Below are 144,179 nucleotides of genomic sequence, written 5' to 3'. Positions count from 1 at the left end.
ATCAAGGCTTACCTTGAAATTGTTGTTAGTGTTCTGAATGTCTGAAGTCCCACCATGCCCCGTAGCAAAGCGAGTGTAGTCTTCTTTCTGAGCAGCCCTTCCATCGTCTGTGCTGGGTACGTCTTGTAAAATCCAGGCGTGTTTGAGACAAAGCATGGAGATGGCTTCTTATGTAGTAGTATGTCAGATGAATTCTCTCTCCATTTCAGTACCCAGTGCAGTCCATAATATAGTGGATGCAGTGCTATTTTGCTTGTACCATCCCATAACATGATGTTCTTGCATTCTGCCAGAGCCTTGTATACAAAACTTTTTGGTGAGCCTAGGGACTGGGACGGTGGTATTCTTATTCATGTTATGTGTTATTTCACTCTTGGACTAGGACTGGTAGCTCCGCAGAGGGCATTGGTGTAATGCGGGGTTGAATTCTGCTGATAGGTTGAGCAGATCACTGTATAAAATCTGTGCTAAAGTCTTCTTAAATGTGGAAAGAACACCCAATAGAACCCAGGCTGAGGACTCTGTCCACTGGTCCCTATAACACAAAACTGCTGCCTCGAGTGTTCAATGCCAAGATTTCACCAGTCCATTGCTCTGTAGATGGTAGGCTCTGGTGCTTAGCACCGAACACTGCAAAGGTTACATAGCTTGGAGAACAGTATGAACTCAGATTAGCGTCTCTGGTCAGTAGTGATGGATGCTGGGCAGTAGCAGCACAATATCCACAATTGCACAAATGGCCTCGCCACCGTTTCCACCATTACGTGCAGCAAGGGTGTCACCTTGACCCAACGAGTGATGCAGTCAGTCACATAAAGAGTACACTGATAACCTTCTGACTCGAGTATTGGGCCAACCAGATTGAGGTGGACATTTTGTAACTGGCCTTTAGGATTTCTTATCACTCGTGCTTCTGATGTGCGTTGTGGGGTAACGTGTGAGTTGTGGTGCCCTGGAAATATTCTAAGTTCGGAGTTGGTGTGGCCATGCTGGGGCCTCTCGGCAGGCCACGGCTCGTCGGTGGGCACGTGGTGCCGAACATTAGCCGGGGTCCAGGGACTGCATGGATGGGAATTCCATGGTGATGCTGTGTCGATGAAGGAGACATGCCGGGAGTGCCAAAGATGGTGGACTTTGTGAAACCTTGAAGACAGACATTTCACAATTCATATGGAAATTAACAGTAACCGGATGAATCATGATACCTCAAAAAGAAACATGTACATTACCATTATTTGCACAATGATTCTGATGGTGTAATCAGATTTTCAATATCTTTATTAGTTTAAAGTTTAGTATCTGACTGTAAATTATGCAATTAACACCCAGCAATGGATTTCCAAAATCTAAATGGTTCATCCAATTTTGTCGATTGAAGTGTCTTTAGAAAGCTATTTGTGTAAACCTAAATTGGTATAAATTACAGGCATGTAACTGAATAGTACACAACTTATTGGAGGACAAAGTGGCCAATTACTATCGATCGTGTCAGGCCATAAGCACTCCAAAGTTACACAAAAAAATGGTAACAGCCTGCTTATAAATATATTTATTCATCTATGTCTTTGATTATATCCGATATATACTATTCATGAAGAAATTGGTTAAATATTTACTGTGTTTTAGAAAGCACAGAGACATTAGGCTACTGGCCTACCTTTTGTTGCTATTCCTTTGGTATATGTTTATTTAATTTGTTTATGTATTTAATAATGTGTGTTTATGGTCCAGCCATAGGAATATTTATTTAATTTCAAGTAATTTAAATGTAAATCCAGTATTTTGAAAGTGTTTCAATATGTTCGTGAGTGTGCGTTGGCTTGGAGACAGGGTGGGAATGCTCTAGCCAATCACAGCGATCGTTCCAAAAAGGACACATGGAGAGACTGTATGGAAGTGGAGGAGGAGGATCTTTTTCTGAAGAGGACACGAGCAGTTCAGGACAGTGCAGTGCGAGGGACAGTACGGCACAGGACATAGGAGTTGCTGGACGGGCAGTTCTGAACAGTGCAGCATTAGGGAGAGTAGCACAGGACACAGGGAGTGCTCGACGTGACGATGCAACGGGCACATGGTCATGGCAGAGACTTGGAGAGTGTGCAGTGGTTTGCATGTGGTTGTGGCAGATAGAAATACTTCGGAATGCCGGCTTGTGCACTTGTGAGATTTCCGTGGCTTCTACAGTGAAGACATTGCGTGCATTTAGAAGTGAATATCTCGCGAGCTATGTTGTTGTTCATAACTAATTACATGCAGTAGGAATCTATTGTTTCCCTGTTATTCAACATTTATTTTATTTAATTTGTTTAATTACCTCGAGCAATTAAACAGAGAACCGACTCGCGGAGATAACATCTTGGACCTACTGATAACAAACAGACCTGAACTTTTCGACTCTGTAAGCGCAGAACAGGGAATCAGTGATCATAAGGCCATTGCAGCATCCCTGAATATGGAAGTTAATAGGAATATAAAAAAAGGGAGGAAGGTTTATCTGTTTAGCAAGAGTAATAGAAGGCAGATTTCAGACCACCTAACAGATCAAAACGAAAATTTCTGTTCCGACACTGACAATGTTGCGTGTTTATGGAAAAAGTTCAAGGCAATCGTAAAATGCGTTTTAGACAGGTACGTGCCGAGTAAAACTGTTAGGGATGGGAAAAACCCACCGTAGTTCAACAACAAAGTTAGGAAACTACTGCGAAAGCAAAGAGAGCTTCACTGCAAGTTTAAACGCAGCCAAAACCTCTCAGACAAACAGAAGCTAAACGATGTCAAAGTTAGCGTAAGGAGGGCTATGCATGAAGCGTTCAGTGAATTTGAAAGTAAAATTCTATGTACCAGTTTGACAGAAAATCCTGGGAAGTTCTGGTCTTACGTTAAATCAGTAAGTGGCTCGAAACAGCATATCCAGACACTCCGGGATGATGATGGCATTGAAACAGAGGATGACACGCATAAAGCTGAAATACTAAACACCTTTTTCCAAAGCTGTTTGACAGAGGAAGACCGCACTGCAGTTCCTTCTCTAAATCCTCGCACAAACGAAAAAATGGCTGACATCGAAATAAGTGTCCAAGGAATAGAAAAGCAACTGGAATCACTCAACAGAGGAAAGTCCCCTGGACCTGACGTGATACCAATCCGATTCTACACAGAGTACGTGAAAGAACTTGCCCCCCTTCTAACAGCCATGTACCGCAAGTCTCTAGAGGAACGGAAGGTTCCAAATGATTGGAAAAGAGCACAGGTAGTCCCAGTTTTCAAAAAGGGTCGTCGAGCAGATGCGCAAAACTATAGACCTATATCTCTGACTTCGATCTGTTGTAGAATTTTAGAACATGTCTTTTGCTCGTATCATGTCGTTTCTGGAAACCCAGAATCTACTCTGTAGGAATCAACATGGATTCCAGAAACAGCGATCGTTAGAGACCCAACTCGCTTTATTTGTTCATGAGACATAGAAAATATTAGATACAGGCTCCCAGGTAGATGCCACTTTCCTTGACTTCTGGAAGGCGTTTGATACAGTTCCGCATTGTCGCCTGATAAACAAAATAAGAGCCTACGGAATATCAGACCAGGTGTGTGGCTGAATTGAAGAGTTTTTAGCAAATAGAACGCAGCATGTTGTTCTCAATGAAGAGATGTGTACAGACATTAAAGTAACCTCTGGCGTGCCACAGGGGAGTGTTATGAGACCATTGCTTTTCACAATATATATAAATGACCTAGTAGATAGTGTCAGAAGTTCCATGTGGCTTTTCGCGGATGATGCTGTAGTATACAGAGAAGTGCAGCTTTAGAAAATTGCAGCGAAATGCAGGAAGATCTGCAGCGGATAGGCACTTGGTGCAGGGAGGGGCAACTGACCCTTAACATAGACAAATGTAATGTATTGTGAATACATAGAAAGAAGGATCCTTTATTGTATGATAGCAGAACAAACACTGGTAGCAGTTATTTCTGTAAAATATCTGGGAGTATGTGTGCGGAATGATTTGAAGTGGAATGATCATATAAAATTAATTGTTGTAAGGTGGGTGCCAGGTTGAGATTCATTGGGAGAGTCCTTAGAAAATGTAGTCCATCAACAAAGGAGGTGGCTTACAAAACACTCATTCGACCTATACTTGAGTATTGCTCATCAGTTTGGGATCCGTACTAGGTCGGGTTGACGGAGGAGATAGAGAAGATCCAAAGAAGAGTGGCACATTTCGTCACAGGTTTGTCTGGTAAGCATGATAGCGTTATGGAGATGTTTAGTAAACTCAAGTGGCAGACTCTGCAAGAGAGGCACTCTGCATCGCGGTGTAGCTTGCTGTCCAGGTTTCGAGAGGGTGCATTTCTGGATGAGGTATCGAATATATTGCTTCATCCTACTTATACCTCCCGAGGAAATCACGAATGTAGAATCAGAGAGATTCGAACATGCACGGAGGCTTTCTGGCAGTCGTTCTTCCTGTGAACCATATGCGACCGGAACAGGAAAGGGAGGTAATGACAGTGGCACGTAAAGTGCCCTCCGCCACACACCGTTGGGTGTCTTGCAGAGCATAAATGTAGATGTAGATGTAGATCAACACCAGTAAGTGTTTTGCAGAAATATACCACATTCTCAAAAGTACTTCTACTATTGTACTCATCATTTAAAGTTGTTAAGATAGTACCTGCAGATTTTCTTTAATTGCAGTCTTTCATTCATAAATTTCTACATTGCATTCATAATTGCCAAGTGATAGGAACCTTCGACCATTCGATACATGTGTATACTCATATTGTATACTGTAGACTCAGCAGTATTTGGCTTGTAATGTGGCAATTACATATCCCAGCCCCTAGACAACAAAACCAGCCAAAAACTTCTAATATTTCAACTCTGAGTCGGAGGGTACGTAGTCGGGGGCTACCACACTACACCATTTCATCATCATATCTGAAAGCCCGCAGCTTGTTGACCAGTCTTGCATCATTGGAAAGTCGTGCAGATTTGAGTCCACAGTTTGTTGTATTGCTTCCAATCAGGCCAGACAATTCAGAACTGTAATAACAAGTGTAGTAGCAGGACATACTCCTGGATGAAATAGTCAGTGCAAGCTATTGAAGACAGTCTTTCTCACATTTAGCGCAACTAGCAGTCAGAGCAGTGTTACGGTACATCACACCAGACTTGCGTGGAGGAATCAAGGAATCACAGATGGTGCACTGCTAATAGTATCTTTTAAAAGAGTGCAGATATGGGGATCCTGTTGTTGAGCCTTGGTGAGTTTGTCATAATTGATGTCAACTAACAGTGCGTTTTCTCAAGACAGGTAATCCACCACAACACTGTCTTCACTCTTGAGGTGTTTAACATCAGTGGTTAATTATGCAACATAATTAAGGTAGTTGAAACAATATGGAGAACAATCTTTTACCAGACTGAGTATGGAATCTGCTAGTGACGTTGGTCTGTGTAAATTGTGAGTGGTCTGCCCTCAACATAGCGCTTGAAGTGTCGCACTGCTTCGTACATGGTTAGCAGTTCTTGATCGTAAGCTGACCACTTACAGTGAGACTCGGTTAGCTTCTGTGAGAAGAAACGTAATGTTTGTAGCTCACCCACACTGTCTACTAAATTAGCTGCACAAATTGCAGTTTCACTCAGGTCACAGTTAATTGCCAAAGGAGCTGTCAAGATCTGATAGGCTAATGTAGTATGTAGCAAGCTGAGCTTACTGTGGTCAAAGGTCAGTTGCATTTTGGGAGACCAAATGAGAGACAGGTTGCCTTGTGTGTTTTTTCCAGCCTATGTGTCCATCAACACCGCCTGTATGGCTGCCACTTGTGGCATGTCATGTCTATAAAAATTAATCATGCTGAGCAATTGCTAAAACTCTTGATATTTCCTGGACTGTGCGATTTGACAGATGAGCTCTAGTGCTGGGTCATGAGTCGAACCCAGTTCAACTGATGGAGTGTTCTGGAAATGTCACTTTGGATTGTCAAAGTTGGCACTTGTCATCATTCATCACTACTCTGAAATGTTCAAGGTCTCAAAAATGTTCCCCATGCTCTTGCAGAGGGGCCAAAAAAACTAAAATCTTGTCCAAGTATGAGAAACAGAATGAAATGTTTGTATGTTAGTTGCGTGTTCCATTGATCAATCTAAAGGTACCATTATGATATGGAATGTGTCAAGTGCATAGGAAATGCACACATCAATCAAGTTTTTTTTTTTCTTTTCTTTTTTTTTTAACTTAAAATTTTTATTACTTACCCCATTCCCTTAAGTGGCACAAACTGCGTATATTATACCCATAAGTTTATTTATTCCTATTCAAGAATTTATCTATGGCATAGAAGGATTTGTCAAGGAGATATGATTTCAATTTATTTTTAAAACTATTACAGCTGTCTGTCAGACATTTTATTTTGTCTGGTAATTTATCGAAAAGTTTTACAGCAGCTGTGCCAAAGATAGGTTAAGTAGATGATAGTGTAAGTCTTTCTTTCTTTCTTCTGGTATTAGAAACATGAATGTCACTATTGTTTTTAAACTGGTCCATGTTGTTGAGAACAAATTTTATAACAGAGTAAATGTACTCTGAGGCTGTTGTAAGAAATCCTAATATTTTAAACAGATGCCTAAAAGATGTGTGACTATGAGCCCCACACATTATTCTAACCACTTTCCGTTGAGCAGTGAATACATTTTGCCCAGGTGTTGAGTTGCCCCAAAATATTATTCTGTATGACATCAGAGAGCGAACGTATGCAAAGTATGTAAGCTTGTTAATTTCTATATTCTCAAGATTATCAATTATTTTGGTTGCAAAAGTTGCTGAACCTAGTCGCTTTAAGAGATCCAAAATACGAATTTTCCAATTAAGATCCTCATCTTCATCTGCACCCAGAAACTTAGCATGACAGAGAATTGAGGAGAATTTTATCTACAAAATGTTGTCATGTTTGGGCTGCATGTTTCCAGACTGTACAACATGAACAAAATTTATAGAGCTTTAATGGTGTTATTTTTGCAGTTTTGGGTCTGTCCTTGGCCGCCACAGGAATTGGGAGTTAAGCTTCTTTACAGTATGGAATGCTGAACATGGAAGCATCTGCTAAGATCTGAGTAAAGTCTTGGATGTTTGATGTTGGGTAACGGTCATGTCCTGTGCAGGCATTCAGGGCCCAATAATCACCACATTATTTGTATGTTCTGTCTTTCTTAGGAACTAAAAGTTTGGGCAAAGCCCACAGGCTGTCCGACAGCCTGGCTATGCCTGCTTAATATAATTCATTGATAGCAGTTTTGGCTGCTCATTGTCCATCTGATGCCAATCTGCGTGTTTTGTTGTAAGCCAGTGGACTTGATACGATGTTAATTTTGTGCATAGTGTTGTGACTAGTGTGTGTCTGTTTATAAATCACACACATCATGTGGGGAACATGGAGGGCATACACAGGGGATGCATCACTGTACTGACCTGCATCTGTGGTGGGTTGTGCATTGCAGCACACCCTGACTGTCCATATGTACCATTCACTGACATCATGGTGAGTGATTTCTCGTCCATGCTGAATATTTGCAGATAATGGTGCTATTCCTGCTGTAACCAGTGTAGGTCAGATTGCGTGGCATCCAGTATTTGAGTTTTCAATTCTAAATTCTCATTCCTTTTTTCGTTCTTCATAACTCTCCATCACTGTTTTTAATTCAAAGTCGGGAGTCATTAAGTAGCTGAATATGTAGACATCATACGTAGAGACTGAAGGGGGTTGTACTATAATACAGGACGTATCGAAAAGAATCATCCGATTTGGCACATTTATATTTCGGAAACTAATAAACATATACAATGAATTTTGTTTTTTGATTAATGGAAACTCGGAGTTTTGTTTCATACCTTTTCATAGGAGTTCAATATGCCCCCCTTGAGCTGCATGGCATATGTCAATGCGGTATTCAAAATTGTTCCCACACCACAGTGAGCATGTCTTGAGTTACAGCTTCCACAGCTACTGTTATGCAATGTCTCAGTTTGTTGTTGGTAATGGCGGCACATAAACAGAGTCTTTTATAAACCCACACAAGAAATAATCACATACAGTCAGGTCCAGTGACCTTGGAGGCCAGTAATGTAAGGCTGAATCATTTGGTCCAGTGCAACCAATCCATCATTTGGTAATCCTTTGATTTAAAAATTCCTGCACTTCCAGATGCTGCTACCCAGAGGGAACCATGTAAAACTCGAGAGTTTGCTCTTTCCAACAGTACATTGTTCATGCACTTATCTCAAATAACATAATAGTTACGATTTTTTAAAATCGGATGATTCTTTTTGACACACCCTGTAGTTCCCTCCTAAGCCGCATTGAATTACTGACTCTCATACTAGTTTGCCTGAGGATACCTTCTCATCGGGTCAGGACAGAATTGAAATCAATGGAGAAAATCTGCATCCAAGACTGGTTCACCAGTACCTTCGACCACAAATTGCTGTGTAAATTTCTTGTGCAACCCAAGGATCATGGTGCGTGTGACAATTCCAAATAGCCTGATACACATATTGTTTGCTGCATGCAGTTTGGTGGCAGATGTCGTAAGTTTCATTTGTGGTTGTTCTCCGGGAATGATGCTCATTTCAGAGCCAATGTTGATAAGGAAACATTGATTTGTTGAGATGTTTAACACGAACAGTATAACACTGTCACTTGTAAACAGGGCAAAACTAGCTTGGCCTAAGTGCTTGAGCAGTAGGTGACTTTAAAAGAGTGTAGCGATCCAGAATGGCTATTGCAGACTGCATGTTACATTTGGTGATTGTGTGGTGTGAAGAGTCACATGCCTGGTTGCCGAAGTGAGTGTGAAACCAACAAGGCTCTGGCCGCACACTCTCAGTGTTGTGAGAAATGTAAGTGTTCGTCACTGGTGTAGCAGTTGTGGATGAATGAAGTTACCATCCTCACAGTGGATGCTAGTGACGTCACTCTCGTAAGTGTACATAATCACTCAGGTCTCATCGACTGCTTGGAGCATTGTACCAGAAATGTACTGGTGGCAGTTATTATTGTCCATCACATCTGATTACTGTTGTTGCTGTAGAAAGGCAAAAGGTATTTCGGCCAGGAATAATCTGTGTTCCTTCATTTTGTTTTAATGAAAAATCATCGGTGACTGTTTCCGAGACGTAATTTGAGTAACCAGAGCATGCTGTCTGGCATGAGAATAAAGTTTCACTTCCTTACATGGCTACACTCCTGACAAATATCTTCAGAAAAAGACTTCCTAACACTGAAACTGATATTAGATGTTAACAAATTTCAACATGGTTTTCTTGCTATTGCCAGTCTACATTTGATGTTCTATCTACTTCAGCCGTCATTACTTTTGTTGCCTTGCTTCGACTTCTTTCTTCTCCATGTATTTTAATACCTACTCGAAATTTTTCTTTTGTTTCCTTTACTGCTTGCTCAATATACAGATTGAATAACATTGGGGAGAGGCTACAACCCTGTCTCACTCCCTTCCCAACCACTGCTTCCCTTTCATGTCCCTCGACTATTATAACTGCCATTTGGTTCCTGTAGAAATTGTAAATAGCCTTTCGCTCCCTGTATTTTACCCCTGCCACCTTCAGAATTTGAAAGAGAGTATTCCAGTCAACATTGTCAAAAGCTTTCTATAAGTCTACAAATGCTAGAAACGTAGGTTTGCCTTTTCTTAATCTAGCTTCTAAGATAAGTCATAGGGTCAGTATTGTCTCATGTGTTCCAATATTTCTACGGAATCCAAAATGATCTTCCCCGAGGTCGGCTTCTACCAGTTTTTCCATTCATCTGTAAAGAATTCGTGTTATTATTTTGCAGCCGTGACTTATTAAACTGATAGTTCGGTAATTTTCGCTTCTGTCAACACCTGCTTTCTTTGGGATTGGAATTATTATATTCTTTTTGAAGTGTGAGGGTATTTTGCCTGTCTCATACATTTTGCTCATCAGATGGTAGAGTTTTGTCAGGACTGGCTCTCCCTTGGCTGTCAGTAGTTCTAATTGACTGTTGTCTACTCTCGGGGCCTTGTTTCGACTTAGGTCTTTCAGTGCTCTGTCCAAACTCTTCATGCGGTATCATATCTCCCATTTCATCTTCATCTACATCCTCTTCCATTTCCATAATATTGTCCTCAATACATCGCCCTTGTATAGACCCTCTATATACTCCTTCCACATTTTTGCTTTCCCTTCTTTGCTTAGAACTGGATTTCCATATGAGCTCTTGATATTCATACAAGTGGTTCTCTTTTCTCCAAAGGTCTCTCTGATTTTCCTGCAGGTAGTATCTGTCTTACCCCTAGTGAGATAAGCCTCTACATCCTTACATTTGTCCTCTAGCCCTCCCTGCTTAGCCATTTTGCACTTCCTGTTGATCTCATTTTTGAGACATTTGTATTCCTTTTTGCCTGCCTCATTTACTGCATTTTTATATTTTCTCCTTTCATCAATTAAATTCAATATTTCTTCTGTTACCCAAGGATTTCTACTAGCCCTCATCTTTTTACCTACTTGATCCTCCGCTGCCTTCACTACTTTATCCCCCAAAGCTACTCATTCTTCTTCTACTGTATTTCTTTCCCCCATTCTTGTCAATTGTTCCCTTATGCTCTCCCTGAAACTCTGTACAACCTCTGGTTCTTTCAGTTTATCCAGGTCCCATCTCCTCAAATTCCCACCTTTTTGCACTTTCTTCAGTTTTAATCTACAGTTCATAACCAATAGATTGTGGTCAGAGTCCACATCTTCCACTGGAAATGCCTTACAATTTAAAACCTGGTTACTAAATCTATATCTTACCATTATATAATCTATCTGAAACCTTCCAGTGTCTCCAGGCTTCTTCCACGTATACAATCTTCTTTCATGATTCTTAAACCAAATGTTAGCTATGATTAAATTATGCTCTGTGCAATATTCTACCAGGCAGCTTCCTCTTTCATTTCTTACCCCCAATCCATATTCACCTACTACGTTTCCTTCTCTTCCTTTTCTTACTCTCAAATTCCAGTAACCCATGACTATTAAATTTTCGTCTCCCTTCACTATCTGAATAATTTCTTTTATCCCATCATGCATTTCTTCAATTTCTTCATCACCTGCAGAGCTAGTTGGCATATAAACTTGTACTACTGTAGTAGGTGTGGGCTTCGTGTCTATCTTGGCCACAATAAGGCGTTCACTATGCTGTTTGTAATAGCTTACCCGCACTCCTATTTTTTTATTCATTATTAAACCTACTCCTGCTTTACCCCTATTAGACTTTGTATTTATGACCCTGCATTCAGCTGAGATTCAGCTGAGCAAAGGTCTTGTTCCTCCTGCCACCGAACTTCGCTAATTCCCACTATGTCTAACTTTAACCTATCCATTTCCCTTTTTAAATTTTCCAACCTACCTGCCTGATAAAGGGATCTGACATTCCACGCTCCAATCCATAGAACGCCAGTTTTCTTTCTCCTGATAACAACGTCCTCCCGGAGACCCGAATGGGGGACTATTTTACCTCAGAAATATTTTACCCAAGAGGGGAGTGAGACAGGGTTGTAGCCTATCCCCAATGTTATTCAATCTGTATATCAAGCAAGCAGTAAAGGAAATAAAAGAAAAATTTGGAGTAGGAATTAAAATCCACGGAGAAGAAACAAAAACTTTGAGGTTTGATGATGACATTGTAATTCTGGCAGAGGCAGCAAGGACCTGGAAGAGCAATTGAACGGAATGGACAGAGTCTTGAAAGGATGGTATAAGATGAACATCAACAAAAGCAAAACAAGGATAATGGAATGTAATCGAATTAAATCAGGTGATGCTGAGGAAATTAGATTAGGAAACGAGACAGTTAAAGAAATAGAGTTTTGCTATTTGGGGAGCAAAATAACAGATGACGGTCAAAGTAGAGAGGATATAAAATGTAGACTGGTAATGGCAAGGAAAGCATTTCTGAAGAAGAGGAATTTGTTAATATCCAGTACAGATTTAAGTGCCAGGAAGTCTTTTCTGAAAGTATTTGTATCGAGTGTAGCCATGTATGGAAGTGGAATATGGACGATAAATAGTTTAGACAAGAAGAGCTTTCGAAATGGGGTGCTACAAAAGAATGCTGAAGATTGGATGGTTAGAGTACACAACTAATGAGGAGGTATTGAATAGAATTGGAGAGGAAAGGAATTTGTGGCACTACTTGACTAGAAGAAGGGATCGGTTGGTAGGACATGTTCTGAGGCATCAAGGGCTCACCAATTTAGTACTGGAGAGAATCATGGAGGTTAAAAATTGTAGAGGGAGACCAAAGGATGAACACACTAAGCAGATTCAGAAGGATGTAGGTTGCAGTGGTTACTCGGAGATGAAGAGGCTTGCACAGGATAGAGTAGCATGGAGAGCTGCATCAAACCAGTCTCTGGACTGAAGACCACAACAACAACAACAATATAATTATGCCATCAGCAAATATCACAGTTTTTGAAATGCGTTTCAATGAAAGACTTTGATGAAGAACTTTTATGTAGGTCAGGAACGTGATGAGGCTAAGTGCTGAACATTGTGGGAACACCATATATAATGTTTCTTCACATTGAAATTAGCTTCATTCCTGTGGCAAAAGTGTGACCCTGTGTCTTCTGTTGGATAAAGCGTGCAAGGGAGGGTACTTTTAATGCCATAACATTTTAATTTCCCTAGTAGCATTTTATGATCTACACAATCAAAAGACTTGGCAAAGGCAGAGAAAATGCCAACTGGGTACTTTTTATGTCTAGTTCTATCATAACTGAATTTGTGAGATCACTTATTGATGTTTCTGTAGGTAATTCCTTATATAAACCAAACTGAGCTCTTCTTAAAAGATTTTATTTAGAAAGCGATGTCCTGTTATAAGCTACACTACTGGCCATTAAAATTACTACACCACGAAGATGACGTGCTACACACACGAAATTTAACTGACAGGAAGAATATGCTGTGATATGCAAATGATTAGCTTTTCAGAGCATTCACACAAGGTTAGCGCCAGTGGTGACTCCTACAACATGCTGACATGAGGAAAGTTTCCAAGCGATTTCTCATACACAAACAGCAGTTGACCGGCGTTGCCTGGTGAAACGTTGTTGTGATGCCTCGTGTAAGGAGGAGAAATGTGTACCATCATATTTCTGACTATGATAAAGGTCAGATTGTAGCCTATCACCATTGCGGTTTATCGTATCGTGACATTGCTGCTCGCAATAGTCGAGATCCAGTGACTGTTAGCAGAATATGGAATCGGTGCGTTCAGGAAGGTAATATGGAACACTGTGCTCGATCCCAACGGCCTCGTATCACTAGCAGTCAAGATGACAGGCATCTTATCCGCATGGCTGTAATGGATCGTGAATCCACGTCTCGATCCCTGAGTCAACAGATGGGGACGTTTGCAAGACAACAACCATCTGCACGGACAGTTCGAAGACGTTTGCAGCAGCATGGACTATCAGCTCGGAGACTATGGCTGCGGTTACCCTTGACGCTGCATCACAGACAGGAGCACCTGCGATGGTGTACTCAACGATGAACCTGGGTGCACGAATGGCAAAACGTCATTTTTTCGGATGAATCCAGGTTCTGTTTACAGCATCATGATGGTCACATCCGTGTTTGGTGACATCGCGGTGAACGCACATTGGAAGCGTGTATTCATCGTCACCATACTGGCGTATCACCCGGGGTGATGGTATGGGTTGCCATTGGTTACACGTCTCGGTCACCTCTTGCTCGCATTGACGGCACATTGAACAGTGGACGTTACATTTCATGTGTGTTACGACCCGTGGCTCTACCCTTCATTCGATCCCTGCGAAACCCTACATTTCAGCAGGATACTGCACGACTGCATGTTGCAGGTCCTGTACGGGTCTTTCTGGCTACAGAAAATGTTCGACTGCTGTCCTGGCCAGCACATTCTACAGATCTCTCACTAATTGAAAATATCTGCTCAATGGTTGCCGAGCAACTGGTTCGTCACAATACGCCAGTCACTACTCTTGATGAACTGTGGTATCATGTTGAAGCTGCATGTGCAGCTGTACCTGTACGCGCCATCCAAGCTCTGTTTGACTCAATGCCCAGGGGTATCAAGGCCGTTATTACGGCCAGACTGTGGTTGCTCTGGGTACTGATTTCTCAGGATCTATGCACCCAAATTGTGTGATAATGTAATCACATGTCAGTTCTAGTATAATATATCTGTCCAATGAATTCCCATTTATCATCTGCATTTCTTCTTGGTCTAGCAATTTTAATGGCCAGTAGTGTACTTTCTCAATGATTTATGAGTACATGAGAATTGCAGACCTGGATCTACAGGGTGTGAAAAATAAAACTACATGTACAAAATATTTGAGCATTTGGAAAAGATTTAAAAACTTTTTTGTGACAGACGTGCTACAGGCACATCACTTCCTTACTAGGGGTCAATGAAGGTTTTGATACTGGTGAGGTCCAGACCAGAAATAGTGTTCAAACGGCTGTGTGATGAATACTGCTTTAGAGATGTTGCAGAAAATGTTGTCCATTTACATTAATGCACAAATGGCATCTGCATACTAATAATTATCTAACACATGTAAAACTCCGTGAATGTCTTTCCAGTTTACTTTATATTAATTTTTGTAGCTATCAGACTATCTGACTCAACTATGGGAGCTTTACATGGAGGACATGCTTTGTTATGAAATAAACCTGTGTTCCTAATACGGACAGGTGTCTCTCATATTTTTAAATGTTAAAGTTATTCAGTTGAAAAATGGTAAATGTCACTTTGCAATAATAACAGTAAAAATCAAATTGCTGGTTTATTGTTCCCTTTGCAAGAAATATACTTCCCTATCAATGCCTAAATCCGTCCGTTTTGTGTTAAGAACACCACATCCCGTTGTATTTTCAACAGCCAAGATAAGATCCTGCTTTTAGCCAACAGTGGAGTATACAAAATTACCTGTTTTGATTGTGACAAATTCTACAATGGATAGTCAGGCAGACACATAGAACTAGGCTGGCTGAACATGAACACAGTTGGAGGTTGCAGAATTCTGACTCCACCTTTGCGGAGCATGTACTGAGTGAGTGTCACAACTACCAACCAGAGTCCTATGACCTTCACTTAGCAAACAAAAGCCAAAAACTCAACCTGTTGGAAGCCCTGGAACTTAACAAACATCTAGCTTACAGTCCAGATCTAATCTTAAATGACCAGTCACAGCTTAACAGCTCCCCTCTCCTAAACTTCACATAATCCTCTCTGTTTTTCATTACTTCCCACACTGTCTGTTGCTACATATTCTGCCCCCCCCCCTCCCCCCACATTGTCCTGTACTCATTGATTCTTTTATTTTATTGAAATTGTTTATGTTATCCATATAGACTGTAGCTACAATTGTCAAGTCCTTCTTTTAGCTGGTTTGGTTCATTTATTTAATGCAAACTGTTACAGATGCACAGTTTTGATTATAGTGTTAATGTTTTTCCTGTTTGCTCCTTTTCTATTTATATATTATTCTACTTCTTACTTTTAAAACTGCAGTACCACCACACTCTCAAAGATGCCATTTTCTGTATGTTCCCTCACACTTCTCCATTTTCCTGGATTTATTTATTTCTGTTTATCTTATTGATATTGGTTAAGTTTCTTACACATTCTGTATATACATTGATAATTCTTTCTTCTTTTAATTGGTTTGTGTATCACTCTCCATGTTTCATGCTTCCTGAAGTAACCTTGTCAAGTACTAATTTTATTCCATTGGTTTTGTTTATTAGTGTAAACTGTTATGTAGGCTTGCTGTTCCAGTTTTGTGTTAAAGTTTTTTCCTGTTTACTCTGTTTATACTGTCAAAGATGTTATTTACTGTATGTTAAGGCTTTAATCTAGATGTGTAACTTCTTTTCCAATCTCATTTCCAAACATTGTAACTTCTTTGGTGACAATAGTCAGAAAATGTCTGAAGACATCCTTGTAAGGTGAAAATTGCTTAACACAATAAAAGTAATACTGTAGAACAAAAGCAAACTGGCACCTTTCATTTATTATAATGTTGCTTTACTAAGAACCGATGGAAGATTTAGTTTACATGACTACATTTGTCCCAAACCACGACTGGCATTGACATTCCTGGGCAACTGACCATCGTTAATTTTTCTTTTCTGGTGCCATTCTGATGCAGGGGAAACCAAGATGCTCCGACTCAGTTAGTTCACCTCCCATTTCATTTAAATGACACTAACAATTTGAGAAAGATGACTTCCCAGAAAATACTTTTTTTACCTAAAATAATTACTAGGAAAGAAATATGAGGGTAATCTCAAAAGTATGGTCTTCTATTTTTTTTATAGGTACATAGACTTGTTTATTTCTACAATGGTTTACATCAGTTTACAGCTTGAACATTTAGCTATTTCTTGACATAATCAACATTTCTGTCGATGCATTTTTGTATACTCTGTGGCAGTTTTTGTATGCTCATGTCCGGGCGGGGACTACTCAAGAGGATGTCGTTATCAGGAGAAAGAAAACTGGCGTTCTACGGATCGGAGCGTGGAATGTCAGATCCCTTAATCGGGCAGGTAGGTTAGAAAATTTAAAAAGGGAAATGGATAGGTTGAAGTTAGATATAGTGGGAATTAGTGAAGTTCGGTGGCAGGAGGAACAAGACTTCTGGTCAGACTACAGGGTTATAAACACAAAATCAAATAGGGGTAATGCAGGAGTAGGTTTAATAATGAATAGGAAAAAAAGGAATGCGGGTAAGCTACTACAAACAGCATAGTGAACGCATTATTGTGGCCAAGATAGATACGAAGCCCACGCCTACTACAGTAGTACAAGTTTATATGCCAACTAGCTCTGCAGATGACGAAGAAATTGAAGAAATGTATGATGAAATAAAAGAAATTATTCAGATTGTGAAGGGAGACGAAAATTTAATAGTCATGGGTGACTGGAATTCGAGTGTAGGAAAAGGGAGAGAAGGAAACATAGTAGGTGAATATGGATTGGGGGACAGAAATGAAAGAGGAAGCCGCCTGGTCGAATTTTGCACAGAGCACAACATAATCATAACTAACACTTGGTTTAAGAATCATGATAGAAGGTTGTATACATGGAAGAACCCTGGAGATACTAAAAGGTATCAGATAGATTATATAATGGTAAGACAGAGATTTAGGAACCAGGTTTTAAATTGTAAGACATTTCCAGGGGCAGATGTGGACTCTGACCACAATCTATTGGTTATGACCTGTAGATTAAAACTGAAGAAACTGCAAAAAGGTGGGAATTAAGGAGATGGGACCTGGATAAACTAAAAGAACCAGAGGTTGTACAGAGATTCAGGGAGAGCATAAGGGAGCAATTGACAGGAATGGGGGAAATAAATACAGTAGAAGAAGAATGGGGAGCTTTGAGGGATGAAGTAGTGAAGGCAGCAGAGGATCAAGTAGGTAAAAAGACGAGGGCTAGTAGAAATCCTTGGGTAACAGAAGAAATATTGAATTTAATTGATGAAAGGAGAAAATATAAAAATGCAGTAAGTGAAACAGGCAAAAAGGAATACAAACGTCTCAAAAATGAGATCGACAGGAAGTGCAAAATGGCTAAGCAGGGATGGCTAGAGGACAAATGTAAGGATGTAGAGGCCTATCTCACTAGGGGTAAGATAGATACCGCCTACAGGAAAATTAAAGAGACCTTTGGAGATAAGAGAACGACTTGTATGAATATCAAGACCTCAGATGGAAACCCAGTTCTAAGCAAAGAAGGGAAAGCAGAAAGGTGGAAGGAGTATATAGAGGGTCTATACAAGAGCGATGTACTTGAGGACAATATTATGGAAATGGAAGAGGATGTAGATGAAGATGAAATGGGAGATATGATACTGCGTGAAGAGTTTGACAGAGCACTGAAAGACCTGAGTCAAAAAAAGGCCCCCGGGAGCAGACAACATTCCATTAGAACTACTGACGGCCGTGGGAGAGCCAGTCCTGACAAAACTCTACCATCTGGTGAGCAAGATGTATGAAACAGGCGAAATACCCTCAGACTTCAAGAAGAATATAATAATTCCAATCCCAAAGAAAGCAGTTGTTGACAGATGTGAAAATTACCGAACTAACAGCTTAATAAGTCACAGCGCCAAAATACTAACACGAATTCTTTACAGACGAATGGAAAAACTAGTAGAAGCCAACCTCGGGGAAGATCAGTTTGGATTCCGTAGAAACACTGGAACACGTGAGGCAATACTGACCTTACGACTTATCTTAGAAGAAAGATTAAGGAAAGGCAAACCTACGTTTCTAGCATTTGTAGACTTAGAGAAAGCTTTTGACAATGTTGACTGGAATACTCTCTTTCAAATTCTAAAGGTGTCAGGGGTAAAATACAGGGAGCGAAAGGCTATTTACAATTTGTACAGAAACCAGATGGCAGTTATAAGAGTCGAGGGACATGAAAGGGAAGCAGTGGTTGGGAAGGGAGTAAGACAGGGTTGTAGCCTCTCCCCGATGTTGTTCAATCTGTATATTGAGCAAGCAGTAAAGGAAACAAAAGAAAAATTCGGAGTAGGTATTAAAATTCATGGAGAAGAAATAAAAACTTTGAGGTTCGCCGATGACATTGTAATTCTGTCAGAGACAGCAAAGGACTTGGAAGAGCAGTTGAATGGAATGGACAGTGTCTTGAAAGGAGGATATAAGATGAACATCAACAAAAGCAAAACAAGGATAATGGAATGTAGTCTAATTAAGTCGGGTGATGCTGAGGGAATTAGATTAGGAAATGAGGCACTTAAAGTAGTAAAGGAGTTTTGCTATTTGGGGAGCAAAATAACTGATGATGGTCGAAGTAGAGAGGATATAAAATGTAGGCTGGCAATGGCAAGGAAAGCGTTTCTGAAGAAGAGAAATTTGTTAACATCCAGTATAGATTTAAGTGTCAGGAAGTCATTTCTGAAAGTATTCGTATGGAGTGTAGCCATGTATGGAAGTGAAACATGGACGATAAATAGTTTGGACAAGAAGAGAATAGAAGCTTTCGAAATGTGGTGCTACAGAAGAATGCTGAAGATTAGATGGGTAGATCACATAACTATTGAGGAAGTATTGAATAGGATTGGGGAGAAGAGAAGTTTGTGGCACAACTTGACCAGAAGAAGGGATCGGTTGGTAGGACATGTTCTGAGGCATCAAGGGATCACCAATTTAGTATTGGAGGGCAGCGTGGAGGGTAAAAATCGTAGAGGGAGACCAAGAGATGAATACACTAAGCAGATTCAGAAAGATGTAGGTTGCAGTAGGTACTGGGAGATGAAAAAGCTTGCACAGGATAGAGTAGCATGGAGAGCTGCATCAAACCAGTCTCAGGACTGAAGACCACAACAACAACAACAACACGTCATACCAGCACGCCGCCATACTGTTCAGACAGATATGAACCTCTTCTTTCACCTCGTCGATGGAGCTGAATCGCTTTCTGGCCAAATGTTCTTTTAGCCTAGGGAACAAGTGATAGTGACTGGGCGCCATGTCAGGACTACAGGGTGGGTGGGTGATTATGTTCCACTGAAACTGTTGCAGGAGAGCAACGGTTTGCCGAGCGATGTGTGGGCGAGCGTTGTCATGGAGAATATGTATGCCCTTGCTCAACATTCCTCTTCTCCAGTTCTGAATTGCCCATTTGAGTTTTTTCAGTCTCACAGTACCTGTAAGCATTAATTGTGGTCCCAGTGGGCATAAAGTCGACCAACAGTACCTCTTTCTGATCCCAAAAAACGGTTGTCATGACTTTACCAGCAGACTGTGTTTGTTTAAATTTCCGCAGGTTTGGCAAAGAAGGATACCGCCACTGGCGTGATTGTTGCTTGGTCTCATGTGTAAAGTGGTATGCCCAGGTTTCGTCACCCATGACAATTGAGTCCAGAAAGTTGTCCTGTTCAGCTCAAGGCAGTCAAGAAATGTGCAGGAAGCATCAACTCGTTGCCGCCTATGGTCCTCAGTCAGCATGCGTGGCACCTATCTTGCGCACACCTTCCGGTAATTCAATATTTTCGTTAAAATTCTGGGAGCGGTGCTTCGGGAAACCTCAGGAACCAACGTGCAGAGATCATCCAGGGTGACCCGCCGATCTTCATGCATGCTTTGCTCAACCTTCAGCACTGTCTCCTCAGAAATTGACGGTCTCCTGCTCCTTTGTTCTTCGTGAATTTTGGTCTGACTAGCTGCAAACTCTCTACACCATTTACAAACATTTTTGACATCCATGCACGACTCGCCATACACTTCCATCAATAGGTGATGGATTTCAATCAGCGCAGTGCCCTTTGCCTTCAATAATAGAATTGCACTTGGCGGTAACATCCAACGGGAGCTCCATTCTCAATGGCTGGCAAGCCAAGACTGAGTGCCTCAGCACAGCGTGCGCATGTTTACACACAGCACGTGAAGCACTCTTCATAACAGTGTGACCAATTGCTGGTTGGTTGGTTTGTGGGATGAAAGGGACCAGACTGCTATGGTCATCGGTCCCGTGACCAACTGCCACACAAACAGAGTTCTGTACTTAAAAAAAAAAAATAGGAGACCTTACTTTTGGGATTACCCTCATACCTTGTCTCACATCAGCAGTCAAAAATTCTAACAACTAAATCATAAAGATCTCCCAAAATAATAACTTCACTTTAAAGTTTATTGTGTCAAAGATAATGCCAGATGAATTTTACATAAAATGCAGCACACATGATGGCCACAGTTGTTCATAAACAGGAAACTGTGACAGGTGAGAAGCTCAATAGTTCAATAACATATGGGAAAAATAACATTACAAAAATGAACTGCATCAGGGAGAAATTCAACTGATAAATCTGTAAAATTACAGTTGGGACAGAAAGGCTGGACAGTACTTACCTTCAGGAGGTGAAATTCCAGGTACTGCCAACAAAAATACTTTAAAGTAGAAAACACAATTCCTAGCTTGCGGAACTTGTATTTTTTCTTCTTCTGGGAGTAAAGGAGATATGGTTGGGAAGATTGGAAAGAAGGGGGTAGATCACTGAAACTTCACTATTTGTCACTAAAATTTGGATTTGGAGATTAGGGAAGCTGAGAGAAAATGAAGTAGTAAATTACATGGCTGTAGGCCTGGTGGTTGGTCTCAGCATAACAATGGGTTTACTAGATATGGATTCTGCTTTATTCCATGTAAAGATCTGTGGTTTACCAGGTTAGAAAGTGACTGTTTCAAATGAAATTGGAACCAAGATTGCCATTTCTCACATACAAGGGTATTGCCAGATAAGAAAGTCACCTGAAGATTGGATTAAAACACACTATGTTTGTACCATCTTTTCACACAGTAAACACGACCTCAAATCTGGATCCTGAAATGCTGTATTTGTACAGCAAGAACACACACATGATATTTAATCCTTAAATTCTAAATTTCATTCAGCCTTCTCTCATACTGTGTCAACACCAAGTCCTTCTGTTTTGCAAATACCTGACAATGGATTTTCCTTACACATAACAGCATACAACTAATTCACTCCATTGGGAAATAAACCACAACCTGGTCATCACCTGAACTATTTAGGTTACCCTTTACTTCTCACAATACACAGTTACAAAATACCGAGCCAATGTCTTAGAAATCTTTTATCCTCCTCCTCTTTCATGTATATGACTTGTTAAAGCTGTGATCTTGGTGTGTACGTATGTTTCTTTGTACTCTAAAGAAAAATGAGCTAGGATGTTCCAGTTTTTCCATCCAGAATTGACCAGAATTGCATTAATATCAGAGGACAAGGGGGGGGGGGGCGAAAGGAGGGGGGGGGGAGAGAGAGAGAGAGAGAGAGAGAGAGAGAGAGAGAGAGAGAGAGAGAGAGAGAGAGAGAGAGAGAGAGAGAGATCTCAACAATACAATAGCTGGCAACAGCAGTAACTGATAAGTCATAAGTAACATAGAGGGCAGTTAACAAGTCAGAGATGTGGAAAGGATAGAATTAAATTGAAACAGATTCTTTTACTTATTGATAAATGCTGGCAGCATATTTGTAAATTTTCCATGTCTTGACAGTACAGTATACCCATCCTAATACCAAACTGCATTATTATTTCTTACCCGTTGCTTCTAAATAAATGGGGAAAGTTATTAGAATACATTTCTGTAAATAGCATTTTTGTGACAATGCAATAACAGTAAATAAAATAAATGGTGGCAGCCCATAAGTGAATTATGGCACAAAATTGCAATATGCGCATGTAATATTTATTGCATCTTATTCCAGAGTAAATATTATGGCCCTTTTTACATAAAATAATAGCCTTATAAATACAATTATTGTACATATTTGGCATTTTCCACATGTGTGGTCAGACTTTAAATACAACAATATGACTAGAATTGAAGTTTGTATGACTCTTTAAAATATTTTAGTTATGATAGACAAATATAGTAAATGTGAAAGAAGCTGAGAAATTGGCATGTTGTAAAAACTTCCCTTTCTTAGTAAAGACAGACTACTGCAGACAACTGCCAGAAACAAAAGTTAACAAACATAGTTTCTAAAACTTACATTTTTCATTGTAGACACATAGAAAAGCAGTACTGAGCGGAAACAAATGGTGGTTGCAGTAAGGCTCCGCAACGAATACTCATTACTGAGCTTCCAGAAATCTAAACTTCTTTTTCCAGCGTAAATGGAAGAAGAAACTCTTTAGTTCTTTATCTTAAATCTTTCTTAACCATAACACACAACTTCCATTCCTTTCAGGTAAGTATTGCTTTTTTTCTTAAAATGTATTCATTACAGAGTCTTAACCATAAACTTGTACTATAGAAAATGTGCCCTTCAGGACAAAATTAAGATGTAACTTCACACATAATGTTTGTAATGGCACAGACTGTGATGTTTGTACAATTCAGTATGATACGTCTCAACATATTTATAACAGCATTTAAAGTTTCTATACGTAATCAAATATCACAGTACATATTTTAGTTAATAATGAAAAATGGTACATAATAACAAGAATAAATAAAATACTTGTTCTTGTAAAAATATAAATCTGATTAAATATTTAATGTTTTGTCAAAGATAAGCCAATGAAATGTAAGAAAAATAATGGATACTTACAAAGGCCAACACACATTTAAAATTCTCTACTGTTCTTTTTTGAACACAGTGAATCAGCTGTTAAAAAAACAATTTTTTTGCTGTAAAATATCGTATAACATAATTTAATCATAAAAATAAAATCATGAGTGGTTGCTTTCACCCATTTCACTTCTTATTTTTAAAAGCATGCAACAAATCTTTATATATATTGTACAACACTTTATACTTGAACTTCAGTAGCACAATCTACTGCAATAGACAAAATGACATTTAATCATGTTACTCTGATATGTTGACAGCACCTCTTGTACTTAGGCCCCCATAGTTAATGAGATACTTAGTACCATTACATTTGTAGTAGATTTTAAAGGTGCATAACATTGCAGGTCCCTTTAATATACATAATATGGAATTCAGTAGTGGCTTATATGTATCACTTAACTTCATGTTGCTGTCTTTACAAATGTATTGAATAATACTGAAAAATAGTAAACAAGAAGATGGGAATGTACAGTTTCTCTAATAAAAACAATATCCTCACTGTAATAACAAAGAGTACGTACCTGAAATCTTTCCATAAAACAAGAGATAAACACTTCCTTCCATAACTAAAATCATACTTGAAAGTATTTCACCAATAAAACTGGTTATAAAAAATACTTTGTGGATAATGTATAAATTGAGATTATTTAGCTGCTTTTTTCCTGGTGCAAGAGAGTATGAATTTATAAGTGAAATGCCTCTCCAAACTTCCAAATATTTGATTGTGATGTGCATCTGGGCAATAGAAGAAGTGAATCTTTTTTTTTTTTTGTGTAGTTAAAATGACTGGTTAAGAGTTTTCAAATAACCGCAGGGCCACATACTACATCTTATTGTCCTTCCAGCTCTAAGTACGATGAGGACACGACTGCCCAGGAAGATGGTTTCTTGTGCATTCAACAACAGGTGCATGTGTGGAGTCCCACATGCCAGGTCCACACAGCTGACAAAGGCCAGCGACCGTACATGGAATTTGCTGCATCTCCCTAAACTGATACAGCAGACCTCTTGCCTGAACAAATAACATAAAAAAACATTTTTATAATGGGATTCAGACAGTATGCAAGTCAAAACTATATGTCTACTCTGATTATATACCCGTGAGCAACAGTATTAGTGATTCCTTGTTAGTAGCATGTGGCACCCACATCCACCACAATGAAGGCAGCAGCAGATTGTGGCTTGGGACATATGAGATAACACGTGAATTGGGAAGCCATCCTGATGCGCAACCCTTCAACTGCTGCCAGAGTAGGGGTCCAAATGTGTTCACTGTGTAGCCTGACAGAGTGAAGGAGTAGTGTGTTGCCTTCCTGAAGGCACAGGACAACGTTATTATCATCACTATCACAACCACTACCACCACCACCACCATCATCATCATCTTTTACAGTTTTCCAGTCATTGGCCAGGTCTGTCTGGAACACAAGCCCCTTCATGGTCATCTGTCTTCCCAGCATCCCTCAGTCTCCACCTCAATGAAGCCTTCTCTATCTTTCGTACGCAGTCCTTCACTCCTTCCAACAATCTGTCTCTTGGTCTTCCTCCCAGTCTTTTTCCCTTCCCTTTCATCTCGTGTCTCTTTCTGCATATCCTCTTTGCCCCCAATTTGCTTAACACGTCTATACCATCTAAATGTAGAAACAGAAGTACAACTTCAGACAGCCAGGATATCTATTGTCCAGCATTTATTGTGATAACCTGCCTCAGCAAACTATGTTGCTCTTATTAGATCTCCTCTTCTATGATATGGTATGATATGATATAATATTCATTTGATCAAGATTCAGTGGAATGTACTGCAAATGATATGATAAGGGTAATGTAGTTTGCTGAAAATGGTCATCACAATAAATGCTGTACAATAGCGATCATGGCTGTTTGAAGTTGTACTTCTGCCTCTACATTAATCTAGATTGCCTCGTAACTTGGAAATTCAGGCATATATGCTATACCATCTAAGACTTGATTCCTCTATCCTATCCTGTAATGTTCCGTCCTCCTCTAATTCCCTGTTCATCTCATTCCTCAATCTCTCCATCTTTGTCACTCCAGTACTATTTCATGAGAATTTCATCTCACTAGTTTATATTTGGGTTGGCTTCCCTCTTTTTCTTTCTTTACCCAGATCTTCTAGGCACACATCAGGAGTGGGACATAGTATGGCAAATACATATCCTTGTTACTGTTTTGAGGGACATCCTACTTCCATATCAGGCTTTTAACACTCTTCCTGAATTCTTTTGCTTGTATCCCATGGCCATTTACTTCTCTGTCATTTCCTCCATTCTCCTGTATTAAGCTTCTCAGGTACTTTTCAAACTCCCCACATTCCTCAGTTGTTTCCCATCAACTGTTATTTCATTTGTGACTTTTTCCTTCTCCTTGGATGTGATCATCATTTCACACTTATGCTAAGTTTCATCCCATACTGCTGGACTATTTGTTGTCGTACGTCCAACTGTTCTTGTACTTCCCCCTCCTTGTTTTCCCAAATCATTACATCACATCTACAAACACCACTGCTTTCATCTTTCCTTTACCAATTATTTGTGACACTCTGGTCATTAACTCATCCATCACCATGATGATCTCTTCCTGTCACTTTGATGCAGCTCACACTCCCTTAGTAAATTTCTTCTATCCTCCATACAGCTTTCTTTCTTACTCGTCTGCTTTCCACGGACTTCTGTACTTTGTTTCTCATTCTACATACACTATCAAACGCTTTTTCTATGCCCAGGAAGGCCATTTGTAAATCTATTCCATATTCATAGTGGTGTTCCTGTAGCTGCCTTACCATGAAAATTAGATCTATTGAGGACCCTCCTGCTCTGAAACAGCATTGATATTCTGTCATCCTTGTCTCTATTTTGTGTTTCCAAAATTTTCTCAAAGGTCTTCACACAAAGGTCATAAATGTGATTCCTCAATAGTTTTCAAACTCTTTTTCTATTACTTTTCTTGAAGACTGGGATAATTATTTCCTTCTTCCAGTCTTCTGAGGTCTAGTCCCCCCCCCCCCCCCCCCCATTCATCACTCAATAGAACAACTGTGTCACCACTTCTCACCTCATTCAAATCTGACTGGCACCTTCTTTCCTCTCATCTTTCTTAATGCATCTTTGACTTTCCTCCATGTTAAGCCCTTTTCTCTTTGCAGTTCCTTTTCTTCCTCCCCCTCTTCCAAATATCTATGGGTTTGAGAGTTCTTGAGAATACTCCCTCCATCTAATCTTGAATACTTCCTTGTTTTCTATCTCTTGGCTACTTTAATTTCCCATTTGAACAACATGTCATTTGACTCTGCCTCTCACTTTTAACCATCCCCTACAGAACCTTTTTTAACCTTTCCCTCTCCTGCGCCATTCTAGTCCCACTCGTTGTTCCACATTCTTCTTTCCTCTGTCACTACTATTTTAGCTTCTTTCTTTCTTGTCTGGTACTTTTTTCATGTCTCTACTGTGCTATTCTGGAACCATACCCAAAAGGCTCCATTCTTCTTCTGCACTATATCTTTCATTTCTCCATTCCACCATGGTGTTTACTTCCATCTCTCTTTGTTACTTGGCCTCCCACATACTAAACTCACTGCACTTACAATGTTGGCCCATGTAATTTATGAAATACCATTACCCTGCCACACATATGTAATCATCAGACCAAGCGGCTTTCTTCATATTTAGAGCAGCCAATGGCAGTCTTCTTGTGCCTATGCTAATCTCTGTGATGTACGGTGAGCAATGGGACATGCGTGGGTCAGTGGTTTATGTTCCCCACAATCCAAAGGTGATTCTGGCTGGTGTGGCTTCTTACTAGTTGTCATTGTCCAGCATTGCATTGGCAAGCTATTAGCTGGATAGTGGCACATCTATTAATCTGTCACAGCCTTTGGAGACTTCTATCATTAACAGATTTTTGCCTACAGCAGATGAGTCTGGCAATTGCAATTCTCCCTGAATTTAGGTAAACATGATACATCCTTGAAATGGTAGTGCACCAAATGTCCATGACTTTCACAGTCTCTGAGATGAAATGTCTGATGCCTCAAACATCTACAATCTGGCTGTGATCAAACATATTATTGTTGTATGCCTTGCTCATCCTGTACTTGACAATCATGCTGCCAGTCAGTACTAGAACTGACAGCACTCAAGTAACATGAAATACTAAACTTTTCCATGTCATGCTCTCTCTCTATGACATATCTAATTCAACTGCTCAAGAGTGTATAATGTACTAATGATACAACAACGTAATACTTACATCCAAAAAACAAAACAGACAAGTAATTAAGTGCCACAGCTGCTGTTCTGAAGAATGCTTTCTCATTACAATTACTCAGATTTTTTTAATGCCAACAGGTGACATGTTCTACATGCCATTACAAATTAATCTGAAATATAGACGGAAAAGTGTTTTATACAACTCTGTGATGGCATGTTGGACATGTTACCTGACAATGTTGTCTATTCTATATCCTCTATAATTTTGCTAGCACAGCACACATAAAATTTGTATAACATATTTTATGGACTTTCCATTCATCTCCAGCCAATTCATTTTGGCGCAAACACACACACACACACACACACACACACACACACACACACACACACACACACACACGTGCGCATGTAAAAAGAATACAGAGGATTTACTAGCTTTTGATCTACTATTCCTTTTTCTAGTAAGCACACACTCTCCCTCACACAATACAAAGGACATATAAATGCATCCACCCACGGCTGTGGTGACATCAGATTTTTCTCTTTTTTTAATTGTTATGACTTTGGAATTTCCATTGCCCCAATATAGTATTTATCTTGCCAACAACTCGGGAAAGCACCCAGAAGCACACCATAAACACACCAAGAAAACCTAAGAGATTCCATTTACATTTCTGCTTAGTAACTGCAGCAAAGAAACAAATTTCAGATTAGTAGAGCAGTCCAAATCAAACATTTATCTCTGTGATTGACAATATTGAGTATAAATGGACATAATTCAAGTGTGTTGTATAGTATGCTTTTGACAGGTGTGTGCCGAGCAAAACTGTGAAGGATGGTAAAGACCTGTTGGCATTCAAAAGCAATGTAAGAAAGTTTTGCTCTGAAGGTGCAGAGAGCTCAAATTTAGACATAGCCGAACCCTTGTTGTAAAACAAAAACGAACTGAAACCAAAATGATCATAAGAAAAACTATGCACGAAACATTCAACAAAGTCAAATGTAAAATTCTATTTACCAATCTGACGAAAAAAAGCTAAGAAATTTCGGTCAAAGGATACATTAAAACAGATCAAAGCCAACTGTGCAGTCACGCAATCAACATCATAACACCAAGTGGAGGATGACAGAAAGAAGGCTGTAATAATAAATTTCATTTTCCAAAATGGTTTCACTGAGGAATGTCATGCTCTGTTTTAGCTGTCCAATCGTCAAACTTGGGTGAAAATTACAAATATGAACATATGTAATGATGGGATAGGAAATCAACTACAATATTGTTCAACAAAGGAATGACCACAGGATCTGATGGGATTCCTCTTTGATACTACATAGAATATGTGAAAGAACTTGCTCATCTTCTAGCAGCAATGTGTCATCAATCACTGGAGAAACAGAACATTCCAGGTGACTGGAAAAATGTGTACGTGATTTCTATTTTAATAAGTGACACTGAACAAAAGCACATGACTGTTGGTGTACATTCTCGATTTCCTTCTCTTGTAGAATTCTGGAACTTTTTTTATGCTTGTGTGTTGTGACATTTCTGGAGACTCAATATCTCCTATGTAGGAACCAACATGAAGTCTGCAAACAACTACCTTGTGAATCCCAGCTCATTCTGTTCATTCACAAGATACAGAAAGCAGTAGATATGAGCACCCATGTAGATATGTTCCTTGACTTACAGAAGGCATTCAGCACAGTAATGTGTTATCATCTGATGAATAAAATATGTACATACAGAAGCCAGCTTTGTTATTGGATTTAAATAAAAAATAGCTTGCCATTTTTAATGGAGAGAAACCTTCAAAAGTGAAAGTAGTTTTGGGCATAACATCAAGGGAATGTTATAGGACAATTACAGTTTACAACATATATAAGTGACTTCATGGATAGCGTCGGAAGCTACACAAGCCTGTTAATGGAAGATGATTTATATAGAGAAAGTTGTGATTGTAGAAAATTGTAAGTGCAGGAACAGCAGCAAAGAACTGAGGCTTGGTGCAAGAATTTGCAATTTATGCTCAACATAAACAAATGTGGCATACTGCACATAAACATAAAGAAAGACTCATTACTGTCTCATTATATTATGGCCAAATCATCACTGGAAACCATTACATCCATTAAATATCTAGGACTATGTAGATGGAGTGATTTGAAGTGGAACTACCATATAGAATTACTCATAGGAAACTGGCAGATGCCAGACTGAGATTCACTGGAAGAATCCTCAGATAGCTTTAACAAAGGGAAATAAGGACAGTTTTTCAGTTTGACTGATGAAGTCATCCATTTTTAAGATACACTAATTTTAGCTACAGTTATCTGATGATGATTACTCAAAATGCATTATAACTAAAGCATTTAGGCATCAAAACATTTCCAAGGAATTACTATGCAGAAGTGTCATTTTTTCCCTTTGGTGATGTACGTGTGGGCATCACTGTTCATCTCAAATTGTGATGGACTACTTTCATTAGCAAATATACGTATTGCAACAGTGCTGTTAAAATGCCTAGCTCCTTGAGGAGGTACTTACATGACGTCCATGGATGAACACCACATATTATTCTTTCTGCTTGCTTTTTGCAGTCAATACTTTCCTTCTAAATGATAAGTTGCTCCACAAACTTATTCCATAAGACATTATTTGGCAGAAATATGCAAAATATGTGAGGTGGTTTATTTGCTTGTTCCCAAGATAAGCAATCACACAAAGAGCAAAAGTAGCTGAACTAAATTGTTTGAGAAGCTCAAAAATACCATCCTCCTAGTTTTCATCAATATGTACACCCAAAATTTGGCGCATTTCACCCTACTTCCTGACTCCTGCCTATGTGCTTCATCAACTGCTGGTATCACTGTTTGTTGTATGGAGAATTCATTTCCCAAGAACTACTTTACAATTTTTCGGAAAATATGATTTACGATCTCTTCTGTTGGTTTCTCTCTAATGGGATTTATTATAATACCAGTACTGTCAGCAAAAAATACTAATTCTATTTGTTGAATGTTAAGTGGAAGGTCATTCTCATATACAAGGAACAGCAATGGGCCCAAAATTGAACCCTGTAGGACTTCTCCCTTTGAGATTTCTCTCTAGTTACTAAAATTTTCTGCTCTTCCAACATTGTTTGAATTACTCAGCACAACCTTTCTGCATGATGATGATTCAAACAGTTGTGTGTGAAGCCATCAATTCCATAAAATTTGAGTTTTTCTGGGAGAGTATCATGATCTACAAAACTGTACATCTTGGAAAGATCACAAGAAATACCAATATTCTAATATTTAAGACTTGTACTATTTGATGAGCGAATATATAAATCTTTCAGAAATAGAAACTGGGATAGGTTATGAAAATTATTTCTATTTAAGTGTGAGACTCTTGAGTATGTTTTTCGAATATTTCTGAAAAAGATGTCAGTATGTAAACTGGATGATAATTGTTTAAGTCTGTCTGAGGTTTAACAACTGCATATTTTAATCTGCCTGGAAAAGTTCCCTGTGCCAGGGATTTATTCCACATATCACTAAGGACATTGCTTATTAAGTTGGAATTAACTTTTCAGACTTCTGTATGAAATTCCACCAACACCATACGGGTCTTTGTTTTTTTTAATACTTTTAGAATTCTGTTAAGTTTAGTGAAGGTTGTTCGTGCTACTTCAAGTTACTTAAAGTTCTGTGGAGTGACATTTTTAATATAGTCTCTTGCTTCAACTGAAGCATTTAATCCTATTTCAAGAAGTGCAGTGCACCCACAAAAGAGAGAGTAGCTTACAAAAGACCCTTTTGACCAAGACTTGAGCACTGCTCCTTAGTCTGCATTATTTATGACATCAGACTGATAAAGGAAATACAGAAGATGCAGAGAAGAACAGTAAGTTTCATCACGGCATCATTCACTACGTGCGAAAGCACCATAGCAATGCTCGACCAACTCTACAGACACTACAAGAGAGATGATGTGCAACATTATGTGATTTACTGTGAAAATTCTGAGTGTGCCTTCCTAAAAGGATCACTTAACTTGGTGCTTCCTGCTGCACATATTTCGCAAAAAGATCAGGAAGGTAAAAGTAGAAAGATATGACTTCCTATGGAGACTTACCAAATGTCATCTTTTGTTCACACCCTTCAAAACTGGAACAAGGAAAGGGGGATTGGGGGGGGGGGGGGGGGGGGGATGGGAGAGAAGTGACAGTTGTCTACAAGGCACCCTCTACCAGTCACTCTAAAGTAGCTTGTGGAATATAGATGTAAATGTAGAAATTGAAAAGATTGAAAACACTATGAGCAATATTGTTTTCAAGAAAATAATTAAAGAGAAAACTTTAATCTAAATGTTACCTATCTTTTCAAAGATACTATCAGTATTGGAGAAAAGAGGCAGTGTCTATATTATAAAAAAGCAATATCGTAGGAGCCCTGAGGTCAATGAGTACTGTTGCTGTGCTTGCCTTTTTTACTCTGTTGGCATTTGAAGTGGCATCATAGAGAGGATGACCAAAAGAATCTCTCTCTGAAAAGCTGAAATGTTATGACATAACCGAAATTCACCAAGCATGGATGGATGGAGCGAAGATTAAGGTTTAATATCTGGTTGACAGAATGGTAGCGGGTACTTAGCAACTGTTCAGCTGGACCATCTCAACATTTTTCTGAAGGGGTTTTAGAAAATCTGTGGAAAACTATAGCTAAATGGCTAGAGGGGATTTGAACCCCTCTCTCCTGGAAGCAAATTTAGTGGTTTGTCCTCCGAGTGCAGCTGAAGCCTAACCTGCAGGATAGAAGCAGGCTGCACTGACAGACTGCACAACAGGGGTAAAACTAAACTCAGAAGAGGGGAACATAGAATCTGAAGTTCAGGAGGTATGGTACCGGGTCTTCACTTGTTCTTCAATCAGCTTCTGAACACCTTGCAAGACTGTTCAAAAACTGTTTATTTTGCTGTTTAATAATTTATGTGAGTGCTGAGTGAAATACACTTCATAGTTGATAGCTGAGTGTATGTATAACTGGTTTACAGCAAAGAGTTTAAGTCTGAACACCAGAACCATTCATAATACACGTTGTAAGAAACAAAAGTGACCTACACGTTATAGAAATAGATATTAATGGAAAAGACTAAATAAAACATATATACAATTATTTGGTGACTAGATAAATAACAAGTAAAAACTAGTCACTCCATGTTTAAGATAATTAAAATATTTCAGTCTGACACATTCTGTGCTTCAGAATCTCTCTTTTGCTGGACTGCAGACCTATATACTTAAATTACCTGCTATGCAAAGGAGTTATCCTTTGCTACCTTTTGGAGGTCACTTCAATTATTTTTTTTTTTTTTTTTTACTGCCCAGTGGTACACCATCTGATCAAAAATATATGGATACCTATTAGTGCACCTTAATATGGGATGTGTCCAGCCTTCACCTTTATGATGGCTTGGATTGTGCTGGGGACACTTTAAGTGAGGTTCCTGAATGTCTGTGGAGGACTGGCAGCCCACTGCTCTTCAAGAGCCAAAACCAGAGAAGGTAATGATGTTGAATGCAGGGGTCTGAAATGAAGGCAATGTTGTCACTTGGCATACAGCTGTTCCATTGGGTTCGGGTCAGGTCCATGGGCAGGCTAGTCCATTTCAGAAATGTTATTGTCCACAAACCATTGCCTTGCAGATGGTGCTTTATGGCAGGATACATTCGCATGCTGATAACAATCAATCATCACCTCTGAATGGTTCCTCTACCGTACACAGTACACAATGCTGTAAATAAGTTAATAATCTCATTTAGTGTTTTCTTAAGTCCAATAAGAAGACCACATCACAACCGTGAAGAAGAACCCTGTACCATAACACCAACTCCTCTGTACTTCACTGCTGGCACTGCATGCAGGTATGGTGGCAGGCATTTGCAAACCCAAACCATTCCATCGAACTGCCACAGAGTATGGTGTGGTTCATTGCCCCAAATCACTTGGAGCACCACTCTTTACACCACCTCTTGCATTGCGTAGCACTGCGTACAGAAATGTGTGGCTTCTGAGGACCTGCTCGACTGTTGTATTCCATTCTTTTGAACTCCTTTCACTCAATCACTGTGCTAGCTGCTCTGCTGGTTGCACTTTGGAACTCACAAGTGGTTCTTTCCAATGATTTCATGTGACTTTTTACAACCACCCTTTGCAATGTTCAACAGACCCTGTCTCTCAGTACATGAGGTATGCATGGTCTTGGTTTAACTGTGGTTGTTCCCTCACATTCCCATATCACAAGCAGCTGATTTTGGTAGGTTTAGAAGGGCTGAAATGTCCGTATTCAGTTTGTTACTCAGGTGACATCCAGTGACTAAAACGTTTGAAGTCACTGAGCTCTCCTAAGCGACCAATTCTGCTTTTAGTGCTTCTCTATTGACTCATCACCTCCTTTTACACTGGTGGGTCTACCCATCGTGGCTTCTAGCGGTTAATTCCCTGTTATATATTGATATCTGGATATTTTTGATCAGAGATTGTATACGATGCTAATAATAAAATTATATACCCGACAGAATAAGACACAAAAAGTAGTTCTCTGTAAAGTTTGCATGATTTTGCATACTTCTACAAAGGTTTTTAACTAGCCGTCAGCATAATTCAAGGAACTGGGAATTTACAGAAATGCAGATTAACACTGAAAGCATATTTTATCAGTTGCTGTAGTATTATGAGTATCTGATTACCTAATGTCATAAGTATTAATGCTAACGGCAAAAAAAGGGGGTTTCTCCTTTCTTACATCATGCATATAAATTTATTTACTGACATCTTTTAAAACCTTCCAAAGGATAACTTGACAAAAAACTGACAGCTTCTGTAAGTAATGCTTCCAGTTTTGACAGTTACTTCAATCAGTTCATTTATACTTTTGCACTGCTCTCGTTCCCTGAAGGTTCTCCTTTTTTTATAGTACCTACTGATCATGATATGTGAAGGAATGGCAACAAAAATAAACTTCCTCACCAAAGATTACATTAAATTTCAAAGTTAAGAATGATTTTAGAATGATAAGTCTAGTAGTGTATCACCTGCACACTTTGTCAAATTGGCATTAAGCTTTATATGGGATGATGTAATAAAGTTTAAAATTTTATAGGACAAAATGTATAACATATATAAGAACTTATATTTACTTCCTTGTGTTCATTCGATACTGATCTTACTATCATAACGTTTCGATCTACACTCCTTTCGGCTGGCTGCATATTGATATATTTTTCCAACAATTTAGATTTACAAAATAATTCACCAGTGTATAATTGGCTGTCCGTGTGCAACTGGCACCGCGGGACGCTAAAATCTGGCCACGCACTATGAATAATTTTTTCAGAAAAGTAGAGAAACTAAAAGAGACATAGCTTTTAGATTTAGACTGCTTTCCCCTTCAGTGAATTGTACAAAATGATTTGAAACTAATGACAAATTTTGTGTTCACACCACTGATGTATACACAAACTAACATAAAATCATTGCTTTGTTACTTGTGATGCTTTGAATCTTCTTCTTCTTTTTTTTTTTTTTGGGTAACACCTGCAAACTGTATGATCCATCATAACACATAAAGAAGCCCTTCCGGGGTCTTCATTCATAGACAACATACTTTTTTGAGTAAACCAAGTTTTCAAACAAACTACAGTAAAGCCAGTGCAGTACATGAGACTCTAAGTAATTACTACAGTCCACAAAATTTTGCATTTTGTGATAATGTGAAACAGATGCAAATTCTGCCTCAAAACACAACATGATGTAATGCACACTGTTTCACAGCAAATTGTATCCAGAGGAACTATTTTATCTGAGATAGTTTGGAGTAGCTTTAATTTCAGTATGTTAATATTGAAAATGTGCCTGCTTCCAGTTACTGGTCTTGTGCATCATCTGATGAAGCCCAATTTGGAAAGATAATGTGACTAAGAACCTGCTTGCAAAATAAAAATTGCTCGAACGCAACAATGTGTCAATGTACTAAATGCTCTGTTGCCATGCCAACTGTGGGCAGTTGAGTGGTCTATTTAAGATACACGCCACAGTGCAATGTAGTACTCAATCGTGGGACCTAGCTTTTTATAACAAACAAATGGATATGTTTGTTTGTTAGTGAAAGTTCAAAAGTTGGTGTAATATACAGCAAATTACATGGTGGATATTTGAACTGTGGCTGGATTGAATATTGTTAGAGATTGGGCTTGATCTACATCATCAACAATACTCTGCCAACATCACCAAGCAATGTGGGGTAGGCACTCCTGAATGCTTTGTGTTGTGCATTTTTCATTGTTTTCTTTTCTTATTTTGAAATGAGTGAAGCAATTAAACTTGTTCCATCATGGATTTCGATTAAGAGCCTTACAACACCAGAAGAGATCAGCTTGTTCCCACCCCCGAAATTCTCCCCCTAATGCTTGAATAGTTACTTCTGGTCATACTTCTACACTATGTGCTTTGTCAGTTCTACCAGTAGTGTTGTCAAGCATGGGTCGCATGGCTGCGAGTGCCTATGAAAGGTAGATTTTGTAATCATAGAATTTGATGGGAAAAGACAAAGAACGTGAAGAAATACATTAAATCAAGAGACGTACTCAGTTCACTGGCGGGAAAATGCTGCTGGTTTTCAACAGAACAATTGTTTGTTGAGAGCTTAAATACAGCCAAAAAATAAATGATGGCCATTTCTGAAAAAAAAAGGCTGCTGAAGTTCTTGCAAAAGCAAAAATTCCACTCAAAAAGTTGCCAAGCAGCACTTTTATTAACAACCAATTTCAAAGAATTAAGGCTTTATTTGTCTTCACACATGTGGCATGACAACCTTCAAAATTCAGGCTTCTAATCATTTCCAAAGAAAAAATAGATGCTAATTTACACAAAAATAGTTGTGAACTTTGACAAAAACCAGATACATCATTTTCCAGTCTCTGGTAATTATTAGCTGTGCTAAGAAAATCCTTCAATAGCACAAGAAACCTATAGTTCCACAAAGAAGCTTAATCAACAACCATTTTGTATTACTGTTACTCTCTAATCTCTGTTGGTAAGTACAGCCTTTCATCTGTGTAGACACTTGTTAAATCTGTAACAACCTTGCACTGGGCAGCTTTTGTACATATTAAATAAAGATAGGGTAATGGAAAGTCCTTTTGTAACATTAATAACAGAAGGAATAAAGGTAACAATTTACCATATATGACGGAACTCACCACATAGTTGAGGCATTGAGTCACTGAAAGGCACAAACAGGACTGAGAATGAGACTTCCTCGCAGACTATAACTGTGCGCCAGACTGAGACTCGAACCTGGGGCCACTGCTTTTCATCGGCAATTTGTCTACTGACTGAGCTATCTGAGCACAACTTACGACCCACCCTCACAGCCCTACTTCTGGCAGTACCTCATCTCCTACCTTGCAAACTCCACAGACTTTTTTTTGCCTACATTGTGGGACAAGCACTCCTGGAAGAAAGGATATTGCGGAGATATGGCTTGGCAGGAAATCTCAAATCAGTGCACACACTGCTGTAGAGTGAAAATTCATTCTGGAAACAATATCCCATGTGAGCCATCTCTCCACAATAACCTTTCTTCCGAGAGTGCTAGTTCCGTTAGGTGTGCAGGAGGATTTCTGCGAAGATTGAAGGTAGGAGATGAGGTACTGGTGGAAGTAGGGTTGTGAGGCCAAGTTGTGAGTTGTGTTTGGGCAGCTCAGCTGTTAAGAGAACTTGTTCATGAAAGGCAATGATCCCAGGTTCGAGTCCCAGTGAAGCACACAGTTTTAATCAGCCCACACTGCACTGCAGAGTGAAAATTCAGGTCAGTCTTACGAGCGAATATGAGGTTATTCTATCCGCTATTACACTTTGTCCCAAAGCTAGTAAGTTTACAGTTTTGTTTATGTACCTGGCAATGTCTCAATGCTTCAGCTATATGGTGAGTTGTCACTGTTACTCCTTCCAAAATTCATAGTGTGTTTAAAGAAACTCTCCTTGTTGATTTACATAAGAATGTAAGTACCTTCCTGAGTATAAGCTCCCCATTCATAAACATGGCCAGCGAGCTAAAGTGTAGCAGCATTTCATCTGTGCGCAGGTCCTGAGCCACAACATCATCTGAATAAATGCTGATTATAGCCAAGCATAGGAACAGGTGGAAGTAGTCTGTAAGATAGTTTGCCCAGCATGCTTCCCACATTTTCAAGGCAATGGGTTCTGGAAACTCCCTTTTGAAGCACCTGGAAAAGAAAATATGAATTACGATAATACTGTGTCAAGTTCAGCAAACTGCAGCAATTCACATTTATATTTGGTTGGCTACACTGCAAACACAGATGGAAGGTTGCACTATAATGTACTGTAAAAATATTTTCATCAGATAAATTGTTACTTACAAAAGTATCCAGCGGTGACAAAACAGGAGCTCCATAGCATCATTGTGTCGCAACAGATGATTATAGAATTGGGGAACCATCAAACGGATGAGTTCCCTGAGGTAGTTCTGTAAACAGAGAACTTATAGTAACACAACATACTGAAGCAATAACTGGAAACTGCAGTAGTTATTATGACAAATTGACTAGGAGCTGCAATTTTGCCTCCTTTAACCCCATCTGATCTCCTGCAAAATACATTCTTGTTCTCTTACCAGTCCAACCATTTCTGTAAACCAACTAACTGCAAATGAGTACCTTCCATATTCTCAGTATCATCCAAGAATGGAACTGTGGAAACAAGTTCTCTGCCCAATCTTTAAATATCTTTTGTAATTGTCTAATATGAGGAACATCCTTTCCAAGTATCTCAACGTGATATATCATCTATGACATTTCCGTGTTTGTGCCAAATCCAACACAAGTCATACTGCATACTGATGTGAAAGACCAGTGTACGACCTGTTCTGAGGCACCCATTCCTATTCCAGTTTTGTGACACCAATGTTCTATCCCTTCAGAAATAGGGGCACATGTGAAATGAGTCGCATCATATAACAACTCCAAGGCAACTTTTCTATGCCCTTTTATGTGGGCATTACCACCAAGCTGTCCACCCAAGTAAATGGCCACAACTAAACTGTGCTCTTGGGCACAATTGAATGCCCAGTGGCAGAGAAGGCCACTACATACAACATGATTAAAATCAATGGCTGTGTCACATCCAGTACCACCCGAATCTCCCCTCCCCTCTCTCAACACTAACTTCTCTGAAGTTGATATGTGGGAAAACTACTTTTTGACACAACATTTTGATCCTGCAGATCCTGTGGCCTCAATCTCCATTAGTTCCTGTACATTATCTGCACTGCTCTTTCCACCCCCTCCCCCACCTCTCAAAATCTGTTTCTTATTACTTTCTACTGCACCCTGACCACGGAATTTTACTTTTATTATTTGATTATGAGTCCACGAATCTTCATCCACACTGACCTCTCAGGGTCTCCGTCTCCCTCTATTGTATCACACCGCCCCCTCCTACCCTACCCAACCTCATAGTGCAGCACACTATTACTCCTGCCCACATCATGGTGAGCTTTCTCTGATGTCATGTTTGTATTCCCCTCTTTTGCTGTCTCCCCTACCTTGTTGCTCCATCCTTTATCTTAACTGTTCCACTTATAACAAATCAAGCTGGATCCATCCCACCTACTACTATTGCATTACTACTAATAACAAATATTTTTTCCTTTGCCTCATTTTTCACTTGTATCCAGTTACAAAATTTGTGTATATGCAGTATTGTCCAAACTTATCCAAATATTGTTCAGACTACGTTTAATGCAAATTTATTAATCAGAGCATAAATTTTAAGATGCCGATTACAGTAATAATAAAAAAAACTTAAAAATGTTCAGAATGTAACCATATGTACAAACTAATTTTCAATGTGAATATAAAATTACTCATTCCACATCATTATAATCTATCATGCAAAATGATCCCTGGTACATGTAACCAGAAAACTAACTAGTTTTTCTGGAAACCATACTAATTAAAAATAACTAATAACTGAAATCTTACTACAGCTCTTGATAATAAATTTCAACTGCGTTATCCAGAGATTTTGGTCAAATTGAAACAAATCAGAAAGCTATGACTTCGGACTTTACTGTAACATTGCCGCCCCCCCCCCCCCCCCCCCTTCAGTTTTCCTAAAATTAATGAACTTAAGAAACAATCAAAGTTTGAACACACTCAATTTACTTCCACCTTTTATAGGATTATGCCTATTATATTCCTAAGTTTGACACTATACTTCTGTCGCCCTATTTTTCCTGGACCAAATGGCACCCTTTTTTAATTAATTAAGCCACTAATTAAATTTTTGCAGAAATTATCATATTTTACAACATGACAACTATTTACAAAATATTTCTGTAATCTTTTTCACTTTCTTATCTAATGATTTATTGTGTAAATCAAGTTATTGTTGGAACATACAATTCATCCCAATTAGTCAATTTGACTAATGCCTACAGACAGAAAATCTTGGAACCGATTGTGTAAGCCGATCCGTTGTGCTCGGTTGGTCTTAAGTTTGCAGCTCATAGTGCTTTATGGTGGCAGATAGCAAAAGCTTACAGAAGTCTCCTGTCTACGATTCATATGTTTTGCTTATTGTGAGCTTTTTTATATTAATACAACTTTCATTTGGAAAATAGAATATGTGCAATTTAAATATGGGGTCTCATTTTTGAGACCTTTGTAAGTTTACAAATTGCACCAAAGAAATATACTGTCACCTATTGTATCATGATTCTTCCCATAAAAAAAAAGTGCTCCAACAATTTGCTTTGCTTTTTTAACTTACTGTCATTAGCAGTGACCATTTTCATCTGCTTTTTATATATCAACAAAACACTAATGTCTATCAGACAGCATGGGCAGTTGTTATTATAAACTCACACTGTTGTACTAAAGTAGTCTTAATATTAATAATCCCGAATTCCTGCGACATAGTGTACCTTATGGGCAGTTCCTTCATGCAAAACACCTTTAACAAGAAAATTTTCTATCTCACTACTACTGAGATTATGGACTATAGAAACAGTTTGCTCAATTTTCAAAATATTTTGAACACTTATGAAAAGTACATAAACACTGGTATTGTGTAGATCTTACTCTAACAATACACTCATTGAGCTGACTAACCTATATCACAAAGCCTGTCAGGTGTTTTTGATTCTCCATGCCAGTTCAGTATATTAATAAACACTTCTCCACCTCCAGTACTGCTAAATATAATTATAATAGTCTTTGTGCTATTGGCAAATTCAATCTGCTGAAAGGAGTGTTACATGAAAACATACAGTAAAAGCCCCTGTTTACATTTCCAGTGGACTGACCCAAAAAAGTATAAAATGCAGGAAAGTGTAAAATACAGGAAAGCATAGGAAATACAGCAAGCAAAAATGAATAAATTGTTTTTACGTCAAGTTGCAGACAGCCACAATTAAAAGACATTCTCATATAGTTTTTGGTAAATGTAAAAAGAGGTTTTTACTGTATGTTTTCATGTAACATTCCTTTCATCTCGGCCCGAGATGATGGAGTTGGCTGTCGTGTGTGCGTGAAGTATATGTGTGTGTGTGTGTGTGTGTGTGTGTGTGTGTGTGTGTGTGTGTGTGTGTGTTTTACTGGCGAAGGCTGTGGCCGAAAGCTATATGAGAATGTCTTTTAATTGTGGCTGTCTGCAACTTGACATAAAACTGTATTTCACACTTTTTTGGGTCAGTTCACTGAAAATGTAAAAAGAGGGTTTTACTGTATGTTTTCATGTAACATTCCTTTCATCTCAGCCCGAGATGCTGGAGTTGGCAGTCGTGTGTGCGGGAAGTGTGCTTGCTTTGTGTGTGTGTGTGTGTGTGTGTGTGTGTGTGTGTGTGTGTGTGTGTGTGCGCGCGCCTTACTGCCAAGACTGTGGCCAAAAGCTAAATGTGAGTGTCTGCATGTCTTTTTATGGAAAGTAGCACGCTGTCTCTTCCTATACTGCTAATACTCCTACCTGGAGTTTTGTTCAAAATATTAAATTAAATTAAATTATCCTATTTAAAAAATTTTTAAATAATTGTTTTTGTTCTTTCCAACAGCAATTACCGTATTTACTCGAATCTAAGCCGCACTCGAATCTAAGCCGCACCTGAAAAATGAGACTCAAAATCAAGGAAAAAAATTTTTCCCGAATCTAAGCCGCACCTGAAATTTGAGACTCGAAATTCCAAGGGAGACAAAAGTTTTAGGCCGCACATCCAAATCGAAACAAAGTTGGTCCGCTGTAATATGAAACACAATGTAGGTCGAATGAATGACTATACAGCTACAGTAGTTTGGTTCGAATCTTAAGCTTAGCAGTTAAGCTTTACCATGTAATCATTGCTATGTGTCAGGTGCTCCGTCTGTATTTATACAGGTACCATTCCTTTCTCCTTTTTTACGTGCTTTGTCTGGTTTGAATTGATTGCTTATTTTTCTTTGATATGGTAAGTGCCGTTCTCTTTGTTATAGATGTTTACGTCACTCTAAGCTGAAAATGCATTACTGTTCTTTGTCATGCATTGTTTGTCACATTCTGGTAGTGAGTGTTTACGACCTGTCGCCGCTCGCGGCATGGCTTGCTTTTGTGTGCGCTGCCGCCGCTTTAAACAAAAAAAGAGGAGGAATCGTCTCATTAGCGAAACAATGGCAAGAGACTGCTTGCTATTTGCTGTTACTTACACTGCTGCTTTCTTTGATAATGATCAACAAGAACCAAATAATAGACTGCGTATGATAGATGATGTTCTGAACGAGAGTTTAGCGAAAAATTTTCTATGGTTGAAAATCTTTGCAGATGCCTCTGTAGTACATTACATTCTGCACAAGTCATCTTAGATTTAAAAATCTAGTCAATTGCCGTGCTTCATTTCTGACTGTATCACTATTAGGCATAAGAACAATACAAATATAAACATGACATGATATGTATATTATTCCGCGTTTCGTAGTTTATTAGGCAGACTGGATTTAAATGAGATAGCAGCAAACACGAAAGAATACATGGCAAAATGTTTATATTTGTACGGTATTATTCTTATGGTGAAAAGAATACTGCATGCAATTCACAATTCATAAAAGTTCTTATTAGCAACGATCTCTTGTCACAAGTAGAAAAAAATTCAGAACGTAGAGTTGGCCATATTGACAAACATCCCAAACAATTTTGCCAGTCGGATTTTCGTAGCACACTGAAATGCTGCTACATTCGAAGATGAACAATACGGAATTTTTATTTACTTCGTTGGATAATGTATGAAAATGCAGTGGTCAAAACTAGGGGCGGTGAAAAAAAAGCACTTCTTCCACCTTTTTTTTAATTTTATTTACTGACACAGAGGTTTTGTCGCCAGTATTTATCTTTGTGCCTGCAAAGCATGCCTGTGTAGCGGTACATAATTCGACGGCAGAAGTTAGTTGTGGCAGCACCTACCAACATTTTTTCAGAACTTCCGCTTACTTTGCACTCGATTCTAAGCCGCAGGCGGGTTTTTGGATTACAAAAACTGGAAAAAAAGTGCGGCTTAGATTGGAGTAAATACGGTACCTCTAATTGTTTCTCTACAGTATACAAAGCACCAATCACAAAGGCAGTGGCTGAATGCTGACAAAAACACATGTGCGGGTTTTACTCTTCGTTCCAATCATGATAAAAAGATGATCATTATAAAGTTACAGTAAATAAAACTTGTAGCACAATATTAGTTAACACACACTACAGTTGACGGCTTCATAAACAGAGAACAGCAGGCACAAAATCTACAGCTTGCTGTTGACAAGGTCACTTGGTTCAGGGACATCCTGGGTGAGAAAGAGTGCAGAAACTGCCGTCATGTTAGGGAGCATCTTGAGGAGGAATGTTTATGTCTGATATCAGATTGTACCAATCTAAGACTGCACACCTAGTACGGATTTGTGTATTTCACGCAGAAGTAACAACGGTTCTTAAAAGCCCATTACAGAGATGGCCATCCTCAAAAGCAGTGTTTATTTGTATAAATGACTGCAAAATTAAATTAAAGCTGTTGCGATACAATTCAATTAACAGAAGGAAGGTTGCTACAAGAGTCACTATAATCAGATCATGGTTACCATTAAGGCAGTAACACATTATACTTTTCTGACCTTCCAAACACAGCGAACATATCATACACGTGGATGCATCCCAACAATTCGACAATGAAAATCCTGTTTACTGTACTAATGCTATGTTACACCATCAATAACTTTGCATATGGTCTGTGTTTTCTACTTTGTTCCAATGCTGACTCTGAGCACGAATACAATGCACTTTCTGGAGAAATCTGTATGAAAATCAATGTTAAAGAACATGATAACATCAAAGAAAACATACGTGAAATGTGTGATATCAGAGTTCAATACCACACTTGTTAGGGTTTGCAGTTATTGAACATGATCCATACTAGTATCGCTGGACCCGCAAATTGAGACTAGCGCTGCTCCATGGCTTGCAACAAGTCTCTAGCATGCACTCGGCCACTCTTGCTTGAGATGTCAAGTAGGAAAGTAGTATAGCCTTCAGCTGATAGGAAGCAACCTCCAACAAGGTGCTTAGTTAAAGTATGGCCTACGTCATGCCTCATATAGCTCCTGTACCATCAGTTAAGTACAATACATTATTTTTTACCAATGACTTCTAATTATTTTAGTCGTTGCAGCCCAGACTTCACTGACAACCTGCTGTATATACAAAGAAGAGATTTGTATGTTTCTATTTAGCATTGGCCACCAGTCATTCACATTGGCGACGATTCGTTCATCGTCGTCATAACAACTGGCGACGAGGGTAAAAGTATTTCGTCGTTCTTTAACAGTGGCGACGATGTACAGTGCATATCTCTTGTTCGTTTATTTCGTCATTATTTGGAAGTGGCAACGCAGATTATTTGGAAAGCAGAGCTGATTAAACGATATGTCGGAGACAAGAGGTTTATTTCATTTGTGTTTACACTATCTCTGTTTATGTGCGTTTACAGACTATAAACCCGACTGCTCCACCCTTCCTCTCTGCACTGTGTGACTCCAAGAGTGGAAGACATTTTCTCCTGCTCCCACTTGTGATTCTTTGATCTATTTGTGATGGCAGATTCAGAGGAATGAAATGTACTGGCAGACCTGTTACGATTACAGAATCAGCAGCCCAACGCACTACTGCAAGCCTTAGGACACCTCGTCCAGGGACATCAACATGCTGTTGCACACGCACCGTCTGCACAGAAGCCGACCGTACAGTGGGCCACAGCCCTGCCATTTTGAGCATTCGACGCCAGTGTGGAAAGCTGCTAGGAGTGGCACGCACAGTTTTCACACTACCTTGCCGCATATGACATCCAAGGTATAACAAAGCTGCATGCCCTTTTATCTTGTGTAGGAGTGGCATTGTACAGAATTCTCCTCAAACTCTTCCCGAGAAGTTCTCCAGATCAGCACAGTTTCGAAGAACTTGTTCGGACATTAACCAACTATTACAAGGAAAAACATAAATATTGTGACTAAGCAGTACACATTTCTCTGCCCAACACGTGCCCCTCAGCAGAATTACCGTGAGTGGGTAGCCACTTTGCAAGGCCTCACTCGCAACTGTGAATTTTCTTGTTCTTTTGGAATATCATATTCTGACGTAATGGTATGGGATGCTATTGTGCAAAACATGCCGGACACACTCTTTAGAGAGCAAATTCTTAAATTATCCAACCCCACTTTAGAACAAGTGTTGGACGTTTTGGAAAGACAGGGCACTTTGGACTTTGCTGAAAATTCTTTCAAATTGCCTCCCGCTGTCTGTTAGGTTAGAAAGCCAGCTGTGCACGCATCACACATACATGCCACTGTACTGGCTCGGCACGCTCCTGCCCAATTCACTTCCGGGAAACAGACACCTGTTATGTGCCGACAACAGCCGCCTACTTTGCGTTCATGTCCGCAATGTAATTCAAAGCACTCGTACCAGAATTGCACATCGCACAAGGCCGTGTGACATTTCTGCAACAAGAAGGGACATGTCCAGGCAGTGTGCCTCAAATGACAAAAATCTGACTCAATATCAAGTTTCTGGACAAAGTAACTTCCGCCGGAATGGTTCCTGATATAAGACTTTCTATCACAATGAGCCACAAGCAATGGAAATAAATGTTGTAAATTTGCCTCCAGTACCTGTGCCTTTGTCCGATTGTGACAATTTTGCTTGCAAGGTTAGTGCACGCCGACGAAAGACGTCTTGCCAGGCCTGATCTGCACGTCCACATTTGTGAGTGAACATGGCTTCTCAGACCGACATTTTTCGCCGATGGCAAAAAATACTTTTTGTCGACTTGAACATTCGGAATCATACGATTCCTTTTCAGTTGAACACTGGAGCATCTGTTTCATAAGGTGCAGGATGCGCGAAAAATTTTCAGGCACATGTTGAATTGCAGGACAATGCACAGCCTAAATTTTTCCACGCTCACACAGTGCCTCACACGCTTCACGACGAAGTTGCTAAAACATTGGATCAACTTGAGGCTCAAAGAGTGACTGAACCAGTGACAGAATCACTATGGGCTTCACCGTTGGTTATATTAATGAAACCATTAGGCAAATTCCGACTGCATGGATTGTAAAGCCACAGTCATTCCTCAACTTGTTACATTTCTTTTGCCACGTTCAGAAGACCTGTTTGACAAATTGTGTCCAGGCAAATATTTTTCTAAGTTAGATTTGCAAGATGTGTATCTTCAAATTCCTGTGGATGAAGAATCCCAGAAGATTCTCATCATGAATACCCATTTCAGTCTCAACAAATTTAAGAGACTTCCATTCAGATGTGCCTCTGCCCCAGTACTATTTCAGCAGTACTTATAGACTCTTTGTGTGTCAATTCCTTTGTTGTGTAATTACCTAGATGGCATCATAGTTTCTGGTTCTACGCAGTATGAACATTTGCATCATTTGAGACAGTTATTTGAAATGCTACGTGAGAATGGATTTAGACTCAATAGGGACAAGTGTAATTTCTTTCTGAACAGTTATCTTACTTGGGGCACATAATAAACTCTCAAGGCATCCATCCGGGTCCGGATCATTTAAGAGCAATATCAGAACTACCAGGCACCCAAGACAGTTAAAGAATTACAATCCGTCCTTGGAATGCTCAATTATTATCACAAGTTTTTGCCTAACGCCTCATCTCTTGCAGCACCATTACATCGACTACGTTGAAAGAACATTCCATTCATTTAGTCGCCTGAAAGTGAACATGCTTTTCAGCAGCTTAAATCTGCATTGTTATCTAGTACATGTCTTACGCCCTTCGATCTCTTGTCCTCATGGTTGACGCTTCAGATTTTGGGATTGGGGCTGTTCTTGCTCACAAATTTGGTTTGCGTGATTGCCCAATCGGATTTGCATCGAAGCCACTCTCCTCTGTGCAGCGTAACTACTCACAGATCGAGAAGGAAGCTCTCACTTTGATTTTTGGTTACGAAATTCCACGGCTTCTTATATGGTCGCAAGTTTACAGTTCTCACCAACCACAAGTCTTTGACGTCTTTGTTTCAGCCATCAAACCCTGTGCCTCTGCATACGGCTCAAAAATTTATTCGTTGGTCACTATTTTTGTCACAGTACTGTTATGACATCTTGTATCGGCCTACTGCCCAGCACAATAATGCCGACATGTTATACCAATTGCCAACAGCTGAAGACACGCTGTTCAACTCTTTTGAACAGGCTTGTATGTTCATAGATGTGGAAAATGATGATAATGTGGAAAGTTTTCCTGTTGACTTTGGTCATATAGCCACAGCAACAGCTAACAGCCCAGTATTAAATGTTGTTTTGTGTTATGCCACAATGCAATGGCCTTTGTCTAAAAATCGGATTGAAGATCCATTGGTTCGTTGTTTTTTTGTTTGCAGAGTTCGAAACCTTTTGTGAATCTAATGGTATTCAGCATTTAACTTCAGCACCGTTCACTCCTCAATCAAACGGCCACTCTTGCTCGGGACGTTAAGTAGGAAAGTAATATTACAGCCTTCAGCTGATAGGAAGCAACCCCTAACAAGGCGCTTAGTTAAAGTATGGCCTGTGTCATGCCTCTATAGCTCTCTGTTTGTAATTATGTTCATCCTGACTATGAAGACTCCTGTACCACCAGTTAAGTACAACATATTATTTTTTACCAATGACTTCTAATTATTTTAGTCATTGCAGCCCAGATCATGCAGCCAGCTCCTTATTGACTTCACTGACAAAACTGCTGTATATGCAAAGAAGAGATTTGTATGTTTTTAGCATTTGCCACCAGCCATTCACATTGGCGATGATTTGTTCGTCGTCATCATAACAAAATGTTGTAACATGGACTTCTTAACTGCGGGAAAAAATTTGTTGACTTCTGTTGGGACTGATGAAAATGAACGTAAAAAAATTAGGTGAACGTAAAATGCGGGAACTTGAAAATAGTGTTTTAGTGTAGCTACTTGTAAACTGCTGTGGTTGGATATGAACTTCTCAAGAGAAGTATGTAAAATTCCACCAATTCAAGATCAAATTAGCTGCAGGTTAATGAAGGAAACCAGTGTTCCTGATGTTTGTGCTGACACTGGCAATAAATCTATATGCACATTCCTCAACACTAAGAACTGGAATATTTTTCTCATGAACAATTAATTGTAGTTTGGGAAGAATATAACCTTAACTACACCTTCAATGGTGGGGTATATTTTCAAGGATTTTTTTGTAAAATAAACTGGAGAATGTAAAAACTGCATAAGTGTCTTTGGAACTTCTGACACATTGTGAAGATTGTGACAACTTACATAAAATTAAAACTTCCATAATCACAATTTTGAATTTTGCACAGAAAGTATAAGCTTTCACTGTCTGCCACCAGGAAGCAGTTTTACCTGCGATTGATCGGCTCATTCAATAAGCACGAAGATTTGCTGTCCCTAGATACATGAGTAAATTCTAACCTAGCAGTTTTAGAAACAAATAAGTAATATCTGAAATCCAGAAGTATTCATAAGCATATCTTTACATAGCTGACCCCATCCAGAAACCTGCACTCTTTGGGAGTAATTCACTTCGGGAACATCTATGTTCATAAAAGGTTGACTGCCAATAATCACTTGCATCACAATATATAGCAACCTGTATTATCTTTCATGAACTTCTTTCTTTCATTCTACGAGTAAATTCCATTCTGGTCATTTCTGTGTGTCAACAAAATAGAATTTTATACACTTGTGTACTATATCAAGAAATTTTGTGTTCAGTGACTGTAAACTAAAACTATTGTGGTGGTAATCTTCTGTCAGACTTTGTATATGATTACCCTGCCACTGCCATACCATTTCAGAGTATGTAATATCTGAGACTGTCCATCATGGTGATGTTAGTGACAATAAATATAAATAGCAGTCAAATTTATTTAAAGCACTGTTGTGTGTATTACTGGTGGATTTACTTAAAATCAGTTTTCAGCAATATGATGGTCTTCAGCCAATGAGACACCTAGAGGAAACTAGAAACTGAAGGTAGAAAACCATCCATGCTGTGTGTGTGTGTGTGTGTGTGTGTGTGTGTGTGTGTGTGTGTGTGTTTTTCTTAACAAAATAATCAGTCCATGTTTATATGCCTTCCTACCATTAAAAGTCTCTATGAGGTAGCTGCTCATATTATCACTTTGCTGTCTGTACAATAAAAATCACACATTTCTTAAGGCATACTGGTACAGCCATGACAAAGAGCAGAGAGTGGTTAGTTTCGGTAATCTCTAAAAATAAGCAGAAGACTGGGAATTCAAAATGAAAATTTACATATTTTGTATTGATGTAAAATATGATACATTTTCATCTTTTTTATGAGCCCATCAACCACAAAATGCCTCAACTACTGCATATGATGAGTTGTTACCCTTGCTTCTTCCATTTTTTAAATGTAAACAGTAAATTACCAGATTTTTGTCCATGTCATTATCTGTAGGCGTGCAGACAAATATGGCTTTTTGCATTAGCCCAACAAAACACCAAAATGCATCAGATTCGTTTCTGATCTCAGCTAAAACTGGTGCTAAGAGATCTGACATGCCTTGGGTGTAGCCAAATCCTGGATTGTAAACAGCATAATTTAACAGAATGTTTCTGCAACAGACAAAAAAGACAGGAATAAAAAGAGTATAGTAATACTGAACACTACAATAATTATTATATTACACAACAAAAAATGTGTTGAGATCCACAGGTGTTTACACCAACTGGAAAATAATAACAAATAACAGAAACAGTTGAGTAACATTAACTTAAGCTGTCATACAATGAAGTATGAGTTCTGCAAACACATTGGAAACATGATATGATAAGATTCAGAACTAATTACAATGCAATGAAACAACCTCATTGTTTTTAGCCACTGTTTATTGTCACAAATGCTTTATAATGAGTTAGACTACAGAATAAGTTAGCAATCACCTAAATTATGGGACAGCATGGCTGTCATACAAAAATGTATATAAAGGCAACAAAGGAAGGACTACACACCACCAGGAAAAAAGAACCTTATTATATCAGTAGCTCTCATGGAAATCAGTACTCCCTGAGGGCTTGGAATGCATAAGTATCTTTTCCAAGTTAACGGATTCTCTTGTCACAGCTTAACATTTGTTTTCCTGTTTATCAATGGAAGAGACATATTATGGATGTTTTGATGAAGTATCAGTAGCACTATCAATGATGACATTCATTCTGAGGTTTTGCTACATATCTTTCATGCAAAATAGCTTTTCAAGCATTGTTCTTGTCATTGCTCATGATAGTTTTGTCTGAAGACAGCCTAGTAATCAAAAAACTGTCTAACAAGTTAAAGAAATACTGTAGCATTTCCAGTGTTTGTGTTTTCATTGACAGATCTTATTTCAAAGAAAGAACAGTACTGTTCCGGGTGTCAAAGTGGCAGACTAGTGCAAAAATTAGTAACTGCTGATTTCCAAGGAGATTTAACATGAAAAAAGATAACCAGATCATCCCATTCCCTTCTCTTCTGCTTTGTTGTCATTACTGAACAAATGGTGATCAATATAGAATGCTACTCCCCACACCCCTTTATAACCTGGTAATTTGCATTTCAGCTTGAATCATCAGTACACTTTACATGGTTAATTAGTGAGGAAAGAAGGTAAAATGCATTAAATTTGTTATTTGTAATGCGGATGTTACAATGCTTATATCAACATCATAAGTTTGTTAGAAACAAGAAGTGGAAAATATAAAGCATGGGTTGTTAACTTTAGTGCCACAGTACTCTAACCACATGAGACAATCACCCATACCTTAGGCCTGGAAACCTATGTTTCATGATTTCAGTCACTCCATACTTTGTACTGCAAGGGTTCGCACTTGTTATGCTGTCTCTGTATTTATCCATCAATGTCTGCAATTTCTTTATCATTTCTGGTAACTGGTAGAATTCCTGTGTTCTAAATACAAATTGTATGTGAAAGTAATAATTATTTCAAATGTACAACAGCTCATTACACAAAGAAAACAAACACACACACACACACACACACACACACACACATATTAAATGTATGTGTAAGTACCAATCAAGATGAAAAAATATTTGAATCTGATGTAGCAAAGTTGTTAAGGATTTTACGAGTAGAAGTAAAACAGATAGAGACATACGTTAGCTTATAATGGCTTCTTCAATCGAAACAGCCAACCCTTTTCCATGAGAGAAGAGGAAGAATAATAAAAAAGAAAGGCGCTCCAAACTGTAAAAAGTCTAAAGATGAGGCTATTGCTCAGAATCCATGATGAAAAATGATGGAAGGAAGGTTTAGAGTTTTAAAATCCCATCAACAATGTCATTAGTGATGGAGCACAGGTTCAAACTGGGAAGGAAATTGTCTGTGTGCTTTCCAAAGAAACCATCCTGGCATTTGCCTTAAATGATTTAGAGAAATCATGGATAACCTAAATGTGGATGGCCAGATTTGATTTGTCATATCCCCGAATGCAAGTCCAGTGTGCTAACTACAGCGCCACTTTGCTTGGACAGAGATGAGGAAATACACAATAGTAGAATTAACCTTTTTCCTTGAATTCTTTAAGAACACTCACTCACTCACTCACTCACTCATGTATCATATTATATAACTCCTACCATTACAAAAAACATTTAGATGTATTCAGAAGTTCAGTGACTGAGAGAGCTGGCTACAACAAATTGAACCCATGTATTTCAATATAAACAAGAGTTAAATGATTTCTACTGATATTACTAATAAGCAGTAAAAAATTTACTAATGACCTGGTAAGCACAATGGACTTTAATACAACCATTTCTTTGTAGGGTCACTTGCAAATACAGATATTTGTTCCAGCTTCCACTGATTATGTTTATATTGAGGAGTTCCTCATCCCTACTACCTTTTTAGCTGCAGCAGCAAATGACACTACAAATATTGCTGCTTTAGAAGCTTGATGGGTGTTTTCTGCTTTGGCCATTATATATTTTTTTTACCATAAAGGTAAAACAATTGGCAAATCCTAGTATTAACCAATGAAACTTAAGATTTGCCATTATGGTGTGGTAAAAGTCCAAAATTTCTCATTATATACATAGATTTCAAACTTTTACCAAGAAACATCGGTAAATCTTAGGATTTACAAATGCAAACTGGTGAAAGCTGGATCGAAGACTCCTGCTTCCGTCATGCAGGTTCAGACAAGTTTCACTGTTGCCAATTTTTTGTTCAGATAAGTTTCTTTGTTGGCAATTATGAGTTCTCAGTCCACTCACTGCTGTGTAGTATCAATCAGTGTCAAGCATTGTGCATATGGTCACCTTTGCTACTCATTTTAGTGGTGTTTCTTGTTTCTTCTGCAGCTTTGCATCAAAATGAGTGATGTTATGCACAACAGATTTTACGAACTTTTAAGTGAATCAGTGAATAAGAAGAAGGACAACAATTTTTATGTAACTGCTGAGCAATATAATATTCTGTTAAGTGAAGTGAAAAATACAAAAACCGTTTCCAATAAAAAATCTGGTCACTACAGACGTTTGAAGCGATATGATGTTCTCAACATCGGAGGTAAAGAGAAACTCATAGCACCGGTGCCTGCTGGAAAAGATGAAATTCGTTATTATGTTTGTTTCGATGAACTGTTTAATGTACTACATAAGACCTACATTGCTATAGGCCATGCATGCTGAACACGGGTGATTGCAGAACTGAATCATAAGTACAGGAATCTGACTGTTGAATAAATCATTACTTATTTGAGATTATGTGAACCATGTCAAAAAAAAAGCAAAAAACATTGAAAAGGGGTGTTGTAGTGAAACCTGTCACATACAGTGAAATGAATTCACAATGCTAAATTGACTTAATTGATATTCAGGCAAACGCAAACAATAATTCGAAGTTCATACTTGTATACCAAGATCATTTGACACAATTTGTTATCCTCAGCACAGAAATTTTGAATAGGGCTGATGAAGTAGCATATCATTTTTTGGACATTTTTACCAGCTTTGGTGCCCCAAGTATCATTGATTCTGGTAATGGTAGAGAGTTTTAAGCAAGTCATTCAAAGTTTATGTGGGTTGTGGAGTGATATAAAGACAGTCCACGGGAAGCCGGGCACAGTCAGTCTCAGGGATAAGTCGAAGGACCAAATCATGATAGCGAAAATGTTATCAACTTGGACAGAGACAAATGAAACTTCAAAATGGTCTGAACGGCTGAGGTTTGTGCAAGCAGTCGAGAATAGGCCTTATCATGAAGGCACCAGATGTTCACCATATGAAGCCATGTTTGGGGTTCCAATGAAAATGGGCATTGCAACTTCAGTTGTTCCACATGATTTAATAAAAAATACAAACACTGAAGAAGAGTTGGAAACAATGTTAAACAGCACTTCCACTGACTCGCAGGAAATTGAAAATGACGGCCAAGGAATTGATGCCAGTGAATCAAGTACTGGAACCAAAGGAACAGAGGTAGAAAGTGCGGCTGCAGCAAGTGAGGAAGCACCAAGAGACACAGGATTTGACAACAGTTAACAATGAGACACTAAAACCAGCTGGTGGCTGTGACGAGACACTGACAACTTCCAACAGTGTTAATAACATGAAAGGGATCCGAGAAGCTGCCAAAGAAGGTCTTCAGTTGCAGGCAAAAGAAATGAAAGCAGCCTCATGTAACAAAATTCCAAAACCTTCAGTTGGGCAGAATGTGAGAAGGGCAAAAATTGACACAAAATCTATAATAGCAGTAGCGATAAATATTCAGGATGACAAATTTTATCAACTTGGTACCAAAGCTGGTAAACTGAAGTCATTGTACACTAGGAACCAATTTACATAGTGCAAGGAAAATTTTATCAACGTCAAAGAGGTAGCAAGAGAATAAATTAGTCTACGGGAAGTGGTTGCCAAACAATCTTTTGTTCGAGCAAGGGTTCAAAAAGTGCAATTGCTTAAAAAGTGTTCAACTAAAAAATGCCTGTGTAAATAGTCTTCCATACTATGTAATTCGAAACGCCATAATAGTCAGCCTTGTTGTAACAAAAATTAACTTTCACAAGGTAACATATTTAACATTTTTCACTAATATGGAATATGGCTCATTATAATCACACTGGAATTCAAGAATGTTTAAAATACATAAATTTACAATAAATACAAACTATTTCAATAAATTGCTAAGTTAATTTTTTAACGAACACGGCTTTAGCAGTTGGTATGGATGCATCCTAAGATTTACCAACAGCTCTTGGTAAAAGCTAGAAATCTATGTATCAGACTTTTACCACACCGTGATGGTAAGTCTTCGATTTCACCAGTTAATTCTAGGATTTACCAATCATCTGACTTTTATAGTAACATATACAGGATGTATCAAAAAGGATGGCGCAAACTTACACGGCTGAAAGTACACGATAGTAGAAGCACATATGTTAAGTAAACACGAGCTCTAAAACGCATACCTGTTCATCTTCAGTTCTTTGGAACACAACTCTTCTAATGAACAAGTGCTCATAACTTTTAAGGTATGCATTTTAGAGCTCATGTTTACTGGACATTTTTTCTTGTTTTCCACTTCCCAAAATATAGAAAGCAAAGAGCTCGCAGTAGAAGAGATTTGTTTCACAATATTGGAAATCAAGAATATCTTATAGATCTTAGGTTATGCGTTTTAGACCCATGTTTACTTGACATTTGTCCTTTTATTATCGTGTACTTTCAGTTGTGTAAGTTTTAACCATCCTTTTTGATACATACTGTATATAAAAAATCCAGATCCATCTCATCACTACAGAATATTTTCAATCGTCAAGATAGTGACACATCTTACCTCAAGTGCAAATGGAAAGGACACAAAAATCTATGAAAAATTACACTCACTTCATTACTTCAATGTTTGGATTGTCTTCTCCTGCAAAGTACGGATTTCCCCGATCAGTGCGGACAACATCTTTCTCTACAATACACTGTATATTCCGCCAAAAATTCTCTTGGCTTACTGGGTCCATTTCATTTCTTCTACGACTGGAATTTAAAACAAATGTGAAGACTCCATAAAGGTTACGCAACAAAATCTACACAAAAGTACAGCAGTAAAAACAAGATGACAGACACACACACACGCACGCACGCACGCACGCACACACACACACACACACACACACACACACACACACACATTCAAAATGCAAAATGTAGTTCAATTTCTAGCAATTGTATATGTAATGTCTCCCTAGTTCTTCATGAATGTCAGTGACCTTGTCATAAAAACTATCTTATGCACTCTGCCAGTTCTCACATATCCAGCCCTACTCCTCCTGAAGCATATATAATCCTGGGAAGGGTAGTCTACAAATATGACCTATAAAGTGGTCTGTGAGCTTTGTCTTGCATTTTATATTAGTATGGCCGTAAGGTATCAGTCACAATCAATGACAAGAAGTGTTTACACTTTTGATAGGAAATACCCTGTTGCAGGGCATGACGTAGGATGTTAGAAGAGTGATCCTGGTATGTGTTTCAATTGTAGTGACCTGTTCTGAAATTTTATCCTCACGTATGTAGAGTGACACAAAAACATTACATGTAGTGGCAGTTTCAAGCTATAATGATGTAGTTGTTCTCTGGTTTACTTTCTGTTGGTTATTCCATACTTTACATTGTGCATACATTCATATAAGTGTAGATCTAAGCTGTTATCAAGTATATGTGAGAATAAATATCTTGTTTTCCCTGTTACTCTCATATTTAGTGACCCCAAGTGACTATGAAAAGTCCACACCACACCGGCTTCAGTGTTTCGTGCAGTTTTGCAACACTCATGCTTGTAACTTTCGTGCAAGCCATGCCGCACACATTACCACATGAGAATGAACAACTCACCAGCCACAATTGAACCGGCAGCCAGCGGTACAATTAACAGAGTGACAATCAAACCCTCACCATTCTGTCAACATAATCCTCTATTATGTTTTGTCCAACTAGTAAGTCAGTTTGTCCTCGCACAAATATCGGTGGATGAGACTAAGTACAGATATGTGGTTGAAGTGCTCACTGAGGATCTACCAGCAGAAGTCCAAGATATTCCAGCCATGCCACCGGATACAGAATGGTGTGCATCGATTAAAAATACATTGATAACACACTTGTTTCAATCAGAAGGAAATTGACTAGAGAAGCTTTTGCTCACTGAGGAGCTCATAGATTGCACTCTGCATCTACATCTACATCTACATCCATACTCCGCAAGCCAGCTGACGGTGTGTGGCGGAGGGTACCTTGAGTACCTCTATCGGTTCTCCCTTCTATTCCAGTCTCGTATGGTTCGTGGAAAGAAGGATTGTCGGTGTGCCTCTGTGTGGGCTCTAATCTCTCTGATTTTATCCTAATGGTCTCTTCACGAGATATACATAGGAGGGAGCAATATACTGCTTGACTCCTCGGTGAAGGTATGTTCTCGAAACTTCAACAAAAGCCCGTACCGAGCTACTCTCCTGCAGAGTCTTACGCTGGAGTTTATCTATCATCTCCGTAACGCTTTTGTGATTACTAAATGATCCTGTAACGAAGCGCGCTGCTCTCCGTTGGATCTTCTCTATCTGGTACGGATCCCACACTGCTGAGCAGTATTCAAGCAGTGGGCGAACAAGCGTACTGTAACCTACTTCCTTTGTTTTCCGATTGCATTTCCTTAGGATTCTTCCAATGAATCTCAGTCTGGCATCTGCTTTACCGACGATCAACTTTATATTATCATTCCATTTTAAATCACTCTTAATGTGTACTCCCAAATAATTTATGGAATTAACTGCTTCCAGTTGCTGACCTGCTATATTGTATAAATGATAAGGGATCTTTCTTTCTATGTATTCGCAGCACATTACATTTGTCTACATTGAGATTCAATTGCCATTCTCTGCACCATGCGTCAATTTGCTGCAGATCCTCCTGCATTTCAGTACAATTTTCCATTGTACAACCTCTCGATATACCACAGCATCATCTGAAAAAAGCCTCAGTGAACTTCCGATGTCATCCACAAGGTCATTTATGTATATTATGAATAGCAACGGTCCTATGACACTCCCCTGCACACACCTGAAATCACCCTTACTTCGGAAGACTTCTCTCCATTGAGAATGACATGCTGTGTTCTGTTATCTACAAACTCTTCAATCCAATCACACAATTGGTCTGATAGTCCATATGCTCTTACTTTGTTCATTAAACGACTGTGGGGAACTGTATCGAACGCCTTGCGGAAGTCAAGAAACACGGCATCTACCTGGGAACCCATGGACGAATAGCGCGAGCTGGGTTTCACACGATCGTCTTTTTCGAAACCCATGCTGATTCCTACAGAGTAGATTTCTAGTCTCCAGAAAAGTCATTATACTCGAACATAATACGTGTTCCAAAATTCTACAACTGATCGACGTTAGAGATATAGGTCTATAGTTCTGCACATCTGTTCAATGACCCTTCTTGAAAACAGGGATGACCTGTGCCCTTTTCCAATCCTTTGGAACGCTACACTCTTCTAGAGACCTACGGTAGACCGCTGCAAGAAGGGGGCAAGTTCCTTCGCGTACTCTGTGTAAAATCGAACTGGTATCTCATCAGGTCCAGCAGCCTTTCCTCTTTTGAGCGATTTTAATTGTTTCTCTATCCCTCTGTCGTCTATTTTGATATCTACCATTTTGTCATCTGTGCGACAATCTAGAGGAGGAACTACAGTGCATTCTTCCTCTGTGAAACAGCTTTGGAAAAAGACATTTAGTATTTCGGCCTTTAGTTCGTCATCCTCTGTTTCAGTACCATTTTGGTCACAGAGTGTCCGGATATTTTGTTTTGATGCACCTACCTCTTTGACATAAGACCAATCACAATCTCTAAGACATTTATGCACATTGGCAAGCAACACTGTAAGTGATGGTGCGCTATGGAATATGTGGTCATCCCAATGGCAAGCAGATACCCAAAAGGTTCTCACAGTGTGTGCGGGTGATTTAAAGGCACTGGCACAAACTGCTGACAGGACAGCTGAAATGTATCCGGCATGAAGTGTCTCAGTATTGATGCCACGACAACAAGATGTGACCACGGTGACGGTAGCCTCCCTGCAATCGCTAATGGCAGGACTGACCACATAGGTAGATGCATTAAAAATAATGCACAACTGTCAACAGCTATGACACTCACAGTCATGAGGTCATAATTAATCAGCATCTGCACAGAACCTATGTTGAACCACAGGAAGTTTAGTAATGATTCCCGAAAGTGTACGCCATCTTGCAAGTGGAAGCATGAATCAGACACCGCAGCAGCGACAACAACTTCTATGATAAACACGTGCTGACTTTTTGTGACGGACCACGATAAAAAACTACAGTACCTGGCTGATACAGGAGCAGAAGTGTCAGAAGATCCGACAAAGCACCTACCACACCGAAGCTTTGGCGATTGCTCTCTATTCACCACTAATGACTCCAAGGTTAGAATGTTTGGTTGAGTAACATAATTCCTTAACCTCAGGCTATGCCGTGTGTTTGAGTGGCAATTTACAGTGGCAGATATATCACAGCCTCTTATCAGAGCAGATTTTTCTTCCTTCTATGACTTACTGCCAGATCTGCGATTTCAGCAATTAATAGATTTCACTACTAAACTGCATACACCAGGGAAAGCGTCACTCCACTAGTGGTACGCACAGTCACAGGTGATACACTGGACATATGGTTATTGAATGGATACCCTGAGATCACTCAGCAATTGCCTACTCTCCCACTTGTCAAGCACACAACCATTCACCACATTTTGACCATGCCAAGGCTGCCAATTAATGCTCGGCCCAGGCGTTTGATGCCTAAAGAGCTAAAAGTGGTAAAACAGGAATTGTGGAGCATGCTATCACAAGGTGTCTGCAGAGTTCCTAGTAGCAGCTCGGCAGCCCCGATTCACATCGTGTCTAAAAAGAATGGATGGCGCCACTGCAGTGACTACTGCCAACTAAATGCAAGGATCATCCCAGACTTGTACCTAGTCCCACACAGAGAAGACTTTTCTCCAAATGTTCATGGTAAGATGATATTTCCTACCACTGACCTAGTCTGAGCACAGTCTCAGATCCCAGTCGCTAAGAAAAAACATTCCCAAAACAGCACTGATGATGCCATTCAGCCTATCTGACCTCACCATGACGCCACTCAGACTGTGTATTGCAGCTCAGACTTCCAGTGCTTAATGGATGAGGTGACAAAAGATTTACATTTTTGCTAAGCATACGTAGATGATATGTTGGGGATTTTCACATTGGAAGTAAAACACTTACAGCTTCTGACATATGTTCGACACTCTATGCACACAGGGACTAGTAATTAACCCTGCCAAGTGTGTTTTTTGGTGAGAAAGAGGTGCTCTTTCTATGATATTTGGTGAATTCACAGGGTATTTAGCCACCACAAAAAAGTAGAGGCCATATGCAAATACCCCTAGCCTATCACAGTCAGAGAACTATGACGGTTCCTAGGAGTAGTAAATTTCTACCAATGGTTCATTCACAAACAGGCACCGATGACTGTACCACTGAACGAACCACGTAAGGGTGCATCGAAGACTAACTACGCAGTGCATTGGACTAGCGAGGCAGACAACATGTTTCCGGCTGTGAAAACAGCTATACCAGAGGCCGCCCTATTAGCACACCTTGTCATGGCACACTTGCGCTCATGGTTGATGTTTCATCCACTGTCATTGGTGCTGCCTTTAAGTTAAAGCTGTAAAAAGCACTGAATAAGCAGTTGTGATGACCAGCATTGTCTATGTGGAAGGGAAGTTACATATTCTAGCTGGTGCACTTCTTCATGTAGAAACAGTGACTGTGGTAGCAGATGATACCCCACATGTGGCAGCAATGACAAATGCCTTTGATTATGATGCCCTCATGCATGCATAACAACGTGATATTGAGTTGCATGATTTATTGCAACAATCCAAAGAACTGAAGTTACAGCTCATGTGATGTAGCAGGAGGAGAGAGACACCCATTTGAGCCACAGCACTTCAGAGCAAAAGCTAGAGCATCAATGCACAATCTGGCACACCTGGGAATAAGGTGCACTGTCATGTTAGTCATACAGAACTTTTGTATGGGCAGATACGCACACAGACTGCAGAACATCTGTAAAGCGTTGCGGGCGTACCAGAGAAATAAAATCACGCGGCATGTCAAGGCACTGTTAGGTGCATTTCTTTCGCCAAACCAGTATTTTGGACATGGTGCACCAACATCATAGGCCCACTCACAGCATCGGAGTACAGTTATTGTCTCGCGGTGCTAGAAAGGTTCAACAAGTGGCCTGAGGAATTTCCAATGAAGGACTTCACGGCAGAAACTGTAGCGCAAACCTTTTTTAATGGCTGGATGGCCTAGTCTGGAGTCCTGCTGAAAATTACCTCTGGTCAAGGATTGTAATTTGAAGCCTATGTCTTCAGAGCATTGGCCATGTTATTAGGTACATAGTGCATGTGTACCACAGTGTCAGTACACTGTTAACTTCAAATCATTTCTTGCACTTTGAACTTCTCCTACCATCCCTTCCAGCATTGTGTGTCTTTTCTTAATCATGTTCCTTTTTGTTCCCCCTACAGAAGAACTCTTTTAAAAAATTCCCCTGAAAATTGAGGTTCAACTATGTTTCTAAATGTATGTATTTCTCAGAACTGCTCCATATCTTCCTGTTTTGACGAATGGATGCCTAGGCATTATGAAAGGAAGTTTGATGTGGAAAGGGTGGAAGGAGTCAAAGTGGAGGTAATGTTAGTTAATGGTTGGCTTGATATTGACTGAGGATTGGGCATGAGATTCAATGACACACAGGTCAATTCCAAGGAAGGTGGCTCTGGATGTGACCATCTGAATCTGAGATGGGGAAAGGAGTTAAGCTCCTGCAGGAAGTGAAAGAGTTGCTGTTCACTGTGAGGTCATGTCACAAAGGCTTCATTGATAAAGCTAACTACAAAGCTAAGTTGTTGCCAATCATTCTGTCTTAAAATTGCTGCTATTTGTCAGTAACGGATAAATTTATTATTATTTCTGTAAGTTAAGTGGGCAGAACAGAAAGAAAGAAAGAGAGAGAGAGAGAGAGAGAGAGAGAGAGAGAGAGAGAGAGAGAGAGAGAGAGTGATTAATGCTTGAACTAATTGCAAAAGTGAGCCATATAGTCATATATGATAAATGTTCTGTTCCAAAAACGAGTTTCTACAACCATCAATGTCTCATATTATGCGCAGTGTGCAATGAGTGATGAGACAAATGCATTTCATGCTATACCTATGCATATCTATGTGAGTAAATACAACTGTTTACCATACAGCCATAACACTGAGTAAAGAAGAGGTGAAGAGAGGGAAGCAATTTGCAAGGGCTAGGAGGAGGGGCAGAGGTCAAGATAACGAAGATTTAAACATATTGTCCACAAAGACCCCCTACTTCTTTCTTGATGACCAAGCACAAGTAATTAGGAAAATTTTCTTCTCCACTCAGACTATGCTTCTGTTCAGGGTGTGAGTTGCTCAGTTAACTACCACAGAGATACATTCTCAAGAGGCAGACAAATGTATGTGTGCAGACCCTTGTAACTCATGAAACGAATCACAGTCAGGTGAACTGGGACCTAAACTATAGGGTATGTGAAATAATCACTGTTTCACAACAGATTAATCACTGGCATTTGTAGATGACGTCATGTATTGTTGCACAAAATAAGTATATTACTTCACAGCAGTTGAGGGCTGTTATGATCAAATTTTCCACCCAATTTGCATTAATACACTTCAGGCACACTTTCTTCATATGACATTAGAGCTAACATGATGAGCCCATGGCAATAAGAAGTTTTATAAAGCATTATTTCTTTTACACAGGACCTAATGAGAAAATTCTTGTTTTTAATAAGAACATAATTGGTTACTTGATTAACATTTCAACTCTGGTTCAAAGTTTTTCAAAAAATCTTTCATTAATGCTGGTAAATTGCTACCTGATTTTTAACACAAAAACCAAGCAAAAGCACTACATCTCTTACAACCTGGGCACTAGCATAACAACAAAGACCATAATAAAATCAAAAGAAGAGTGAAAGGCAGTAACACAAACACCCAACCTATATTTAGAATCTAGTGACCTTTCAGATTTGCCACATGTTTTTCATGTAAGCTCAGTCTTACATAGCCAAGTGTCCGACAAAAAAATTGAATCAATCTCCTGTTGTTGTTGTGGTCTACAGTCCAGAGACTGGTTTGATGCAGCCTTACATGTTTACTCTGTCCTGTGCAAACCTCTTCACCTCCAAGTACCTACTGCAACCTACATTCTTCTGAATCAGCTTAATGTATGCATCTATTGGTCCCCTCTATGATTTTTACCCTCTATGCTGCCCTCCAATACTAAATTGGTGATACCTTGATGCCTCAGAACATGTCCAACCTACCGATCCCTTCTTCTAGTCAAGTTTTGCCACAAATTCCTCTTCTCTCCAATTTTATTCAGTATCTCCTCATTGGTTACATGATCTACTCATCTAATCTTCAGCATTCTTCTGTAGCATGACATTTTGAAAGCTTTTATTCACTTCTTGTTTAAACTATTTATTGTCCATGTTTCACTTCCACACATGGCTGCACTCCATACAAATACTTTCAGAATAGACTTCTTGACACTTAAATCTATACTCAATGTTAACAAATTTTTCTTCAGAAACGCTTTCCTTGCCATTGTCAGTCTACATTTTATATCCTCTCTACTTTGACCATCATCAGTTATTTTGCTCCCCAAATAGCAAAACTTTAAGTGTCTCATTTCCTAACCTAATTCCCTAAGCATCACCTGATTTAATTCTATTATATTCCATTATCCTCAGTTTTCTTTTGTTGATGTTCATCTTATATCCTCCTTTCAAGACTCTGTCCATTACGTTTAATTGCTCTTCCAGGTCCTTTGCTGTCTCTGACAGAATTAAAATGTCATCATCAGTAAACCACAAAGTTTTTATCTCCTCTCCATGGATTTTAATTCCTACTCCAAATTTTTCTTTTGTTTCATTTACTGCTTGCTCAATATATAGATTGAGTAACATCAGGGATAGGCTACAACCCTGTCTCACTCCATTCTCAACCACTGCTTCTCTTTCATGCCCCTCACAACCCTTGTAATACCCATCTGGCTTCTGTACAAATTGTAAATAGCCTTTCGCTCCCTGTATTTGACTCTTGCCACTTTCTGAATTTGAAAGACAGCATTCCAGTCAACATTGTCAAAAGCTTTCTCTAAGTCTACAAATGTTAGACATGTAGGTTTTGCCTTTCCTTACTCTGTCTTTTAAGATACTCCAACACATATAACTGCAAACTCCTGTACTCAAATAGATCACATCTTCACAAATTTAAGGGACTTTCAGTACAAAAGTGAAGTTATAGAAACAGCCCTGTCAGACCATGATGCAATAAAAATATGTCTAAATTATATCACCACAAATGAAACACACACAAAAAATATGAAAAAAAGAAGCTTAAATGAACAAAACTGAACAGCCCTTAGGATAAAACTTGAAAAAGAAGGATGGGAAATACTGGAAGAAAATTCTCCATCAGTGGATCATAAAGTGACTCATTTTATTGAACACTTTCCTACCATCTCAATATTACATGCCCAGTAATAAAAACTAAAGCCAAAACCACAAAGAAAAAGAAAAAATGGATAACAAAAGGCATTTTGGTCTCTAGGAACAAGATAAAAATGAAGCACAGAATATATAAAACTAGCATTGATGAAAACTTTAAAGAGTACTATACAAAATACAAAAGAATGTATGCTAAAGTACTGCAAGCAGCCAAAAGACTAGAAGCAAAAAAGTATATAAATACTGCTGCTAATAAAAGCAAGGCTTGCTGGTCTATTATAAACACAAGTTGCAAATTTTGCAAAAACAGACATAATGTCTATTGGGATAACAGCAATCAGTGATTTTATGTTACTTTAAATCCGTCTTGATTGCAAATTTTTTTTTATTATTCATATGACCGGTTTCGGTTCATTCAGAACCATCTTCAGATCTGATATTTAAGTTACAGGAGTAACCCGTCCAATTCAGCAACTTTCACATGCTACGTCAAAATATCAGATCTGAAGATGGTTCTGAATGAACCGAAACCGGTCATATGAATAATAAAAAAAATTTGCAATCAAGACGGATTTAAAGTAACACAAGTTGCAAACCCTCCAATTCACAGGAACACAGCAAAATACAGTTCATGATCAGCAAAAAATTATACCTGAACAGAATAAAATCATAAATCTCTTCAATGACTACTTTGCCACAGTAGGCCAAAAACTAAAAGAAAAAAACAAATAACAAAAAACACAGTAACACCTGGAAAACATTTATTAATCCCCAGGGAAAAACATTGGCACTTTTCCCAGTGACAGAAGAAAAAACATTTAAGGTAATAAAAAACCTAAAACAAACAAAGTCATGTGGAATTGACAGAATATGAAGTATAGAAATTAAACACTTTATGCAGGAACTCAAGAAAGCTCTTACACATCTAATCAATTCATCATTCCTGGAAGGAACTTTTCCAAAGTGCTTAAAGACAGCACTGATAAAACCAATACATAAAAAGGGGAATGAATACAATCCAGAGAATTATAGGCCTATAGCTCTTTTACCAGTCATATCAAAAATATTTGAACGAGCTTATGCACAGAGACCCGTTGCTTTTCTCATGAAATATGAAATAATCAACAAGAATCAGTTTGGCTTCCAGAAAGATAAATGCACCATAGATGCAGCAATAGATCTCATTGAAAATGTCATAACAAACTTGGACTCTAAAAATAAATGTGTAGGAGTATTTACGGATCTAACAAAGGCATTCGAATGTGTAGACCACAAATCTTTAGCAGAAATATTAGGAGTATATGGCACAAGAGGAAATACAGGAGACTGGATTCTCTCATACCTGACAAACAGGAGCCAATATACTGAAATTACAAAAACTACTGGCGAAAAAATAAGATCTAAAGCAAGAATTTTACACATCTCTGTGCCAGAAGGCTCCATTCTTGGCCCAATACTCTTCATTTTGTACACAAATCACATCCCAAATATGATTAGGTATGGTAGTATAGTTACCTATGCAGATGACACAACTCTTCTGTTCATGGATAAAGACACAGAAAAGCTAGAAATAAAAGGCAATGTAGAAGTAAATAATGCCATCCAAAGATTTACTTAATTAAACCTGCACAACAATATTACTAAAACACTTTGTGTAAACTTCAGACTTTGAAACTTTCACAGTGAAGATATCAATCTATGCATAGATGAGTGCATAGCAGAGAACACCAAATATACAAAATTCCTTGGGATAATTATCGATGAAAATGTAAACTGGGGTAAGCATATAGAATATTTAAGGGGGGAAACTCAGTGCAAACCTATATGCGCTGCACAAACTCAGCTACCTAAAAGATACAGGCATTATGAAAACAATATACTATGCATTAATTCATACGACATTAAGTTACGGCATAACTTCGTGGGGAGGTACCTCGAAAACAAACATTAATAAAATATTTAAATTACAAAAAAGAGCCATAAGAATAGTAGCCAACCTTAAATGGAAAGATTCATGTAAACCAGCATTTAACAAAATACTAAAATACTAACATTACCCAGTATATACCTATACGAATCCCTCTGTTGGACAAAATTCAAATATTCTCCTGATACTAGAGATAACAACACACAACACAGCCATGACACAAGAAAAAAAAACCAATCATACACTGGACCAAAAGCCCTTGAAAAACTCCCTTCATTCTTGAGAGAAAAAAACAATAAAAATATTTTCAAAATATGTCTCAAAAATTTTCTAATAGAAAGCTGTTATTACAGTGTAAATTAATTTATGTACACTACAGTTCAAAACAATTGCAATACCATTATTGTATCAAAAGAAGAATTGTACAAAACCTAATTTAATATGAAACAGCCCTAGAGTAAAATTATATTTTTAGTAAACAGTAGACAGTAAATGCTATGTACCTGTCGGTGCATGAAATTAAAATATATCTTGATCCATACAGTGTACTTTCTCACAGGATAAATAAATAAATAAAGATAAGACATAGGGTCAAAATTGCCTCAAGTGTTCCAGCATTTCTACAGAATCCCAACTGAGCTTCCCCTAGGTCAGCTTCTACCAGTTTTGCCATTCGTCTGTAAAGAATTCGTGTTACTATTTTGCAGCTGTGACTTATTAAACTGATATTTCGGTAATTTTCACACCTGTCAACACCTGCTTTCTTTGGAAGTGGAATTATTATATTCTTCTTGAAGCCTGAGGGTATTTAGCTGTCTCATACATCTTGCTCACCAGATGGTAGTGTTTTGTCAGGGCTGGTTCTCCCAAGGCTATCTGTAGCTCTAACAGAATGTTGTCTACTCCCGGGGCATTCTTTCGACTTAGGTCTTTCAGTGCTCTGTCAAACTCTTCATGCAGTATCATATCTCCCATTTAATCTTCATCTACATCCTCTTTGATTACCATAATATTACCCTCAAGTACATCGCCCTCGTATAGACCCTCTATATACTGTACTCCCATATTTCTGCTTTCCCTTCTTTGCTTAGAACTGGTTTTCCATCTGAGATTTTCACATTCATGCAAGTGGCTCTCTTTTCTCCTAAGGTCTCTCTAATTTTCCTATAGGCAGTGTCTATCTTACCCCTAGTTATACATGCCTCTACATCCTTACATTTGTCCTCTAGCCATCCCTGCTTAGCCATTTTGCACTTCCTGCCGATTTCATTTTTGAGACGTTTGTATTCCTATTTGCCTGCTTCATTTACTGCATTTTTATGTTTTCTCCTTTCATCAATTAAATTCAATATCTCTTCTGTTACCCAAGGATTTCTACTAACCCTTGTCTTTTTAACTACTTGATCCTCTGTTGCCTTCACTATTTCATCTCTCAAAGCTACCCATTATTCTTCTACTGAATTTCTTTTCCCCGTTCTTGTCAATTGTTTCCTAATGCTCTTTCTGTAACTCTCCATAACCGTTGGTTCTTTCAGTTTATCCTGGTCCCATCTCCTTACATTCCCAACTTTTTGCAGTTTCATCATTTTTGTGGTCAGAGTCCACATCTTCCCCTGGAAATGCCTTACAATTTAAAACCTGGTTACTAAATCTGTGTCTTACCATTATATAACCTATCTGAAACCTTCCAGTGTCTCCAGGCCTCTCCCATGTATACAATCTTCTTTCATGATTCTTAAACCAAATGTTAGCTATGATTAAATTATGCTCTGCGCAATATTCTACCAGGCGGCTTCCTCTTTCATTCCTTACCTCCATTCCGTATTCACCTACTAATTTTCCTTCTCTTCCTTTTCCTAATACCAAATTCAAGTCCCCCACGATTATTAAATTTTTGTATCGTTTCACTATCCGAATAATTTCTTTTATCTCACCAAACATTTCTTCAATCTCTTCGTCATCTGCGGAGCTAACTGGCATATAAACGTGTACTACTGCAGTCGGCTAGGGTTTTGTGTCTATCTTGGGTACAATAATGCGTTCACTGTGCTGTTCGTAGTAGCATACCTACACTCCTATTTTCTTATTCATTATTAAACCTAATCCTGCATTACCCCTATCTGATTTTGTATTTATAGCCCTGTAGTCACCTGACCAGAAGTATTGTTCCTCCTGCCACCGAACTTCACTAATTCCCACTACATCTTAACTTTAACCTATCCATTTCCCTTTTTAAATTTTCTGACCTCCTGCCCAATTAACAGATATGACATTCCACACTCTGATCCATTGAAAGCCTGTTTTCGTTCTCCTGAAAACTATGTCCTTCTGAGTAGTCCCCGCCCGGAGATCTGAATGGAGGATTATTTTACTTCCGGAATATTTTGCACAAGAGGATGCTTCCATCATTTAATCCTACAGCAAAGCTGCAAGCCCTCGGGAAAAATTATGGCTGTAGTTTCCCCTTGCTTTCAGCCGTTCGTAGTACCAGCACAGCAAGGCCATTTTGGTTAATGTTACAATGCCAGATCAGTCAATCATCCAGACTATTGCCCCTGCAACTACTGAAAGGCTGCTGCCCCTCTTCAGGAACCACACGTTTGTCTGGCCTCTCAACAGATACCCCTCCGTTATAGTTCCACCTTCGGTACAGCTATCTGTATCGCTGAGGCACGCAGGTCTCCCCACCAACGGCAAAGTCCCTGGTTCATAAGGGGACCAATCTCCTATTATCCAATCAAATCTTTACTGGAACCAATAATGTACAGGGTTATTACAAATGATTGAAGCGATTTCACAGCTCTACAATAACTTTATTATTTGAGATATTTTCACAATGCTTTGCACACACATACAAAAACTCAAGAAGTTTTTTTAGGCATTCACAAACGTTCGATATGTGCCCCTTTAGTGATTCGGCAGACATCAAGCCGATAATCAAGTTCCTCCCACACTCGGTGCAGCATGTCCCCATCAATGAGTTCGAAAGCATCGTTGATGTGAGCTCACAGATCTGGCACTTTTCTTGGTAGAGGAGGTTTAAACACTGAATCTTTCACATAACCCCACAGAAAGAAATCGCATGGGGTTAAGTCGGGAGAGCGTGGAGGACATGACATGAATTGCTGATCATGATATTAACCACGACCGGTCCATTGGTTTTCCAATCTTCTGTTTAAGAAATGCCGAACATCATGATGGAAGTGCGGTGGAGCACCATCCTGTTGAAAGATGAAGTCGGCGCTGTCGGTCTCCAGTTGTGGCATGAGCCAATTTTCCAGCATGTCCAGATACACGTGTCCTGTAACGTTTTTTTCGCAGAAGAAAAAGGGGCCGTAAACTTTAAACCGTGAGATTGCACAAAACACGTTAACTTTTGGTGAATTGCGAATTTGCTGCACGAATGCGTGAGGATTCTCTACCGCCCAGATTCGCACATTGTGTCTGTTCACTTCACCATTAAGAAAAAATGTTGCTTCATCACTGAAAACAAGTTTCGCACTGAACGCATCCTCTTCCATGAGCTGTTGCAACCGCGCCAAAAATTCAAAGTGTTTGACTTTGTCATCGGGTGTCAGGGCTTGTAGCAATTGTAAACGGTAAGGCTTCTGCTTTAACCTTTTCCGTAAGATTTTCCAAACCATCGGCTGTGGTACGTTTAGCTCCCTGCTTGCTTTATTCGTCGACTTCCGCGGGCTACACATGAAACTTGCCCACACGCGTTCAACCGTTTCTTCGCTCACTGCAGGCCGACCCGTTGATTTCCCCTTACAGAGGCATCCAGAAGCTTTAAACTGCGCATACCATCGCCGAATGGAGTTAACAGTTGGTGGATCTTTGTTGAACTTCGTCCTGAAGTGTCGTTGGACTGTTATGACTGACTGATGTGAGTGCATTTCAAGCACGACATACGCTTTCTCGGCTCCTGTCGCCATTTTGTCTCACTGCGCTCTCGAGCGCTCTGGCGGCAGAAACCTGAAGTGCGGCTTCAACCGAACAAAACTTTATGAGTTTTTCTACATATCTGTAGTGTGTTGTGACCATATGTCAATGAATGGAGCTACAGTGAATTTATGAAATCGCTTCAATCATTTGTAATAGCCCTGTATAAAGTTTTGAGATTATTGAAACACTAACGTTATCTCATGGTATTCCTGCCTGCGGATGGCAATAATCTGAGCCCTTTCTTCATGTGTGCTCTGATAAGAATAACAGTGAAGCAGGAATGGCCACACTGTGCTTCTCATTTCTGGTTCCAGGCCTCCAAAAAATATACCCTGCAAAGAAAAATGAATCACTATCACAAGACAAGCAACAAATTTGCAGCCAGAGCTCTAGTTTCGACATAAACTTTTACATATTATAAGGATACATATAACAGATCTTAAATATTAAGTTTTAAAATAATAATAATAATTAGAAGATAACACAATTAAGCTAGTTCCCTTTAAGAACATTCTTAATGGACTTTATGTATACAGACTGAAGTGTTGAGTGAAAATTTGTACCAAGGCTGGGAATCGAATCTGGGCCTCTTGCTTACTGGGTAGGTGCACTACCCACTAAGTCACCTCGGCACACCAGTTCGCACAACTGCATGGATTACCCTGGCTCCCCTCCCTCCTCGATCCAAATACTCACTGCTGTCCCAGTCTACTTTAAATTCCCCCTTACACACAAAATTGTGTCATTTCATTTGTATATGTACTTGCATCTGGGTTTCAGGGTGGATTCCCCATTTACGTTTGATGCTTATGTGCTATTCCAGAACATGGACAGCCTCAAAAATCCTGTTCACGTGTAAGAGGGAACTTAAAGTAGACTGGGGCAGCAATAAAAATTTGGAATGAGGAGTGAAGCATGCCTCGGTAATCCACACAGTTTTGCGAACCGACGTGCCATGATGGCTTAGTGGCTAGCACATCTGCCTAGAAAGCAGGAGATGGGAGTTTGATTCCCGGCCTTGGTACAAAGTTTCACTCACTGCTTCAGTCTATATACATAAAATTATATCTGCATGAGATCAGTAAAGCCTCTGAAACTGTGTCATTTCATTTGTGTTCTTAATGGAAATTAATTATGAAAATTATTTTTATAGTTTTTGAGTGAATAACAAACTCCCAGTATTGTGAAACTCTCTCCTATCCTCAAATGTCATTATTGTTCTTATCTTCAGTCCAGAGACTGGTTTGTCACTCTCCATGCTACTCTATCTTGTGCAAGCCTTTTCCTCTCTGAATAACTACTGCAACCTACATTCTTCGGAATCTGCTTACTGTATTCATCTCTTGGTTTCCCTCCATGATTTATACAGCCCCCCCCCCCACACACACACACTTCCCTCCAACCCTTCAATACTGAACTGGTGATCCCATAATGTCTTGGAATGTGTTATATCAACTGATACCTTCTTCTAATATGAAAAGGATAGACTGCTACTCACTATATACCGAAAATGTTGTCACAGAGATTCACAACATAAATACTGCTAAACAAATAAGGTTTTGGCCAAAAAGCATTCTTTTGAATTAGACAACACACATACAAATACAACTCTCTCATACAGGACCACTGCCCCCCCCCCCCCCCCTCTCTCTCTCTCTCTCTCTCTCTCTGTGGCCTGTCTGTGACTAAACATTTCCACTATGTGGTGAGGTGGTGAGTATCAATCTATCCTTTTTTCATAATGCTGTTATTAATCGATCCTGGATTTTCCATTGTTTGATCGCTTCTTCTAGTCAGGTTGCGCCACAATTTTTTTTTCTCCACAATTCTATTCAGTATCTGATCAGTTACAGGATCTACTGACCAAATCTTCAGAAATGTTCTGTAGCACCACATTTCATAATTTCTAAACTGTTTATCACCCATGTCTCATTTCCATACATGGCTACACCCCATATAAATACTTTCAAAAAAGACTTCCTAACACTTAGATCTATATTCAATGTTTACAAATTTCTCTTTTTCAGAAATGCTTTTCTTGCCATTGCCAGTCTACATTTTTATATCCTCTCCTCTCCGGCCATCATCCATTATTCTGCTACCCAAATACTAAAATCCACTACTACTCTAAGTGTCTCATTTCCTAATCTAATTCCTTCAGTATCACCTGATTTAATTTGACTACATTCAATTATACTTCAAGTTTGGAAGGTAGGACTACTGGCAGAAGTAAAGCTGTGAGTACCGGGCGTGAGTCGTGCTTCGGTAGCTCAGATGGTAGAGCACTTGCCGGCGAAAGGCAAAGGTCCCCAGTTCGAGTCTCGGTCGGGCACACAGTTTTAATCTGCCAGGAAGTTTCAATTATACTTGTTTTGCTTTTCTTGATGTTCATCTTACATCCTTCTTTCACAACACTGTCCATTCTATTCAACTGCTCTTCTGCCTCTGACAGAATTAATGTGTCATCAGCACACTTCAAAGTTTTTTTTTTCTTCTCCCTGAACTTTAATTCCCACTCCAGAACATGCCTCAGAACATGTCCTACCAACTGGTCCCTTCTTCTCGTCAAGTTGTGCCACAAATTCCACTTCTCCCCAATTCTATTCATTACCTCCTCATTAGTTATGTGATCTACCCATCTAATCTTCAGCATTCTTCTGTAGCACCACATTTCAAAAGCTTCTATTCTCTTCCTGTCCAAACTATTTATCGTCCATGTTTCACTTCCATACATGGCTACACTCCATACAAATACTTTCAGAAACGACTTCCACTTAAATCTATACTCGATGTTAACAAATTTCTCTTCTTCAGAAATGCTTTCCTTGCCATTGCCAGTCTACATTTTATATCCTCTCTACTTCGACCATCATCAGTTATTTTACTCCCTAAATAGCAAAACTCCTTTACTACTTTAAGTGTCTCATTTCCTAATCTAATTCCCTCAGGATCACCCGATTTAATTTGACTACATTCCATTATCCTCGTTTTGCTTTTGTTGATGTTCATCTTATATCCTCCTTTCAAGACACTGTCCATTCCGTTCAACTGCCCTTCCAAGTCCTTTGCTGTCTCTGACAGAATCACAATGTCATCGGCGAACCTCAAAGTTTTTACTTCTTCTCCATGAATTTTAATACCTACTCTGAATTTTTCTTTTGCTTCCTTTACTGCTTGCTCAATATACAGATTGAATAACATCGGCGAGAGGCTACAACCCTGTCTCACTCCTTTCCCAACCACTGCTTCCCTTTCATGCCCCTCAACTCTTATAACTGCCATTTGGTTTCTGCACAAATTGTAAATAGCCTTTCGCTTCCTGTATTTTACCCCTGCCACCTTCAGAATTTGAGAGTATTCCAGTTAACATTGTCAAAATCTTTCTCTAAGTCTACAAATGCTAGAAACGTAGGTTTGCCTTTTCTTAATCTTTCTTCTAAGATAAGTCGTAAGGTTAGTATTGTCTCACGTGTTCCAACATTTCTACGGAATCCAAACTGATCTTCCCCGAGGTCCACTTCTACCAGTTTTTCCATTCGTCTGTAAAGAATTCACGTTAGTATTTTGCAGCTGTGACTTATTAAACTGATAGTTCGGTAATTTTCACATCTGTCAACACCCGCTTTCTTTGGGATTGGAATTATTATATTCTTCTTGAAGTCTGAGGGTATTTCGCCGGTCTCATACACCTTGCTCACCAGATGGTAGAGTTTTGTCATGACTGGCTCTCCCAAGGCCATCAGTAGTTCTAATGGAATGTTGTCTACTCCCAGGGCCTTGTTTCGACTCAGGTCTTCAGTGCTCTGTCAAACTCTTCACGCAGTATCTTATCTCCCATTTCGTCTTCATCTACATCCTCTTCCATTTCCATAATATTGTCCTCGAGTACATCGCCCTTGTATAAACCCTCTATATACTCCTTCCACCTTTCTGCCTTCCCTTCTTTGCTTAGAACTGGGTTGCCATCTGAGCTCTTGATATTCATACAAGTGGTTCTCTTCTCTCCAAAGGTCTCTTTAATTTTCCTGTAGGCAGTATCTATCTTACCCCTAGTGAGACAAGCCTCTACATCCTTACATTTGTCCTCTAGCCATCCCTGCTTAGCCATTTTGCACTTCCTGTCGATCTCATTTTTGAGACGTTTGTATTCCTTTTTGCCTGCTTCATTTACTGCATTTTTATATTTTCTCCTTTCATCAATTAAATTCAATATTTCTTCTGTTACCCAAGGGTTTCTATTAGCCCTCGTCTTTTTACCTACTTGATCGTCTGCTGCCTTCACGACTTCATCCCTCAGAGTTACCCATTCTTCTTCTACTGTATTTCCTTCCCCCATTCCTGTCAATTGTTCCCTTATGCTCTCCCTGAAACTCTCTACAACCTCTGGTTCTTTCAGTTTATCCAGGTCCCATCTCCTTAAATTCCCACCTTTTTGCAGTTTCTTCAGTTTCAATCTGCAGTTCATAACCAATAGATTGTGGTCAGAATCCACATCTGCCCCTGGAAATGTCTTACAATTTAAAACCTGGTTCCTAAATCTCTGTCTTACCATTATATAATCTATCTGATACCTTTTAGTATCTCCAGGATTCTTCCAGGTATACAACCTTCTTTTATGATTCTTGAACCAAGTGTTAGCTATGATTACGTTATGCTCTGTGCAAAATTCTACAAGGCGGCTTCCTCTTTCATTTCTTCCCTCCAATCCATATTCACCTACTATGTTTCCTTCTCTCCCTTTTCCTACTGACGAATTCCAGTCACCCATGACTATTAAATTTTCGTCTCCCTTCACTACCTGAATAATTTCTTTTATCTCGTCATACGTTTCATCTATTTCTTCATCATCTACAGAGATAGTTGGCATATAAACTTGTACTACTGTAGTAGGCATGGGCTTTGTGTCTATCTTCGCCACTATAATGCGTTCACTATGCTGTTTGTAGTAGCTAACCCGCACTCCAATTTTTTTATTCATTATTAAACCTACTCCTGCATTACCCCTATTTGATTTTGTATTTATAACCCTGTAATCACCTGACCAAAAGTCTTGTTCCTCCTGCCACCGAACTTCACTAATTCCCACTATATCTAACTTTAACCTATCCATTTCCCTTCTTAAATTTTCTAACCTACCTGCCCGATTAAGGGATCTGACATTCCACGCTCCGATCCGTAGAACGCCAGTTTTCTTTCTCCTGATAACGACGTCCTCTTGAGTAGTCCCCGCCCGGAGATCCAAATGGGGGACTATTTTACCTCCGGAATATTTTACCCAAGAGGACGCCATCATCATTTAATTATACAGTAAAGCTGTAATTTTGAAGTCCAAAAAGTACTAGAATACATAAAATGTCTATAAAATGCCATGCTGTACAATGCACTTGTGGTGAGACAGCCACAATTCCTGAAATCCATCGCCCATGGTCTCTGTCCTTCCGAGGAGCACCACAGTCCAGGGTCCATGGATAAACAATGAAAATCTGCTGCATTATGCCACACACAAACAGACCTGGCCTGCAAGGAGATTGGTGAGACTAAATCCAATGGGCAGGGACTGCACATTAGTGTGAAACGGTGAGCTTGAGATCGGCAGGCCCAATCCGTTAGAGATACTCACAGAAATGGCCTGCTGTTTTGGCCCATCATGGAAGTCGACTCACGTGGCCAACTATTCGCGTCACACACACTATGTTGATGAAATGAGTCTGCAGTGATCAATCCACACAACAGATACTTGCGCAAAAACTCGGAGTGTCAATATCAATGAGGATAGCTAGCAACAAACTGTAAAGACAGGCACATCGAAAAGACAATCACACTCTCACAACTAAATTTTTGGCCATAGCCTTTGTCAGAATATGAGAGCACACACACACATTCACACAATCATCAGACACAACTCATGCACACATGATCGCCATCTCTGGCTACTGGGTCAACAGTCTCAGAGAATCAGATCAAAAAAAAAACACTCCTAACGCCTCCCTGCTTCTTGTCAGCAACAGCTAGGCTAGTGGCAAGAAGTTGTGGCAGCACTGACTGCAAGCTGAGGGGAGAAGCAGTAAAGAATGAGGGAGCAGGGAAGCAGCACATGTACTCAGCTGCACCCATCCAGTGATGATGCATGACATCTCAGTGAACAAACCACTTTATCTAAAGAGACAAAAACCAGATTTTACCCATGTTTTTTATTTTTCAAATTTCTCTGACATGTTTGAAATTCCTTGATTTCCAGAATTTGTGGCAACCCTGCTTTGGTTTTCTTTATTGCTTGCTCAATGTACAGGCTGAATCATGTCGGGGACAGGCTACAACCCTGTTTTGCTCCCTTCTCAACCACGGTTTGCCTTTCATATCCTCAACTCTTATATACTGCCATCTGGTTTCTGTACAATTTGCAAATTCCCTGCAGCTCCCTGTATTTTACCCCCACCACATTTAGAATTTCAAAGAGAGTACTCTAGTCAACACTGTCAAATACTTTCTCCAAGTCTGTGAATGCTATAAATGTAGGTTTGTCTTTCCTTGATCTATGTTCTAAGATAAGCCACACGATCAGTATTGCCTTGCCTGCGCCTACAGTTCTCTGGAATCCAAACTGATCTTCCCCGATGTTGGCTTCTACCAATTATCCCATCCTTCTGCAAAGAATTTGTGTCAGTATTTTGCAAACATGACGTATTAAAACTGACAGTTTGGTAATATTCATACTTAGCACCTGCTTTCTTTGAAATTGGAATTATTATAGTCTTCTTGAAGTCTGAGGGTATTTTGCCTGTCTCATACATCTTGCTCACCAGATGGTAGAGTTTTGTCATGGCTGGCTCTCCCAAGGCTATCAGTAGCTCTAACAGAATGTTGTTTACTACTGGGGCCTTGTTTTGACTTACGTCTTTCAGTGTTCTGTCAAATTCTTCACACAGTATTGTCTTTCTCTTTTCATCTTCATCTACATCATCTTCCATTTTCATAATATTGCCCTCAAGTAAATCTACCTTGTGCTTCTTCCACCTTTCTGCTTTCCCTTCTTTGCTTAGGACTAGTTTTCCATCTGAGCTCCTGATATTCATACAGCTGGTTCTTTTTTCTCCAAAGGTCTCTCTAATTTTCCTGTAGACAGCATCTATCTTATTGCTACTGATACATGCTTCTACATTCTTACATTTGTCATACAGCCATTCCTGCTTAGCCTTTTGCACTTCCAGTCCATCACATTTTTTAGACGTTTGTATTCCCATTCGCCTGCTTCATTTATTGCATATACATATTTTCTCCTTTCATCAATTAAATTCAGTATATCTTGTGCTACTCAAGGATTTCTGGTAGCCTTCATCTTTTTACCTACTTTATCCTCTGCTGTATTCCCTGTTTCATCTCTTAATGCTACCCAATCTTCTCCTACTGTATTCCTTTCCTCTGTTCTTATCAATCATTCCCTAATACTACCTCTGAAACTCTCAACAAGCTCTAGTTCTTTCACCTTATTCAGGTCCCATCTCCTTAATTGAATACCTTTTTCCTATTTCTTCAGTTTTAATCTACAGTTCATAACCAATAAAATGTGATCAGAGTCCACATCTGCCCCTCAAAGTGTGTTACAATTTAAAATCTGGTTCCGAAATCTCTGTCTTGCCATTATACAATCAATCTGAAACCTTCCGGCGTCTCCAGGTCTCTTCCACTTATATGACCTCCTTTCATGATTCTTAAACGAAGTGTTAGCAATGATTAAATTATGTTCTGTGCAGAATTCTCCCAGGTGGCTTTCTCTTTCATTCCTTTTCAGTATTCCATATCACCTAAAATTTTTTCTTCTCTTCCTTTTCCTATTGTTGAATTCTAGATCCTCATCACAATTAAATTTTCATTTCCCATAACTATCTGAATAATTACTTTTACCTCACCAAACATTTCTTCAATCACTCCATCATTTGTGGAGCTAGGCGGCATATAAATTTGTACTACTGTGGTGAGTTTGGGCTTCGTGTCTATCTTGGTGACAATAATGCATTCACTATGCTATTCATAGTAGCTTACCCACATTCCTATTTCATTAGTAAACCTAATCCTGCATTACCTCTATTTTCATAAATACGTTTATCCCACCAGAAGTCCTGTTCTTCCTGCCACCAAACTTGACTGTTTCGCACTGTATCTAACTTCAACCTATCCATTTCCCTTTTTAAATTTTCTAACCTACTTGCGCAATTAAGGGATCTAACATTCCACACTGTGATCCACAGTGTATGGAGATGCTGCTGTTGATCGCAGTACAGTTAGTCGGTGGGTAAGCAGGTTATGTGATGAAAGCGGGCTCCAACAGGTTGGTCCAGAATTTTACTGTGCGGGTATACTGGCGCTGGTTCCAAGATGGTGTAAGGCAGTTGAGAGGGATGGAAATTACGTGGAGAAATGAAAATATTGTTCCTAAAGGATGTATCTACACACCGTAAAACTTTCAAACATGTAGAATAAAAGATGGATTTTTTAAAAAATAGTGTGCATTTCTTTTGGAGTGACCCTCGTAATTGACTGCTCCAAATGATGGATATTATTACTGTAGAAAGTCCAGGATGTGTGAGTTGTTCTTGTGTGAATGTGTGTGAATTTTCTACCTCTGAAGAAAGACTAAGCACAAGTTGAGATATTTCTATCATTCTTTTTCATTGTGCCTATCTGCAACTCAACATTTTCTGTATGTGGTGAGTAGCAATCTATCCTTTACATACTATCAGTGTGATACAATAGAATTATTACAATAATAGGCAGATCATCCTGTATCAGAAGGGGAAAAGTAGAGGGAAGGAGGGGGGAGTAGGGGCAGGGGGAGGTATTTGAAAGCAGTTAGAATTCTTTTCCTGCACATTGAGGGGTGGAAGCAAAGGGTTCACCGGTTAAATGTGTCTCCTGCACACACAGCATCTCGGGCCGGAATGCAGCATCACGTTGGATGCAAGCAGCAATCTGGAGGGAGTGGGGAAGGGAAAGGGGAAGGGATAGCAGTGCACAGGTAGGGAGAGAGATGAACGCTGTCTGGTGGAGTGTGCAGTGATTAGCCTCCAACAGGTGCAGTGTCAGGAGATTGTGGGGCAGGGAGATCACGAAAAAAGGAACAAAAAATGAGATAAGCGGGGAAAGATGGGTGGATGTATTGGCAGTGGGCTGTAAATAAACAGGGTGGGAGTTGAGAATGGGGAGGAGATGATAGGACATAGGGGGTGGAAACTGTTGGGGGAGGATGTGGGGCAATATGTTACTGTAGACTGAGGCCAGGGTAATTACGGGAGCAGAGAATGTGTTGTGAGGATAACTCCCATCAGTGCAGTTTCGAAAAGCTGGTGGGGGAGGGAAGGATCCAGATGGCTTGAGTAGTGAAGCAGCCATTGAAATCAAGCATGTTATGTTCAGCTGCATGTTGCGCCACAGGGGGGTCTACTTTCTTCTTGGCCACAATCGGGCTGTGGCTGTTCACCCTGGTGGACAGCTGGTTGCCAGTCATAAAAATACAAAAAGCTGTGCAATGATTGCAGCAGAGATGGTAAACGACATGGCTGCTTTCACAGGTGGCCCACCCCTGATCATTGATTATCTATCACCGTGCTCTGAAACGGGGGGACATCCTACCCGTGATACTTTCAATCCCTCCTGAAGTGGTGTTCCACTGCCCACCCAAACTCCACAATATCCTAGTCCATTCCTGTGCCACTCCCAATCCCAACCCCTTGTCCTATTCCAGTCCTGTCACAGGTTTATCCTACCCCATCAGGTGCGAGACCACTTGTAAAAGCAGCTATGTCATTTACCAACCTGCTGCAATGACGGCACGGCTTTTTATATTGGTATGACTACCAACCATCTGTCCACCATGATGAATGGGCACCGCCAAACTGTGGATAAGAGCGAAGTAGGCCACCCTTTGGCACAACATGTAGAGAATCTTTTCGAATTGGGAATGATCACATCGGCTCAGATGTGGATAAAGCAGGTGGTAGGTTTTGGTCTTTTGGTAGAATACTGGGGAAGTGCACTCAGTCTACAAAGGAGATTGTTTACAAATCACTTGTGCAACCAGTTCTAGAGTACTGCTTAAGTGTGTGGAACCTGTACCAAATAGGAAAACATGGGATAGTGAATGTGTACAAAAAAGGCAGCACAAATGGTCACAGGTTTGTTTGATCCATGGGAGAGTGTCACAGAGATACTGAAGGAACTGAACTGGGAGACCCTTCAAGATAGACATTGTTACGAAGCAAGCTGGGATATTTTTAATTCCCCTTTTGTTTTGCCATCTGCCTCCTTAAATTTGCTTTTTACTTTTAACTATTTACCATTAGCATCTACATCTACATCTACATCCATACTCCGCAAGCCACCTGATGTTGTGTGGCGGAGGGTACTTTGAGTACCTCTATTGGTTCTCCCTTCTATTCCAGTCTCGTATTGTTCGTGGAAAGAAAGATTGTTGGTATGCCTCTGTGTGGGCTCTAATCTCTCTGATTTTATCCTCACGGTCTCTTTTTGAGATGTACGTAGGAGGGAGCAATAAACTGCATGACTCCTCGGTGAAGATATGTTCTCGAAACTTCAACAAAAGCCCGTACCAAGCTACTGAGCGTCTCTCTTGCAGAGTCTTACACTGGAGTTTATCTATTATCTCCGTAATGCTTTCATGATTACTAAATGATCCTGTAACTAAGTGCGCTGCTCTCCATTGGATCTTCTCTCTCTCTTCGATCAACCCTATCTGGTACGGATTCCACACCGGTGAGCAGTATTCAAGTAGTGGGCAAACAAGTGTACTGTAACCTACTTCCTTTGTTTTCAGATTGCATTTCCTTAGGATTCTTCCAATGAATCTCAGTTTGGCATCTGCTTTACCGACGATTAATTTTAAATGGTCATTCCATTTTAAATCACTCCTAATGCCTACTCCCAGATAATTTATGGAATTAACTGCTTCCAGTTGCTGACCTGCTATATTGTAGCTAAATGATAAAGGATCTTTCTTTCTATGTATTCGCAGCACATTACACTTGTCTACATTGAGATTCAATTGCCATTCCATGCACCATGCATCAATTCGTTGCACATCCTCCTGCATTTCAGTGCAATTTTCCATTGTTACAACCTCTCGATATACTACAGAATCATCCGAAAAAAGCCTCAGTGAACTTCCGATGTCATCCACAAGGTCATTTATGTATATTATGAATAGCAATGGTCCTATGACACTCCCCTATGGCACACCTGAAATCGCTCTTACTTCAGAAGACTTCGCTCCACTGAGAATAACATGCTGCGTTCTGTTATCTAGTAACTCTTCAATCCAATCACACAATTGGTCTGATAGTCTATATGCTCTTACTTTGTTCATTAAACAACTGTGGGGAACACTATCAAACACCATGCGAAAGTCAAGAAACACGGCATCTACCTGGGAACCCGAGTCTACAGCCCTCTGAGTCTCGTGGACGAATAGCGCGAGCTGGGTTTCACACAATCGTCTTTTGCGAAACCAATGCTGATTCCTACAGAGTAGATTTCTAGTCTCCAAAAAAGTCATTATACTCAAACATAATACGTGTTCCAAAATTCTACAACTGATCGACGTTAGAGATATAGGTCTATAGTTCTGCACATCTGTTCAACGTCCCTTCTTGAAAACAGGGATGACCTGTGCCCTTTTCCAATCCTTTGGAATGCTACGCTCTTCTAGAGACCTACGGTACACTGCTGCAAGAAGGGGGGCAAGTTCCTTCGTGTACTCTGGGTAAAATCGAACTGGTATCCCATCAGGTCCAGCGGCCTTTCCTCTTCTGAGCAATTTTAATTGTTTTTCTATCCCTCTGTCATCTATTTTGATATCCACCATTTTGTTGTCTGTGTGACAATCTAGAGAAGGAACTACAGTGCAGTCTTTCTCTGTGAAACAGCTTTGGTAAAAGACATTTAGTATTTTGGCCTTTAGTCTGTCATCCTCTGTTTCAGTACCATTTTGGTCACAGAGTGTCTGGACATTTTGTTTTGATCCACCTACCGCTTTGACATAAGACCAAAATTTCTTAGGATTTTCAGCCAAGTCAGTACATAGAACTTTACTTCTGAATTCATTGAACGCCTCTCGCACAGTCCTACATTTCGCTTCATGTAATTTTTGTTTGTCTGCAAGGCTTTGGCTATGTTTATGTTTGCTGTGAAGTTCCCTTTGCTTCCGCAACAGTTTTCTAACTCGGTTGTTGTACCATGGTGGCTCTTTTCCATATCTTACGATCTCGCTTGGCACATACTCATCTAATGCATATTGTACGATGGTTCTGAACTTTGTCCACTGATCCTCAACAGTCTGTTTGTCACAAGAAGGTCTAATATGTTATCGCCACAAGTCGGTTGTCGGTTTAACTGCTCAAGGTAGTTTTCAAATAATGCACTTACAAAAATTTCACTGGATTCTTTGTCCCTGCCACCCGTTATAAATGTTTGAGTTTCCCAATCTATACCTGGCAAATTAAAATCTCCATCCAGAACTATAACATGGTCAGGAAATCTATTCTAAATATTTTCCAAATTTTCCTTCAGGTGCTCTGCCACAACAGCTGCTGAGCCAGGGGGCCTATAGAGGCATCCAATTACCATGTTTGAGCCTGCTTTAACCGTGGCCTTCACCCAAATTATTTCACATTTCGGATCTCCGTCAATTTCCTTCGATACTATTGCACTTTTTATCACTATAAACACGCCTCCCCCTTCACTGTCCAGCATAATATAATCTGCATTTTCATAAAAAAGAAAGACTGGCCCTTAGTTTTAAAGAATATAACACCAGATCTAATTTTGTGCTTAGTTTTATGTATGATAATTGATTTTCTAATTTATTTTGAGTATTACTAGTTACTATGTTTCATTATACGGCAAAATCAGTAATTGTTTCATAACTTAAAATCTACTGTTGATGTATAAGCAAATATAAATTCTGTACTAACTATAAACATTTGGAAGATGAAATACTAGCCATCTTAAAGTATCTATTTGGCTCTATTTGAAAACATGCTAGCAAAACCAGCCCTGAATTAATTCCAAAGTAATTAACAGTTTTGCCAAAAGTATTGTATACATAACTATATTTGTTAATTTCATCATTTAAACAAATCATTCAGCCTAAACATTGTAGTAGAAGAAACTGTTAAAAGATGGAATTTTTCGATGTATTCAGTTAATTTAACGAGTTAAGTTTTATTGTAATTTCTGTAAATTTAACTTTGAACAATGTGTAGTTTCAGTACCTATTACTGTGATGATATTTATGGGCCCGATTTTTGGTCACAAGGCAGTCAGTCCACGGCCGAATTTCAGAAGAGAAACCTGTGTTGCTTAGAATGACAACAACGTATTAACTTAACAGTGAAATAAGTGTTACTCCAAACAGGTCTTGTGTTAAAGCATTGACATTGATTTTCAATTTATTTGAAGGACTGTGAACAATGTGATTATGTTATTACTGCTTGTAGATGTTCAACAGTTAACTATTGTAGCAGCATGGCAAGGTTCGCCTGCAAACTATTAATGAGGCTTATGGAAAGTTTAAACAATAGTGCACTGGCCACACATACATAACTGTGTATTATTGGTGGATTCTGCAAAGAGAAAGTAAAAGACAGTGAAATGCAACATCTGTCGGCTACATTATTTACTGTAGTCAGTGTCCAAATTACAAACCCCAATTTTCAGCCAGTGTAGCAATGCAGTACGTCGACACCGAAGACACCCAACAAAATAAATAAAGCATGTGGAACTGCTACATGTGGTGCCCTTGCCGGCCATTGTGGCCGAGCAGTTCTAGGCGCTTCAGTCTGGAACCGTGCTGCTGCTATGGTCGCAGGTTCAAATCCTGCCTTGGGCATGGATGTGTGTGATGTCCTTAGGTTAGCTAGGTTTAGGTAGTTCTAAGTCTAGGGGACTGATGACCTCAGATGTTAAGTCCCATAGTGCTCAGAGCCATTTGAACCATTTCTGTGGTGCCCTTGCGGGTGAGGATTATTGTATGTAGCCACAATAAAACAAAGACTTGCGAACTTTGAAAAGTGAAATCAACTGTGGTTTACAGTGAAGAAGTGATACAGCCAATCGGAGCTGGGGTTTCATAACAAAGAAGGTACTGCAGCCAACCAGCGGGCAGGTTCTATGGAAGCAGCCATTGAATACAGGAGCAACCAATCAGCATGCTGCAGCTGACAGGAGGTAAACAAGATGCCGTGCTGAGAATTAAAACTTGCCACAGCCATGCAGATCATGGACCAAGAGGACAACCACAGCAGCAGCAGCACCAGCAGAAGAATGAATGAGAATAAGGTAATTTCATAGCAAAAGCTGTTTTGCATTAAGTGGCCTTAACAAACAAGACAGTGTGACTGAGGACAAAGCTGTAGAGGTTAAGTTTTTAAATGAACAAAAGGATGTAAGTGATTATAAATCAAACATGAATCTAAATTTGAATGATGGGGACAAAAGTACTATTGTAGAGAGCAAAATGGATGAAAAAAGCACTGAAGTGGACGTTAAGGTTAAGGAGGAGAAGTCTAGTAGCGAAAGTCAGCAAGGGCCAAAGTTTATGACTTAGGGAGAAGTGAAGTGAGGTTAAGGCAAATTATAATGAGTTGTTTGAGTAATATAGCTATGAAAGATGATGTTAGGAGGGAGGACAATAGTATAAAGAAAGTAGTACATAATACTGATGAGAAATTAACATTGAGTACTAAATGTGTAGAAGAGAGAGAGAAACTTTGTGATGACAATAGCACAATAGTGCTGAAAATAGAGTTAAACTTGAGAACCAAATTGATCACATTAGAAGTGATTCAGAAGTTGAGCTAGATCCCAAGTGTGCAGTAGTGGTAGAGGAAAAACTGGTAAAAGTAAATGAAAATGTAGATTCAAAATTGACTGAAATAAAAAAAGTGGAAAAGATACTAAATCTAAAGCATAGCGTAAGTGACAGTGGGTCTGATTCTGACTGTAGTTGTAATGATGATAGCAATGGCGAATCCAGTAGCGGCGAGAATGGGGTATTTGAATTTATAATTAATAATGAGGGCAATGTGTTAAGTAAATAAAGGATTAATGAGGATTTGTTGTATGGACAAGATCACATGGTAAGTAAAAAGCAAGTGGTCACATTGTAATAACAGCAAGCGTACAAGGTATACATGTTAAAGTGTTTACTGGACAGTGGTAGTCATTTGAATGGCTTGTCACAGGCATTTAATGAATCTATTAAGAATACAGAGGGTATAGTAGTGATGCATGTTTCTGGAATAAAAATTATTGGTGCTACTGGTAAGCTATTAAAGAGTGTGAAACAAGAGGCAGGACAGTTGTTGAAGTGCAATTTGTTGGTGATTCAAAACCTCAGCACTGATGTACTATTTGGAACTAATTTCTTGTGCAATTAGCAAGTAGGGGGTTCAACGTTCTGTGTTGGAATCATTATGTGACAATAATGCTTACCCCAGCTGTCTTTCTCATTTTTCGTGTTTCTTGAGGCAGTCAAACTCTTCTCCTATCCTATCTGTAGTTCACGAGTGAATCAGGAACATCCCTTCTTCAACTGTCATGTGATTTTGTGCAGTAGCATACTTTAGTATAGAAACATTTTAGAAAAAGTTTCTCCAGTGTATCTATGTATATATTATTGTACATTATGTTGCATTAGTTATAAGCAATGTACTCATAAGAGGATGGAAGAAAATAAACTGGTACCATGATTACAGAATTTCTGTCAAACATTGAGGTAAGGTAAACTGAAAATGAAAGGCTTCAGCATATGTAAAGGATAATTAACATATGAAGTAATCAGCTCATGTGTGAAATTAGTGTGATTTGGTGCAGCAACAGAGGCAATATACAATACAAACCATCTTAAATACTAGGTATTAATATTAATTGTGGTCAGTCTAGTCAGTATATGGAGGAGATAACTATCTACCCATAAATCTGTTTCATGGTACAGCCTTTTCTAGAATTAAGAATTTACAACTTCAAACATAGTTGCCTGGAGTAATGTGTGTGGAAAGAGTAAGCAAGATTTGTATATATATCGCCCTTCAGGCTAGAATGTCAAGCAAATAATAATTTTTCTAAGTGATAATTTTGTCTGATCGTTAATGAGAGTTAAGTTTGCCTTAGCATAAGTATCTGTTACTGTGGAGTGTTTTTCAGGAGAGTCAATTTTGCATTAGATAAGCAGAGCAGGTGTTTATTTATTACATAATGAAATAATAAAATAATGAAATAATGAATAATGTTAGGGGCTTAATGGTTACGGAGCCTGTCTCTGCAATAGGGATATTTTTTTGAGAATGTTACCTAGTGGAGTGCAAGGTAAGAAACGTAAGTGAAATAATGGTGCTGACAGACATGATTAATGAAAAATGTAACTATATACAAACGAATGTGGTGTAACTATATTGATGATCTAATTTGGAACTAGGCAGCCTTGGGTACTGTTTATATTGTGCAATTCATGACACTGCAGCTTGGAATGAGAGATTAACAGAAAGAGCAATATTTACAAGTCATATAATGCTGCATCATTGGATATATAGGTTATCTGAAAACTTCTATTAGTGTTCCGAGGAATTATGAGCTTGAAGTGGTAATACTGGGATGAAGAACAGTAATTTTGCTGATTAACTGATCACTGTGATGCTAGACTGATGTGGATATTCTGGAAGGTCATCTATTTGGCAACATTTTGTGAGGATTTAATTTTATGGTTGAATGAGAGTGGTGCTTAGAGCTGAATAGTGAAGTGGAGCAATGATTTGATACAGCTTACACCCCTTAATCTTGATTTGAACAGTAATTAAGTTGCGATGGTGGCTCTATTCTTTTTTCATAGCGTAATGAATAGTAAATCTACTGCACATCTTGAGTTTTTGCTACTTTGCAAATGAGAAAGAGACCCAAATCGTTCAAGTTTAACCAGTTTCAGACAGTTATGACCTGAAGTAATGTTTTGTAGTGTAGTGAGCACTTGATTTAAATTTTTTTCTACTCCACACCTTTCATACTATAGCCAATTTTAGCGTTAATTATTATAATGTTATGAGAACTATGTAATGTATTTATTTATGAAGTAATGACTATCATTTGCCATTAGTGTTAAACATTCTTTTTCTTAGACTGAAGTTAAAATTAAAAGTAAGTGCACTAAAATAGGGTATTTTGTCTCATTTTTTCATGTACTGTGACAGAGGAGAACCACTTCCAAGGGAACTAATCACGGTGCACTTCCTTGATAACTGTCACTTGGAACTGTTGAAGTCGTGGACAGCTTGATGAGAAAGTGTGTTAAAGCTCATTAAAAGTGTGAAAGTGATTGAACAAAACACTAAACTTTGAGCAAGTGAATTTTTTTGTCTAAACATTAACTGCAATGCGTAGTGTAATTTAACTTCTTTGCTACCCATGAGGATTAATTTTTGTTCAGCAAGACAGGACTTGTATCAAATGATATGTATCTTTAAAAGTAATCTTAGCTAACCCAAATAGGACATCACTTATGATGAAGAGAGGCCTAATTTTTTGATAACAGTATAACTGTAGATATTTTGTGATATTGTACGACAATACACCGTATGCAATTATTTTGTATGGAGATTTTCATAGGGCCAGTTCACATAACTATAAATTATAAGAAAAAAAGAAAAAACATATGTACTGTAGTTATTGATAAGATTTCTTATGTAATAATTTTTTGTGTATACATTGTTAAACACAATTTCTGGCATCACTTGTGGTCACTGAATTGCCCAGTTGGCTATTTGCAACATCTATCTGGTCAATCCATTGAGGGGGTGATGTGATGAAGCAAGCTGGGATATTTTTAATCCCCCTTCTGTTTTGCCATCTGCCTCCTTAAATTCGTTTTGTTACTTTTAACTATTTACCTTTGGCATATGCAAATACAACTTGCATTTTCATAACAGAGAAAGATTGGCTCTCAGTTTTAAAGAATATAACACCAGATCTAATTTTGTGCTTAGTTTTATGTATGTAATTGATTTTCCAATTTTTTTTACTATTACTAGTTACTATGTTTCATTATAGGGTGAAATCAGTAATTGTTTTGTAACATAAATTCTATTGTTGATGTATAAACAAATATAAATTGTGTACTAATTATAAACATTTGGAAGATGAAATACTAGTAATCTTAAAGTATCTATTTGGCTCTATTCGAAAACATGTTAGCAAAACCACCCCTGAATTAATTCCAAAGTAATTAACAGTTTTGTCAAAAGTATTGTTTACATAGCTATATATGTTAATTTCACAATTTAAACAAATAATTCCGCCTAAACATTGTAGCAGAAGAAACTTAAAAGATGGAATTTTTCGATGTATTCAGTTAATTTAATGAGTTAAGTTTTAATTGTAATTTCTGTAAATTTAACTTTGAACAATGTGTAGTTTCAGTACCTATTATTGTGATGATATATAAGGTCCGATTTTTGGTCGCAAGACAGTCAGTCCACAGCTGAGTTTCAGACGAGGAACCCGTGTTGCTTAGAACGACAACTTAACAGTGAAATAAGTGTTACACCAATAGACTGTGTGTCAAATCAATGACAGTGACTGTTCAATTTATTTGAAGGGCTGTGAACTATGTGGTTATGTTGTTACTGCTCGCAGATATTCAACAGTAAACTATTCTAGTAGTATGGCGAGGTCCGCCTGCAAACTATTAATGAGGCTTATGGAAAGTTTATACTATAGTGCACTGGCCATACATATATAACTGTGTATTATTGGGGGGTTATGCAAAGAGAAAGTAAAAGACAGCGAAATGCAACTGTGCATCTGTCGGCTACATTATTTACCATAGTCAATGTCCAAATTACAAACCCCAATTTTCAACCAGTGTAGCAACGCAGTACGTCAACACTGAGGACACCTAACAAAATAAATAAAGCAGGTGGATCTGCTACAACGTAAACTATCCTGAGAAAGTCTAGTAACAAAGTTTCCATAACTGGCTTTAAATGATGCCTCCCTGAATATACTACAACATCCTACATATCACTCACTCTGAGATCATGAGGATAAGATCATAATTACTGCATGCTCAGAGGCATTCAATCATTCTTCCAAATTCCATGTGTAAATGGAGTGGGAAGAAACCCTAATAACTGGTACAATGGGACATACTCTCTGATATGCACCTCACCATGGTTTACTGAGTATAGATATAGATGTAGATGTAGTTAAAAGAAAATCTGTACTAATAGCCCAAGAGAAACAATATACTGATTCAGCATGTCATTACGCTGTCAACATCTATGTCAACATTACAGGTCCTGGTAGACTTCATCAGGATACTGAGAAGAAAATTTAATATCACCAAAACTATTCTCAGCAGTCACGGAGAATGTTATGAGAACCTTAACTTGGAAAATGAAGGAGGCATATATGTTAATGGAGCATATCTGAACGACCCTCATTTTCCAGGCAACACTGTATTGTTTGCTTCTAGTGCAGGTAAAGTTTGAACAATAAATGAAAGAACTTAAAAGAGCAAGTTTGAAAGAATACTTGAAAATAAGTTATATTAGGACTAAATCAATGTACAATGAACAAGCTGAAAAGAAAATGGTAAAATTTAACAATGCAGCCATAGATCTAATTCAGAGATCTTGATAAATCTATGTAAATAAAAATCAATTGCCACATGTATGAAAGATCATCTCTCGACAACATCTCGATTGATTTGGCTTCATAAAAAAAGCTGATGTTCTGTTTGATGATTCTGCTGGTTAATGTTTTCATAACAAGAAACAATTCTGCTCTGAATATTGATATTTTGTGAAAACGAATACAACTGTAAGCAATATTTCAGGGTGTTATTAGTGGTGATCATATCTTTGGTGTGTCACAAAGACTGAAGAGTGTAGTCAGTGTATGAAGGCAAATCAAATAAGAATCAAACAATAAACATTTTCCGTTAAACCAGTTGTGAGAAAGAACATGCTAAGCTGTGCTGTGAAAATGTGTGGTTTTGTTTTCCTTTTCACAGTCATTTTCAAATGAAAAGCAGAAAGTTGTGTTTATGGCTAACTTTATAATATCTGTTCACAGATTTAAACTATGCAAAATACTGTCAGTAAAGCCCCAATGCTCACAGATCTAACAGCTGGAAAGAGCTCTCTTATACCCTGTGCACTAATAATTCCACTGATTTATCAATTTATTTTGACTTTTATTCCACATCAAGGTTTTGTTTGTGATAACAATAAATAAAGGCAGAAAGAGGGGGAGGAGGAGATGGACAGAGTTGGGATCAGGAAATGGATATAAACAAGGGGAAGGAGGATATGGAGAGAGACGTGAGGAAGGAGAAGATGGATACAGAGAGTATGAGGTAGGAGATATACAGGGAGTGGGAGGGGGGGAGATAAGATGATGGAGAAAGATAAAGGGGAGAAGGAGGAGGAGATGGACAAAGGGAGTGTGGAGGAGGAGGAGGAGGAGGAGGAGGAGGAGGAGGAGGAGGGTAGAGAGAGGGGAGGAAAAGGAGATCATGACGTGTATCCTATTCCCATCCACGTTTAGCAATTGCGAAACAATGATGAGTTCACTAGCAGGAAATATCTTTTAAGTATTTACAGAGACTTGATTAGTTACTCCTCAACATACTCATCAGTATTATGAAGGCATCCATCATACCAGTGCACTAAAATTTGTTATCCCACTTCACAGAAGCCTGCTGTCAACAACTGGATCCATCGAGCTAATTCTCTCTCTAACTCAGTATTGTTATTGTTGTCTGTAACTTATAATTGTTTTTGTAGCAGAATGTGTTTCAAGATGTAATAAATAGAAATAAAGTTGCGGCAGCTTGGTGGTTGCATTCCTTCTGACGCAACTGATTCCATGTGGTGTAGGTTGTATCGGATCGTGCAAAAGCTTAATACCTCCATTTGGTATTCCATGTCTCTTATTCTTGAAAACACAATGTAACTGTATAAAAGGAAAGAGTCTCTCCTTTTCATCCCATCTGGTAAATCTCCCCCAAATAAGGATTCTGGGCAACTTTTCTGAAATCTACCCCTTTTCCTAAACTTCATTAGTCTTTTCCCTTCACCCCTCTTCCTTCTCCTTCAACCCTTCTGCCATTTGCCCCAAAAGCTTGCACACATAATACCTTTTATATGTGTGTTCACCTGCTGCTGCTTGGTGAGTAGATTGTTATTTATCTATACAGTTACATTAGGTTTTCAAAACTTGGTTTTTTTCATTGATACATTAGCACATGTCTCTTATTCTGGATCATCGTGGCCGTTTTCTCGATGGCTAACAATATGAAACACCATTTATAGCCACCTCTACAGTAAAAGCTCAGTCAAAAGAGCAATATCTCAACCCAAAACACAGTGATATGGTGTCTTATCAGAGACAGTCTTTTTGAGTTTAGTCTTCACAGGTGAACCATTATGACGTCAATCACAGACTGATGTGTTGTTTCTATTATTCCACTGAGTGATGTAAAGTGTCAGTTTCATGCAGCAGTGACTAACACATTTGGGAGACTGACAAGAGTGGTCCACGATTGTGAACTACTGTCTCTGTGTAATTTCTTGCTGCAAACTTCCAACAGTTATGGCATCACCAGGAGTGGGTGTCTGCTATAGTGTTTGTTATGTACAACAGCTTGACCATCAGTTAATTGTCAGCAAGAATGTGTAACCATACTGTCTGTCGTAAGGCTGTGTCCATGCACACTGCATATCTGGGACTAAGTCTCAACTGTATGCTTCTGAGTTTGCAGAAATCTGATAAACTCAGACTCACAGTTGGTGGGAGGTAATATTAGTGCTGCCACTATCCCCTAGTGGGGTGGAAAAAGAAATGCTATCACAACAGTTACTGCACCGTATTATTGCCTCATACCCCCTCTCTACTATTACACAATTCCATTCTGTTCTGACTATCCATGTATTCTTAAGACTTGATCAGAAGATACTTTCTGAATCACTTGGATGTTTAGGGCAACTGAAGACAGGAACTGAACTGGGAAACGGAGAAAGGAAGAAAGAAAGACAGAGTGTGTGTGTGTGTGTGTGTGTGTGTGTGTGTGTGTGTGTGTGTGTGTGTGCGTGAGAGAGAGAGAGAGAGAGAGAGGGGGGGGGGCGGTAGAGGGGGGAGAGAGGAGGAGGAGAAGAAAAATGGATTGAGGTTTTTAATTGGTAATCATAATAATCATCGTTAAGCAATAAAGTGTATTCTATGAAGCAACAAATGACGAAATATGTGGTTTCACCTTCCATATGCCTTCCCTTAAAGTTTTCTCAACCCCAAAATTTCCTGCTGAACCAAAAAACATGACATACTTGTAGCAGAACTACAGGAAACGAAAATCTAATGTATACATGCATGAAGCTCATGACAACCTTAGCACACAATTCCTCTGTAGGTCAAGACAGTAGCTGGTACATTTGCTACTGTTTCTTTGAAAGTAATTCTTGAAACTGACAACATAAGGCTCATTTTGTGCAACCTATGTAAGACTTTTGACAGTATGAGTCACAGTATTCTCCTAAATAAATTGATATTTTAACAGAAGAAATATTGAATTTAATTGATGAAAGGAGAAAATATAAAAACATAGTAAATGAAGCAGGCAAAAAGAATTATAAAAGTCTCAAAAATGAGATTGACAGGAAGTGCAAAATGGCTAAGCAGGGATGGCTAGAGGACAAATATGAGGATGTAAAGGCTTATCTCACTAGGGGTAAGAAAGATACTGCCTACAGGAAAAATAAAGAGACCTTTAGAGAAAAGAGAGCCGCTTGTATGAATATCAAGAGCTCAGATGGACACCCAGTTCTAAGCAAAGAAGGGAAAGCAAAAAGGTGAAAGGAGTATATAGAGGGTCTATACAAGGGCGATGTACTTGAGGACAATATTATGGAAATGGAAGAGGATGTAGATGAAAATGAAATGGGAGATACGATACTGCGTGAAGAGTTTGATAGAGCACTGAAAGCCGCGGGAGTAGACAACATTCCATTACAACTACTGATGGCCTTGGGAGAGCCAGTCCTGACAAAACTCTACCATCTGGTGAGCAAGGTGTATGAGACAGACGAAATACCCTCAGACTTCAAGAAGAATATAATTATTCCAATCCCAAAGAAAGCAGGTGTTGACAGATGTGAAAATTACCGAAAATCAGTTTAATAAGTCACAGCTGCAAAATACTAACGTGAATTATTTACAGACGAATGGAAAAACTGGTAGAAGCCGACCTCGGGGAAGATCAGTTTGGATTCCGTAGAAATGTTGGAACACGTGAGGCAATACTGACCTTACGACTTATCTTAGAAGAAAGATTAAGGAAAGGCAAACCCACGTTTCTAGCATTTGTAGACTTAGAGAAAGCTTTTGACAATGTTGACTGGAATACTCTCTTTCAAATTCTAAAGGTGGCAGGCATAAAATATAGGGAGCGAGAGGCTATTTATAATTTGTACAGAAACCAGATGGCAGTTATAAGAGGCGAGGGGCATGAAAGGGAAGCAGTGGTTGGGAAGGGAGTGAGACAGGATTGTAGCCTGTCCCCGATGTTATTCAATCTGTATATTGAGCAAGCAGTAAAGGAAACAAAAGAAAAATTTGGATTAGGTATTAAGGTCCATGGAGAAGAAATAAAAACGTTGAGGTTCGCCGATGACATTGTGATTCTGTCAGAGACAGAAAGGCCTTGGAAGAGCAGTTAAACGGAATGGACAGTGTCTTGAAAGAAGGATATAAGATGAACATCAACAAAAGCAAAACGAGGATAATGGAATGTAGTCGAATTTAGTCGGGTGATGCTGAGGGAGTTAGATTAGGAAATGAGACACTTAAAGTAGTAAAGGAGTTTTGTTATTTGGGGAGCAAAATAACTGATGATGGTCGAAGTAGAGAGGATATCAAATGTAGACTGGCAATGGCAAGGAAAGTGTTTCTGAAGAAGAGAAATTTGTTAACATTAAGTATAGATTTAAGTGACAGGGAGTCGTTTCTGAAAGTATTTGTATGGAGTGTAGCCGTGTATGGAAGTGAAACATGGACGATAAATAGTTTGGACAAGAAGAGAATAGAAGCTTTCGAAATGTGGTGCTACAAGAGAATGCTGAAGATTAGATGGGTAGATCACATAAGTAATGAGGAGGTATTGAATAGAATTGGGGAGAAGAGGAGTTTGTGGCACAACTTGACGAGAAGAAGGGACCGGTTGGTAGGACATGTTCTGAGGCATCAAGGGATCACAAATTTAGCATTGGAGGGCAGCGTGGAGGGTAAAAATCGTAGAGGGAGACCAAGAGATGAATACACTAAGCAGATTCAGAAGGATGTAGGTTGCAGTAAGTACTGGGAGATGAAGAAGCTTGCACAGGATAGAGTAGCATGGAGAGCTGCATCAAACCAGTCTCAGGACTGAAGACAACAACAACAACAACAACAACAACATGGGATTGATGGCATCACCCACCAATGGATAATGTCATATCTAACCAAAGGAATGAAGAAAGTTGTACTTAAGTAAATCAACCAATCTAGTGGGGGGAAATAATTCTGACTGAGGAGAATCACATATGGGTTCCTCAAGCCTCAATGTTAGTTTCAATACTGTTCCTTATCTATGTAAATGATCTTCCTTCTAATATACAATAAGCAGAATTAGTTCTTTTTACAGATGACACTAGTATTGTAAAAAAATCTAAGCATAACATCCAAACAGAAAAAATGGTAAACAATGTTCATAAAAGTATCAAAGACGTATTTTCTGCAAATTGTCTCACCCTCAATTAAAAAAGATGCAAGATATTCAGTTCTGCACATCTTGGGGCTCTACACTAATGAAGGTCAGAGCGACACATGATGAAGAAATAACAAATAGGGTGGAAACTTCAAAATCCTTAGATGTTCGTATTGATGGGAAATTAGATTGGAAAAAGCACATTTTGGAACTCCTACAACAATTTAGTTCAGCCACATTTGCACTTAGAATCATTGTAAATCTTTGAGAGAGAGACAAATCAGGTAAGCTGACATATTTTTGTTTAATGATTTCATATGGAATAATGTTCTGGGGTAACTCATCTTCAAGAAAGAAAGCCTTCATTGTGCAATAATGTGCTATACGAATAATACATTGTGCTCGCCCACAATCATCCTGTGGACATCTGTTTAAGGAGTTGGGCATTTTGACTATTGCTTCACACTATATTTATTCCCTCATAAAGTTTGTTGGAAATAGTTCACTACAGTTCAAAAGGAACAGCAATGTATAAAATTACGACGCCAGAAGAAAAAAATGACATTCATTATTCTACATTAAGGCCTCTATAGGACAAAAAACAGATGAAATGTCTGACAGGCAGTAAAGTAAACTGACTAACTAGCAGCTGTTAAGGGACAGGCAGCAAGCTGCCCATACATTGTTGTCATCTAAAACCAGCCAGTTTTCAAGCGACAAGTGGCTTGACATCATGAACTGTATGTACCATTACTACATACAGTGTGCACAAAATAACTTGATCTGTACCTGTGCACACAATGTGGTAGGAGAGGCACAATTTTGACATCTGAAGCTGTCACACAAACATATATCTCGCGTAACTTGTAGGATGTTCTATGTCAACAGTTTCGCATTGGAATACTGAGAAAGAAAAAGTCACATAACAAAGGATTAACCAAATCATAAAGAAGGCTGATCACTGGCTACCAGAAGAAAATCTTATAAAACAAAAAAAGGTGTAAGAAATGGAGTGTAGTGGACAATGTCACTTATTATGATACTGGTAACCTGTTTGTCAATATTACCCTCATATTTTAATATGGACTTTCAATTGTTTGATTTTACCTAAATATACAATTTTCTTCCCTTCTTGTAGACCTTTTCAGTAGTAATTCAGCCTTTGGGAGTACTTGCAGCTGTTTCCTTTCTCTATTTTTATTCTCTTTGTTGTTCAATTGTAATACTTAGTGATTCTGCAACCCTCTCAAGCACATTCTTTAATGAGATTCTTACTCATTTGTTTTCTTCTTCTGACATACATTAAAGGTGTTACACATTTACAAATGCCTGATTATAAAGAATTTCTCGTGAAACTACAGTGTGCGAAGACTGTGGTGTCATGTTGTGTACCGTAATAAAAAGATAGCAAGAACAACGCTCGAAATGCGCAGGTCAACAAGTTACAGTCAACTGACATTGCTGCCCCTTCTAAACATAGAGGTAGCACTCAGGACAAGAATATATTTCTCCACCGGGGCCACGTAATTTTGCAAAAGTCCATCTTTCTTTTGCACTAGACCTTCCACATTTTCCAAAATCCTTAGCTACTGCAGTCTTCCAAAATCTCTCTCCCTCAGAATTTGCTATGTCAAAAAATATTATTGTTGTAAATCCACAGATACAGGGGTGGACAAAATATGGAAATGGCACAAGCAAGGCAAGCTTGAACATAAAAGCAGATGCTAGCCAAGCCTGCAGGTTCAACCGTTGTAAGTGATCACAAACTGCACCTGTGCAATGTCTTAAATATGTTACAAGTGCTAGTTATGGTTAGAATTGCATTCTGTGTAGTAGTAAGTACATTATGTCAGAGCTTAGTGCCTTTTAATGTGGGCAAATTGTTGGTGTTTGTATGGTGGGTGCTTCTGTAATCAATGTAGCTGGTGTTTCGTGGTTCAAGGAGTACCAGATAAAATTATACCACGTACAGGGCAAATGAAAAAATATCATCCACGAAGTCACAACACCAAAGAAAGTGCATGCTGAGTGATCATGATAGACGGTCATAGAATTTTTTTACATGTCTAGTTCTGCACAACCAAACTGGGCAGCAAATTTCCATGGTCATGGAATGTGTCACAACACAAAATTACAACAGAATTATTACAAAAAATAAGATAACAGTATGTTCTATAAAATTTCAGGATTGCAGCCACATGAATCCAACTTCTTCTAATATTTCGACTGAATACCGTCCAGCCATCTTCAGAGTGAGCCGATGTGACACCTCGGCTCGCTTTGAAGATGGCTGGACGGTATTCAGTAAAAATATTAGAATAAGAAGTTGAATTTATGCAGCTGCACTCCCAAAATTTTATAGAACAGTGTTTGCACCACGAAAATCTGAAGATGCACAACAAGATAACAGTAGCTGCAAAAATCACTGCAGAATTGGATGTCACACTTGCAAACCTTCTAAGCGCCGAAACAACGCAATAGGGAGCTCCATAAGCAAGGAATTGCTGGGCAATCTGGAATTCCAAAAATCACTCGTCAATGATGGTAATGCATGTAGCAGGAAAACGTGGCGCTGAAGCCATAAAATATCAAGTACGGAGCAATGGATGAAAGTTGTTTGGTCGGATGAGTCTTCCTTCACAATGTATCTAACTTCTGGCCAACTTTACGTCCCAAGACTGGAAAGTGACAGAGGTTCAACGATGATTTGAGCAACCATATTTTGGTATTCATGGGCACCATGGTTACTCTGCAAGGCTGCATTACTGCCAAGGATTATGTGACCATTTTGGCTGACCAGGTCCAGACCATGGTACTTTTTGTGCCCTAATGGTGACACTGTATTCCCAGACAACAGGGCATCTGCTCATAGAGCTCACATAATCCAGTACTGGTTTTTTGAGCATGAGGATGAACTGTTGCATCTCCTCTGGTCACCATAGTCACCAGATATCAGTATTATTGAGCGTTTATGGTCTACTTTGGAGAGGAGGGAGTGTCATCGCTATCCACCTGCAACATCATTACCTGAACTTCCAACTATTTTGCTGGAACAATGGTATAAGATTCCATTGAAAACCTTACAGAACCTGCATTTATCCATTCCAAGAGGAATAGAAGCTGTTTTCAATGCCGACAGTTTTCCTACAACATATTAGGCATGGCAATGTGTTGTGTGCTTTTGGTGTTTCCATCACATTTGACCACATTGTATATTTTGTATCTGATATTATCACTATTATTATTATAATTAATATTACTACTACTAGCAGCAACAACAATATCCCTATTATTAACACTATTAGTTCTTAGTCAATACTGTTATTCACCCTGCTTTGCTTCAAATCATTTTTAACTCTATTACTTCAATTTTATTACTATTTGTCAAATTGAAATTATTGTCATACCAATCACATTAAACATGAACAAGTGTGGAATTAAAATGGCACTTTCACACTGTGATACATCTCACATGGTGCCAGATGTGTAAGTGTAAGCATGTGTGTGTGTGTGTGTGTGTGTGTGTGTGTGTGTGTGTGAGAGAGAGAGAGAGAGAGAGAGAGATCATATGCATGTACATCATTTAACAGAAGATTTTTGTCTACATTACCTTTCGCAATGCCAGATCATCTTCTACCTGCCCCAGTTCGTTGAGCAGGCTCTCCCACACTTCCCTGCTTATTGGTGCTGTGTGTCCTTCCTCAGGATGCAGTTCTTCTTCACTCACTTCTGGCCTAAATGAATTGCTTAAGTAGTTTGGTGATTGTACAACATGCAAGATGTTTGAACAGTTTGCTTCAAGCATGTAGGCTTGACACCACAATTTTAGAGAACAAACGTATACTTCCAAAACAAGAAGCATCATGCCGATAAAAAGAGTGAGGAGCAGTGTTGAATTTCAATTATAGTGTGAAACAAACAACTGCATTAGAGCATCAAATACTATCCAATAGGTTTAGCTATAAGAATGTGAATCTCTAAGGTGTTTTGAATCCACAAATCAACTATACTTCATTTCAAACATACACTCACCGAATAAAAAAACATATTCTTCTATGAAATTGTACTTAGGCACATCATTTCGAGCTAACAAATCTGGCTATAGCAAAATGGATGAAAACTGTGTGCATAACTGATATAAACTATAACAATATTATGAAAAGGAAAGTTGCTACTCACCATATAGCAGAGATGCTGAGTCACAGGTAGGTACAACAAAAAGACTGTGTGTGTGTGTGTGTGTGTGTGTGTGTGTGTGTGTGTGTGTGTGTGTGTGCGTGTTGTCTACTTTTGACATAAGCTTTGTTGGCCAAAAGCTTATTCTGTGACAGTCTTTTTGTTGTGCCTATCTGTGACTCAACAACTCTGCTATATGGTGTGTAGCAACTTTCCTTTTTACAATATTGTTACATTCCATACTGGATTTTCCATTGTTTAACTGACATAAACTGGTACTCATTACACACATAATAGACTAAAAATGGTAAATGCAAACATTTTTAGGAAAATATGAATAAATAGCACCGTGCAGAAGGCAACACATGCAAATTAATTCAGGTTACTAAAAACCATGTTACCTACATCTACGTAAACACAAAGCATGTTAGAAAGATAAGGGTTGTTTGCTTAAATTTAAATGATGGCAGATCAGAACTAAGCATCATAATGCATTGTTATGTATGATTGTTTAGAGCTATAGAAGTAATTGTTTTAATTCAGTTGTCATTCAATTGAGGATGAAAGCAAACAACAACGGCTTCAAAAATTGTTAAAATTGCCAGTTGGGAAGTGTGCTGTAACTTCATCTTGAGATGCATAAGGACCTACAGCTGCTTAAATTCATTAGGAGTTGTGCATAGTTTAAGGGGTCTAGATTAATGAGTGAAGGAAAGGTTATACAATGGTTTCAAGAGATTAAAAGTGGATGTCAAACGTGCATAATAAAAAACAGAGTGGCAGGCCCAGTATCCACACTGACAATGCTGTGCAGATGTGGATCAGTGACAGTGATGTCATTGACAACTGACGCTCTAATTGACACATACTGTGAGACGCTTACCAAACTGAGATATCCTGTCCAAAACTGATGGCATGGAAAACTAATCTTAAGCATTCTTCGGTAGCACCGCATTTCAAAAGTTTCTCTTCTCTTTTCATTTAAACTGTTTATCGGCCATGTTTCACTTCCATACATGGCTACATTCCAGACAAATACGTTTAGAAAAGATTTCCTAACACATAAATCCATATTCAATGATAACAAATTTCTCTTCTTCAGAAATGCTCTTCTTCCCATTGCCAGTCTACATTTTTATATGCTCTCCTCTCTGGCCATAATCCATTATTCTGCTGCCCAAATACTAAAACCCATCTACTACTCTAAGTGTCTCATTTCCTAATCTAATTCCCTCAGTATCACCTGATTTAATTCGATTATATTCAATTATACTTGTTTTGCTTTTCTTGATGTTCATCTTACATCCTCCTTTCAAAACACTGTCCATTCCATTCAACTCCTCTTCCAAGTCCTTTGCTGTCTCTGACAGAATTAAAATGTCATCAGTATACTTCAAAGTTCTTTTATTTCTTCTCCCTGAACTTTAATTCCTACTCCAAATTTTTCTTTGGTGTCCTTTACTGCTTGTTCAGTGCACATATTGAATAGCATCAGGGACAGTCTGCAACTCTGTCTCACTCCTTTCTCAACCGATGTTTCCCTTTCATGCCCGTCGACTCTTATAACTACCATCTGGTTTATGGACAAGTTGTAAACAGCATTTAGCCCTGCTACCTTCAAAATTTCAAAGAGTCAACATTGTCAAAAGCTTTCTCTAAGTCCACAAATGCTATAAATGTAGGTTTGCCTTTCCTTACCCTATCTTCTCAGGTAAGTCGTACGGTCAGTATTGCCTCACCTGATCCACATTTCTCCAGAATCCAAACTGATCTTCCCCAAGGTCTGCTTCTACCAGTTCTTCCATTCTTCTACAAAGAATTTGTTTTAGTATTTTACAACTGTGACTTATTAAACTGACAGTTCAGTTCACACCTATTAGTAACTACTTTCTTTGGAATTGGAATTATTATATTCTTCTTGAAGTCTGAGGGTATTTTGCCTTCTCATACGTCTTGCTCACCAGATGGAAGAGGTTTGTCTTGGCTGGCTCTCCCAAGGCTATCAGTAGTTTTGGCAAAATATCGTCTACTCCCAAGGTCTTGTTTTGACTTGGATCTTTCAGTGCTTTGTCAAATTCTCCTCACAGTATCACATCTCCCATCTCATCTTTATCTACGTCCACTTCCCTTTCTATAATATTGCTTTGAAGTTTATTTCCCTTATATAGACCCTCCATAAACTCCTTCCACCTTTCAGCTTTCCCTTCTTTGCTTAGGACTGGTTTACCACCTGAGCTCTTGATATTCATACAGCTCCTTCGCATTTCCCCAAAGGCCTCTTCAATTTTCCTGTAGGTGGTATCTAACTTTACCTGGTGAAATATGATTCTAAATCTTCACATTTATCCTCCAGCCATTCCTGCTTAGCAGTTTTGCACTTCCTGTCAATCCCATTTTTTAAATATTTTTATTCCCTTTGCTTCATTTTTAAATTTTCTCCTTTCATCAATTAAATTCAATATCTCTGGTGTTATCCAAGGCTTCCTACTAGGCCTTGTCTTTTTACCTATTTGATCATCTGCTGCCTTCACTATTTCATCTCTTAATGCTACCCATTCATCATCTACTGCATTCCTTTCCCCTGTTCTAGTCAACCGTTGTATAATGCTCCCTCTGAAGCTCCCAACATCATCTGGTTCTTTCAACTTAAGGCCTCATCTCCTTAAATTCCTACCTTTTTCCAATTTCTTTATGACCAATAAATTGTGGTCAGAGTCCACACTTGCACCTAGAAATTTAACATCTGGTCCCTAAATCACTGTCTCACCATTATATATTTAATCTGTAACGTTCCATTGTCTCCAGGTCTCTTCCATGTATACAACTTTCTTTTATGATTCTTACACCAAGCGTTAGTGATGATTAAATTATGCTCTGTGCAAAATTCTACCAGGTGGCTTCCTCTTTCATTCCTTTCCCCCAGTCCATATTCACCTACTATTTTCTCTTCTCTTCATTTTACTACTATCAAATCCCAGTCCACCACCATGATTAAAATTTCATCTCCTTTAACTATGTGAATAATTTCTTTTATCTCATCATGTATTTCTTCAATCTTCTCATCATCTGCAGAGCTAGTCGGCACATAAACTTATACTACTGGGGTAGGTGTGGGTTCAGTGTCTTTCTTGGCCATGATAATGTGTTCACTGTGCTGTCCATGGTAACTCTCATTCATTATCAAACCTACTCCTGCATTACCCCTATTTGATTGTGTTCACCTGACCAGGAGTCCTGTTCCTCCTGCTACTGAACTTCACTAATTACCACTATATATAACTTCAATCTATCAATTTCTGTTTTTAAATTTTCTAACCTGCCTACCCAATAAAGGAATCGAACATTCCCCACTCTGATCCATAGAATGGCAGTTTTGTTTCTCCTGATGATGACACCCTCCTGAGTAGTCCCCACCCAAATATCCAAATGGGAGACTATTTTACCTCTCGAATATTTTACCCAAGAAGACGCCATCATCATTTAACCATACAGTAGAGCTGCATGTTCTCAGGAAAAATTACGGCTGTAGTTTTCCCTTGCTTTCTGCCATTTACAGTACCACAGCACAGCAAGGATGTTTTGGTTGATGTTGCAAGGCCAGATCAGTCAATCAACCACACTAATGCCATTGCAACTACTGAAAAGGCTGCTGCCTCTCTTCAGGATCCACTCATTTGCCTGGCCTCTCAACAGATACCCCTTCATTGTGGTTATACCTACTGTATGGCTATCTGTATCACTGAGGTAAGCAAGCCACACCACCGACGACAAGGTCCTTGGTTAATGGGGGGTTGTTGAACCTATCCGAGCAATTCAAAACAAAAAAACAATGCATCACATTACTTTACAGAAAAACCTGGCATAATTTTTTATGACCAGAGGGCCCATATGTTTTAAATATTCTTCATACTTCTGGAGTCACTATGCAATGCATGGCAAATGATCCTTTCTACCAATACAAGAGATTTTTTGTCCTATTCCATTTGTGTAATGAGTGAGGAAAAAAGACTCACTCTATGTCTCACTGTGTGCCCTAATCTCAATTATCCTATTAGCATCCCAAAATGGGATGTACAAAGACTGCAGTAGAACTGATGCAAAGACTTCCACAAATACTGGTTCTCGTAATACTGAATATCGTTTCGCAAGAGTAACATTGCTTCCTTACAAAGATTCCCCATTAAGTTGCTTGAGCATCCTGTTATAAATTTCAAGGTATACACAGTGGCTTCTTGGTAAAACGGTAAAACTGAGATAGTGAAATCAATGGTAAACTTAATAATAAAGTTTGTCTACTGCCCTCTGAATTGAATTTTCACTTGGCCAATTTACATTCTGAAACCACAGCCACTTCAGGGCTTTAGTTGTCATTTAAGGGCTGTCACTGATATTTCATCATGCCAGAGATGTCTGTTTGTAAATTTTGTTGATTTATATTCTATATTACATAAGAAAGCTTCTGTCAAGGTAACTTATAAGAACTCCATACACTGGAGCAGTATTCTAAAATTTGATGCTGAGGCTGATCACTAAATATTTGGTGATTAAACTATAAGCGCTTGAGTGTACTGGGGCTATTGTCTAAGAGAGATTTCCTCCAGCCAACTGGTGCTTTTTGGTATGTTCTAGAATTTTAGTGGTGTTTCCTACATATATTTGTGGGCAAACATGCTAGATTTATTGCGAAGTCCACCACTGCTTGCTCCAGCTCACCTAGTTTGTCAGCTAATGTCCGCATGATGTCTTGTACTATCTGCTCCAGTACACAGCCAGGGCACGGAATCACTTTTTTTTCTCAGTCAGCTGCAGTTGTCACGATGTGCTGCACGTCTGGTCCCCCTCCTGTGGCCATTATGGAATGACTGGCAGCTTGTGGCAGGCAGTGTGCTACCCCCACTCTCACTGGGAAGGGGGGGGAGGGGGGGGGGGGGGGAGAGCCGTGCACCACTATGACTGCTGCCGGCCGGGGGTGGCTTATGCTGCTCGCTGTGCCCCTAGCAGCCAGCTGTTGCTGTGCTGTTGGCTTCTTCTTGATGTGTCGGCTGTTTGTCAACACCCCCGACTTCTGTGCCCCTATTTTCAGCTGGTCCTGGTGGATCTCCACGTCAGATTTGTACTTTCCGGCTCACCACACACTTAGTGCCACAGTTTGTGCCCAGTGGCAGTACCGTTGTTTCACATTTGCATTCCCATTGTTTCACATTTGCATGCCCATGGGTGCGGGTTTCTGCACATTTTCACAAACAGGATTTCTTTTGCAGTACTTGACCTTATACCACCACAACCCCACAAATAGCCACACAGGTGATGTCTTCTGGTTGAACTTTTTATGCAGTGGTGTCCACCGTCTCTGGGAGCCCTTTGATGATGGCTTCTACCATCCCCTTCACTTGGGTTTGGCCCACAGTTCTTCAGAGATGACATGGGCACTTAAGATATGTTTAGCTGCCTTCCAGTCATCCTTGTCCTGGAAAGAAACTGTCAGTGCCATGTTACAGGTGCTGGTATCCACCTTGAATTCACATTTGGATTTCAGGCTGATCTCTTCCCTCATCCGTGTTTCCATACCTATCATTTGCAAGTGTTGTGTGTGTGTGTGTGTGGGGGGGGGGGGGGACAATCAAACACTGGTATGATAATATAATCACATGCCACATGTTACTACACTTTTAAATGTGGGATTTAAAATGTTTACTTTGCGCTTGTTTCTTTAAAAACTGGGTGGAAAGTTTGAATCCATTTGTTGGTTTTACATATGATAAGAACTTAATACGATTTTTTGATAGATATTACATTAGGAGCTGACAATGGAAATTACTGTATGCTTAATAAATGCTTAGTTCATAGCTGATAATTGAGTATACGTCAAAAACAGAAAATAAAGTTCAGATTAAAAAAAATGCATGCAACAGTTATCAGTATTATGAATAAGAAGCAAGTTTATAACAATGCTGATGTGGGATAGATACGAATAAGCAACAAACACACTATTAAGGAACTGTCATTCAATTACATGTAAAATGCACCTGGAAACCATGAAATGTCTGTATGGTAGTGAGTCTTCTGCTGATGGCAGGTCAGCATGAAGAAGGAAGCTCCACTCTTGTAAAACTTTAGCCAGCCTATCCAAGCCACCATGGTGGAAGTGAAGAATTTTATACTGGCTTTCACGTGAAGCAACTACCAACTGGCCACAGGTACATTCTGTATCATTGAAGAACAACCGCAGTGAACGCATCTGGCCTAGAATGAAGAAGGATAAATATTTTATTACACATGCTGCAAAGCTTATAAATACAAAACAAAGATAAAGAATACAAACCAAAAAATTACTGAATAAATTTACCTGGTCAACCACAATGTACAAAAATGAATGTTAAAATTTACATTCCTTTTCTATAGTTTTCAAGTAACTGATGGAGAATGATGTGGAAAAGATGTTTATTTGATTCGATAGCACCTTTTCTTCCCTTGTAATGTGCATAGGATTCAGGTACCACTTAGGAAATAACACCAATCACTGCAGTTTCAAGAGTACCCATTACTAGGGTTGTACTGCAAAATTTGGGGAACAATGCAATGAGGCCAAATGATATGAACAAGCTGCCTTTTTCAGGACCTAATATTTATGACAATTTCAGTCAAAACTGAAGGGGTTTCCTCAAAGAATGAGCTCATATAATCTGTATCAAAGGAAAATTCAATCAACGAAATTAATGGTGGCCATTACTTACCTTCAGGAGTGAAATGTGTAGTACTGATGACAGATACATATATAAGTAAAACTTAACACAATACCTAGCTTTCGGAATTAATAATTGCTTCCTCAGTGGGAGGGGGGGAGGGGGGGAGGGGGGGGGGAGGGGGGGAGGGGGGGAGGGAGAGGGAGGGAGAGAGAGAGAAGTTGGGAAAGGTTAAAAGGAAGGGAAAACCACTGACCCCAGAACCCCAGAATGAGTGGGACCCACGTGTTGTGAAGGCGAAGTTAAACAAAGATGACGCCAGGGACTGAACAGTGCTGTAGTATTTAAGTACATGTAAAGCAATAGAAACTTATTGAAGAAAAGACTTTTTAAATATTTAACACCAAATCTGCTATCAACTTACATAAAACAAACATTTACAAATGTCTTTTCTTCGATATCTTAGAGCTGCACAACACTAAGTACTGAAAAGTTTGTAATAGCAACTTACTTAGATCGACAGAAAAGCGACGACATTTGTGTGTCCTGCGAACAACTGGAGATGCAGTCTGGCTCTCAGGAAAGTTGAGATTGTGACGCAGAGCCAGCAGCTCAGGTGAACTCATCCAAGTAGGAATATCATCTGGAAACCAAATAATTGTTACATTGTGTATGATTGCAATCTACAAACAATCCATGTATCAGGGCCAGTAATGAAATCAAACAATGGAAAATCCAGGGTGGAGTAATGACAATATCAAGAAAAGTATAGATCATTACCCACCATATAGAGGAGATGCTGAGTCGCAGACTGGTACACCAAAAGCTTTCTGCCAAAAGCCCTTCTTCTAAAGTATATAACACACACACACACACACACACACACACACACACACACACACACACACACACACACACACAGTCTGGCCTCTGAGGCAGGACTGCATACAGCTACTGCACCTGATGGGAGAAGCAATCCACTGTTGTTGGGGGTAAGGAGGAGACTGTGGTGAGGAGGAGGAGGGATACCAGAGTACGTGGGAGCATGCAAGGATGTGGGGGAGGGAAGCAGGGAAGAAGAGAAATATGGAAGGGAGAAAAAAGACTAATGGGTGCATTGGTGAAATAGAAGGCTGTGTAAAATTGGAGTGGGAGCAGGATAGGGGATACGTGGGTGAAGGACAGGTGCTAGCGAAGGTTGAGGCCAAGGGGTTATGGGAACATAGGATACAGGGGTAAGGCATAGGGACAGATGGGTAATATACAATATGTACAAGAGCCAACAGGGAAAAATAAAGAGTGGACGACCAAGAACAAAGTACTCAGATTAAAAAGGGTGTAAAACAGGGATGTAGTCTTTCGCCTCTCCTGTTCAACCTGTACACTGAAGAAACAATGATGGAAATAAAAGAAAGTTTCAGAAGTGGAATTAAAATTCAAGGTGAAAGGATATCAATGATATGATTCACTGACGACATTACTATCATGAGTGAAAATGAAGCGGAATTACATGAACTGCTGAATGGAATGAACAGTCTAATGAGTGCAAAATATGGACTGAGAGTAAATTGAAGAAAGTTGAAAGTAACGAGAAGTCACAGAAATAAGAACAGCAAGAAACTTAACACTGGGACTGATGGTCTTGAAGTAGATGAAGTCAAGGAATTCTGCTACCTAGGCAGCAAGATAACCAATTATGGACGGAGCAAGGAGGACATCAAAAGCAAACTAGCAGTGTCAAAAAGGCCATTCCTGGTCAAAAGAAGTCTACTTGTATCAACCTTAATTAGAGGAAGAAATTTCTGAGAATGTACGTTTGGAGCACAGCATTGTATGGCAGTGAAACATGGACTGTGGGAAAACTGGAACAGAAGAGAATAAAAGGGTTGGGTTGGGTTGTTTGGAGGAAGAGACCAAACAGCAAGATCATCTGTCTCATCGGATTAGGGAAGGATGGGGAAGGAAGTCGGCCGTGCCCTTTCAGAGGAACCATCCTGCATTTTGCCTGAAGCGATTTAGGGAAATAACAGAAACCTTAATCAGGATGGCCGGACGTGGGATTGAACCGTCATCCTCCCAAATGCGAGTCCGGTGTGCTAGAGAATCGAAGCATTTGAGATGTGGTGCGATATAAGAATGTTGAAAGTTAGGTGGGCTGATAAGGTGAAGAATGAGGAGGTTCTGCGCAGAATGAAAGAGGAAAGGAATATGTGGAAAACACTGACAAGGAGAAGGGACAGGAGATAGGATACTAGAGGGAGCTATGAAAGGTAAAAACTGTAGAGAAAGACAGAGATTGGAATACATCCAGCAAATAATTGAGGACATAGGTCGAAAGTGCTATTCTGAGATGAAGAGGTTGACACAGCAGAGGAATTTGCAGCGGGCCGCATCAAACCAGTCAGAAGACTGATGATCAAATAAAAAAAAAAAAAAGGAGGGAGGGAGAGAGAGAGAGAGAGAGAGAGAGAGAGAGAGAGAGAGAGAGGAGGAGGAGGAGGAGGATACATTGCAGGATGAGTTCCCACCTGCGCAATTTAGAAAACCTGGTGTTGGTGGGAAGTATACAGATGGTACAAGCTATGAGGCAGTCATTCGACTGAAGCACTTTGTGATGAGCAGCATGTTCAGCAATTGGGTGGTCTGGCTGTCTCTTGGCCACAGTCTGTCAGTGGCCATTCATGCGGACTGACAGTTTATTGGTTGTCATGCCCAAGTAGAAAACAGCACACTACCTGCAGCTTAGTTTGTAGATTTCACAGGTAGCCTTGCCTCTGATGGGGTGGATGACACCTCTCACCTGAATGGAATAGGTGGTTGTGGAAGGATGTATGGGACAGGGACTAGCATGGTTGCACAAAATTAATCATCATAAAATAAAAATCTCTATGATTATCTGCTATGTTTATAGTTGTGTTCCTGTTTATGTATTATTTGTTAGCCACACACCCTGTGTCTTCTAACAAAGGCTTGCATAAAGCCCCTTCCTTTCTTTTATCCCCTGATAGATTTTCTTGGAAAAAGAGATTTTGAAGCCAGAGATCCATTCATCTATTTAACTCTGTCAATAAGTCAGCTCAGTTCTGTGCCAGATGTTCTTGTTCAGGCAACTGGGAAATAAATGTTCCTCCTCTGTCACAACCATTATCAATAATTATTTCTCACTTTCATTCTCAACAGGATTTTTCAGGGGATTAAAGAGGAATATAAGATGTAACACTGATTTACAAACTCCAAGCTATAATACATATTTTTGAGAGAAAAGAAAATTTCCTGTCAAGAAGAGATTAATGTTGGACTGACTGACACATAAGTGTCCCCTCTGTGTTTGCTTTGCCAAATCACCTCTGTTTTGACATCTTCGTAGTCATCTTAAGACATAGAGTTATGCCTCTGCCTTTTCCTTCACCACAAAGTTTATGCTCATTGTTTCCTTGGTTGATGTGTGAGTGTCCTTCCTTTCAGGATTTTCCTGAGTAGTCTTCCACCTTTCATTCTGTCCATATTTGGGCCCACCTCTCTTTTTATCCAGTTATTTCCTCAATAATAGCATGTACACATCAAACATCTTCATTCATTATTGAATTTTCTCTTCTGCACAACCTTTCACTCTTCTTGTCTCTGCTGCTTGTATTTTGATGTTCTCTCTCTTTTTATTTATACGAGTTTAGCTTCCATATAACAGTTTAATAAAATTTATTTTTGTATCCTTTTGGATTTTGAAGTTAAGCGTTCTGTTTATTGTTCCAGAAATTGTCCAGGTAGTTCATTATTAATTACTACTTTCAGCTGCACTGGTTATTTATCTACAAATGCCATAACATTAGTCTTACGTCAACAAATTTTAAGACTGTACTCAGCACACATCTAGTTTAACTGACATACTGCTAACTGGAAGGCATCTTCACTTTCTGGTATTTGGTGCAAGCAAGCATTCTCATCTCACTGCTTGACTGATTTTTATATCATTTGTCCTCTTCTCTCCAATGTTCATTACTACTTTATGTTTCACAATTATAAGTTTTTGATAGACCTTTATGAGATGTGATTGGTAATCACCTTCATCATTATTGCCCACAGTTAATTTTGCTCAATAATGGAAAGTTTCTTTAAAATCTATAAAACTGGTTTTGGTGTTCCGGTGTAAAGTCTAGTGCCGGCATGTCTGGTGGGGTCATAAGAGCAGAGAAGGCTGTGAGATGGCGTCAGCAGAAGTACGCTGACCAACCCCTCTCTAGGATGACAATGAGATGGTAGCACCATCTACGGCTGAAGTCTAGCCAACTTACGAACTCTACAGCAGTGACTTATGAACAGTATTACTGGACTTGTGTTGGAGTTGTATACACTGAAGAGATTGCTTATGTTTTATGTCGCCCTTTGCTTGCGACATACCAGTGTAAATTTCTCAAAGTTTGGGATTGTCATTTATCTTACTGTAATAAAAATCTGTTCATAGAATTTGCTTGAATTGTTGTCTAGCGATCCGAGAAAGAAGGGTTTCTAGGCACCCTATATTAGACGAGTGGGCAAGGCACAACAGTCTGTTTGTATTTCTTTGAATTGTTTTTGATGTAGTTACTTCAAAAAACAGATGAAGACCAGAAACTTATGTAAAAAATAATCATACAAATGAAAAATTTGGTAAAAATAGAGTGGACAGGAGATTTCAAAATTCCTCTTTGAATTGTGCGGATGCCGTCATTTTAAAACATTGAATAAAGAATAGACTGTATATTTAGTTGGCTCTCTAGCCTATCTAAAATAGTAAAAACTCCTCAAACTAATCACTGTGGAAGTAAGAACCACCTATCTGTCACAGTTCAGGAGCTATGACAGCATAAAGAAAGAGACGTGTGAAAAACAGCCACATCATGTGCAATGTTTAAATTTATTACTTCCATGCTGCAATAAATTTCACAGACAGTATATACATACGCTGCTAAATGCACCTACAAAATTATACATGGCACCTAACGTTTCATAGATACATCATAAACTCTGAGGCGCGTGAAAAATTGTGCATCATGCACAAAGTTTCAATACATTTATTCTTTACTGAGGCTAAAGCAATAGCTGCCTATATAGCTATGAAGAGGCACTACCATAGAGATGTTTACAAAATCACATTGTAGACACATGAAGCAGCTCTGCCCAGGATCCAGAAACTGTCCAGGATACTATACTTACACACTGATCAACCAGAACATATAACCACCTACCTAACAGCCAGTATGTCCACCTATGGCATGGATAACAGTAGTGATGTGTCGTGGCATGGAAGCAATGAGGCCTTCATGTCACTGGAGGGAGTTGCCATCACATCTGCAAACAAATCACTTAACTGGCATAAATACCAGTGGTGGGGGGGGGGGGGAGATGACTTCTGACGCCACGTTTAATCACATCCCAGATGTGTTCAATCGGGTTCAGATCTGATGAGTTGGGGGGCCAGCGCATCAACTGGAACATGTCACTGTGTTCCTCGAACCACTCCATCACTCTCCTGGCCTTGTGACATGGTGCATTATCCTACTGAAAAATGCGACTGCTGTCGGGAAACATGATCGCCATGAAGGGGTATACATGGTCTGCAACCAGTGTACAATACTCTTTGGCCATTGTGCCTTGCACGAGCTCCACTGGACCCATGGATGGCCACATGTATGTTCCCCAGAGCATAATGGAGCTGATACCAGCTTGTCTCCATCACGCACTTCAGGTGATTCGTCAGACCATGCAACGCTTTGCCAACATGGGAGTGCCAATGGTCTTGTGCCCATTTCTGTTGCAGTTGCTGATGTCATGTTAACACTGGCACATGCATGGGTCGTCGGCTGTGGAGGCCCATGGTTAGGAGTGTTCAGAGAACTGTGTGTTCCGACACACTTGTACTCTGCCCAGTATTAAAACCTAATGTTTGTTCCACCACAGTTCGCTGCCTGTCCAATTTTACCAGTCTGCCCCGCCTATGGCGTCTGACACGCGTAATGAGGTGTGGACGTGGTTTCACCTTGGTTTCGCCACGTGTTGAAGACACTCACCACAGCACTCCTCGAACACCCAACCAGTTGAACAGTTTGCGAAATGCTCGTGCCGAACCTCCAGCCCATCACAATATGCCATTGGTCAAATTCAGATAGATCACACACCTTCCCCATTCAACACTTGGACAGCACGCTCACTTATACCACATGCACTGTGTGTGTATCTGACTAGTAGACATTCCTCGCCAGGTGATGCTGCTATCGCCTGGATGGATTTATATTGATAGGAGGTTAGTGGTCATAATGTTCTGAATGATCAGTGTACATCTGTACATTATATGAATTTCTTTGTATGACAGTTTCATAATATCAAAGGTATTTTTACAAACACACGCACATGAAATTTTCTCTATATTACATCACAAACACAGTTATTTTTTTGTTTTAGTTTCTAATAGAGAATTAGCAAAATGAATACCCAGGCATTGCTGGGTTTGTCAGCTAGTAATTTACAAAACTGGAACTTCAAACCAGCTGATTACTGTAATGGCCACTGATTCCATCACCGATAAACATACCTGAAGTTCCGCCCAGGAAGGAGAGGGGCACCGCCAGGCTGCAGCTGGAAGCCTGTGACAGGGAAGGGCTGGGCTGGGCGTCCTTCTCCTGAGATTCGTCACCTTCTTTCTCGCAGGGAAGCAAATGTGGCCGCACTGTGTGCTCCACTTCCGTGTTATCTGATGGCACTGCTTCCTCGCAGTGCTGTACAGTTATGCTGTTTACATTCTCCTCCTTTGCACAGTTCTGAATTTCCATATTTAAACTGTTATGCGAACTATCTCGCTCCGAGTTTGAGGAAGACAAATTCTTACTGTACTGATCGGATTTCTGAGAAGCACTTTCCTGAACTGCCGGCTGCAAGCTTCCGTCAGATGCACTATACTGAGATTCAATGCTTTCAGCCGAACTCTTCCTGTAGTTCTCCGGAATGGGACTAATACTCGGATACTCATCATTTGTGTCATCTTTAGGATTTGAGCTTCTGCTTGAGAGGCTGCCTCCATCGTGGTCATTGTCACCACTGTAAAGAAATGCAGATGTTTACATCTAGCCTGGAATCAGAATAGCAACTAAAACAGAAATGCAGAAGCAGTTAACAACTGGTCGGTGGCACATAACTGAGTAAGAACATCATGTGCCAACGGCTCGTTTTGAGAACACAACCCTGTCAACCTCTGCCTGAGTGACAATGCATATGATCGTGACTGGTCTATCAAGCATCTGATCATTACAGTACATGTAATTCACAAGTGTTGATTCCAAGTGACTTATGAAAACATATAAAGATGTATATTGTGAGGCCAATCCAATTATCATACCAAACTCATTTTCAATACTAACCTATATGTAAACAAAACAAGAAAAGACATATTGCTACTTAGAAGACACATCAAGTTGCAGACAGGTACAATTAAAAGACACTTACATAAAGCTTTCAGTCACAGCCTTCACCAGTAAAACAGAGACATACACCATTCACACACAGAAGCAAGCACACATCACACACACACTACCGTCAACTCTGGCATCTCAGGCTGGAATGCAACTATCATGTGGGAGCAGACAGCGATCTGGAGGGGATGGCGAAGGGACAGTAGTGTATTGGTGGTGGTGGTGGAGGGGAAGATCCAGATGTTCGGGTAGTGAAGCAGTCATTGACATCAAGCATGTTATGTCCAACAGCATGTTGTGCCACAAGGTGGTCTACTTTGCTCTTTGCCACAGTTTGGCAGTGCCATTCATCCTGGTTGGTAGTCATACCAATATAAAAAGCTGCAAAATGATTGCAGCAGAGCTGGTAAATGACATGGCTGCTTTCACAGGTGGCCCAGTCCCTGATGGGGTAGGGAAAGCCTGTGATAGGACTGGAATAGAAAGTGCTGGGTGGGTGGGCAGGTCTTGCACCTGGGTCTGCCACAGGGATATGATCCTTGTGGCATGGGGTTGGCATTGAGAGTGGCATAGGGATAAACTAAGATGATGTTGAGGCTGGGTGGGCAATGCAACACCACTTTAGGAGTTGTTGGAAGTATCTCAGTAGGATGTCCACATTTCAGGGCATGATGATTGGTAATTACAGACCTGGCGAAGGATGTGGTCCAGTCCAGGGTGGTATTGGATGATGAAGGGGACACTCCCTTGTGGTTGATTTTTGGGGATGGTGGGAGGACTGGGGGTGTGAGGGGTGATGGCATGGGAGATCTGTTTGCAGACTAGGTCGAGGAGATAGTGCCTGTCCGTGAAGACCTTGTTGACACCCTCAGCATATTGAGCAAGGGGGTTTTTGTCACTGCAGATATGCTGTCCCCGGATGGCCAGATTGTAAGGAACAGATTTTTGGTGTGAAAGGGATGATAGCTGTTGAAATGTAGTTACTGTTGGTGGTTGGTGGATTTAGTGTGGACAGAGGTGTGGATGGAAAAGTAGGAGAGGAGGAGATCAACATCTAGGAAGGTAGCACACTGACTTGAGGAGAACCACACGAAGTGGATGGCAGTTGGTTTTCACATTTAAAGGTAAGACATTAGTTTTAAAATAATCTTTAGTGTTTTAATAATTTATTTCATTAATTGATTTTATGACACATGTAATTACCGGTGTATGTGAGATTCCTGTCTTTCAATAGCCCATGGATTTTTCCTCAGTGTTGTATTTGGTATCCATGTTAGACTGAGTGTTGTTCTGGTTCTGTCTGGCGTCACCTGGCAAGTTATAGTCAAGTACCCAGGATGATGAACAACATCACAGTCCTGTCTGAGAAGTGCTGGTGGATGCACACAAACATTGTTCTTACCTGGAAACAATAATAATTTTATACACTGTGATCAGAAATGACTGGAATGAGTTCACTTCTTTCCATGTGGATCACATGACTATGACAACTAACACTGTAGAAGAAATGACTATTTCTAAAATGAAATCACAACTGACTAAATAAAAAACTGAAGTATCAAACAAGATCAATGTATGTTAGCAAATTTCAGAAGTACCAGAGCATCCAAAGACATAACAGAGATAAATAGAACTAATTACATTAAAAAATTGTGTCAGTTTGTCAAAAGCCCTAGAGAAAAACAACATTAATGCACTGATTGGGTATATCAATAGAGGGAAAATATTATAAACAGTTGACTGCATATAAGGTGGTAAAACCACATACCAAATCAAGAGTCAGGCCCATATACTTTGCTTTAATTTTGCACAGCAACAAGCTGCCTTTAGAAGTAGGTACAACACAATGGATCATTTGGAAGTTGTGAATGAAATTACAGAATGGTGCAATGAATACGAATTACTGCTTGTCTTAGAGTTTGAGACAGCTTGTAATTCATTACAACAATATCTGTTTTTGTAACAGAATCTTACATTCTGGTATCAAAGTGTGTAACATGGTGCAGGTAGACATCACACACAAACTTGAAAAACACAAGACATAAAAAAAGAAAGTAAAAGAACACTTTCTACGATGTATCACAATTTTGCATGGAGGGATGTAAATTCTGCCTAACTTTAAATGTTAAACAGATCTTGAATTTGTCGGTATGTGGGCAGTGAATAGTAGTCTGTGTAAAGTAAGTGCTTTGTTTAAGTATTAAACAGAAACAGCAGATGAGTAGTGCAAGAGAAGGGAAAATGGATTTTTTTCAAAATAGCTCTTATTTTCCTAATACACTTATATGAAGAAAACTAGAAGTAATCATCATTTCAGGGTAGATTAGCAAGTCATAATTCGTTGTTGTCATAGTACTTTACAGAAGCAGCCACCAAGGCTAATTCAGTCTGTTAAATGTATAACATGACTCACTCCACATCTCTCAATGCCCTCCTGCATGTTAGTTTTTGCAGAACATGACGTGTGAATGAGCGAGAAATGTGAAGACATGCTGGTAGAAAGATTTTGTTTACTGTTACAGATTGCTTTCTCAGAATATGTGTAGTTGAAAGACAATCTCAAAGGTTGATCTCACATTCAGGTGGATAATACTTGCTCTGCCCGGCTGTCCCAATTTGTGTTTTTCTAAATCATTTCAGCTAAATGCTAGGATGGTTCTTCCATCAAGGCAACTGATGACCACCTGTCTTATTCTCATGAAAGCCTACTTACACATGTATTCTGTGTGTACATATATCTTCAAGCTATTTATTTGCATTTGATTATGCTGATTAATTCCATGTCACTGTAAGATGATCCATGGATGAATAGATAAACAAACATTTACATGTGATCATGATGTGCCTGGAATGAATTATTATTATTATTATTACTAACAGTGTGTAATCACAGAGTTTAGTACAATTTGTAACATATTAAAAGTTTGTTCCGAGAGAGTAAATGTCTTTGTTTTGTTGGTAGTACTTCTCTCTTAGCTTAGGCAATTGAACATATATCCCAGACTGTTGCAAGTTCCTCAGGGCTTCAGAATGCCTTTTCTTTGGATTAACTAAAGCCTCCATCTTTGGATTAACTGAAGCCTCCAATAACATTTTCCAAACTCATAAGCAAACTATCATCTTCCAATCTAACAAAGACCTTGGGCATCACAAGATTAGCATGTCTGGGAATAATGGTGCATTGCAAGAATGCCTGAATCTCAGTTAAAAGATTTTCAAGGCAATTTCTTCCTTCTGGTTCTATCTGAGCACAGTAAAATATTGGATTTTTTTTTCATTTGCCCAGTTGCAAAGGACTGACACCAGTTTTTAAACTGACCTTTTTTCATAATATTGAATTCTACAACAACAATAAAATAATTGGAAACAGTAAAAAAAATTGGTATCATTGAACAAATTCTTGTCTCACTTACATGTCAAGTAAAATATTGGATTTTTTTTTCATTTGCCCAGTTGCAAAGGACTGACACCAGTTTTTAAACTGACCTTTTTTCATAATATTGAATTCTACAACAACAATAAAATAATTGGAAACAGTAAAAAAAATTGGTATCATTGAACAAATTCTTGTCTCACTTACATGTCAAGCTTACTATTTACCAATAACTCATACTACAATGCTCAAATTCAAATAAAAATATATTTTCTCCCAAACAACTGTTTTGCATTTGAAATCACTGATATTTGTTTCAAACTGCACAAGATCACATGACAGATGTTGATAATATTACAATTTAAGTAGTTTGCTTTCAGTGTCTTTCTTTGCAGTGGCTGGCATGGTTGAGTTAATTAGTATACTTGACTGCAAATATTATTAGTCTTGAAAGGCATTAGACCAAATTTGGTGAACTATATATGCATGATAAAAACAAGTATATGTCACGCATTAGCAAAGCAGATGATATATCCAATTTACAGACTAAGAACAGTAATGTCCTAGTAGCGCAACCTTCTGCTTCTTGTGTTAAGCTGTATCTAATAGTATCTTAGTATACCAAGAGAAATATTTCATACATTGTGTGTGTTTATGAGAAAGGATCTACACTGTGTAAAGATGTAACAGTGATGAGGTAATTTGGTCAAAATCCGAGTGATTTGCAAGTGTGCATAGGTAAGTGTGGAGATACTAAAAATGTTAATTAATTAACATCCATTATGGATTATATTTTGAGACCTGTGACTGTAAATTAGAATGAAAAAACACAATTCTGATAATGGAGTTCTACTTTATCCACTACTTTTCAATGCTTATTCGTTAGTTGGTTTCATATTCAACGGTTAAGCATCTTCTACATGCTGGTGGAAAACGTGATGGTTAACGATCTGAACACATAATGGATAAAATAAAACCATGCCTGGCACAGAATTATATGTTTTTTCATCATAAATGAACAGTGTATGATTATTACATGGCATTAGTCTACCTTGTTCTGAATGTATAAAAATGTAAGAGAATTGCAGTTAGGTATAACTGAATGAGGTAGTGTATTTGTTAAAACACTGGGCTCTGACTCTGGAGGCAGCTGCTCTGTCCAGCCATCTGGATTTAGGTTGTACTAAATAACTTACAGGAAACCCTAGGATGATCCTTTTAAGAAAAAATAAGGTGACCACTTATTCTCTCCTTGTTACATACAAGTGTATATGCATCCATATGTATGCAAACATGACTTAAATTTTTTTCTTTGTATTAAGCTGAACAATCTTTTATCACAGTAAAGTTATCCTTGTGCAAATAAACTACTCATACTCAAACAAACACTTCAAAAGAAATAAACTGCTGTAAAAATCTACAATGTTGGTTTCATCAGCATTAATCAGTTTTACTTCAGTTGGGGCTAGAATGCCTATAGGAGACACATATACCATGATCTGTAGCAAAGGCACTACTTTGAGTAAAGCTGCAATAATCTACTTTAATATTTACCGTACTTAAACTCGCAAAAATATGATCAATACGATATAAAAGAGGTGGCTAAATGTGTTAGGGTAACAAATGTCTATAACTGCAACCGTAATCAACAGAGCTGCGTTCTGTGTCATTGTTTCTGGCAGATAAAGCAACAGTGCATTCTTAAAATGACATAGGTGCAAACTATCATTCTAAGGATAGGAACAGCTGTTACCTCAAGTGGTTGTCACAACGCAAATTTCTTGACGGTTTCCGTATAAAAATAGGAGTCTCATTTAGGAAATGAAATAGAACATTCTTAAGTAACTTTAAAAACAATAGACATTAGATACAGCAATTTTACATACAAAAAACAACTTCCCCGTCGTTGAAAGGCTGATGAGGAGTCCCCGTCTGTGTACCCAATATGTAGCTTGATGCCTTTTTTAGTATTTTTGGTAGGGGCATTTTGATGATATTCAACAGATGACCCACAAAGTGACATGTAGCCTAAGTGCGGCAACGCAACATAGCATAAACATGATATTCGTCGTGTCATGTAGCGCCGGTCATGTACTCTACTCAGATCCGTATTATCCTTCCGGCATCACTTGCCGCTACTGTGACATGCGGATTTACAACCGCACAACGCCACTTCATTATTCAAAACAACTTCTCCTCCTCCTCCTCCTAGCAAACGCTACCGATATTTGTATAAGGTCGATATTTTAAATGCACTACGTTCGATTAACCGTTGTTGTTTATCGATAGTTTAAAGTCCACGACAATTAGTGTTGTCAGTATCGATATAATCATGGTAGTTCGAGAGTATTATTAGTTTCAAAAAATGCTGTAAAAATGTAAATTCGAAATTTTTGTTGCTAAGCATTGTTATTTTCTTTCAGTGCTAATCGAACATTTTTTTGCTTTGGAAAAGCCTTTGATAAAGTTGGCAAAGAAAAACTGTTTTGCATAATGAAGGGAAAAGAAGTACCCACTCCACTTAATACCTAAACGTCGTAATAAGGCTATAGAAAAATACGACAATCACGTTGGATTTAAACTGAGAACTGAATAACTTTTCTTCACTAACAGGTGGTGTAGCATTTCTCCCATGCTTTTTAATACTGTCTCGTTGTAACCACAATGAAGTCCAAATCCGAAAGTAGGGTTGTTAATGAAGTACAAGCCTAACATTCAAAGCACTTTTATTACGGACACCAAAGTACAGACAGAACAGAATGCTTCCTGGACAGAGTGTCCTGCTATTTATACAAATATCGAATATTCCAGAATATGCATAAATAAGGATTTTCGACAATCTTCTAGAAATGATAAATACTAAATAACGAATACTTGTTGGCCATCGGATATGAACCGGCGACCCGCAGCACGACAGCCGCGACGCCAATTGCCTCTCCACATGAGCTTTAGTGCAGTTCGCAGCATTACTCCCTCTCCTGAAGAACAGCGACCAGCTGTTTCAGAAGGTCTCTTTGGAGCCGACTATAGAATTCCAGATCTAGATTTTGTCAATGGCCTCCTGTATTGCAGCACTGGAGAATCCTCATATACTTATTGCCACGTCCTCTTCACTGCAATGAGCATTAAAGGTGGCATCTTCCATGAAAGCTTTGCAATCATCGGGTAAGCCTTCAGTTTCCTTGCGTGAAAAGTTGCCGTCGTCGATCTGCGCCTCAGGATTGTAGTAAGGCTTCATGTGGAGTACACGGATGACTTCTTGATGAAGAGTGATAATACTCGACTTCGTATGTGGCGTCTGATAAGTGACAAAGGGTAGGATACAACCCAAAGTAGTGTATTAGTAACTTTACCAACAGTCTCAACTTTACCAACAGTCGCACTCTGTGCTCAGGTGTAAAGAACCATTCCAATTTCTTGGGCTCTACCTCACTTGCTGGTGCTTGGCATCATAGTGCTCTCTGTCCTTCTCCTGGGTGTCCAAGGACCATATGCGAGCCAGCTGTCCCGATTCTTTAATCCTGTAGATGGGGTGTTTCACGTAGCCATCACAAGTATTGCCCAGCGGCAATGAGAACAGTGTTGTCATTTCGGGCTTACGACTGTGATGCAGAAAAAGTGGTTTGAAGCATGTAACGTCTTGCTTCGCTGTTATATGTGAACGTCATGAAGGGCTGTATTGTTTACCAGTCTTTCTTCTCTACAGCAGTATATGTCGAGAACATATCCACCAACGTCTTGTTAAAGGGTTCTGTGAATCATTTGTCTGTGGATGACACGTATCTAGCACCCTGTGATATCACATGCCCCAGAGGTAATTGTGGCACTTACTTCCGTGACTGGCGTTCCTTACAGTGCTCACAAAGTGTGTAAGGAATCTCTGGAACCCTCGCCAGTGATATCTACATCTGAATCTGTGTAGACCCTTCACGAATCCGAGGTGACTAGTTGTTGGAACGACGTGGAAAAACTTCAAGACAACTGGGCGCAGATGAGTTGGGATAAAAAACACCATTTCCACCCCACTGAAATATAGTTCTTCTTTTACAATAGTCCATTTATTAAAGCTTCTTCAAAGCTTCTACGGCCTTCAGCAGTACTGGATCTTTCCTCTGTTCAGCAGCAATCTCGTTTAATCCAGTGATGATTAACTTTTTACTTTCGTTGTTGTGTTCCGCCAAAAGATTCCTTGAAAGGCAATTGGCATCTTTGCGTTTGCGACCACTTTTGTATTTCACTGTGATGTGATACTTCTGAAGCCTCAGTGCTATCTTATCAATCAACCCAATGGACGCTCCGGGTTAGTCAGCCACCGTTCGCAACAGAGAATAGTTTGCCAAATAAACATGGCCAGAACTTGTTTTATGGCCCAAACAGCTGGAAAGCATTCTTTCTCAGTTTTAGAGCAGTTCACTCAGATTTGAAGAGTAGTCTGGTGGCATAATCTATTACCTTTTCAGCATCTTCCTGATGTTGTTCTAGAACTGTCCCTATACCATAAGCACTTGTGTCAATGTGAAGGGCTGTCTCAACAGTCTCATCATACAATGCTAGAACTGGATAACACGTTAGTATCTCCTTAAGCACAAGTAAAGATGTTTGTAGTCCCGCTGCAGTAATTCTTGGTTCAGAAGTCCTTTGTGAGTAGTTTGAGCACAATCCGAGAGAACTTCTCCTATCACGAAAGTGCTGGGGGCCTGGACAAATCTATGACTCCTATTATTTTCTCTGGATAAAGATGGACTCCGTCGCTATTAACTAGGTACCCCAAGATTTTTATTTCTTTGGCGATGAAGAGGCACTTTTTCAGATTCAGGCGGAGGCCTATGGTCTGGACACATTTTAGCATTGTTGTCAGGCATCTTAGATGTTCTTCAAATGTCTTTAAGAAAACGACAATGTCATCCAGGTGACAAAGAATCATCGCGCATTTAAGGTGTCAAAGCAGGTTATCTGTAATTCGTTCGAAGGTCGAAGGAATGTTACATAGTCCAAACACAACTTTGAACTCACAGACGCTGTCGAGTGTTATGTGGCGCTACTGGACTTTTTCACTGAAGTTGCGGCTCGATTGTGACGAAAAACGTACAATTAAAGTTTGATCGATTTGTTTGACAGCTAAATTTTGCTAGAAACACATAAATATAAGTTGCATTCACACTTTTTGAAACTGAATACCAAAATAAAATAAATTGGAAGTTAATTTCTTTCCAGTATCTGCCATTACCTGGTTCAGAAAAACTGTCAACCCTGAAACCCTTTTTATTTTTAAATTGAACAATTCCTTAGCAGTCAAAACAAAATGATTTTTACCAGTTAGTCTTTGCGTCAGTTGACCTTTAGCACTTCCTGGCTCAGCTAAGACAGCATACGCTACAACCATCTTTTCAAAAACTGAGCATTTCTTTAGCTCATTAGAGACAACATTAACCTTGCCAAGTCTGGGAGCTGAATAGCGTCCCCACAACTGCTGCTTGTAAGTCAGTTTAGCAGCTCACCTTCCTTGTTCATACTTTCTAACAGAACAATGGACTGCTCTGAATGTTCTCAGAAGGCAGCTGTTTTTATAACCACACTGCATCTCGGCACACAGATGTTAATGTGACTTGCTACAACCTTCATGAACTGTAAAGAGATACCTTATGGTAGATGACCATTCAGATCTCCACTCTACTGATGACATTATAGATACCACTTGCAGCTCCATAATTACCACAGGCCGGCACCTTCTCTGGGTGACTGTCAAGAAGCAACAGCCCCATTGCCTTTCCCACCAGCTGTACACTCTCTGGTTCTGCGGAGATAACATCCATCCCACACTCGAGCTACGCAAATACTTACCGAAAGAAATCGTAGTGTCAACATTGTCATAGTTATGAAGGCAGTCTTTTCTTAGTTAATCTCATTAACCTTGATTTGCTTGTCGCCTGTTTGCATGTACATAGCCGAGAAATACTTTCCTCTTTTCAAGCAGTCTAGTGTGTCACCAATGTGCGGCAATTGGAACAATCTTTTTTTGTGATTTTGTTCTGTCATCTGCAGTCGACGCAGAAATGCAATGTGCCACCACAGGAGAGGACCAAGAACCCTCAAAAGGTTCAATTTTGTCACCATGCAGCAACTTCCCCACTTCCGCTCGAATTATCGGTCGTTCAACTGCCGACACTCTGTATGAGCGTTGGCTAATTGGTGGATGATCCCCAGTGTCGATACAGTGTTTTATCCTGGGCCACACAGTCTGCCTTTTCTCCACTCCGACTTGGAAGCATCCGAAAATTGATGCAGACGTTGTTCCTTGGTCAGCCAAGATCCTATTGGCAATTCGATAGCAGCTTCCTCCAGTATGTTGTTTGTCATTGTAAAGGAAAACGATTCTTCGCCGATGGGACTAAGCTGCGCTTCCTCGATTGGTTTGGCTGCATTCTGTGAGACAGTTCGTCTGTGGATGGAAGATAGTTAACATCCTGTGGATGAGGTAGTAACGTGAGATTACCTCTGACGCTAGCCTCAACTGGAAAACATTTCAATGCTCAGAGGTCATCATAAAAGGTGCTCCATGCTTCAAAGTGATGTCTTCTGCCAGGAGCTTTGCAAATTCTGCGGTTTTGGCAGTTAGCACAGCTTTGTTGACAGCAGAGTGGATGCGGAAGTCAGTGTAGACTATTATCTATCGACTCTCATTTGTCGATTTCGGGAACATCTCCAAGAGATAGATTTCGGTTCATGGGAATGGCGGTGCTCTCGACAGGACTGGTAGCAGATGCCTCAGAGGTGAGTGTGTCATGTGTTTCTGTCGCTGACACTCCTACAGTGCCTTGAATAGTATCTGATTGTTTGGTGGAGGCCTAACCAATGGTACCTGCGTCTGATTCTGTCTAGAGTCTTCACGAATACCAGTTGACTAGATGTTGAAGTGTCATGGAAATACTCCAGGATAACTGGCTGCAGATGAAATGGGGCGACGAACAATCATTTTCGCCCCATTGGCTCGTAGTTCTTCTTACACAATGTCCTGTTTCGTAATTATAACTCTCTCTTGGTCGGCTCCTCCTTCTTCTAGACTTCTAAGGTGTTCAGCAGTGCTGGATCTTTCCTCTGTTCACCAGCAATGTCGTTTAATACAGCGATGACTGACATTTCATCCATGTCACTGTGTTCCACCAAAGAATTCCTTGAAAGGCAGTTAACGTCCTTACGTTTACGCCGGCTTTTGTATACCACCGTGACGCTGCACTCCAGAAGCCTCAGTGCTGACTCATCCTTCAGCGTAGTTATCCAGCATACAGAATGAAGATTTGTCACAGTAGTGAGTGGTTTGCCAAATAAATTTGGCTGGAGCTTGTTGATGGTTCAAACAACTGCAAGCCATTCTTTCTTGGTTGTAAAGTAGTTCATCTTGGACTTGGAGAGTACACTGGAAGCATAAGCTATCACCTTTTCAGCAAATTCTGGTGTATTTGTACTAGAACTGTGAAACTGTGTCTCGTCATTTTTACAATGCAACTCTAGCGATGGAGAAGGTGTCAGCGTCTTCTTAAGGACAAGGGAAGATCTTTCTTGTACAGTTGTTCCAGGAATATTTGTTGTCTGCTGCAGTAGTTCTTGCAAGGGACTTTCCTTTTTACAGAAGTCCTTTATGAATCGTTGGTAGTACGAAAACATTGCAGGAAAACTTACCACATCGTGAATGTGTCTATGAATAGGAAAATCAGTGACTGCTCTTATTTTCTCTCAATCGGAATGGACTCTATCACCATTCATTAGGTGTCCCAAGGTCTTTATTTCTTGGGCGACGAAGAAGAACTTCTTTGGAATCAGGCAGAGATCTGCGCTCTGAAATCACTTCAACATGGTTGTCAGGCGTCTTGGATGTTTTTCAGTTGTCTTAGAAAAAATGCCAAAACTGACTGTGCATCACACAGTCAAGTGTGACTGGACTCCAAACGGAATAATAATGAACTCATAGAGGCCATTGGGAGTTGTGAACACTGTATTTTCCATCATCAACACCTACTTGCCAGTAGTCTATCTGCTGTTTCATAGCTGAGAATAATTTTCTCTTTTCAAGCAGTATAGTGTGTCCTTAATGCACAACAATAAGTAAACATCTTATTTTGTGATTTTTTTCAGTCTTTGGTAATTGACGCAAAAACGCAGTGTGGTATCCTTCTTCTTCGCAGGGAACAGGGAAGAGGACCAAGGACTCTCTGAATGTTCGGTAATGTCATCTTGCACAACCTTCTTCACTTCCTAATGAATTGTGTGTTGGGGGAGGAGCTTACAGGCGCTCACTGCTGAGGTTAACAGCGAATTATGTGTTGTTCAACCGGTAGCACCCTGTATGAGTCATAGCTAATTGGTAGATAATTCAGTGTTCTGATACAGTGTTTTACCATCAGCTGCTTACTCTGCCTTTTCCGTATTCCGGATTTGATAGCATCCGAAAATTGGAGCAGAACAGCTAATACTCACCGACCTTGTTTCTCGGTCAGGTCAAATCCTGTTGGCAGTTCAATAATACACTCCTGGAAATTGAAATAAGAACACCGTGAATTCATTGTCCCAGGAAGGGGAAACTTTATTGACACATTCCTGGGGTCAGATACATCACATGATCACACTGACAGAACCACAGGCACATAGACACAGGCAACAGAGCATGCATAATGTCGGCACTAGTACAGTGTATATCCACCTTTCGCAGCAATGCAGGCTGCTATTCTCCCATGGAGACGATCGTAGAGATGCTGGATGTAGTCCTGTGGAACGGCTTGCCATGCCATTTCCACCTGGCGCCTCAGTTGGACCAGCGTTCGTGCTGGACGTGCAGACCGCGTGAGACGACGCTTCATCCACTCCCAAACATGCTCAATGGGGGACAGATCCGGAGTGCTTGCTGGCCAGGGTAGTTGACTTACACCTTCTAGAGCACGTTGGGTGGCACGGGATACATGCAGACGTGCATTGTCCTGTTGGAACAGCAAGTTCCCTTGCCGGTCTAGGAATGGTAGAACGATGGGTTCGATGACGGTTTGGATGTACCGTGCACTATTCAGTGTCCCCTCGACGATCACCAGTGGTGTACGGCCAGTGTAGGAGATCGCTCCCCACACCATGATGCCGGGTGTTGGCCCTGTGTGCCTCGGTCGTATGCAGTCCTGATTGTGGCGCTCACCTGCACGGCGCCAAACACGCATACGACCATCATTGGCACCAAGGCAGAAGCGACTCTCATCGCTGAAGACGACACGTCTCCATTCGTCCCTCCATTCACGCCTCTCGCGACACCACTGGAGGCGGGCTGCACGATGTTGGGGCGTGAGCGGAAGACGGCCTAACGGTGTGCGGGACCATAGCCCAGCTTCATGGAGACGGTTGCGAATGGTCCTCGCCGATACCCCAGGAGCAACAGTGTCCCTAATTTGCTGGGAAGTGGCGGTGCGGTCCCCTACGGCACTGCGTAGGATCCTACGGTCTTGGCGTGCATCCGTGCGTCACTGTGGTCCGGTCCCAGGTCGACGGGCATGTGCACCTTCCGCCGACCACTAGCGACAACATCGATGTACTGTGGAGACCTCACGCCCCACGTGTTGAGCAATTCGGCGGTATGTCCACCCGGCCTCCCGCATGCCCACTATACGCCCTCGCTCAAAGTCTGTCAACTGCACATACGGTTCACGTCCACGCTGTCGTGGCATGCTACCAGTGTTAAAGACTGCGATGGAGCTCCGTATGCCACGGCAAACTGGCTGACACTGACGGCGGCGGTGCACAAATGCTGCGCAGCTAGCGCCATTCGACGGCCAACACCGCGGTTCCTGGTGTGTCCACTGTGCCGTGCGTGTGATCATTGCTTGTACAGCCCTCTCGCAGTGTCCGGAGCAAGTATGGTGGGTCTGACACACCGGTGTCAATGTGTTCTTTTTTCCATTTCCAGGAGTGTAGCTTCTTCCACCATGTTGTATATAGCGGTAGTGGAGCACGATTTTCATGGATGACACTGAGCTGTCCATTCTGCACACTGGTTCAGCTGTTCCAATTCACAAACCTTTAGGGATGAGTTGTGGCTGCTCGCGATAGTTAGTGACCCAAAGTTCTCCTTGACCACCTAGAAGCCTGATGATCGTCGCTGATATGTAAATTTCTTTTGTGAGTGTGAGTAAAAAAATGGTTCAAATGGCTCTGAGAACTATGGGACTTAACCTCTGAGATTATCAGTCCCCTAGAACTTGGAACTACTTAAACCTAACTAACCTAAGAACATTACACACATCCATGCCCGATGCAGGATTCGAACCTGCAACCGTAGCGGTCGCTAGTTTAAGGCTGAAGCGCCTAGAACCGCTCGGCCACACCGGCCAGCGAGTGTGAGTAGCTCTCTGCATTTGATAAAAGCTTAACCCCTTAATGCCTGAATAAATTGCTAGATAAAATATTGGGGTTTGCACAGCTGAATAAGTATTAAGGAGAAAAGAGACATCTTACTAATAACTACACTCCTGGAAATGGAAAAAAGAACACATTGACACCGGTGTGTCAGACCCACCATACTTGCTCCGGACACTGCGAGAGGGCTGTACAAGCAATGATCACACGCACGGCACAGCGGACACACCAGGAACCGCGGTGTTGGCCGTCGAATGGCGCCAGCTGCGCAGCATTTGTGCACCGCCGCCGTCAGTGTCAGCCAGTTTGCCGTGGCATACGGAGCTCCATCGCAGTCTTTAACACTGGTAGCATGCCGCGACAGGGTGGACGTGAACCGTATGTGCATTTGGCGGACTTTGAGCGAGGGCGTATAGTGGGCATGCGGGAGGCCGGGTGGACGTACCGCCGAATTGCTCAACACGTGGGGCGTGAGGTCTCCACAGTACATCGATGTTGTTGCCAGTGGTCGGCGGAAGGTGCACGTGCCCGTCGACCTGGGACCGGACCGCAGCGACGCACGGATGCACGCCAAGACCGTAGGATCCTACGCAGTGCCGTAGGGGACCGCACCGCCACTTCCCAGCAAATTAGGGACACTGTTGCTCCTGGGGTATCGGCGAGGACCATTCGCAACCGTCTCCATGAAGCTGGGCTATGGTCCCGCACACCGTTAGGCCGTCTTCCGCTCACGCCCCAACATCGTGCAGCCCGCCTCCAGTGGTGTCGCGACAGGTGTGAATGGAGGGACGAATGGAGACGTGTCGTCTTCAGCGATGAGAGTCGCTTCTGCCTTGGTGCCAATGATGGTCGTATGCGTGTTTGGCGCCGTGCAGGTGAGCGCCACAATCAGGACTGCATACGACCGAGGCACACAGGGCCAACACCCGGCATCATGGTGTGGGGAGCGATCTCCTACACTGGCCGTACACCACTGGTGATCGTCGAGGGGACACTGAATAGTGCACGGTACATCCAAACCGTCATCGAACCCATCGTTCTACCATTCCTAGACCGGCAAGGGAACTTGCTGTTCCAACAGGACAATGCACGTCCGCATGTATCCCGTGCCACCCAACGTGCTCTAGAAGGTGTAAGTCAACTACCCTGGCCAGCAAGATCTCCGGATCTGTCCCCCATTGAGCATGTTTGGGAGTGGATGAAGCATCGTCTCACGCGGTCTGCACGTCCAGCACGAACGCTGGTCCAACTGAGGCGCCAGGTGGAAATGGCATGGCAAGCCGTTCCACTGGACTACATCCAGCATCTCTACGATCGTCTCCATGGGAGAATAGCAGCCTGCATTGCTACGAAAGGTAGATATACACTGTACTAGTGCCAACATTGTGCATGCTCTGTTGCCTGTGTCTATGTGCCTGTGGTTCTGTCAGTGTGATCATGTGATGTATCTGACCCCAGGAATGTGTCAATAAAGTTTCCCCTTCCTGGGACAATGAATTCACGGTGTTCTTATTTCAATTTCCAGGAGTGTATATTTGCACATTCAAGAACAAAACAAGATTACAGCGATCACAACACAAGAATCCACACACACAAAGAGTGTTAGGCAACGCCAAAGAGGTCAAAGAGGTCTATTTTACACAGTGCACTTTGCACACACGAAATATATTGTTCACACAATTCCAACACCCCTCCTTGAACTTATATTTTGTGTGTTTCTTCCACAAGATAAACCAAATAGTCCCACAATCTTCTCAAACTTCTCCCTTTCCAAGGGTTTGGTCAGAAGGTCAGCTAACATGTCTTCTGTACGTAGATAGTCCACGGCAATGTTCTGTCGTTCTACGTGGTCCCGAATGAAATGGTGCCGTATATCAGTATGCTTTGTCCTAGCACTAGTAACATCATTTTTAGCTAGGTTTATGGCTCCCTTATTGTCACAGAAGATGGTTGTAGGTTCCTCAATTAAATTGGGTTCTATTTCACTTATTAATGTTCGTAGCCATAATGCTTCCTGTGTGGTGTAGGATAGTGCCATATACTCGGCCTCTACGGTGCTCAATGCAACAGTTTTTTGCTTTTGACAGGACCATGATGTGAGGCCCCCCATTAATTTAAAACAGCAGCCAGTGGTGGAGTATCTGTCTCCCAATTCATTCCCCCAGTCCGCATCGCTATATCCCTCTAGTTTTGCGTTACCATCTCTATGGTATTTTAGCTCATAGTTGGAGGTTCCTCTTAGGTATCGGAATATCCTCTTTACAGCTTTCCAGTGCTTTTCCTTTGGGTCTCTGCAATATCTGCTCACTGCATTGGTGGCAAAAGCAATGTCGGGTCGTGATGTTTGAGACAAATATAACAGACTCCCTACTGCTTCTAAATAAGGAACATTCTTGTCACATTCCACATCAGTCTCATTTACACTTAACTTCACTCCTACTTCCATTGGAGTACTTATGGGTTTGCAATCACTCATGCCAAATTTCTTTAATATTTTTTCCGTGTATGATGATTGACTTATGCTCAATTCTTGTCTTTCTTCATCCTTAGTAATTTGAATACCTAAATAACGTTTAACTTCTCCCAAATCATGCACCTTAAACTTGGTTTGCAGCTGTTTCTTGAAAATTCTCATTTGGCCTTCACTTTCCGTCAGGATAAAGAAATCGTCCACCCATATCGCCATTATTATTATTTCTTCTTTTCTCCCTTTATAGTAAATGCTGGGATCTGCCTTGGATTGCTTCATATTCATATTTATTAGAGTTTCATGTAGATATCGATTCCAGCAGCGTCCACTTTGTTTAAGTCCATAAATACTTTTTCTCAAACGCCAAATCTTTTTACTTTCTGACCTGGTTTTTATGGCTTCCCTTGGTGGAATGACATATATCTCCTCCTCCAATTTCCCATTTAAATATGCCGTTTTAACATCCATATGATGAATTATTAAATTTCGTTTTACTGCCAAGGCTATAAGATATCTCAATGATGTATACTTGACTACAGGTGAAAAAGTTTCTTCGTAATCTACCCCTTGTTTTTGTGAATATCCTTTTACCACAAGTCTTGCTTTGTATTTTGGTGATGAGCTTTCAGGGTTCTTCAGATTGAATACCCATCTTGCCTGCAGTGGTTTCTTATCTCCTGGCATATCTACCCATTCAAAGGTTTCGTTTTGATATAAAGATTCTAATTCTTTCTTCATCGCTTCTTTCCATTCTTGAGAGTTTGGGCCACTCATTGCTTCTTCTGCTGTTCTTGGCTCATCATTAAAAGACTGTGCTGTATACATCTCAAAATCTGGATATTCCTTCGGTTTTGGTACACGAGAAGAACGCCTTACATTGGTTTCTTCATGTTTTTCATCTTCTAACTCATTGTCATCATAAATTGCTTCCATTTGTCCTTGGCTGTCGTCTTCCTCTTCTTCACTTCCTATTTCCTCACACAAGGTTTCACCTTCTGAACTAGGTGCAGTTGACTTAGTGGTTTTGCTCTCTTCTGAGTCCTTTCTATTTTCAAAGAATATTACATCTCTACTTGTGACAATCTTTTTAGTCAATGGATCCATTAATCGGTAGCCCTTTGAATTTTCACAATAGCCTACAAAAATATACTTTTTAGCTTTCGGATCCCACTTTCCTCTTAGCTGTTTTGGAATATGTGCCATTGCATCACACCCAAAAGCCCTTATATTGCTTAGATCAGGTTTCTTTCCTACCCATATTTCATAAGGGGCTCTACTCTTTAATGCTTTTGTAGGTGATCTATTATTCAAATATACAGCTGTTGACACTGCCTCTGCCCAAAAATCTTTGGATAATTCAGCGTCAGTCATCATGCTCCTTGCTTTCTCAACAATGGTCCTATTAGCCCTCTCAACAACCCCATTTTGAGATGGGCTGTACCTTATGGTAGTTTGATGCCTGATTCCCTTTTCTGTCAGAAGTTTCTTCAATTTCTGGTTAATATATTCTCTCCCATTATCAGACCTGATGATCTTGATCTTCTTTCCTGTCCATCTTTCAACCATATTGCAATATTCCTCAAAGATATCACTCACTTGGTCTTTAGAACTAAGAAAATAAACATGAGTATATCGTGAGTAATCATCAATAAACGTAAGAAAATAATTATTCCCACCTATGGATTCACACTCCATCGGACCACATACATCTGTGTGGATTAACTGTAAGACTTCTGTGGATTTACTCTTACTAGTCTTGAAGGGTAACCTTGCTTGTTTTCCCTTTATACATGTCTCACAAGAATCCTTGGACACACTAAAATTCTGTATTCCCTTTACCATATCCTTTATTATAGACATAACTCTTTCTATTTAGATGTCCAAGCCTCCAGTGCCATAAAAAACCTTCTGCTGAATATACTGAATCACTAACATTTTTATGTTTACTGTCAATGATATCCAACTTAAAAATACCCCTTTCGTTACTTGCTGTAGCTATAACTTCACCACTTTCACTGATTACTCTTGCACCCTGCATGTCAAAGGTGACTGTATTTCCTTTCTTGACAATTTCCCCTACAGACAGCAGGTTAGTTGCCACATTTTTCACATAATGAACATTGTGTGCTGTAACCATATCTGATTCACCATTTACACTTACATGTAGATCTAGTTTCTCAGCCAGGTGACACTGGAGTTTGTTGCCATCAACAGTAGATATTCCCATATGAGTCTTATCTTTGATGTCATAAAGAAGTGATTTATCTTTAACAATATGCACAGATGCACCTGAGTCTAAAATCCATTCCATATCACGGTTGCTCATCCCACCAAAAGAATAAAAACATGATAGTGCTTTACCTTTGTTATTGGTCCTTCTCTCTGGGCTATCAGTAACATTCCTCCTTCGCTGAGTGTCTGATCGTGGGCTTACTTTTTCTTTGCACTGAGACGCAATATGTCCCATCTTCTGACATTTATAGCACCTCACCGGTTTCTTCTTTTTGTTTTTTGAGTAGAGAGCAGACGCACCTTCCTTCTCCAATGTACAACAGCTTGGAGCACTCTTTACGTCCTGCAGGATTTTCACCTTAACACTGTCGCCTGTGATTGGTATACCCGAGCTTTCAAGCCCCATAATCATAGGTGCTTACCTTTCGGGCAGTCCTGCCAAAAGCAATGTTCCTATCCATTCTTCAGCGATCTCGAATCCGATGTTTCTCAGTCGGTTCGACGTGGTTAATATTTTGTTAACGTATTCGTCTACACTCTTACATTTGTCCAGACTAGTGGTAATTAACTCGCGTAATAATCCTACTTTTCTCGTAAGACCACCATCCTCGAATGCACTTCGTAAATTGTCCCAGACTTCTTTCGCTGTAGCAGCTTTTTCAACGTGAACATAATTCACCGAATCAATCAGCAATATCAATTTTGATTTTGCTTTCCTATCCTTACTTGAATAATTCTGATCTGTGGATTTCATTGTCCCATCTACCACGTCCCATAGGTCGTCTAAACGTAAATACGCCTCTACTGCGAACTTCCAGGTTGCATAGTTTTCGCGACCTATAAGTCTTTCAATCTGTGGAATTTGTGCCCATAACCTATTGGGGTTTGCACAGCTGAATAAGTATTAAGGAGAAAAGAGACATCTTACTAATAACTATAATTGCACATTCAAGAACAAAACAAGATTACAGCGATCACAACACAAGAATCCACACACACAAAGAGTGTTAGGCAACGCCAAAGAGGTCAAAGAGGTCTATTTTACACAGTGCACTTTGCACACACGAAATATATTGTTCACACAATTCCAACATAAAAGATAAAAATAAATCATACCTGAAACACTGACGATAATTCAGCACTTGTCAGAAGCATTGGTAGTTTCATGAAGACTCAGCATCTACCGGCACTGACATTCAAAAACAGTTAACATTACATTTATTAGAACAGCATGGATATGATGTGAATTAGCTACACTCAGCATTAAGGGGTTAATAGTTTAACTGAAATTTACATTAACAACTGGAACTGATCTTGTGATAACAGCAGGATAACAGCGTCTTTAGTGGTAAACAACTACCGAGAGCAAACTTTGTAATGTATCGTTGTTGCAATATCTTCATCAGTATAGAGCTAAGATCTTTTATGGACCATGACTAGTTGAGGTGCCCACAAGAAGACCTGTATAAGACGCCTAGCCAGGCTTGGTTACTGGGGTTATGTGATGTTATGTTAACCAGGGACCTAGAAACGATGGAGAGGCTCCGTCCCCACTGCAGCTGCAATTGTCTACAGCCCCAAAACGACTACCGCAGTCCACTTCACCCCTCCGCCGCCTCACACTGAACCCAGGGTTATTGTGCGGTGCGGCCCCCAGTGCCCCGAGGGAACGTCACACACCAGATGAGTGTAACCTCTATGTTTGCGTGGTAGAGTAATGGTGATGTAGGCGTACATGGAGAACTTGTTTGCGCAGTAATCGCCGAAATAGTGTAGCTGAGGCGGAATAAGGGGAACCAGCCCGCATTTGCCGAGGCAGATGGAAAACCGCCTAAAAACCATCCACAGACTGGCTGGCTCACTGGACCTCAACACAAATCCGCCAGGCCGATTTGTACTGGGAACCGGCGCTCCTTCCCGTCTGGAAAACCGTGCGTTAGACTGCACGGCCAACTGGGAGGGCTCGTTACCGGGGAAGTTCATTAATACTTTAAGTTGCGACCAAGCTACCAGCGTGAGTTTCCACTGTGACTTACATGCATGTGAGAACCATAGCGCCAGCATCGCCCCATATATCCGGTGCTCTGCTGAATAAACCACCGTCACACTACCATTGTGCGGAATAAACCAGCCACATGCATCTGTAGGAGGCCAAGGCCAATAGTAGGAGTGGTTGTTGCTAGTTGTTTCTTGGAGAGCACAGCAAAGTCGAGTCTTTATCTTGTGATCTAGCTTTCAGGCCTGCCATCTGTCTCCATCTCTCTTCTGCTCAACTGACCACCAGCTAGCTGAATGTGAGCCATTTTCTCACCCTCTTCCTGTTCCTGTGTACCACTATCAGTGAGATTGGTGAATGCCATCACAGTCTGTCCTTGACAAACCCACATGTGTCCTGAGTACCAAGAATACAGTCAAAGTTTACTTTATTCAACGACTTCATTCATCATTCCTTTCCAATGCCGTCCCTTGCCCACCCTTGACCAGGTCACAGAACTGGTGTGCCTGTATAAAATTAGAGTCTGATTCAGGGATCCACCACCATTCGCTCTGAAAGGATGCCACAAAATTTTAGTTTCTAATTGATGCTGTGAGGCCACTGAGAAAGCCTCACAACAAGCTTGGTAGCTGCAGCACACCAGCTGTGCAGCCTGGAATGCACCGCATTCACACGTTCTTTAGCTGTCTGTGTCAAGTCCAGTTTGCAGTACCTGCCAGAGTCATCCAGTCACACTCTCTGGGCACCATCACCAAGCTGTCCGCATACACATGGCATGCACATCACATGCTGAGTCTGTACAGCTTCCACAGCATTGACAACATAATCCAGGGTGCTGTATACAGTCGACATGGCCCACTGCTGCCCAGAGCTACCTGTCACCGACTGGCGCTGCCTGTCCAGAGTTGCAGAGCTGGCATGCTGGCCATGATACCGAGGTCCCTGCTTGTCTGCTGTTCGGTCACACAGACCATTTAATGCCAAACCTGGCCTGCAGGAACATATTTTATTTTGAATCCTTTTTTGCAGTTTCCATATCTTTGATTGTTGTTCGAGTTAGATTCCAGAGACACTTTGTACATTGTTCAGACATCGTGGTAATCATTTTGGTTCTACTCACTGACTATTAGATATTATAAAAGACACAATGGCCATTTTATGAACCACACTTCTTTGATATATCTTGCTTAATCTTCACTCCAGGATTAGTGCTTATTGAGCTGATTAATACAATAAATCTTGAGAATTGCTTCATGGTAAAGGTTCAGCCTATCATTGTGAGCATAGTTATAAGAAATGCACTCTAAGGTAATGTGACTGTGAAAGGTAAAGAATCAATTATGTGAATTATTGCTGTGAATTATTTACAAATACATCCCAGTATCGCTAAAGTAATCCACCCAAGATTACCTTAGAGTGAAAATTTCATGATCTTACATGGAAGGCTACAATTTCATGGTCACTACTCAGACTAGTTTATATTTTGTTGACTGATGGACCTGCTACAAGTGTCAAGTTTAAACTTCCAGATATTCAGATTAAAGCCCACAATAATTAGAAAGTTGACGCAAAATGCCAATTGCAGCCAGGTAAGACATGTCTTACTGTCATACTAAATACTAACACTCATACTGAATACTAACACTCAGAAATAAAGCACCATTACCGCTACTGTAGTAGTAGTTGTAATTAAAAGGAGGTTGTTTGTGTTGTCGCCCCCCAGATGATAATTACACGAAATATTTGTCAGAATTTGCAAGCAGTGGGTGCTTGAGGCACAGAAATACGTGAACACTGAGAAGTAAGTTTAAACTGTTTATTAACAAAAGGCTGATTATGAAACATACACGCTACGCACACCTATCATCACTGTGTCTGAGATGCTTATGAAACAAGCACGCTACACACACACAACCAAAATCACTGTGTCTGACTTACTATTGGCGCCCGAGGCCGCACTAGTTATACGGCGCGCTATGAACGGCGGGCTATGGCTTACTCTCCCGTGGCACACTGCAGCCGGACGCACGTCTACTGACCAAGCAAAATGTCAGCATTCCAAGATAGGTTGTCCGGTGAGGGCGTGTTACATACTGTACAGCTATGTACATACCCATAGACCCTTACATCACTCTCCCCAAAGAAAAAGAGCAACCATAGGTGGCTCAAAACGACCTCATGGGTGTTATGAAACTATTTCACCATTTGTGGCATCATAAGGAATTGCAACATGTATTTTATTTGCAGACACAGTAACGTTCGGTACAGAGAAGCGAGCTTTCAGGATGACAATTTCATACATGACAAATGCTGTTGACAAAAGACAAATTAATAAAAGCACTAAAAGCACAATACTGAAATCAAGTATGCATTAACATTACTGGATGAATCGAAGGACTTAATTCTATTTGCTGCTTCAATGAAGTTCAACTCATTATTGGAAGAAATTACATTTTCATGAATATCCTTAACTAAATCACTGTCTTCAGAAAAACTTGACAAGGAATGCTTTCCATATGTTAATATGTATGAATCATTGTAATAAACAGATAACATTCTCATTAATGGCAAATGTCCTGTTGCATGCATTGTAGTTGGCAATACACTAGGCATATCAAAGATGTCACATGATAAATCACAATGTGTGGCATTCAAGATAAATCCGCCATCATTCAATTTGAGTGTAAAGAGTAGCTCAGGTGTATCATAATTTTTACGTGTAAATGTGACATGTATGGTGGAGTTATATGAGAAATTTATACCTTCAGAACATCGTTTAAGAAATGGATGATAAAGATGCATTAAACTTCTAGGGCAATTATCTCTTGGAGGATGATTCATTCTCACAGCTGTACACTCTAATGTCTAAGAATACTGCTGATTCAGGTCAAATTAACTTATGACTATATTTACACATGTGCAAATCGTTTTCATTCAGGGACACAAAATATGTTCAATCTTTGCTGATCAGTAGATAATCATTTAGTACATACTCTAGATGAACCCCTGCCTGTCTCCATTTCACAGGGTAAGTAATAAATCTTATACATTTCCAAATTATGCTTTGATCTAGCAGTGGGTATAACAGTTAATTCATCTTCAATCATTAAAGAGGGTCGGTGGTTAACTTGTAGTAAGCATATAAATTGTAAGCATTAACAGGGTAAATCATAGTATATGTTGCATCTAGCTTTCGTTCAACTGATAGTAGGATCTGTAAAAATTGTTCTGGATGTAGTAGTACACTGCTCAAACAATCATTTGAACTACTTTCTAAGGCTACTCTTAAATTAAGGGCATCAATTCTAGCATTTGATAAACTATCAGTAATCCTTAACAAAAGAGTGTTTAAATCTAGGTGTGCATTCACAGCATTTAATCCTTGGAATAGTTCCTGGATATTTGCTTTCATTTCATTATGAATTACATGGAATTGTGAGATAAACTGCTTTACAATCTGTTCAATGGAAACTGTGTGGTTGGTAATTGTTCTTTGCATATTCCTTAATACAATAATTTCATTAGAAAGATTAGTTGAACTTATACTGCACTGTTGTTCAAGCGCTAATATTTTGCCTTTAACTTCCAGTAGATCTTGACTAGTTAAAATACCAAATACAGTATAAAGGATACTCCCTACAAAATCAATCCAGGCACGTTTATGCCTAATTAAAGCTTTGTGTGGCAAAAGCTTTAAAAAAACAGTAAATCTCTTGTTCATAACTAGCAAATGTAGACTTTACCTGCATTTTGACTGGGTTCCAGTTATTATACCAAGATGTACCCATTACCAAAATTGTATCATTACCCTTAACAGAACGAATTAGATCAATTTGCTTCTTTACAGAACTGAACTGTTGCTGGATTTCACTCAGATTGTACTTGAGTACAAGTTTTGAATTACTTGTTGAAATTACCATGTCTGATCCTGGTTCAAACAAAACACCTGTATTCAATGGTACTATTACTACAGCATCGGTAGAATACGCTTTCATAGCAAACATTAGAATAACATGGTTAATCAGTTCTATTTTAATACTAAAGTTAACAATGAACATAAAATGAATGAGTTGCTTGTGGTAACCTGTGGAATAAAAGGTTTAAATTCACTTGTGCACTTGTGTAATAGCTTCAGTACCAAATTTTCACAACACATTCACATAAGCACATGGCTGAAATAAACACATGCATTGCACTCTCACGCACTACACACGTTAACACAGATTGTAGGGGTGTCTGGGACAGAATCACTTGGACGTGACGATGCCTTGGCCTCGAAGTCTGGACTGCAACCTCGCCATTCTCGCTTCCCGGGTTTGAAAACAGCAGGTCTGCCTCTCGGTCGGTCCTCATTGTATTGTGATACTACAGGAAATCCACCCAGAAATGATTTTACACGATTGACATGAACAACAATCGAAGGAAAGGGGTCCGCAGCTCGCGGTGGTGCGGTAGCGTTCTCGCTTCCCATGCCCAGGTTCCTGGGTTCGATTCCCGGTGGGGTCAAGGATTTTCTCTGCCTCGTGATGACTGGGTGTTGTGTGATGTCCTTAGGTTAGTTAGGTTTAAGTAGTTCTAAGTTCTAGGGGACTGATGACCATAGATGTTAAGTCCCATAGTGCTCAGAGCCATTTGAACCATTTTTTTAAGGAAAGGGCCATTGGAGCTTAAGAGTGACCGGTGACAACACCTCCAAGATTGAATATGGTCCTTTCCAAAACTTCTTAAACTTTTTGACTTGACTATTCTTTAACACCACATTGCTCAGATACACAAGATTTCCAACTCGATACTGTGGCACTTTTGCATGGCAGTCGTGTTGTCTTGCTTGCTGAAGAAAGGATTGATGATTTCGCTGTTTCACTACCCTCCTCCATGCATCCTTTAGTTTACGTGCTAGATCCCTTACGTGTCCACCGCTGATTCCGGCAGTTGATCGTGCAAAGTCCAAGGGTGAATGCTATTACAAAAACTTTAGCTATAGTCTCAGCACTCTGATCAGGTATTGGTATCATGAGAAGGTATCTAGAGAAATAATCTAACATTGTCAATAGGTCTTTGTTTCCATCTTTAGTCTTAGGCAACAGTCCTAAGACATCTAGTCCTACTCGTTCAAATGGTTCACTTGTCTCTGGCAGTTCTTGCAACCCTGCTCTACTTTTTCCTACATTATTCCGTCTGCTACAGGAATCACATTGTGAAACAAACTCGAAAACGTCAGCTTTGCGGCTCGGACACCAAAACATTTGAGCTATTTTAATGTATGTTGATTTTTTACCACAATGCCCTGATAGTCAAGAATCATGTTGTTCTCTCATGATTTGCTCTTTCACGCTTTCTAGAATAACTAGGCGGTTTCCTTTACTAGTGATTTTGTACAATAACCCATCTATCTTGACGAAACGTTGATCATTTTTCCATAATTTGCATTGTGGATCTTCTTCTTGAGCTGCCTTTAACTCTTCTTCTCGACTTATTGTAACACAAACATTGACTTTTCGACTCATTGCATCAGCATTCACATGTTGTTTACCAGATCAGTGAATAACCCTAAATTGTTACTCACTCAGTTTTAATGCCCATCTTGTTAATCTGAAACTTGGATCCTTTAAGCTCAATAATCATTTAAGTGCAGCATGATCTGTAATAACCGTAAATTCTCTTCCTTTTAAGAAACATCTGCTATGTGTTATAACAAAAACCAAAGCACGAAGCTCTTTCTCAGTAGTAGTATAATTACATTCTGCTTCGTTTAATTGTCTGGAAACAAATGAAATTGGATGTTCATGACCATCAACTTCTTGAGACAAGATTACACCTATGGCAAAATTGGATGCATCTGTTGGAAGAATAAAAGGTTTAATGAAATCCGGATAGGCTAACACTGGGGCTGTGGTTAGAGAAGTTTTAAGTTCTTCCATTGCCTTTTTGCATTCTGTTGATCAGTTAAATGTGGCTCCTTTCTTCAGTAGCTGTGTCATTGGACGTGCTATATTTGCATGACCTGCAATAAATCGTCTGTAGAAATTTGACAATCCCAAGAGTGATTGTATTTCTTTCAAATTCTGTGGTTCAGGAAAATTCTTTACATCTTCAGTTAATTTTGGATCAGGTCAAACACCTTGACTGGTTATAACATGACCAAGATAGTTAACTTTACTTTGTGCCAAATGACATTTATTTATTGATAAAGACAGGCTTGCACTTCTTATACGCTCAAAAACGGTTGTAGTCTCTCAGTATGCTGCTTAATGTTTTCAACAAAAATTATTGCATCATCGAAGTAAACAAGTGCTTGTGTTGGAGTGAGCCCTCATAAAACTGAATCCATCAGGCATTGAAATGTAGCTGGAGCATTATGAAGTCCAAATGGCATTCGAAGATACACATATACTCCTGTTGCTGTTACAAATGAAGTTTTTGCTTGATCATATGGGCGCACTGTTAACTGGTGATAACCATTTGTTAAATCACATACCGAAAAAATTCGACATCTGCCCAAGTAATCCAAGGTTTCCACTAAATTTGGTAAGGGGTAATGTCGGGTGTGGTCACAGCATTCAAAGATCGGTAATCAACACAAAAACGGAACTGTGGTTCTCCGGAAATTGATTTCTTCTTTACAGTTACAACAGGCGAACACCACAGTGGGTCTGAAGGACCTCTTCGTTTTATAATTCTGACTTCTAATTGTTCTTTAACCATGCCTTCTACCAACACTCTTCGACTGAATGGTATTCGGTAAGGTTTCTGTGTGATTGGCGCTGCATTCCCTGTATGAATACGATGTTGAACTGAGTGAGTGACAGGTAAATTTGCACGTTCTCGGAATAAATCTGCCTGATCCAACAATACAGGCGCTAAAATCTTCTGTCCATCAGTTGTCAAATATTCTATCTTCTTCCAAATCTTGCGCTTCAGTTCATTATTAACTTCATTTCCTCATTGGAATTTTGCGGTACTGCTACAAAAATCTGTGTTTATAACTGCAGCGTTTGTTACCTCATCTGGAATTATCTTTATTTTCACCTTCATCTTGGCCTTGACCAAGAATTAATTCTACGTCGACGTCTCCATAGTTACGTAATTTTCCTCCATTTAACCCTCGCACTTTTAATAGCGTCGGTTTCAATTTACCCCATTTATCTATGCAACACCACATTAATGAGGTCTGTGTTTCTGTGTCAATAAGTAGTTTGATGTTTCTCCCACGGTATACATCACCTATCACGAAGTCATTTTCGATCTGATTTTCGCTGGGACTAACAGGAACCACTGTTTCTGGCAGGGGGCGGACGGAGTAGTGGCCCGTACGTCCCCGTACTCGTTTAAAGATCTGGCACATTGTCTGTTGTTCGCATTACCTTTCTTCTTGTTGCGACAATCTCTCGGAACATGACCCTGCATCCCGCAATGATAGCAGATTCGAGTCTCTTTACAATCCTTACGCTTTTGACCCAGGCTATTGCATCTGTAGCATTGTACTGTTGTGTTGAAAACTGTTTCTGCATCTCATTCTGTCGCCTTAGTGCTTCAGCGAAACCAATAGACTATTCTACTGCATCCTGAAACGTTTTACATCGTGCCAATCGAACAGCTTTGCTTACTCCCTCTCGTGCAACCCATGAATAAACGTACCCAAGGCTCTCTGGCCAACTTCTGACAACTGAATGAGATTTTCATCTTCTACTAACTCGTACGTTTGAGTGTTGATGTTTCGAATCCTGTCGGTAAGCTACCCTATAGATTCGTCTCGTCGCAATCGCAAACTGTGAAGCTGCCCTCTGTAAAATATGATCGCGTTTTTACTTTTAAATCTCTGAACATCAACCGTTCTAAACTCATTGTAATCTTCTGTCTTCACGCAAGCAGGCTCCGCGCTAATGAAATCTTGGGCTGCTCCCTGAATTCTTAATTTGGCAACCACTAGCTTATCGGAATCTGTCCATGATTCTAAAGGGCGGCACCTTCAACTTTACGAAAAAACACTTCCACATCATCTTCGTGTTTCCCGCTAAAATAAGGAAAAATTCTTTATGGCAGTTGTACTTGTACTGCATGAACTATCATTTGACAAGTCTTCCGGACTGTTACGTTTGCTTCTTTGTGCTTTAAATTGCCGACTCTCTTCTTGCAGTTCATTAAGAACAGTTTGTAGATGACAACGTTACTCTGACTGGATCGTGGCATTTCGTCTAATTTAACACCAATGAGTCATTCCAAGTGTAAAATAAAAATCCATCACTGCCTTTCGTATTCTAGCCAAACTGGAGTAGACCATCCTGAATTCCAGTGTTAGATGTCCCTGCGTAGTTGGAAGATGTTCATGCTGCTGCTGCTCGAAGTTCACGTTGTGCTGCACCTCTTCAGGACTGTACGTTTTCCATAATTATCTCACTCCTGACACCATTTCTATGAGGAGATTGTTTGTGTTGTTGCTCCTGGATGATAGTTACACGAAATATTTGTCAGGATTCGCAAGCAGTGGGTCCTTGAGGTACAGAAATACGCAAACAACGAGGAGTAAGTTTAAACAGTTTATTAACAAAAGGCTGATTATGAAACACGCACGTTACGTGCTCCCCTGATCACTGTGTCTGACATACTAACACCGGCTAATTACGGTCATATCGAAAGGCTCCGTGGAGAGCTAAGAAAAGAGACATATTCGCGCCCGAGGCCACGCTCGTTAAGCCCAGTCCACACGTAACGATCTGTCTGCGCAGACATCGGCGCAGATGTCTGTACATGCAAAAGATCGCTGCAAATGTGGCGTGTTCACACGACACAAACCCCAATCTACTACTCGCCCGCCATCTGTCGGTGTAGAAAAGAAATATCAGTGGCAAGCGACTACGCTCCCCATAAACGCCAAAAATTTAATTCAGTTATTTTGAAAAACAGAAATGGAGGAAGTTCTTTTGTGGTCTGTGTTCGCAACTTGTGTTGCAAAAAACATTCAGACCAACCGCAGGAAACAGAGAAAGCGGTAAAAATGGTGTAGACAGTGGCTGCTAAAGCGAAAGCAGTTTTCTCACGTAAATTTACTGCGAGAGCTGCAGGGCGAACCTAACGACTGGCGAAATTATTTGCGGATGGATGTCGAAACTTATAATTATCTCTTAAAGCTTGTAATGCCTCATATTATGAGAAAAAATACTTGTATGAGAAGGGCAATTTCTCCTCATGAACGGCTGGCGGTAACATTAAGATTCCTAGCAACACCGAGCGAGGTGGCGCAGTGGTTAGCACACTGGACTCGCATTCGGGAGGACGACGGTTCAATCCCACGTCCGGCCATCCTGATTTAGGTTTTCCGTGATTTCCCTAAATCGCTCTAGGCAAATGCCGGGATGGTTCCTCTGAAAGGGCACGGCCGACTTCCTTCCCCGTCCTTCCCTAATCCGATGAGACCGATGACCTCGCTGTTTGGTCTCTTCCCCCAACCAACCAACCAACCTAGCAACAGGAAGGAGCTACAAGGATTTGGAATTTTCAACTGCAATATCGAAACAAGCGTTGAGTGAAATAATACCCAACACATGTGAAGCTATTTACGCTGTCCTGAAGGATGAGTTCATGAAGGCAAGTCAAGTAAATTAAGTCTGCCAAGTTACAGATAATATTTTTGGTGTTGTAGACGTGTTTGAAACACAGTAGGCCTATGTTATTAGAGATTATATACCTACATGGCCAATGAATTATGATTTACTTTGTTTCTGAGTAGGCATTTTCAGTTCGCTACTGTGTAGAAGCAACCTGTTACAAACTTTTGTTACACGATACAAAACTCCACTCTGAATTCTAGACAGAGTTCGCAACGAATTTTTTTTTTTTATTATTATTGTTACTGTTTCTCTGTTTGCCGAGGCGTCAACTGCCCGCAATTTTTCAATTAGAGCATTTCATGCTGCTGTCTTTTTGTGTTGGTCACTATATTCTTTACTTTTAATCTCACACAAACATGGGTGGTTTCTATATATTTCAATGAATTCGCTTACAAACTCCCGAGAACACTGACGAGTATCAGCCATTTTAATGCCCTGTGCGTACAAATACTGAGCAAACAGCTGTTTCGCGCCAGATTTGCGGCGATCTCCTGTCCACACGCTCCAACTTGTCTGCGCAGATGTGGTTTGAACCCACAGATTTGAGAGGTTTCGCTCAAACCTCCAACTCCAACTTCCAGGTTTGCACACACCTCAGGTTGGTGCAAATCTTCTGTACACACGCAACGATCTGTCTGCGCAGATGTGATGTGCGCAGACATTTGCGCAGACAGATCGTTGCGTGTGGACGGGCCTTTATATGGCGCGCTGCGGACGGCGGCCAGTGGCTTACACTCTCCTGTAGCGCACGGCAGCCTGACGCACGTCCACTGACCAAGCAAATTGTCAGCATTCCAAGATGGTCGACTGGCGAGCGCGTGTTAACATACTGTACGGCTACGTACAAACCCGTAGAACCTTACACAATTTTACAGTAATGCCTGGCAGGTCCTATTATACTGCCACCTTTTCCAGGGCCATATCATCTCGTTGCCATCCTGTAGCAGCGGCCCACCTGCCACCCATCCATAATCAATGCTGCTGCAGTGTGTCTGCCTGTGGTTGTGCTGCCTGATAGTTCCGAATTCAACACTGGGGTGCCTCTTCTTTGCCGCTGTTGCCGGTATCCACCACACGTCTATAGTCTACGCCACTAGCATGGACACTGCTGCCGATATCCTCCGCACACCAGGCTGCGTTTTGTCGCATCTATCTTCAAGACTTCATTTTTATTACACTAGTTAGCCACCAATGAGATATTTCGGCAACACACTATACATTTATTTAAGAATTTTCTGTCATCGCTCTTAATCGCAATTTTTAGGCATGGCTCAGGCGTGGACTTGTTTAGAAAATGAACTGTTTCACACTTTGAGAAAGGATATTTGGGTGTATATTCTCAAGCAGAGAACTGAATAGCACATAGCTTCATTTTATAAGATTAATGATGACACTGAGTGTGCTATGAC

The 144,179-nt window shown here is 39.8% G+C and overlaps 2 protein-coding genes across 3 annotated transcripts in view; both read right to left on the bottom strand.

The window, feature by feature from the left end:
- LOC124593954 (protein lethal(2)essential for life-like) overlaps positions 1–156 on the bottom strand; it is a 395-nt gene extending 239 nt beyond the window's left edge. Inside the window, 1 exon segment of the mRNA XM_047132301.1 lies at positions 1–156. This exon segment is cut by the window's left edge and continues 148 nt beyond it. Coding sequence (XP_046988257.1) covers positions 1–156 — 156 coding nt within the window.
- A 23,236-nt stretch (positions 157–23,392) lies between these two features.
- Positions 23,393–118,294, bottom strand: LOC124595750 (TBC1 domain family member 16). Of its 2 annotated transcripts, XM_047134626.1 has the most exons (13): positions 117,965–118,294; positions 113,909–114,107; positions 111,832–112,334; positions 105,778–105,909; positions 104,610–104,826; positions 98,018–98,141; positions 69,798–69,937; positions 54,936–55,079; positions 50,845–50,991; positions 49,474–49,660; positions 37,878–37,984; positions 37,505–37,721; positions 23,393–24,230 (listed from the first exon to the last, which is right to left on the bottom strand). In XM_047134626.1, exons 1-13 carry the CDS (start codon positions 118,062–118,064, stop codon positions 24,066–24,068), a joined length of 2,382 nt encoding a protein of 793 aa, XP_046990582.1. In that variant the 5' UTR covers positions 118,065–118,294; the 3' UTR covers positions 23,393–24,065. The 2 variants fall into 2 exon arrangements, with proteins under 2 accessions (XP_046990582.1, XP_046990583.1); XM_047134627.1 differs by lacking the exon at positions 50,845–50,991.
- Positions 118,295–144,179: the final 25,885 nt, after the last annotated feature.

This window comes from Schistocerca americana, chromosome 2, assembly GCF_021461395.2.
Source record: "Schistocerca americana isolate TAMUIC-IGC-003095 chromosome 2, iqSchAmer2.1, whole genome shotgun sequence".
Lineage (NCBI taxonomy): Eukaryota > Metazoa > Arthropoda > Insecta > Orthoptera > Acrididae > Schistocerca > Schistocerca americana.
This window is presented reverse-complemented; position numbering and strand designations above follow the sequence as displayed.

Bases quoted from the DNA above. Each gene is read 5' to 3' on its own strand.
- LOC124595750 (XM_047134626.1), bottom strand. From the start codon at position 118,064: ATGCCCCTACCAAAAATACTAAAAAAGGCATCAAGCTACATATTGGGT. The intron at 49,661-50,844 runs GTATGGGTGATT...TGTCTGTTGCAG, and splicing joins CATAGGTTTCCAGGCCTAAG to AAACATTCTGTTAAATTATG. The intron at 37,722-37,877 runs GTAAGTAACAAT...TTTCTTTTCCAG, and splicing joins TGTCACCGCTGGATACTTTT to GTGCTTCAAAAGGGAGTTTC.